Source organism: Natrix helvetica (genome assembly GCF_964273705.1).
Source record: "Natrix helvetica genome assembly, chromosome: 14".
NCBI classification, from domain to species: domain Eukaryota; kingdom Metazoa; phylum Chordata; class Lepidosauria; order Squamata; family Natricidae; genus Natrix; species Natrix helvetica.
The window spans coordinates 13949075-14081303 of NC_138564.1; the positions used below are offsets into that span (position 1 = coordinate 13949075).

The following is a 132229-nucleotide window of genomic DNA, read 5'->3' on the forward strand; positions in this document are numbered from 1 at the left end:
TGGGATATGTAATTGTTGCAAGGAGGGTTATGACAAGCCAGGCATTCTGGAAGTAAACACAGCAGCCATCTCCATCAATCTCCTTCAGGCACCCCCCTCGCCTTGGTGCTGGGCGGCCTCTGCTAATAATAAATAAACCCCTGCAAATCTCTCTCGCCCGAGGAGTGCTTTAAATAAGATCTAGGCTTATATGCAGCCAGAGGTTTGGGGAAAGACTGGGCAGTTTCAGTTAAATAAGGAGCAACCATCATTGTCCGGCTCCCATCTCACAGCAGGCTAGCCGGCAGACGGAGGGACTGCTTCGCTCTTTGCCTTTTATGGCTTGTTAGGTGTGAGTTCACTTGACACCCTCCGGAGACTCTGCTAGGCATCCCAGCCAGCTGTGCCAAGGTCTCACACCAGCCTCTGGGGAGGGGAGGGGAGGAGAAAAAGGTCCATCTTCTGCCTTGGCCACCCCCTTCTGTGCCAGCTCCCCCATTCTGCTTTTATGGTCACAAGCAGGATTGGCCAGTAAAGGTGGCAGGGCCGCCCTGGGCCTGATTCAGCATCCCAGCAACCCCTCCCCAGGAGGAAAGGGCAGCTTTTAGACCTTGCCAAAGGACGGAGGAGAGATTTTTAGGAAGATAGAGCAAAGCAAAAAAGGGTTTTAAAAAAATCCATGTTTCTCTCTCTCGCCCCCCACTCCCCCCATCTCCATCTCCATCTGCTGGGTTATTTAGCCTGGACCCTTGTCCTTCCTCAAGTGCAGAGAGGTTGCCCAGTGTTGTTCTGGTGGACGGAAGACATCTCAGTCCATCTCTGGAGGCTAAATCTCGCCCCAAAGATGCCAAATACCGTTCCCAGAAAAGGCTGTGGGATATCCTTAGCAGGAGTGGTTTTTTTTTCTGGAGCTGCAAGACTATTTTTTGGGGAGGGGGGAATGTGTGTGCCTCCAGATGACTTCCCCACCCCACCAGCAGGAAGCCCACCCTAGGAACTTCTCACAGGGGGAAAACTCTTCCCTTGCCGATCAGCCAATGGTGGGGTTTCCTTTCATGGCCGATTGTTGTCTGGCTTAACCATAGCAACCTTCATAACAGGATATAAACATCTGACGTCCTTGCCTTCCATTACAAAAATAAAAAAAACACCATGCACAGCTGGCCAAAAGCTGGAACACGAGGCTCCCCAGTCTTAGGATGTCTTCTCCTAACAGCAAGTGGGAAAATGCGTTTCTTCGTCCACAGGAGGAAGGAAAAATAAGTGGAAGACGCAGACGCTACCTTCTGTCTAGGCTGCTTTGAGGATTTCAAAAAGGGATGCAATTTTTTGTTCTCTCGCTTATGGGAGGAAGGGGTAGAAGAGACACATTACTCAGACTTCTGCTAAGGGCTGCAGATTCGTTTCCAGACCAATGGAGGGAGTTAGAGGTGCAATTTATCAAAGGAACTGAAACGGGAGTCTTTCTACAAAGCATTTTCCATGGTGGGGAAAACCCTGCTGTCTACAAGGTTGCTGCCCTTCTAGACTCCAGGAGGTCTCGTGGCTCTTAGCTCTCCTACAGGGTCCCGGGGTGACCATGCCGGCGGCTGTCACGTAGAGCAGGGCTCCCCAAACTTGACTACTTTTAAGAGTTGCAGACTTCAACTCCCAGAATTCTCCTTGTTGGTAGGATGGAGCACAAGGAAAACTTTGGCTCAGACAATGTTATTCCTCTAAGATAAACACCAACCATTTCTTTCCCTCCCGCAGGAGAACAATTCCAAGCAATCTGAAAAACTCATCGGAAAGAGAAAACAAACACCGACTGGAGGCCTTTAAAGGGAAAATTTGATGACATTTCTAGAGGAGGTGTCTCCCTCCATCTCCAAAATGGGGGAAAAAAGCTGATTTACCTCTAAAGTCAAATCTATTGGATTAAAAAAAAAAACTCCTGTGATTTTCAGATACGAAGAGTGCTAGTTGCTATTTCTGGCTCCACACAATTCAAGGTAAACCCGTGATATGTCCAATATACACCCAACAAGTTCTACAAAAGTCACCAAGGAGGAGGCATTTATGGATGTTGTGCTGCTGATGTAGGTAACACAAGTTGGGTCAATCTCCTTGAAATGCAATTTATGTTTCCTCCACCCGAATCAGAGTACAATCAATACTGGACAGTTACTTTGTCCTTTCTTTTAAATCAGTTCAAAGTAGCCTTTGGCTGTAATCGGTTTTAGCATTTGGTCAAATCAGCGTCAAGAGACTCCAGCAAAATTCATCTCTTTCTGCAGCCCCGAGGAATCTACCTTTCATTTTCTGCTTTTTTTAGGGTCTGTTTACAAACAACTGACAGGAAATTGAGGCTGCCTAATTAATCCAACTATTGTCTAATGTGCAAAGAGAATCTGCTTGACCTGATTTTAATAACACCCCAAAACCTTTTCTGACAGCTTCTCCATGAGCAAAGTTGAGTCTTTCATAATTTGCCGCCCTTCATACGTATTGGGCTGCTGTGGTCTCTGCTTAGGTTGCCTTCGGATAAATGGCAATAATTCTCAACCTTGGCAACTTTAAGACATGGACTTCAACTCCCAGAATTCCCCAGCCAGCGTGCGTTGATGGGTGTAAGTAGTCCAATATCTAGAGGTGGAGGATAAGAGCAACCCCATAGGATGGGTAAAAAACACTACTAGACACAGAGTTATATTGACAGCACATCACAAACACAAGAAGTCAAGCAGAATAATTCTTTCACGCAGATATACAGTATTTGTAAACTGTAAGCAAGGCACTCTTATCCATTTAAAAAATCACCAATATGTAGAAAAACACACAAGCTACCATTTTATGCACCAAACTTCTCCAACTTCAAGGAGGGGGGGAATCTGATTCCTGAGCTAGCCTGCTAGGCATTCAATATTTCCTTGTGGCTCAAACACCTGTGGTGTTTTGAAGGAACGGAGATAAAGTACATAGGATGTCACTGTTCATGAAATAGGACAACAATCTTCCAGTGGTTAAAAAAAAATTGGGGAATGAAATGTAGGGGACGTTTTGCCCCATGCAATCAATTCTTCAAAGGTAATTATCTGGGAAAGGAGAGAAATTGAACCTGAAAGTTTATACACCAGTCAGGTGTCTCAGAACCCAAGGATAATAACATTGTTTATATCATTACAGTTAAATGTCTCTGACATTAAAAGGTGCCATTTCTGGACAATTTCTTTTGACTAGCTTGCTTCTACTAACAACAGGAAAACAAGCCTTCATCTGAGGTTCAAACTATGCTATTTTGGTTTAAAGGTAATAAACATGCCATATTCTGATTTATCAACAAAAGTGTTTAATGCCCCAGGAAACATACATTACTGGTTCTACCTCACTAGGTAACACGACAGTGAAATTTACAGTTTTCAACTGATCGGGAGAAATAGTAAACATCTCCTACATGTAACAGGTACAGCAGAAGGGAGGGAGATTCAGGGGGCTCCCACCCAACACCCCCCAAACAAAACTATCAAGTGTGGAGGGAAAACAACAGCTCTGCCAGCCACTGGTCAGTTCAGACGGGGCTCCTGGCTGGTAGATTCAGTCCAGCGATGGCTTAGCAAAAAATGCTTTCTGCTGGAAAAACTCTTCTGCCATTCCAGGTGTGTTGAGGTAGCCATGGGACCAGGGCGATAATCCTATTGACCAGGGACGATTTTTTCCTTAGAAAAAAATCTGTTTTGGGGAAGGTTTTGAAAAACTACATACACACGCAGAGGTGTCTGTCTATCTATCTATCATCTATCTATCTATCTATCATCTATCTATCATCTATCTATCTATCTATCTATCTATCTATCTATCTATCTATCTATCTATCATCTATCTATCTATCTATCTATCTACGTAGATCTGAAAATCGGAGGTAGCACTGGTGTCCCCTTTGGGTCCTTGCACAGGGGATTCTTAAAGGAGGAAGCCTAACACTTGGCTTGGCCTTCAAAGCAAAATATCTGGGTTCTTTTAACCTTTTTGGCATCTAAGGAAGGATGGCACTGCCCGATAAAAGTCCAGAAAAGGCTGTGAGAGAGGCACAAGGGCCCCGCGCCTTCTCCTTGGGCTGGTCCCCTTCTCAGATGCCCCTGCTCTGTTGCCCCTGGGCTTGAAGGGCCACCTGAGAAGTGGAAGGCAACTCTCTCTTCTTTTCGGAACAAGATAAAATTGCATTTAGTAGAGACGAAAGTAAAAGTAACCATTAAAACAACAACCCCGCAAGGGTGTCAGCTTTTTCCCATCCGGGGCGTGTGCTTCAGCTTTCCCAGGGTCGCTTTTGCTGAGGGTCGGAGTCCGTCTTCCGTGTTCTTCCAGGAAAGGAGGTTGCAAAGGATTGGAGACTCGCCCGGCGTGGCCTCCCTCGGATAGGTCAAGAGCGACAGGTCCACCTCTCCCGCCAGGTCCTCGGAGGCCAGGTCGAGGCTGCCCAGCTTGGCAAGAGAGTTGGACCGCTTCAGCGGAGAGGAGATGGTCAAGCCAGCCAGCCGCAGCCGGGTTTCGATCTCCTGTGTCCGCTGTTTCACCAGCCCGGGCTTCCCATGGACGCTGTGGATGCTGTCGCTGCTGGAGCTGCGTGTTAGGTTGGAGCTCCTGGAAGAAGACGGGGTGTAGGAGATGGTCTTCAGGAAGTCTTTTGTGAAGGTGCTGGTGTGGTCCACCTTGGAGGGGGCGGGCGTGGAGGTCTTCTGGGAGGCTCCAGCAGCAAGAAAGGTCTTCAGGAGCTTCTCGGAGACATCTTGAGAGGAGGGCTGCATGTGGCCCTCAACCACCACCATCTCCTGGGGCTCCTCTTCCAATATGGTCCCAACATCGGCGGGGCCTCCAGAAGACTCCTTGCCCTGCCCGGCTGCGTCGGATGGCAGGGCTTTGAGGCGCTCCAGTTCCTTGGTATGCTTGCGGACTAAACCCGCTTTCTGGAGCTGAAGAAGAGACTCCTGGTGTTGCATCAGGTAGCTGTTTGTGGTTGGCTTCTCCAGATCTTTGCTGAAGAGCAAGTATTTCAGGTCCTTGGTCTGCCGAGCATCTTTTCGTGGAAAAGGATCGTGCTTGAAGATGGGACTTCTCTCACAGAGAGAACGCCTTGAGTCAAGCGAGGCAGCCCCTGGGCTTTTAGGGGCCTCCCTGGGCTTTTCAGAAGGGCCACAGGGCCAGCCTGAAGCTGGCTGATCAGGATTGACGTCCTGGGCCTCGTTCCCCACCACCATCGGGAGCAAAATGTTGGCTTTCGGTCCCTGGGATTCCTTCAGAGGCGCCTTGCAGAGGGCCTGCTCCAGAAACGCTGGGAAGGAGGGCTGGGTGCAGACGGTGGCATGGTGGCAAGGGGCCTCCGCTGGCAGGACCTCCGGGGAGTCCCTGAAGGCTTCGGGAGGGGAGCCACCCAAGGGATACAGGCAGTCGGTGCAAGACTTGTAGGGGGGCTTGACTTTGTGGAGGATCCCAAACAGGGCGTCATGCTGGAAAGGAGAAAAGAGAGGATGGAAGGAAGGAGAAGGACCTTCTCAAAGAGCCCTGGAGGAGGCCACACGGTTACCCAGCCAGGTGGGGTGGGCCCTCTGGACAAGGAGGAACCCAAAATAAGCCTTGGTGGTCAAGAGGGGAACCAAACCCTGGGGCCTCGTGAAGCCCCCCCCTCTCCCCCCCCCGGTCCCAAAGCAGATCCATCTCAGTCCTGCCCTTACTTCAAAGTCATCCGGGCAGCTCCTCTTACTGTTGTTGTTATTCAGGTTCTCGCAGTTGCGCCTGCCCTCCCCGTCCAGCGACCGCCGCTTCCATCGCTCAGGGGGCTTCTCCTCCTCGGAGACTGGCAGCCGAGGGACCGTCTCCTCCCTCGGCTGGCTGGCCTCTGGCTTCGGGGGGCTCTCGGGGTCTGCAGTGCTGGACGGCTCAGCCTGCCCCCCGACCTCCGGCTCTCCTGCCTGCAGCTGCCCCAGCAGGTTCTCCTCCAGACTGGAGCCTGCCTCCAGGTCCTCCACCTGCAGGCACAGCTCCCGGGGGCCTGGCAAGGAGTCGGAGAGGCGCCGCAAGCAGTAGTGGAGGCCCACCAACTCCAGGGGCATCCGGCGGTCTGCGCAGAGAGGCGGGCCGGGAGGCCCCAGGTCCGCATCCTCCAGGCTGTCAAGCAGGAAATCATTGGGCCCGGCGGAGCTTTCCGAACTGGGGGGGAAGCCGCCCCCCGCCTGCTGTTTCCAGAGCTTGTTGTGGCGCTGTTTGCTAGATGGGGAGAAGCAGAGGGGAGAAATGCCTGGGAGGGGGGTGGCTCAGAGCAGTTGGGAAATTCAAATGTTTTTACTACCGGTTCTGTGGGCAGGGGAAGGATACTGCAAAATCCCCCTTCCCTCCCCACTCTGGGGCCAGCTAAGGGTGGCGTTTGCTGGTTCTCCGAACGACTCAAAATCTCCGCTGCCAGAACCTGCTGGGTTCCACCCCTGGCTCAGAGGCTTCGTGCCCATGGAGAGACTCAATCACCCAGCTCAAAGGCAACAGGACTTCCTTTGAAAACATTTCGCTTCCCATCCAAGAAGAAGCTTCTTCTGTTTTCAAAGGAAAATAAAAAACACAAGAAAGTCAAGTTGCCTTTTGGGGAGAAACACCTTTGGGACTCAAGGGGCTCTGGATTCAGATGGCCAGGTCAGCGGCTGCAAGCGTCAGGGGCAAAAACAAGCAGGGAATCCCTGCGGAGGAAAGGGGCCTGTGGGAATGGCCTTGGAAGGCAGGAGGAAGAACATCAGACTAGGCCGCGGTGTGGATAAGAAGCAGCTAAGACCACAGCAGGGGTGGAGGCGGGAGAGGAAAAAGTCATCCTTCTCTCGGAGTTCATTTCTGAGCTCAGGAGCCCAACTTCCAAAGCAGGAGGCTAAGGGGCAGCGTGGACCAACCTTTCCCCTGCCCTGCCCCCCCAGGGGGATCCACCTTACCTGGCATCCAGTATGCCCTGGTACTCCAGCAGCTGCCTCATGAACCCAGCGTTGGGCCGAGCGATGCTGCGCTTCTGCTTGACGTAATTGTAGGCCTTCTCCAAGGACCATCCAAACTCCTTCATGGCGTAGGCGATGACCGTGGACGCCGAGCGGCTGACGCCCATCTTGCAGTGAACTAGGCACTTGGAGTGGTTCTTCCTGGAAGAGAAGAGGTATTAGGAGGGGCCAGGAGCCCCCTCCAGCCCCCCCTGCCCTATTTCAGGTCTCCCCTCCCCTGGGCAAAGGCTGCATGAGGAGGCTTTGGTGAAGCCCTCAAGATGTTGCAAAAGATTGAAGATTACAACTTAATATAAATATGTGCATTATTAGTATAACTATATAAATTTGTCAAAATGTAACAAATACGATTATCAACGTTTTATGTGTAGTAAAAGGAATGATATGTAGAATTTGATTGGCATGAAAACAACATATTGAACAAGATAATAATGAAGGATCATAATTCAACAAAACGTGTGCATTATTATTATTAGAATTATATAACCTGTCAAATATAACTAAGATGAACATTGGTTTATTTCTTTTAAAATGTGATTAGAAAGAGGATATTTTTTAAATATAACAGTGGCATAACTAAAAATTAGAAAGGGGAATAACGGAAGATTGCGGTTCAATATAAATTTGTGTATTGCTATTAGAATTATGTAAGTTTGTTAAATGTAACAAGTATGATTACTGGTATTCTATCCACAGTAAAAGGAATGATAGCAAGAATATAGAGTGGCATAAAAATAATCTACTGAAATATTGAATAGTTAAGGAAATGTTATAACTTAACAAAATATGTGTATTACTACTAAAAGTCTATAGGATTGTTAATTGTGTTACATCTGAATATTGTTTTATCTGTACTAAAATGTAACTCTGGTTCCACATTGTTCGCACCACAATATGTTTGTAGAAAAATGAAAAACTTAATTCTGGGAGTTGAAGTTCACAAGCCTGAAAGATGCCAAGGATGGAGACTCCTGGGTTAAAAATGTCCATCTTTAAAAGCTGCAGGACCCCTCAGGGTGGCCAGTCTTGGAAGGGAGCCATTTTCCCAGAGGCACCGCACGGCCTTCAGGGGAAGATGTCCCTGGTGTCCCTCGCCCAGAGGCCCCAGACCACAGAAAAGGAGGCCACAAAGTGACTTCCGGAAACGCACCTGGCTTTGTTGATGAAATGATACGCCTCGTTCCAGTGGGCGAGAAGGTCGGTCGTCTCTTCGTCGTAGACACGGATGTTGTGGTAGGCAAACAACCCCGGGAAGAAGTTGTCGATCTCCCTGGTGACGTTTAAAATGTAGTCCACACTGGAAGGATGGAAGCAGACGGAGCAGCAGGGGGAGGGGAGAAATGGCGGCGTCTCCGTGAGAAAGAAAGAGCCATTAATAAATCAATACCACTCAGCCCAGACTTACGTTGCCGCCTGCATCCGGACTCCTACATTGCTGCCCATCTTAAAAACCAGACAGAGCAAGAAATAAGACTCTCGGCCACCCTCAAAAAGTTAAAAATTGTATCTAAAATGATTGAGGAGGAGGCTGATTTATGCTGGCTACAGAAACATAACCTCAGAGATCGGACTCTGCTTCCTCTCGTCCCCCGTCTATACTCATGTAAATCAGGAGGGTGTCTGACCGAGGCATTTTCGTAGTCATTTTAATGTGTTAATGGTCTTTATAGTTCTTATGGTTTTAAATGGCTTTTCAGATTTTAATTGTAATGTATGTTGCTGAATTGTGAGTCGCTAGGGGTGAAATCCAGCAGGTTCTGCAGAACCAGTAGCTGCAATTTTGAGTAGTCTGGAGAACCGGCAAATGCCACCTCTGGCTGGCCACGGAGTGGGAAGGGAATGGGGATTTTGCAGTATCCTTCCCCTGCCACGCCCACCAAGCCACGCCCACAGAACCAGTAGTAAAAAAATTGAGCCACCCAGACTCGTTTGCTGAGATGGGCAGCTATAGAAATCCAATAAAGGCATAATCATCCTCTCCCTCTCCAGATCTCCCCCTCCCCACCCGAATCAAAGTCCTCCTCTTTGCCCTTTGCAATTTCTGGCCCGATGTTCTCCATCTGTGGAGCTTCTGCTGTTGAGGAGGTTCAGGCATCCATCGCACAGGAGGGGAAATGTATGAATTCCACCCTCTGCAACAGACCCAGGGACTTGGTCTCCCTTTGGCCACGTGGCCTTTTCCAACCTTGGCCACCCAGGATTCCACAGGTCCCCTGCAGGCCACTTGCCCAGAGACCCCTGAAGTCAACAGAGTTGGGGGGAACTCACCCTGAGCCTCGAAGCTCCTCCAAGTTCGAGGCGTTCCATTCGGACCCCTGGAAGAATCACAGCAGCAGAGTCAAGCGATGGTGCTGGGGGGGGGGGGGGGAAGGCTTTCAGAAGAGATCTCCCACCCGTGGATGCTTACCAGATAGAGGTGGTCGAAGATGAGGGAGGGCTTGTCCATCTGACCCAGGATGAGCAGCATCTCGTTGTCGATGAACTCCTTGAATTCATTCAAATTGCAGCTCATCTGCTTCTCCAGCTGGTTCCGGATCTGCCGAGAGAGGGAGGGAGCTCAACTCAGGGGACAGGCTGAGGGAGACCAGCTTTGGTGAAAGAAGCCCCCAGCCCTCGTCCTCTTGGGTTTACTTCTTTGGAAGTCACATTCTCCAGATCTTTGCTCATCATGATGCTCCGGAGTTGGGCCTTGATCAGCCGTTCTGCCCTCTCTCGCTCGGTTGGCCTGGAAGGGAGGGAGGAGGAAAGGAAGGCCGGAGTTGTGGTGGGCTGCAAATCCAGACAGCCACCTTCCAACAAAGCATTCCCAGAATTCCCCAGAAGAACAGCAAGCTGGGACAAATGGTGAGCCTTTGTCTCCCCTTCTTGCTGAAGGTATCAGACCAGAAGCAGTTGGGATTCCGCAGAGTAGCATCCCAACAGCTGTTTAACCAGAAGTGGAGGGACCCACTTGTCCATGTAGAGAGCAGGCGAGTCGGGGCGTGGAGACTCCAGGTCCTGCATGGCATTCCACTCGTTGAGGCAACTCTGCTCGGAGGCGATGCAGCTCTCGTAGTAGGTGGCCCAGACAAGCGCCATCCCCCCCGGGAAGTAGTTGTGCCTCCGAGCCATCTCGCAAGCCTTGTGGAGGATCTGCAAGGCAGACCTGCGAGGGGAGGAGACCCAAAGAGATATTGCTCGGCACCCTGAGCAGGAGAAGATCCAGCCAAGCAGGCACAGAGGAGGACAGCGGCTGAATCAACAGGAGGGTGACTGCTACAAGACTGAAAGAGCTGCTGAGGCCAGCCACAGACCGCCTGGGTCCCTGCAGCGGCCACTGAAAAGTGGCTTCAGCCTCGGGGGGGGGGGGAGGAGAGGGGAGAAGGGGGTGGCTCACCACATGGCTTGCACTGAGACGGGTTTGAAGATGTGGGTCTTGCCCGCTGTGCTGACGCTGAACCCGCTATCAAAGAGAGACAAAAATCAATGCAGCGCACACAGGCCAGGGTGTGGCTCTTCCCACGCAAGCACACTGCAGCCTTTCCAACGTAGGCGACAATCTGATATCAAACCGCAAACGGAGGGGCCTGGGCGGGCAATAAAATTCTGCCCCCGGACCTTAGCAGATGTCACAGAGCAGAAGGGCCCCCGACTGCCATAGATTGGAACTCCTTGGCATGGCTTTACATTTGAAAAAGGTGACAATAGAATCCTAGAGTTGGAAAGCACTGTGCAGGTTCAAACTTCCTGCTAGACAGGAGACCCTCCACTGTTCCAGACAAGTGGTTGTCCGGTCTCTTCTTAAAAGCCTCCAGTGATGTAGCCTCCACAACCTCTGAAGCTGTTCTCACCGTTATGAAAGTTTCTCCTTCATTCCAGGTGCCTTCTCTCCTTCCATTGTTTCTTGTCCTGCCTTCTGCTGCTTTGGAGAACAGGCTGACCCCCTCGTCTTTATCACAGCCCCTCAAAATACTGCAATGCTGCTGCCATGCTCCCCTAGTCCTTCTTTTCACCAGACTAGACACACCCAATTCCTGTAACTGTTCTTCATGTGTTTTAGCCTCCAGACCCTTAATCATCTTTGTGGCTCTACTGGAGATTGGGCAGGTGAGAGATGGGAGCTCCAACCACATGAGGTTTAGAGAGCGGAACTCGGCAGCTGTTTGCACAAGGGGCCACCCTGTCCCCCTCCAGGAACTGTTCAAAACAGTCTCTCTCTCACACACACACACACCAGCTTCGCCATCTCCTGCCAGCCCCCCGGATCCTCCCGTTTCTTACCCGTCTCCATCCAGGTGGATCTTCGTATCGCTCCACAGACGTAACACCATCCCGATGGTACAACTCTGGCTGTGGGGAAAGAGTTACGGGAGGTCCAGGGCTGCTGATTGGGCCGAATTGTGGGGAGGGAGCCAGCCCTGTTCTTCCCCAGGGCTTCCCCCCTCACCTCTCCTTGCTGGAAAAGTCCACGCCCAGGAGGATGTTCTCCTCGGTGTCTTGGCGCCCAGTGCTGTAGACGACAACCATGTACCTCACACGATCGCTCCAGGCACTTTCTAAGCGCACGGCCTAAAAACCAGCAAGGCAGTTCTCAGCATTCACCCCTTGGGACAAAGCACTCTTTAGCTACGTATTAGTTTAGCTAGGGATGTTTCTGGCAAGACAAAAAGAAGAGGGTTTAATTCAATTTTCTCCAACCCACCTGGTGCCCCCTAAATGTACATTGGACCACAGCTCACACTGCCTTCCAGGCAGTACAAGGCAGGGAAGGGTAGCTGGGAATTATGGGAGTTCTAATCTGATGCCCCCGGAGGGCACCAGGCTGCCTCCTTCAGATCTGAGGAGAAGGTAGAAGGAGGCCAGATCCCGCTATCTAAGTGATGTTCTTGAGATCTTCAAGCAGCAACGTCCATGCTTTGATTTCCGGAGACCAAGGACACTCACAACCAACCCCTGATGGGTAACGCTAGGAGGAACGAGGGTTGGGGATGCCCTGCTTCCAATGCTACTTTGATTAACAGGAATAGGTTTTCTCTTCATAGATCTGCTCTAGGCTCCCAAGCAGCTCCTTTCGCGAAGGTTTGAGCTCCTGGGACGAGACCACTGCTGTATGGGGCAAGACCAAGACAAGGATTTGGCAAGTCCTCTTACCAACTTGATTCTGTCCTCACAGCGAAGGAGATTGATCATCACCTGAAGGTGCTGCGGCAAATCCCCTGTGGATGCACAGGTAGCAAAATCATCAGGTGCGTCTCCTCGACCTGTTTCCCAGCCAGCTCTCCCTCCTCCATTCTTCACCCCTGGGTACTGGCATAGCCCCGTCCCCTGTGACACCCGTCCTCAACCCTGGCAACTCAAAGGTGGAAGGGCTGGATCCCATCTTCCGATCTCCTCCTTCCCCTTGGCAGGACCCGGGGAAACCAATCAACGCCCCTTTGTTCCCAGGGCACCCGCCCTCACTTACCACCTGTCTCCTCCGCACTGGCTTTTCCTAAGCCATTCTACACAAGGTACCTGGAGAGGCCGGGAGGACGTTACCTGCATGTTTGTGAGGATGCAGGAGACTCCGGGGCGGCCCTTGCGGACTGTTTCCCTGCTGCAGGAATAGCGCAGCTCCTTTGACCATAAAAAAGCTCTCGCTTAAGCTGCAACACAAAGAGGGAGAGAAGCAGGTCAGGCGGGGAGAGGCACGGAGGCAGGGCGGACAGGCTGACTCCTGCGGGGCAACGCCAAGCTTTCTGGGAAGAAAAAGGGGCCTTGAAGTTCAGCTCAATCTTGGGGCCTCCAAAGAGAAGCCCAGGTCGTTTTCTTGGAAGCGATGCGTGGCTGGTGCCTTTCTCTGAAAGTTTTTTTAATTTTTTTTAATTCCCAGTCTAGTCTATTCTTCGCTGACAGTCTCCCTTCCGGGTACTAACCAGGCAAATCCCTGCTTAGCTTTCTCCACAAGCACCCTACATCTAGGTTGGCCTGGTGGAACCAGGTAATCTCACCAACTAAGTGGATCCAAATGGGAAAGAGAGTGGACTGAACGAGGTGCAATCCTTGCTCCGCTTGGGCCAATCACAGGCACCGCAAACCAAGGACAGATTCACTTTCTCACTTATTTTTTTCAGTTTAAAGGCTGCAAAACGAATAAACGGTCATGTGACCTCCAAATAAAGTAAGTTTTCCTTCTTCTCCCTCGTCGTGGAAAGGAAGGGCCCCCTGCTCGCTCCTCTCTTGGTCCAAGAGCCGGTGGCTCATCCTGTCAGCGGCTCTGGTAACGTTAGGACACCATTAGTGGCACCAAAGGATTGTGCCCGATCCCTTCCACACACTGGAGGCCTTGTTCCCCAGCCAAAGGCCAGCGGCAGCAAGCCAAGCTTTAAGTGAATGACTTAAGTGCTTGTCAAAGGAGGAGGAGGAGGAGGCTTCTCTGCTAGCAAACGATTTCAGAAAGGCGCCTGGGTTCCCGTCAGAAGCAGACTGTGTAATTTTCCATCGGGGTTAGATGTCGGTCTGCTCCGACAAGCGTTTGGGAGGAAAAAGATGAGAACCTTCAAACAGAAATGCGTAATGACTCTGGGCTTACCCAATTCCACAAGGGAGGTTACGTACCAATATGATTCTTTTTTTAAAAAAAAAAGTTTGTCCCTCTCAGCACATTCGGCTCCGTTTTCACGTGGGGATTTATAAAGAGCCTTCTGGGCTGGGCTCGGAGGTGGGGAGAAGTTGGATTCAACCTGGAGAATTCCCTAGAAGAGGGGTCTCCAACCTTGGCAACTTTTAAGACTTTGTGGATTTCCAACTCTTAGAATTCCCCAGCCAGCAACGCTGGGAGTTGAAGTCCACAAGTCTTAAAGGTTGCCACGGTTGGAGACCCCTGCCCTAGGAGCATCTCCCAAACCAATCTCTCAGCCAGGATTTGATGGGAGTGGGCTTCTTTGGTCTGTCCCCAGAAAAACTTCAGGTGAGTGAGCCATTCTGCCTTTTGAAGGTTATATAAACACCGTTTCAGGCCAGGACAGGAAACTGGTCCACCTAATGACGACTGATAGCAACAAAGAATAATTTGGAGGATATTTGTCCAATTCTTTACAGCAAGGGGGTCCAAGCTTAGCAACTTTAAGGCTTGAGAACTTTAACTCCCAGAATTCCCCAGCCAGCACGAGTGTCTGGATTTTCACTTTCATTCAAATATGGTCGGTCTCCCATCTTTGGAGCCCAACTTAGCAATAAGTCTATTTTACAGAGAAAGAACCGAGGCAAAATGCGCAATTTGCTCATGAAACATTCCAGATACCATAGTACTGTACTAGACAGGAGGGTGTCCATACTCACCTGATCAAACACATGCAGTGTGGGCTGCAGAAAGGGTCTCACCCACCCTCCACCCACCCCAGAAGCTGCTACTCCCACCTGACAACGTGACTGGCTGAATCTGTGCGAGATCCCATCAAGACTGCATTTCACCGGAGAACAAAACCCCTCACAAGGCTGGCAGCTAATTGACCAAGCCTTGTATCTGATTAACAGTCCTGAACATCAAATGTCCAGTGAGACTTGATTCGCAGCCCCAGGCTGGGAAAAAAGTCAGAGTGGACATTGGGGTCAACGTCCAATGAGTGATACTGATGGGAAGTCCAAGAAAACACGCAAAGGGTCTGTGAAGTCAGGACACCTTTCCCGACATTTCCTGCAATTCGGAGAACAACGGCACACAATTCCTGTTTATGATCAAAGGGAGAGGAATGACTAACTGCCCATAATCCTGACCACGGCACAATCAGGCTCAAGTGAGATCATCCCACAGCCATCAACGCAACCGAAGAAAAGCCCACTCCGACAGCTTCCTTCGGTGGCCAAGAATTCAACCCATCGGACAAAGGATTTCTTAGCAACAAAAAATGTAAGAAAAGGGACATTCACTCCCCGCCTGTCCTTCAGGGGTGACCTCAGCAATCAACCACAAGATCCTCTCCATAACCTGAGCCCCATCAAGAGAAAACCAGCCAGCCAAATATGCTTTGTACCTCAGTCAATTGGTAAACAGCAGCCTAACTCATCTGGATCTGCAGCTGAATTCCCACCAGCCCAGGTGAAGCTTGGAGCAAACACGACTGAGAAGCCTTTGTGGGAAAACACAGCTCGCCCACCAAAAATGAAGCCTCCAGACCTTCTGAAGTTCTCAGCCTCTAGTAAAGCTGCAGGAGCAGGAAGGACGGGGCATACATACGGCCTGGGATGGGGTTTCCTTAAGCAGCAGAAACATCGTGTGGCCCCAAAGGACAGGCAGAAGGTAGCAAAGGCAGAAAGGTTCATAATCAAGTCTTCAAGTCATTGTGCGGAGCTTCTCGACATTCCTGGGTGGGAATGGAAAAGCCAACCGCTCCTTCTGGGTGGAGGAGGGAGGAATCTCCACGTCTCTCGGGAATGGGGGACTTTTATGGAGCCCCGCCCCCCCACCATATCTTCTTGGCCCCAAACAAGCGCAAGGACCTGCCCTCCTCCACCCCGATGAAAGTGGGCTTTCACAAGGAAAGGGGGACCGAGCAATGCTCCCCTCCCACAGCCTTGGCTCGCTGGCCAGCTCTGTGAAGCTGCTTCCTTAGCAGGACAAATTCTCTGAGCTGTCCTTGGGAGAGTCACAGGGGTCAGCCCGATGGACGAAGGGATGGCATTCCTCACCGCCCACCTCAGGCCTTGCAGGAGGAGACCCTGGGAGAGGTAGACCATCTCTGGGCAATCTGATTAGGCTCCAATTTCAGTGGGCAGCATTTGAGAAGCAGGCAAATGGAGATGAGGCAGCTTGGAGACCAACTCTCCTACGAGACTTTTCCGTGGGGAATAAAAGCCTAGGCCCTTGCACAGGCAAGGAAGATGGCGGTTGTTGCCCCAGTATATCGGAAGGGCACAGGAGTGAAATCTGGGTCATGGACTGTTCAGAGCTCACCACTGCTCAACCAAAAGGTTAGTCATGGACCACCTTCATTTTAGATGCTGGTGTGGGAGGAGAAAGTGAGACCCCTCACCCCCAAAGCAGGTTCTGCTCCTCCCATAGATGTACATCTATGAAAACATTCAGGAAGGAGGGAAGGGAATGGAAAACTGGGCACCCGAAGTGCTTTGCTACCTCTGAAACACTCACATGCCTAAGGAGTAGCCAATGAGTTCAGAACAGAATAGAATAACAGACTAGTTCTATTTCTCTCAATGCATTTCAGACTAATATGGAGATGAGCAAAGTCCTCTCCTGTCCCTCAACTGTTTGGAGAGAAGCTTCCAGCCCCGGAGAGCGCACAGGACCTCCTTCCCAGTCGAGGAAGCAAGGGAAGCCGCATCTAACTGGAGCCGCAGAAGGAAACGAAGGCATGGGAATGGAATCGCAGGGCTGGCTCTCAACTCCACAGAGCCATCCAAAGGCCCTGCTGTGAGATCTCAAAGGCTTATGGCAGGTTTGTGGTTGAGTCTCTGCTTCTTTCAGAAAAGGTTGGGGGTTCTCAGGTTGGGGGGGGCACATTCTGTACACCCCTCCGCCAGGTTTCCAGACCCTGCTTGTTAGGGGCTCCTGGACAGCCCTGCCATCAACTTCCAGTGCTGAGACCCTTGCAAGTTTTTCAGGCCCCGAGACCTTCCAAAATCCTATATTCCCAAAGGAAAAAAACACAGCGTCTTCAATGTGGCATTTCTAAGGCTCAAGATCTCTCTAAGCTTCAGCTACAACACCACCTTCAACCTTATTAGCCCCAAGGCCAGGAAGGTCCTTCTCTTGGCCGCTCTCCTTCTGGGGCTCCCCCTGCAAAGGCCCTGGCACAAACGAGTCAATCCATAACGAAGAGCGGATCCATGGCCACCCTGAAGAAATCCACCCTGTTCAGAAGAGGAAGCGCCCTGCCAGGGCCACCGCTCAAAGGGATCTGCTTGGCTCTTCCGGAAGCCATTCAGCGGGCCTGGCTCAGGAATTATGTTTAGCTCCGAGAAGGTCCAAACTTTGGCTGGCCGTCCAGAGATGCTTGGGGCAACCCCGAGGGGCCCTGAAGAGGAGCGGAGCAGTTGGGTCTCTTGGAGGCCCCATCCCGTTGGTCCCGACCCCCACCGTGCCTCTCGGCTGAATGGCCGGGAGGGCTGAAGGAGGAGAGAGCTCTGGGGCTGGAGAGCTTCGCTGCCCCAACAAAAGCTCTTTGTGAGGGGCCATTGTGTGGCTGCCGAGGCGTGGGCCGCCTTTGCTGCCAGAAATTCCAAGCCGCGTTTCCAGAGACCACAGGTCACTTGCAGTGCTGATGCAAACCTCTCTTTCGGGGTAAGGCTGGGGGGGGGAGGGGAGGAAGGGAGAAGAAATCTATTGAGGGACCCCCAAATGTCTCAGCAGAAAGAAGCGGCGGGCGAGGCAGGCCTGAGGATCTTGGGATCCACTTTATCCCAATTGCAACCCTTGTGGGGTCAGGCCTGCCGAGCAGAGGGAGGTGGCTGTGTTGGGACCGGTCCAGGGGACGGATGAAGGGAGGGAGGGGGGATTAATCCCCCATTTCCCATCGTGCAACAGGCTTGGGAGAAACACAAAGGAGGTTCTTTTCCAGGAGGGTCATTGCAATGCAAGCAAGGACCCCGATTTAAGGAAAGGCGGGCCCAATCCTCCCCCACCCTCGCGATAAAAGCCTTGCCGATAGTGAATGCGAGCAGGAAGGGAGGGCCAGCCTTCTCTCCCCACCCCACCCGTTAGCACCCTTCGGGACAGGTGTTTCTGCCTTTACCTGCACTGGCTGGCTGGTCCAGCACCCAAGGGAAATCCCCCCCGCCGAGCCCAGACGAGGAGATCTGGGGGAGCAGCTGACCCACCCTCTGTCCTTCCGACTGGGCCCTTCGCAGCTGACCCACCCCCTGCTCCAATCCAGATTAAACTCTGGTGGAAAACAGGATGTAGGCTGGAGAATTTGCCCAGCGAGATGGAGGGAGATCTACCAGGAGAGGAGGCCCCCGAGATTGTTTTGGAAATTAGATTCAGCCTCAAGGGGCACAGCATTCACTCTCTGGAAGGCAAGGGCAGGCCGGCCTCCCCAACAGCTCTGGGGGGGGGGAGGGAGGGCCTGCTGGACATCCATCGCGAGGGCACCCAGAGACAGGGGCGGGGGGCCCTGGATAGCCACTCCAGAGGCTCCCGGTGGTCCTTGCCCAGTCGATGAAGTCAGCGAGGGACCCTGCTGGAGGGGGAAGCTGCGCACTCTGCCCACCAGTTCAAAAACAGGATGCTGACTCACATCCTGGCCAGGTTGCAGGATTGCGGCTTCACCACAACAAGGAGGCACCTTGGTGGGCCGGGGGGACGGTGGCCTGGGAACCAGCTGGCAACTCAGATAGGGGGCTTGTGGGCTGCCTGCAGGGAATCCCTCAGATACCAGGAGACAAAACGTGGGCAGGAAAGGCTCAGGGTCAAGACCACAAACAAGGCATGGGCCAAGCACTTGGGGTGGGGGGGGGACAGGAAGCCCCAGCAAGTCTTTCTTTGCAGTTTAACTTTTGGCTTCTGAGGGTGCCCTTTGGACCTTATTTTAATCCTGCTTCCTGCATGGTTTTACTCCCTCTTGAGGATAAGCCTTTCCGCTCCGGATGGGACTAAGAAACCTGCATTTATGGACGACGGGCAGCTTCTTCTCCCAGGTCTGCTTTTGGCCCTGCACTCGGAGCGCTGGGCCTCTACGGCCACTTTGCAAAGAGCTGCCTGTGGGGTCAGTTTGGCTGCTTGCTAGAAACCGCCCAGGCCATTCCAGGGCAGAGTCGCTTCAGTCCCTGCAAAAGTCTGGATGAAACTGTGTCACGCACAACCCAGACCGGCTGGCAGAGGTGGGATGAGAGCGCCCCCCACGGACCAAAAGGGACAACGACACACCAATCCACCCTTCAGCCTTTGGATTAAGAGCCCCGGCCGGCTGGCATTGCAGCTTCACTGCCAGGCAGGACCCCACCATTCCTGTCCATCAGCTGATGGATGGAAGGTCTGAAGAGGGACCAGGGGCTTCCATGGAAGCGCAGATGCCATCAAGATTGCAACTGCTGCCCTATCCCTTCCCCTGGCAGAGATGCCCTGGTTTGGTCAGCTGATCTTTGAATGGATGTCAGCAGGTAAGTGCTGATGAGCAGACAGGACTCGCTGGCTGCATGGGGGCAATGTTGGCGCCCCCTCCCCAAGGCTGCACCCCATTTACAAGGTCAAACTTTAGCCCCTTGGACAGACAAACCGAGGTTATAAAAACAGTACAGAACAGCCAACAGGGCTCAAACTGTATCCCCCAAACCCAGGAAGATTTTAAAAAGGAACTTGATTCTTCTTCTGGAAATTCTTTTCCACGAAATGTTCTGCCATCTGACACCCCCCCCCCCCCAAAGCCTGGGCGTATGGCTTGACCCCAGAATCTGAGCACGCAGGGAGGGCCAAGCCAGGCCCCCGGTGTAGTCCTGCATTTCTAAATGTGAGCTAGCCCAGTTATTGGAGGACCTGATGGCTGTGACTGAAACAGCACCCCAGGGTTTGCAAGGAAGACGGGGCAATGGCTGGCTAATCCACGCGTGTGGTCCTCTCCCAGTTCCCGAGGGTGCCAGGCGGGTGAAAAACTCTACAGCAAGGAGGAGAATGGTCCGTGCCTACCTTAGGTTGAGTCTGCGTTCCTCATCGCTGCCAAGGTCCAGCTGATGGGGGAGGGGAGGGGGAAGCAAGAATTAAGCCCAGCACAATCTCAGTCACACTTCCAAACAGCTGCAGCGAAGGACGTATTTCTGGTGGGCCACCTACCTTCCGAGGGCTTGGAGAAACCCAAGGGCTCCTCCCATTTATCTGAAGACCCCTGGAAGGTAGGCTAGGCAGACGGGGCAGCTTAAATCCAGCGGGATTTATTGGGGCCTGTTCAAGGCTGGTTCCCTTGCCTCCACCTAAAGGGGCCCCTCGTCCCCCATCATCCCCAGCCAGCTTGGCACTGCTGGGGAGGCCAACACGTCCTGCTCTCGGCTCTCATCATTTCCCCATGCATTAAAGGTAAAGGCTGGCCTTGATCTGCAGGAGGCCTCCTGCCTGTCTCCCAGGCTCAACTCCCCACTTGGCTCCTTGATTTGGGCAGCCGTGCCCAGCCTCCGCCTCCTTGGAGCTCTGGGGACATTTATTCCCCCTTTTTGGTGATGGCAGAGAATCACAGCTCCAAAATCACAAAAGATCACAAAGTGAGGGGCCTTTGGAATATGGGAGCAAAGTCACCAGAAGGGTTTGGGAATAAAGGGGGGAGAGCCCCCCCCAGCCCCATCCACAGCCCCTCACCCCCAAACCGCCTGCAGGGAGTCCCCCTACCCCCTCCTCCCAGGGGCAGAGCCCACCCCTCAGACCATCCTAGGTCCCACCTGATTTTAATCCCAAATGCAGCTGTGGGGAACAGACCCCCCCCTCCTTGCCCCCCAGCGCCCCAAAATCCTAGTCAGAGCAGGGAGGGTTAGAGTTAGACCCCCCCCCCTCTCATTTCAAGGCAGGCAAAATCCCTGCTCCGGCTCTTTTTGTGCTGAACTCCCCGGGGGCAGGTCCTGCCCCCCCCAGCCCCACGAGTGCCCCCAAAAGCCTGCTCCATCCCCTCCCCCGCGGGAGTTTTCCCTGGGAACCCCCCCCCCCCCATCCCTTAAAGGGGCGGCTGTCCGGCGGGGGGGGGGCAATCTCCGCTGGCCTCCCTGCGAGCACCCAGGAGGGCGGGGGGCGGGCAGGGGGGCTGCAGAGGGTCCCGGCTTGAGCTGGGGGGGGCAGAGGGTCCCGGGGGGGGGGGCTTCCGAGGCTGCGGAGCGGGCGGGGGTGGGGAGGGGGAGCGCCTGGGGAGGGGGCGTCCCAATGGAGGGGGGGGGTCTCACCTCGCTGGCGCTGGCCGAGGAGGAGGCGGCGCTGGGCGTGGGCGAGCGCTGCAGGGTGACCAGCGCCATGGCCGGAGCGGCGGAGCGCGGGCGGCAGCCAGGCCGGCCGGGGAGGAGCCTGCCGGGCGGCGGAGGAAGCCGTCTCGCGCCCGGGGGCCGCCGGAAAGGGCTCGCCCCGCACCCGCCGAGGAGGAGGAGCAGCGGGCAGTCCCAGCCGGTCCTGCCGCCGATGGCCCTGGCCCCGCATCGCTCCGGAAGGAAGGAAGGAAGGAAGGAAGGAAGGAAGGAAGGAAGGAAGGAAGGAAGGAAGGAAGGAAGGAAGGAAGGAAGGAAGGAAGGAAGGAAAAAGAGAGGAAGGAAGGAAGGAAGGAAGGGGATGGAAAAAGAAAGAGAAGAGGAAGGAAGGAAAAAGAAGGAAGGAAGCAAGGAAAAAGAGAAGGAGAAGGAAGGAAGGATGGAAAAAGAGAGGAAGGAAGGAAAAAGAGAGGAAGGAAGGAAGGGGATGGAAAAAGAGAAGAGGAAGGAAGGAAGGCCCCAGTGGCCTTATTTCCCTGTTTGGTTTCAGGAGAAATGCCCTCAGTCCTTTCCCCCCCCCCCTCCCAGTGATGCTTGGTGGAGGTAGAAGGCAGGCGACTGGTTCCCCCTTTCCAGGGTGCTGAGAGCTCCCTAAATCCTTGACTGCAAAATGCGGGGTCCCTGCAGTTCTCCCATGTGGGGATTGTCCCCACAGCTGCACAGTAGGGCGCTTGCAAGAAATATGGGGCAGAGGAGTGCAAATTTCACCAGCAGCCCCCATCTCCAGAAGGAGAGCACTCAGCAGGGTAAGGAAAGGGACGGATAATAGTGCCCATAATCCACAGTAGGGCAGTAACACATCTGGCTCTAGATTGCCATTGGAGCCTCTGTTATTTGGAGCAATGAGACACAAGGAAGATCTGGGGGGAGTTTCCCCAGATGTAAATGAGGTGCAGACGAGAAGTTGTGGGGGGGGATAATCAGCGGAGATAATTATTGGGGATTATTCACTAGATATGAGAGCATCGATTCAAGATTGGTGGAAGAAAATTGACCAGATGATATCCAGTAGGGGGGCCTGGGGGAGAGGAACCTTTGCTAGATACGGAGGCCTGGCCAATTCTGACTTGGGTTTGGGGAGCATCTTTTAGGGTGTCCCATCAGAGCTTTCTAGGAGAATTCTTCTCTTCGTCTTGCAGTTGTAAACCGAGGAAGTTAGCTGAGCTCTGAACATTCCTGTCCATCTCAGCTCAAAGAGAGTCCAGCGACGGTCACATCAGACCAACCATGGATGGTGGCAGACTAAGTAAGAACTTAGTTCGCTTTACTTTGCGTTGAGGACACTTTTGTGCAGAGAAGTTCCGAAAGGAAGCAGAGCCTGTGCTGGACGCAAGAGGTCACTCCTGATCAGGAAAGCCGCCTCTGGTGGGCCTGGCCAGGGCCTCTGAGTTATGCCTTGCTTCTCTCTGTCCCCCCCCCCCCCAAGGTTTTTTGGCACAGGAGACACCTAAGCTCCACCTTACGGCCTCGTTACCCTGCTGGAGGGACCTTTGGCCAATGCATCAACTCACTCCCAGTTTTCTTCCTGCCAACAGCTTGTGTTAGAAGACTTTCCTGGGCCTGTGAATTGCCACGGTGAGAAGATTCCGTCTCTCATTTGGCTTCCTTGGGGCTGTGAGAATGAAATTAGGACAAAGCAGTTGGGGGGAGGGGGGAATGTAGCTACCTGGGAGTTGTGGTCTTGCAGAAAATAGACTCTGGAGATTTTGCAGAGAGAGAGGAGCTGGCCTGCCGGACTGAGAGATTTTGCTGAGATTGGTCTAAGTCCAGCTTTTTTTCACAAGTGAGGCTTGGCAGCTCTTAAAAAGAGTTTCAATCTTTTGCATTTATTGCAAATCGTTACAGAAAGAGCATGTATTGAAGGGGAGGGGGACTGCAGGGTGGGGTTTTCCTCCCCCTGAAAACTTAGAGCAGGAGTGGGCAACCGGCTGTGTCCAGGGGGAATCACCCCAGCCCAGAATTCTGCCCCCTGGCTTGGCATGGACACCAGTGTGGGATTGGAGGGACTGATTTGCAGCAGTTGTGGGAGGGGGCGGGGAGGCTGGAGACATCCGAGGGGCAAAAAAATGCCCAGGACCCATTTTGCACCCCCAGAAGAGAGAAAAAATGATATTTTTCTTTGAGATTTGTTGTTTTTAGGGGGTGCAAGATGGTCTCCCTTTTTGCCCCGTCCAGACTCTTGGTCATGCGTGTCGCCGTGATTGGAGCTGGGGTGATAGGTCTGTCCACAGCCCTTTGCATCCACGACCGATATCACTCCGTTGACCAGCCGCTGCAGGTGGAGATCTACGCGGATGAATTCTGCCCCGGCACCACCAGCAGTGGGGCTGCCGGCCTTTGGCAGCCCTACCTGTATGACAAAGGAAACACCCAGGAAACGTAAGAGCCAGCGCTCAGCTCCCCTTGCGAGGGCCCCCTGCGCCTTTCAGGTGACCAGGGGCTGAAGCCCCCCCCCTGAACATGCTGGCTAAGGAATTCTGGGAGTTGAAGTCCATCCATCTTCAAGGGGCAGAGGGTCAAAGCCTTCCTTGTTTTTCAAGGATTCCTCGGTGAAAAGTAAAGTGTTCAGTGAGTTAAATGTGAAGGGAAACATAAACAAGGTACGTTTCCCCCCCCCCCTTCTGTCCTAGTAAAAAAATCTGCTGATGGAGGAGAATCTGTGCCAACCTTCACACGTGGTTCCTCCTCTGAAACCATTGCCCCAGATACATCTCAGGCATTCCCCTTCTGCAACTTTTCTAGCTGTCAACAGTTTTTCTCTTGCAATGTCCTGGAGTTCAAATTTGAAGGCAGTCGCCTCATCCTCTCTTATTTGCTATTGCAGGATCTGGAACAAAGAGACTTTTGATTATCTGCTCCGACATGTTAATTCACCGGAAGCCAAGGAGATGGGGCTGTTTCTGCTCTCTGGATACAACCTCTTCACACGACCAGTTCCCGTAAGTGGTTGGCTTAAAAGCACCTGAGCTGTTTCCTCAGGGCAAGCTGTTTCCTCTTTGGAAGGCTGGTGTTATGGGACTCACCTGGAGTTTTGCTTTTGAGGATTTCCGATCCCTTCTTCCTTCCCACCTTGTAATGCAAGGAGCAAAGAGGTTTCCAATTGGTGGGAAAATACATTCGGGAGTGTTGCCGTCAGGGACTTCTTGATGGTGGGGGCGCGTGGCCAAGACTTCTGGTTCAAGACTTACTTATTTTGCATTTGTGTAAGATTCTTTTTCTCCCTCGTCTTACCTCGGTGTCTTTCCCTGAAGGATCCATCATGGAAACATATTGTCTTGGGATTCAGGAAACTGTCCCAGAGGGAGCTTGAGCTGTTCCCCAGCTACAGGTATTAGGCGGCCTCTCCTCCTGCACTGGGCACCTGTGTTTCTCAACCTGGGCTGTTTGAAGATGGGTGGAGTTCAACTCCCAGAATTTGCATCCCTGTTTTTTTTTCTTTTGGTCTTCTTTTTCCCTAATTTCAGCTTCGGCTGGTTCAACACGGCCCTGATCTTGGAGGGCAAAATCTATCTCACTTGGCTTACCAACCAGTACGTATGAGTTTCCTTTTTCTTGCTGTCTACCTTTGGAGCTCTCTGAGTTTTAGGTACCATATTTTTCGGACTGTAAGACGCACCGGAGTATAAGATGCACCATGATTTTTACCCTCTTTTGGGAGGAAAAAAGGTCAGTCTTATACTCTGAAACATACGGTAGTATGGATTTTACTCTCATAGTGTAAAAGTCCCAGTGGTTGGCTGGGAAAGCTGGTTGGGGCCTTGGATTAAATCTTTAGTCCACGTGGTGGCCTTGAAAGACAAATTGGAACCCTTGTCATTCAGCTAATAATGACTGGCTAACCTCAACTTCCCTAGTCAGAGATGCTAATATTGTGAAGAAACTAGTTGTGTGGATGGAGAAAAGGAAGAACAGTTGCCTTCAAGCCCTGCTGTCCCATTTAGTCCCAAAACCCCAGAGCCAACAGGCATGTATGTCGAATTCTCATTCTGACAACCCTCCATTGCTCTCCAAAGGTTGACCTCACGGAAGGTCCAATTCTTCCATCGGAAAATCAAGTCCTTCCAGGAGGTGAGTTGGGATGGATGTAGAGCTGGCCCAGAAGGGTGGAAATTGAAATCCCGAACACCCGGAGGGCACCAAGTTGAGAAGGTCACTCTAGGCCAGTGTTTCTCAGCTTGGCCAACTTCAAGATGCGTGGACCTCAGTTTGGGAAACACCACTCTGGACAGACAGGGGGAGGGGTCTTGTATTCCTCCAAAACAAGTTGGAGAATGAATCCACTTACTCTCTTCGGTTAGCTGACCGCTGAAGGGGTGGAAGTGGTGGTCAATTGTACTGGGATTCGTGCCGGAGAGCTACAGACTGACCCTGAGCTGCGTCCAGGCCGAGGACAGATCATCAAGGTGAGGCCTGGGGGAGTTGGGTCGACAGCGCCGGTGGAGGGACGCTGTGACTTGGCCTAGTAGTGGGACAGCACACTTGGACGCTGAGGAAGGCCGGTCTCAACCTTCACAGAAGGCCCTCTAGAGACAAGCAGGGAGGGAGAGGTGGGTGTTGTTTGCTGGACAGAGATGGGCAGTTGTTTAAATAAATAGATATAACCTTCTTGGTGACCAGCTGCTTGTCACAAGAGGCCAGGAGAAAGCAGAGGAATTGTTTCTGCACCAGCTCCCCATCTGGCTCCTTCCTGACCTTCCTGCTTATCCTGGATCTCTAGGTTGAGGCCCCCTGGGTGAAGCATTTCATCATCACCCATGACATTGACGCTGGGATCTACAGGGAGCCCTACATCATCCCCGGGTAAGGAAAAGGCAGTGGAGCGTGGCAGAATGATCAAGGTGGATCCAACTAAGTGGGACGTCAAGAGACATTCCAGCTGCATCTCCTGGGATCAGGTCTTCTCCTTCTATTGGAATCCGATAATCCGGTATTCTTAAGATTGAAGGGAGGTTCCCACCCTCTTCTGCTGGTATCCTTCTGTGAGAAGGGAACGCAGTTGACCCCCAGCTGCCTCTCACTTGGTGGCTTCCAGGGGCTGGGACTGGACCGCGGTGGCTCAGGATGCATGCAGGATCACCATGCAGGAGGAGAGCTGCAACCTAACCCACCTGGAGGATGAGAGACCGGGGTGGGAGGGGGCCAGGTCCTGATTTAAAATCCTTCAAGATTGACTGCTCCTCTTTCCTCTGTTCTTTGCAGGAGCCGCACGGTGACCCTGGGGGGTATATTTCAGCTGGGGAACTGGAGTACAGAGAACAACCCAGAGGACCGTAAGACAATCTGGGACGGATGCTGCAAGTTGATGCCCAGCCTCCAGGTAGATCAGCCTATCCGAGATGGGCCAAGGCTCTTGTGAGAAACACCTGCATTCTCCCCATTTCCCTAGCCAGAGAAGGAAGTCCCTGTGGCAGCGGAAGCATTGGGGCCTGAGAATAAGCTGCTGAATGTAATCCTTCCAGGAAGCCAAGGTAGTCGAAGAATGGAGCGGTTTGCGCCCATCGCGCCCTGCAGTCCGGCTGGAACACGAGACCATTCGTCACGGGACGGTCCAATCGGAGGTAGCCATTTTTCTGAATGAAAAGGATTCTAGCAGACATCATAGATTCAGAATCCTGCATCTCTTCGGCTTCTGTGCTTTGAAGTTCCCGTTCCCTTTCTCTTTCAGGTGATTCACAATTATGGCCACGGAGGGTTTGGGCTCACCATTCACTGGGGGTGCGCCATGGAAGCAGCCAAACTCTTTGGGAAGATCTTAGAAGGCCAGAAGTTGACCAAGCCACCTCGGGCAAATCTCTGAACAAGTGCAAAGGTGTCGGGAACCCTTCTGTGTGTAGGTCTAACTTTTTCCCCCTTCCGTCTTACAAAGGGGAGCTAATTTTGTCAAATTTGGGGGTCTGGTTCCTTAAGAGTATTTATAACGGGAGCCCCCACCTTGGCTGTGTATACAAAGTAAATAAGACAGCCGTTTGGGACTGGTGAGGTGTTCCAAGATTTGTTCCCGCTTTTCTTTCAACTTGATTTAGGTTTTTGGTACAAAACAAAAACAAAAATGTCCCAAATGTTGATGGAACAACATGGGAAGCTGCAGATGGAAAATTTGTAAGATCAACAATTGCGTGGATTCCCAAGTCTAAGTACAGATAAACCTCAAACTTTCCACATGGCTGCTGGGTTTTATTCATAGGGAGCCAATGAACAAATGTGTTCAAGCAGAGGGCAAGCCATCATCTGAAAAGAGTTCATGTTGGATTATTTCTCTAAGTAAGAGGCCGGTCCTCCTCCTGCTCTGTGGGTTCATACAACTTTCTCTAACACTTTTTCTTCTCCAGTCACAGCTACATCTGCTTCTCGATCTATATTCTCTTTGCTTCTGGTCTCTAGTGGAGTTCTCCTCTGTTAAAACTTACAAAATACTTTGAAAGCAGGTTTGACTGAGCCTTTATTTATGTTTACTTAATTACTTTCTTAGCTAACCTCTTTTTTTAGTTCTTACAAAAATATGAGGGTGACTCCAGTAAGCTCATTACTTAGAATGAGATTGTCCATCTCAATGAATTCCGTCCATCTCCAGCTGCTTTTCATGGGTTCTAGCTCTTCATTCTGGACTTTGCAGCTCCAGCTGCAACTTTCCAGAAAAGGAACCGAGAAGACACTCCCCTAAGGGTACTAGAGCCGTGGTGAGTTTTCAGCCTGATGGCTGCTTTGGATGGACGCAATTCCTACTTTTGAGGGAGTGAGAATGCCATAATCCTCCTCCTTATGGAAAAACTACTCGTTTATTCAACATAAAATATCCAGGGTGGAATTGCACTGCCTAATGGTGTGTAATTGACGGAGACGGATGAAAATATAGTACAAGAAGCCCAGCATACAGAAATCGTCACGCGTCACAGTTAGAAACTGTACATCCGAACATAGCAGAGACTGAAATAACACCACTCTGCCCCAAACAAATAGAAACACCATTCCACACAGCATATACAGCGAGCTCTCCCCAAAGCTTTGCCAGTTAAGGAACTGGAGTCCCACCAAGAGTCCCAAACACCACAACTCAAGTGTCAAATGGCATTGTTGCTTCTTCTTTTTTTTAATGAACACACCCACAGACCTTGGTATGTTTAGAGCCCTATCTTCCTTACATACGTTGGTGAATTTCTGGTATTAAAATGCTCCTCGGAGATGAGGAGGCCAAAACGTATTGTCAAAAAGGGAAAAAAAAATGACAGCGCAGATTTCCAGGCTCAACAATCGGAAGCTTGCAAAATCGGTTTGCATCGTCAGGGAAAAACCTAATCCATTTAAATAGCCTGTGATTGGGTTTGGAAGAGACCACCTCTCTTTTGATCGTCATCATTTTTGTGTCGGCATGGAGCTGGTTTATCTGTTCAAGTGATTTGCACAAGGAACAGAACTTGCCTACAGTTTTAAGTAGCAGTTGCTAAAGGTTCCATGCCCCAGAAAGCCATTCAGACCCACCAAAAGAGAACGGAACTCTTTAGAGGTCAAGCGTGAGAGGTGGCACAATGGAACCATCTTAGTAGAAGCCACTGAGCCCTAAGCATGTCAGAAGTTGCCCCCATGAGCCTCCGGCACACCTGCACACAACACACATCGTAGCTATGACAGTGCCGCCTCCTTAGATACTCCCCGAGGCTTCCCAGTCCACAGGTTGTTTTTTTTCCCCCGTAGCTGAGCCACCCAAGGACTGCTAGGCATGGTGGAGAAGAAGAGAGCGAGAAAGGAGGAGGAAGGCCTAGAAACAGGGTCCTCTTCCTGACAGAAAGAAGAGGGGGAGGACCACCACTGGGGCATGGGCCCATCCTTAAGCCCCTCTGTTGGGGAACGCGGATATGAACCCATCACCCTTATGAGTTGCATGAAGAAGTGATCTAGTTTGACCTGACAGAATCTGCTCCCTTCCATTTTGCTAAATTCAAGAGAGGATTTTTTCCTGTAATGACCTCGCCATGCACCATTTGCTAAACTTACAGACTTCTCCCTCCTCTACTTGCCTCCTGAGAAAAACGCTTCAGTCCCTGGGTCCCCTGGGTGGACATTTCCTGCGGCACAACTCTCCTTTGGAAATGGGGCAGTCCTAACCGAATGCCGTGTTTCCAAATTTCCTTTTTTTGCAGGATTGACTTCAATACCCAAGGAAGTTCTCTCCAGTGGTGAGAGGAACAGCATTTACCCGAATGCCTGTCCACCTTCACAATCCCAGTTGCCAAGGAGATTCAGCTAAATTAGCGGTTTGTGGGCCTTGACACTTCAGGGTGATAGAAAGAGTGCAAGGCTGCTGATCAATTCACAAGCGCCTTTGAGCTACTCTAGGCGTGAGTACACATACATGTGGCCCCTTTTGCTTCTCAGGGTTGAAGACATGAGATGTCCTGTGAAGAATGGAGTCCTTGAAGGCATGGTAACTGCTTAGTGTGAGATGGAGAAGTTCCCTTGGCAACCAGAACAAAACTTGGTTCTCTTCTTGTTTATGTCCACCGTGAAAAACGTTGTAGAAATTTGGGGCTAGATCTTTCCATGGTGATATCACATTCCTCTTCAATGCACACAAACACACAAACACACTTTCATCTCCCAGATGGAATGCCTCTCCTTGCACATGGGGGTGGTGAAGATGCAAGCAACAAAGGATCCAGGACAGATTGACCATCCCTTCTTTGGGCCAAGGATGGTAGTGAGATATTGCACTTCTCGGGTGTTGGGAGTGTTGACTTCCTCCAGGTGGGGCAATCACCCCTGGGAGCCAGAGTTCGATTGGGGGACCCCACGCCCAAACATCTCCTGCCCCCACTCCTTGTGGGTGGACTCCTGAAGGCCGCGGCCTCTGGTTTCGATGGGAAGCAAGCAGGAGGCCAAAGCTGCCAAGATGCAGCACCCGCTGTAAACGATCAGCGTCAAATAGACTGAAGACTCCAGCATCACCTGGAAACGGAGGTAGAAAATGATCAGCAGAGAATGAGGTTCTTGCCAGGATTCGGACAAAAAAGTGCCCTCCAGGCTTGGTCAAATCTACAAACCTCCCAACCGAGAGGGTTGTAGCAAATCTAGCATGAAGATCCAGGTTCTGCCACTGTATTGCTAGAGTTTCCCTTCAGAAGTCTCCAGAAGCCCTGATTCACTGGGATGTCCCAGGACAGGACTGGGTCAAGGTCAAGCCCTGAGTTGCTGCTAGGAGGCGTCCTTGCTTTACCTGGGCAATGAAGGGTGTGATGAGGGCACCAACTCTGGCCACTCCGCTGCATGTCCCCAGGCCCAGGGCACGGGTAGCGGTTGGGTAGACCTGTTGAGAAAGCCATGACCGCCTTGAGGCTCCCTGCCCACCCTTTAGCTTGCTGCCGTTGCTGGCGGTCACTTGGCCACACCCTCTTCCGAGGGAGCTCCAACACCGCTCTCAGCTGGAGAAGAGGTGCTTACCTCAGGGGTGTAAACATACGCAGCCTGGAATCCTCCCGAAATAAAAGCCCTGGCGATGAAGAGCAGCACGGTGAGAACCTTCCTGTATCAAGAGAGGGGGGCTTGTTTTCAGAGACCCTGCAGCCCCGTGGAGGAACCTCAATGGGGCGGGTCTTCTCTGGATCCCCCGACTCACCTTCCAACACAGAGGAAGAGCAAGAGGCTGCAGAAGGCAAAGACCAGGAAGGAGAGCGCCATCGTCTTCTTGCGGCCGATCCGGTCAATCACCCACAAGGTCACAAGAACCCCTGGAGGAGAAGGAGAAGCAGGAGAGGATCCTTCAGGCCATTTCACCACCACCACCACCACCAGGGTCTGGGTACGAGGGTGAAGCCTTCCAGGTTGCAAGAGAAATGGAGTCGACTTCCCCACGGGAGCGTCTGGCCAGCCACTGGTTCCAGGTTGGGGGGTTATCAACTTTTCTGAACTTGCTGGCCAAGTCAGGTCAAAGGACATCTTATCTTCCCCAGGAGCCTTTTCTAAGAACAGAATTTGTATGGACTGCCCACGTCTCCAGGGTGACAGCACTACATTAGATGGTTTCCCTAACGTCAAAGGAAGATCTCTCATTTCTCCTGGCAAGCTCTCCTCAAAAGACTTAGGGGTGATCTGGGAGAGCGCAGTGGGGGCCTCAAGACCATAAGCCCCATTTCAATAGAAACGGGGTGAACCAACGTCTCTCTTTGAAGGAAAATTCCAGAGGCCAATATTTATTCTTAAATTGTGTTTAGCATCTTGGGTAATGCAGATAAATCTTAAAAATATGTTGGCAGCACCTGTCAGTTTTAATCGGGCAAGCGATGGGGGGCCAGGGACCCATTGGATTCATATCTCAGCGCTTCCTTCCCAACCACCATGGGGCCAAAAGGACGAAGAGGAGGGTCAGAATAACTCAACGCAAGCTCCTCCTCCTGGTATCGTGCCACCTCTTGCCCCTCCCCCAGTTGCAGACCCCCATGGGCGCCCCTTCCCCCTTCCAAAGGTCTACCTGGGAACTCGGAGAGGGTAGTCCAGAGCAGATCGATGTAGTCCTTTTCCGTCAGAACTTCACACGCCAGGCTGCATTTGGCCTTCACCGTTTTCCTCCTGCTGGACACTTGGATGGAGAAGGAGGAAGAGAGGGAGGTCTTCAGCCCCCACCCTTTGCTGGATAGCCAACCTTGTGCCCTGAGACCCAGTCGTTCTCGTTTGCTCACTGTTGGCAGAATCCCCCTCACTTGACCATCACCAAGTTTGATCCACCAGATGCCCACAGGGTGACCAGCCCACCCAGTACAGATTTTAGGGAACCCCCAGCCCCTGGGAAATGCTCATGCAAGTAGCCCTTCCAGGCATTGAGGGGGGGGGCTTCTGTCCATCCTAGCAGGCCACTGGCTGAATGGACATCTTGTCAATGGTCCTTCTTGACCTCAACTGAGGCACCAGGTAGAAACATCCATTGAACGAATCTTCCCCAATCTGGTGCTGGACAGGACGGGGGGGCATCCGCTTAGTTTAGTGGAAACTTCAGAGATTAACTCTAGGCCAGGCCCTCCATACTTGACGACATTAAGACTTCAACTCCCAGAATTCCTCAGCCAGCTATTAAAACATGGTGGCCTGGACTGGAGAATCAGCTGGGAATCAGAAATAAGGCAGCCAAGAATGGAAAACCGGCAGCTGGTGGAAAGAACAGCATAAAGAGGCGATGCTGCTGGAGGGCAGAATAGATGGCCACTGAGATCCCCACTGAGGGGCCGGGCAACCATGAAACTCCAATGTCTTCCCTCGGAAGAACCCTTTGGCCTGGCCTGAGGGCATCCCGGGCGTATTTTCTCCCCACTCTGTTTGACTCACAGCTGCAAAGGTCCCCTGCTTGGAAGAGCTCCGTGGTCAGCAGGACGAGGCCGTAGTAAGAAAAAGCGTTGGAGAACCTGTGAAGAGCAAAGGGGAAAACCTTCAGAAAATGAGATGCCCTCAAAAGGGAGCATAGAACAACAACGGTGCCGTGGAAAACAACAGCTATCGGCGCCCAAGAGAGAGCTACTACGCCACCCAGTTGCATCTCACAGCAGAGGAATCGAGACTTGCTCTGAGATGGTCCCCAGCTGTTCTTCTTCATCTGTCTCTTGGCAAAGTTATTAAACTCTGATGTAACACACACACACCCTCACCTGGGAGAACTTCAGGAAGCTTTATTGACTTCTTACTGCTGCATGCCTGTTTCTTCACTCAGGCTTTTACTATTTAAAAAGTCTTGGTCAATTTATCAGGTGTACAGTAAATCCTTCCAGCGTTGGTCTGAATGGGCGTCCACAGGACTGCACTGTATGAGGTCATTTGTGCTGAGGGGCCCCTAGACCTACGATTTCTCAAATTACTAGGGTGGACGGAGGGTCCCAAGGGAGCTGCTTGTCAACGGCCAGACCTCCACTCCCTTCAGCCAAATGCCCTGTAGGCCACCAGCCCACCTGGGATGAAGGGTCAAGCCAGATTTCCAGGCAGCATTGCCGTCTTACCAGATAAACCACAGCAGAAGGGTCGTCAGTCTGAATTGTGGCGTGAATAAGTCCCTCATTTTCCCTCGATCTTCCTGTTTGGAAACAAATGTTCGGTGCTGTCTCAACAACAGCATAAAGTCAGGAGCAAAAGTGCAGCTCCAGGTTCTCTCGGGTGAGTCCTGGAACCGGGAAGTCACACAGGCAAGGATTCCAGCTCACCAACCTCTGAGGTTCATGGCATGAGCGAGGAACGCTTTTTAAAAAGTTTGCCAGCAACTGCCAAGTATGAAACGCAAGCCCTGTTTATAGTGACACTGAGTTCAAATGCAGCGCCTGTTTTTTCCCTACTGGGGCCTTTGGATCTACTGCTGGTGGGATGTTTTCTCAGCAGTTTAGAGAAAGGTGGGGAGGTTGAAAAATAGTCAAACCAAACCGGTCCCCATCCTTCCCTCCTCAAGATTTGGGACAGTCATGAAGACCTTCTTCCAAACTCACCTGCCTAGACATAATCAGCTTCCCCAGAGGCATCGGGGTGCCATTTTCTGTTGCAATCCTTTTCAATGTAGCAATGGCCTTTTCTTGGTTCCCGGTTAAGACATCGTATCGAGCACTTTCCGGCAGCCACTGCAGGAGACAAGGAAGGCCGTGAGATGTTGCCCAGCTTCCCCCAACCTGATGCCCAGGCTGAACCTCCTATCTTGTCAAACCTGCCAGCTGGAAGCCAAGTGGGGTGGCAATCCGACACTTCTTGAGGACACGAAGCTGGGGGAGCATCTCTAAGGCTTAGACCATCTAACTACCCAGGAAGGAATGTTATCTCATGTGCAGCCAGGGACCCCAGGAAGAATACGTACAAAACACAAGATGGCAAACAGCATAAGCGGGAGAGCTGAAAGGATGAGCAGCCAACGCCAGCCAAGGGTGGGCATCACAAACACGGCAAGGAGAACTTCAAAGACCGTCCCGATGGCCCAGAAGACCTGTCCATGGAAAGGAGGGGGGGAAAGGAAGGGTTAGTCCAATGGATGAGTTCCACGTCAGCAAAGTAGATTAATTGCCTCGGCTTCTGATGGCCACCACTGGTGGAAAATCTGTTCGGCATGACTTGCTCACATGGCACACTCCCAACCAATGTGGCAGCTTTGGAGGCACAAAGAATGAAACGGGACAGAGATGATGGACCCTGCAGTCTCTACTCCTCCGCTTTTCATTTTGGATTTCTCTGTCATCTGAAATCTGACTCTTCCCCACTCACCTCAATCAGCAATATGCACTTCGCTCTGGATTTCATGGGGAGGAATTCTGCGTATAATGTTACCCTGGAAAGAATACAAATATCAAAGAGGTAGATTGCAGCGTGACAACAATATGGGTCCCGCTATCCAGGAAAACTGTTGACTTTTTTATTGAAGCTCCAGTCAGAATGTTCAAAACAGCCTTATCCTGGTTTGGTAATGCCAGCGGGCGACACCTAGGAGTAGGTCCTTCTCTGTGATGGGCCCAACCCTCTGGAATGACCTCCCCCCAGACATCAGAACCACCACCGACCTCCGCTCCTTCCGTCAAAAATTAAAGACTCACCTGTTTCAATCAGCTGGCCTGGCACTCTCTTAGTTTTGCCTCCTGGGGATATATTTTAATTGGGTTTGGGTATTTTAATTGGGGATGTTTTTTAGGGTTTTCATAGCATATTTATTTCTTGTACAGTCTCATCTCCTCCACCTAAATGTTTAGTATTCAATTGTTTTACATTATTTATATTGTTATTCATGTATTTTATCTGCATTTTATCTGACTGTACACCGCCCCGAGTCCCTTTTTGGGAGAGGGGGCGGTTTAGAAATCCAAATAAATAAATAAATAAATAAATTTGGTGATGGATTCAGAATTGGGGAGCCATGGGAAGATGGCAGCTATTTCAAGCAGGACTCTCCAAAGCCCGGGTTATGTTTGGACAAAGGTGGTGGTGGTGGGGTTATAGTACTTACGACTGAGGGACGCCTCCAATCCCAAAGCCCACCAAGCCCCTCAGGACCAAGATCCAGCTGTAAACTGGTGCAAATCCACTAAGGACTCCGTAGTACAAGGTCCACAGCACGCTGATCTTCAGCCCCTGCGCGGAAGGAAGGAACACCAAGAAAGCAAAGTTTATTGCTCCCAGGACGAAAATCCCAAACTTTCCCCAGGGTGAATATGCAGAATATATAGGGGATAATCCCTGAGCCTGCAAATGGGATTGCAGAGGACTGAGATGGTAGTTCATACATCTGGAAGAATGCTAAGCAGAGTAATGAGGGTTTGGCATTTAATGCAAGGGGACTAGTAAATATCCCAGATGCGTGTGGGAGACTTACGGTTTTTCTGCCATATTGGTCTGAAATATTTCCCCACAGTGTGGAACTAAACATCATTCCCAGGAAAACCACCTGCAAGGAATGGAGAAAATGGATTTGCTGGGTGCCAGCTGAAATGGGGGTTTCCTAAGAAGATGACCTCCTAATGATGAAGGAACAAGATGCTTAGCAAAGAGACATCCCACAGACTCTCGGCACAAGAATTTTACAGAAGCCCTTGCCATGTCTACGGTAAACAAACACAATTTACCGATGTGTTTGAATGTATTCTCCACCCAGCTCTAATGGTCTCCCTCTCGGAGTGTTAAAAATCACAAGAGACAATAAAGGATAGAAGGTAACAGTAAAAGAGAAGGAGAAAGGTAGAAGGATCAGGTAAGTTGGCCACACCTTCAAAAATATCAACGCAACATACTGGGGTGTAGGTAAAATTCATTTATCAGGAGAAACATGACAAACCATTCTTAATCACTCATTCAATTCAATCCCTTATTTGTTCAAATGTATCGATAGTCTCCTATGGGCCCATGGCTTCATGGAATGGAATTACCTGGAGGGAATCACTAGGGTAATTCTATGCATGGGATATAACAAACATTGCCATAACTGTTCTCACTGCCATACATAGGAATGTCTACAGTTTACTTCTAGCACTGCCAAGAATTTTCATGCTCCCTGCTTTATTAAACTTGCTTTCTGAAAATAGTGGGGCTTTTTCCCCCTGTGTTAACATCCCACGGCAACAAGGGGAAACCCCTTAGAGAATACAGGAGGAGCTGTGTGGTATTTTCCTACCGATGTGAGCAACGCAACCTGCCAGGTGGGTAATCGCCACTCACAATGAAGCTGAGGTGCCAAGATGCTCAGAATCATCATTTCCATGGCATCAGCCATCTGGAAGTGAAAAGAGACAATATTATCAACCCTTTGCCAAGGTCCTTCAGAACCGACATGCCCCATGGCCTAGGTCAGGGGTCTCCAAACGTGGAAAATGAAGAAACTTAAAGCTTAAGTCTCAGAATTCCCCAGCCAGCTAAGGGGGTTGAAGTCCACAAGTCTTAAAGTTGCCAAGTTTGGAGACCCCCTATCTAGGTGGACCAGTCAAGGAAAACCCAGCCTTGCTTTGATCTAATACTTCCCAAGAACCCATCAAGATTGGTAGATCCATCTACTTGCCCATGCTAAGCCAGTCAGAACGGAGAGTTTCCACTGGAACTTGCCAAACCCAATTGCTTCCACCACATCTTCCACCATGAAAGTATCTGCAAGGGAGAGAAATATGCCAGGAGACAAGGTGATTTCACCTGTCACAATCCCATTTCCAGGTTGCTTTCATGCACTGGGCTGCCTATGACCACTTTGCTTTTTTTCTCAAGGCCAAGGGCTAAGTGATCTACTCACCATCAGTTGGGTTGGCAAACTCCTTTGGCACAATGCTTCCATCTTCCAACTCTACAGCTTCTAAGTCGGTCTGGACACCCTCAATCTGAACTTCGTGCTCTCCTGACACGGCATCCTCTTCGGATCGGGTGCTTTCTCCTGTCCGACGGAACTTGACAACTCTAGCAAGAATGGAAGAGATTCCATGGAGGTTGGAAGAAACCAGAATCTGCGCGCCTGGCTTAGCACCTCTGTTGGTACCAGACATAAGCTGAGGCCTTCTGCTGGGGAGTCATAGCAAGGTCTATTCTTGTCCGGAAGTCAGATTTGCAGAGAAAGTTTCTATCTTTGTTTGAAGGAAGTTGTGCCAAAGGGCGTCTTAGAAGTGATAGCTCATGAAGTCAAAGAAATATGCAAGCTATTTAATGTTGGAGGATTTTGATTGCTTGCCAGAAACTAAATCTGTTTTCCTGTGCAGATGGCAATGAATCCTGCAAAAGCTACAAGGTCAGTAAGTGCTGGGAATGCAAATATATATCTTGAGATCTCAGACAATGGCACGTTGGCTCCCAGCTGGCTAAATAAATACATTTGACACACATAAATACGATGGGCCTGCTGTGGTTCCTTTGGGGATATTCAGAGATTAAAAAGTATCTCAAAGCGAATATTTCATATTTCTTCAACCAAGAAGCAGAATTTATGTTGCACTGCTAAGTCATAAGCTAGGGGAGCTTTTCGATGGATGAGGTGAGAAATGAGTTATCAGTATTTTGGAAATTTGATAACAACCAGGTTATTGGGTTTGGGTTTGGCTTGGGACAAAGCAGAGGTAATAAGGATAAGCATTACAACGGAAGAGAACAATTGTAGCTCAGGGTTGAACTGTGGACTCTTTGGTGCTCTCTGAACCTGGTGATTTTCTTGCCAATGTTTCATCACCTGACTAGGTAACATCATCAGTGCTAAGGAAAAAACAATGTTTTGTTGCCTGGATTTGAAATCGTCATGGCCACAAATGATTCCATCCTGCTTTTTGAGCGCACCCAGAACCTTGAGCCCCTAAAGGACTGTAGGGCTTTCATGCTTTCCATCCGTGGCTGCTCTTCATGCTTTGCCCATTCATATTTCATCAGCATGAATTATGCAAGAAGCTGACAGACAGACAGACCCCTTTTAGCAACAAGGGAGCTTCCATTTGCAGAATGGAAAAGGGGGGCAAGTGCTTTATGGAGACCCCTGACCAGAAATGTTAAGCTGCACTGACCAGACTGCCACACCTAAAGGACCTTGACGGCTTTGTGGGAATGGTCCCACAAACCATATGCACCTTAATGAAATCTATCCAAAGAAAAGAGGAGTAGTTACGAGGCAGAAATATTAAGTCCATGTTAAATTGCTTACCAATTCCAAATACTCTGGTCATAGGAAGCCCACACTGAGGGTTTCCTGATCAATTTTGTGCCTCCCCCGTGGCCGGCCTGCATAGTCAAGAATCCACCAACCTTATCCATTCTGAAATCTTACAACTGGAGCCCTCCTCACCTCCCTCATTTCACCAAGCAAAGGGGCTGCAGCTGTCACAATCTGGCTTGGCCTACAGAGGGGATCCTGAGTGAAGAAAAGGGTAGGACCGATTCTCAGAACTGAATCAGGCCCTTCTGGTTCTACCTTGAGATTGGGGGGTGTGGAGGAGGAGAGGAGAGGTTTGAGCAGGACAAGATCCTGGTTCCCTGAAAGGGTTAGACTTTAGGAACGGTGCTCTGCTTTCTCCCCACTACAGAAGCTTTCTAAAGACTCTCTCTTTCTGGGATGAAAAGCATCTTTTAGAAAGTAAGACACTTGCCTGCTAGCCTTAACTGAAGGGAGCTGGAATAAAAGGAAACAGAGCCATCCCACGGATGTTGGAGAGGAACTGTGCGTAAATAGGCTGTGCCTAGCAAAGCTCTCGGGCGCCCGAGTTGTCTCCGTGGGATGCATTTGTATGCACTGAAGCACCTCGCAGCTCTGAAAGGAGCTAATTAAGCCAACATGTAAAAGGCTCCTTTGCCCAGAGAATCTTGCAATTTGATCTGTGCCTGATCCACCAGCCGACAGTCAGCAAAATAAAAGGTTATTTCTTTGCAGAGCCAGACTGTCACAAGGAGAAATTCAAATTCCTGCAAATGTGTGGGTGTCTCTGCTCACCACACGTATCTGAGGTGGAAGCATAAACTACCCCCCCCCACCTTTCTGCCTAGCAATGCCACACATATTATCCCAAATCTTGCAAAGCCTTCATCCTCCTCCTCGGATCTCTCTGCAAAACCTGTAGTTGCAGGAAAAAGCAGAGGAATTCCTAGCCACCCCCATTCTTGCAGCATTCAGGAAGAGAAGGAAAAACATGTCCGAAATCTAAGATCTTCAGTTTCCATGATCACAAACATTTTGGCTGGGTCAAAATTCTGAAATTTCCCTTCAGAAAATAACATCTCCTACAAAAGCCGAAGTGTTGATCCTGGGAGAAAGCAAATGATGTTTTGGGCAGGGTCCCCCATGCAAGGACCCTCCAGTTGGTGGGTCTACAACTCTCATCCGTCAGCGATGGCTGGGAAGATCGGAGCGCTCCAGTCCCAGGCCTCTGGAGGGTCCCAGCTGTGAGGGCGGGAAGGGGACCTTGCAAGCAAGGAATTCGGTGCAAGGCACAACAGGGTTCTTTGCAAGACCTCTCAAGGAGCTGGGGCGCTCTCCCCACCCCGGGTTACTTACGGCAGTTGCCTTAGCTGGAACAAATCTTCCTCCATTGCAAAGGTGTGGCTGGAGGTCTCATCGCTCTTACATGGTGGGGAGAAGCAGGTGATTTCAGGAGGTTGCCTAGTAGGACAGCTCCCGTTGCAACCAGCCAGCCTGCGCGATGCAAATCCAGAAGGAGGAGGCGAGTTCTGTAATAGCAGCAGCGGGGGAGGGAGGGGGGCAGCCTTGAAATCCTCCCCTTTTTCTTGCTGCCTGCTCTCAGTTCGCTTTGCTGGCTGCAGGGCAATCTTCCATCAGGCAGGGATTATTAGAGGAAAACCTAGAGTTCTTGGGGGCAAAACACCCCAATCTAATACTGGTGCCCCGGTGGGGTGAAAGAGATCCACAAGATGGACCCAGCTCTCTAAAGCTCCTCCTACAGCTGTAGGGTTTGCTGCAAGAGATGACTAAGAAGAGATTTCTTGCTGGGCTGGAAGGAATTCTTGGGTCCAGAGCTGGAAATTTAAGCCATGCATCTCTTCTTTCCAGGGGCTGAGCAACTGAGCAGTGGCGGAAGCTTCCATCTTTTGCCTCTTCACCTGCCACTCTGGTAGACTTCCAGGGCTGGCTGTTGCAGGTGGAGTGGTTGAGATGAACGAAATTGAAATAAAAGAATTTTAGAAGGAGCTAAATTCAGTTCAAAAAGATGAATTCATGTAATGCGGGCATGAAAAGAGACGGGGAACAGCAAATAGAAGGAAAGACCAGGAGGGTTAGACAAGATCTTGAGTTTCCTATCAGGAGAAGAAGCACCAGAACCTCCAGTTAGACTAGACTAAGTGTGCTTTGCTATAACCTGGAGTAAACAATGGATGCAATTATGATATCACAGTCTCATGGGTGATATCCTCAATCTGAAATGAATGCACCTGCCTCAGAATGCAAAGCTTGATGGCCCCCTCCCCAGTCTTATGCTTCTCAGGTGTGTGTGTGTGTGGGGGGGTTGTTTCTGGAAGTTGCTCTCCCTTATCTGGAAGACAGAACGTGAGGAAGGCTGCCTTCTGGCACATTGGGAGGCTTGAGGGCACTAGATCTGTCTCAAAGAAGTTGGCTTGGATAACTTCCCAACTCCGCTTTTGAGTGGGTCGCTCTTGCTTGGGCTGAGTGACCTTCAGGCACAGGGAATCAGGAAAGCCACCGTTGGTGGTCAAGGTGGAACTAGATAATGCACAGGGAGCCTGAAGCAACAACGATCTTGACCAGGATTTTGGATGTGTCTGCTTCTTTTTTGTCCTCCTGTTGGATTGCTCCAGCTCATTGCAAGTTTTGTCCGCGAATTGACAAGGTTGCCTTAAATTCTAAATATATTCGAGAATGGGGTAGAGTTTGAAATGTCTCAGAACTGCTTTCCTTCATTGCTTCGACCCCCTTAAATGTATTTAAATTGTTTACTTTCAGTTGGTGTTTGGGATGAACTATTAATAGTGCAGCTTTATTGCCTGATGCTTAGTTCCCTCTGGACTCAAGAGGGCTTACTCCCGTGTAAAAGTGAATCTCCCCTCTTTAAAGCCAATGCTTCAAAATTGCTTTGGTGCAATAAAAAAAAAGTTGATCATGATGTTTTTGCGCTCTCTCTCTGTCTTCTCCTTACGGGAAAAAGATGTCCTCCTCCTATTACATTTTATGGAAACTGCTCCGCGGAACCTTTGTTTCGGCTAGCGGAACCTAATTTTCGCGGCACCCGGGGCAGCAAGGGATCCATTGGGAGTAGCAACCGAGGGGGCGGGGAGACCCCGTTGCTACGAGACCCCCGGGAAGGAGCTGGACCAGGCGGTTTCCGTTCCTGCCAGAAAGTCTTCCCCGGCGACCCGGACCCGCGTCTTCAGTTCCGCCCGTGGAGCGCAGCCAGGCCGGGGATGCTGCTGAGCCGCTTCGGCCGGCTGGAAACGGAGCGGGCGACGGCGGTGCTGCGGCGGCTCCTTCGGGCCGGGGGCTCGGCCAGGTCCGGCTGCGAGCGGAGCGGGTCCCCCTGGGCGCCTGCGGGGGAAATGGAGGGAGGCGGCCGGCGGGATGACCCTCTGCGCCCAGCGGGTCTCTGCGGGCTGGGTGGGAATGGCCAGCCTTCCCCAGGGGAAGGGACTACAACTCCCAGAAGGCGCGCCGGCTCTGAAGGCTTCGAGGGGCAGGGGAGGTTGCTCGCCCTCCAGGAGGGGCTCCTGTCACGTCTCCTTCCTTTCCTCTTAGGTCCAGGATGATGAGGAACTGGGGGGTCATCGGTGGGGTGGCCGCCGTCTTGGCCGCCGGACTCTACGTCCTCTGGGGCCCCATGGCGGAGAGGAGGAGGCGCAGGAAAGGTGAGTAGGAGGGGTGCCCAACTGGGGTCTTCCCCTGGGACTGTACCCAGTTAGGAATTGAAATGACTGCAAGCCAGCATCCAAGCTCCAGAGATTCTCTTCTGTTGGAATAAGAAGGGAAGCAGGTTGAGCTCCATAAGGCTAACTCGTTGTATTTTTCTCCGCAACAGGGCTGGTGCCTGGGCTGCTCAATCTGGGCAACGTGTGCTTCATGAACTCCCTTCTCCAAGGGCTGTCGGCGTGTCCTTCTCTCATTCAGTGGCTGGAAGGATTCACAGGTCAGGACTCGGCCGGCCAAAGCAAAAAGGGTGGCCAGCGGTCCCTCTCGCTGACCTTGCTTCGCTTGCTGAAAGGTAGGGATCCCTTTTGCAAGGGTGTGTGTGTGTGTGTGTGTGTGTGTGTGTGTGTGTGGTGCCTGTCGTTTTTCTGAAGTCCTGTGTTTTAACCTTTGACTCTTTGTTCTGTTCATTGGATCACCTAGCAAACAAGATGCAGCGCTTTTTATGATAACGAAGGAAGAAGCAGCGATGTAGTGGTAGAACACAGTTCTAGAAATGATGCTGTGAACGTTGGCATGGCAAGAGGACACGTTTCATCAGAAATTTGTAGAAAACTAAATGCAAATTCTGTCATTTGACAATGTTAGGGCAGGCAAGTGTGTTCTGACAGTGTTGGTGTCAAGATTTCCCACTCTGTAGACTATTCCAAAGCACATGAATGTAAAGCATTTTTTTTAGAATCAGAGGCTCCAGGACTGGGAGGGAAATAAGTTCGCTTTTCTGAGAGTATCCGCATTAACTCTTTGGGCCATTTATTGCTTTCAGCTTTATCCTGCCAAGTGGCAACGGAGGACGACCTCCTGGATGCAAGCTGCTTGTTGGAGGTTTTAAGGCTATACCGCTGGCAGATCTCTTCTTTTGAAGAACAGGTAGTGATCGGAAAGAAGGCTTCTTGGTATCCACACATTGACGGTCTTGGTCTGTGCTATTGGGAATATTAAAAACAGGAGCAAAAATTGTCTTCTCCCTGTTTATTGCAGTTACCTTTCCTGCGGTTGTTGACCTTGCATTTTAAACTCCACTGTCATTTTCTCCTTTGCCAGGATGCTCACGAACTGTTCCATGTTCTTACTTCTTCACTGGAAGAAGAGCGAGACAGTCAGAGCCAGATTCCACATTTATTTGACGTGCATTCACTGGAGGTGAGTGAAAGAATAGCTAAGGTACACAACTAGAATTAGAACAGAAACCAAAATACAGTTTAGGCCAATCATCTATCCTCTACTTGCCTGGGAGTTTGCCATCTTGAACTTTGGGGCATTTATTTTTTCAGTAGCCTACATAGGGGCTGGGCAGGGATGCATTTTATCTTTCTTTCGTGTTTAAATCTCCCAAGACAAGTGATTCCAACAATGAAAAGTCTTTGATATTTCTGGCTTATTTTCATAGGACACTGTATTTGTTGTTTTTCCTACCTAGGAGCCGGAAATACCTCAAGAACAAATATGCTGCCGTACAAAAGGTAAAAAAAAAAAAGCTTTAACAGGATTGGCAGCCTGATTACACAACCCATCATGGCAAATGAGTTACGGTATTTTGTAGGTCCGCTTTATCCTGTGCCAAATCGCTGGAAAAGGCAGCATCCTTTCCATGGGAGACTGACCAGTCACATGGTTTGCAAGCGCTGCAAGCAACAGGTACGTAAGAAAAAGAAGCCCAGCTTTTTGGATCCACTGTGTAGAAATGTGTGGTCTTCTGGGATCCACCAGAATGGAGGAGTTGCCGTGAAAGTGTCCGACTTGGGCAGGGCAACAGAGGGGCTTCCCTATCCTTGCCTGTCTGCTGGGAGGCGGGAAGGTGTTCTGGTGGAATCCAGGGCTCCTTTCTCTTTCAGAGTCCCCTCAGGTACGATACCTTTGACAGCCTTTCCTTGAGCATCCCGGCCACCGTGTGGGTAAGTCCGTTTCCTTGAAGGCCCACAGCGATGCTTTGCGAAACTTCCGGGCTCCTGACCTTTGCTTGACATCCTCCCGCTGTCCGCAGGGCCATCCCTTGACGCTGGACCATTGTCTTCGCCACTTCATCTCCTCCGAGTCGGTCAAGGATGTCGTATGTGACAACTGTACCAAAGTAGGTCTTCCAAGTACCTTGGGATCGCGTGGCGGTGATCTGCATTTCACACACCAATTTGCACACAGGTGTAAAAATAGTGTCTTTGTGAGTCGTGTCTTGGACCCACCTGACCCCCTTGGAAATTGTTTGCTTTCTCCTCTTCCCCAAGATTCAGGCTGAAGGGACGAAGGGCCTCCAAATTATGGAGCACCACAGAACGACTTTTGTTAAGCAGCTAAAGTTAGGAAAGGTAAGAATTGGGGTGGTGGAATTGTCGTGAGTTTACTTGGAGGGGCAAAGGACCCTCTCTTTCTCTTGCTGCAGCTTGTATACTCCATCCTCTGCCTCGCTCCATGTCAGCAAACGCTAGAAGATAGGAAAATGCTAACGAGGGGTAGGATTTCCTGTGGCAGATTGAGAAGACTTGGGTTCAGGTCCTTTGTGAAGAATGAAGCTCTCGTTTGTCCCTGAAAGGCTAGCTTTCCTTTGTGAGGGGGTTTCCTTCCACCTGTAGCTTGCAGAGGATGAACCAGTGTCACAGGCTGACTTCTTAAGCCACTGGGAAATTTGACACTGGTTCTGTGTGGGCCCAAGAATGTCGTAAGAGCCAGCCAGGGGTTCCCGTTTGGGAAAACTTTGGGCTTGTGTTTCAGCTACATTGGAACATGGGAATGCCTTGTCTTGCCACCCACAGCTACATTTCCCTCTTGACCTAGCTCCCTCAGTGTCTCTGCATCCACCTGCAACGGTTGAGTTGGTCCAGCCAGGGCTTGCCCCTGAAGCGGAACGAGCACGTGCAATTCAGCGAGTTCCTCATCATGGACCTGTACAAGCAGCACTTCCCCACCCATAAACCCAGCCCCAGGGAGGGTCTGCAGGCAGAGCCAAATCCTGGGCAAGGTAGGAACTCATGGAGACGAGCCCTGCCTGCTCACCTATATTGGGGGGCCCTCCGACATCAACAATCAGCTTCTTTGTTTGTTTGTAACAGGCAGGGAACAAGCAGGGAACAGCAAACCCATTCTCAGCAATGGCACGTGCTGCACTCCGTGGCTGCCTCCCTCCATCGGCTTCCCTTACATGGCTGTTCCCGGCTGTGGGTAAGTGAGAACAGGGTGGGCTGCTGCTAGACTTCCTTGGGGACCAGAGCAGCCTGTAACATACTATTTGTCTGCATCTCCCATGGGCTGCTGAGCCTGTCTATGAAACACGTGGGCATTGGTTGAGACTTTGGGTGAAATACCTCCCTGCCAGAACAGTTCTAGAGGCAGCTGCGGCTGCTGTACCACGATTGCAGGCAGAAAGAGGCGCATGCCGCTTGCTTCCCTTCTGAGGTCAAAACAGAAGAGGGGAGGATGGTTGTGGAATGAGCCTCTGCCTCTCTTTTCCCTCCGGTAGTTCCCCCATCTACGTGTACCGCTTAATGGCTGTTGTGGTCCACCACGGGGACATGCACTCAGGGCACTTTGTGACCTTCCGCCGTTCTCCATCGTCTTCCCGGACTCCGCCGTCTGCCGGCAGCCAGTGGCTCTGGGTTTCCGATGACATGGTGCGCAAGAGCAGCTTGCAAGAGGTCCTGGCTTCCAGCGCCTACTTGCTCTTTTACGAGCGCATCTGCTCCAGGCTGCAGCCTCCCAGCCGAGAACTCCAAGCCGAGGAATGACAGAGGAGAGCAGGCCGTGCACGGAGTAGTCGCTGCTCTTCTCTGGGGCAGGAACACACCGTGGGGTTTTCGCCGTGGACGCCCCAGGATGCAGGGGGTGGAGGGGGTGCCTCTCGACAGAAGCCGGCCCAAAGATACTCCTGTGATTTTCATCCATACGAGAAAAACCTTCATGTGCTCCGCAACACTTTCCGTTCCAGGAATTTCAAGTAGAGACCTCTTAGGATTTTCTCCCTTGTGATGTTCACCTCGGCTTCCTTTGTGGTGATTGATTTACTGCCAGTCTTTTCACAACATTTCATGTCCGTAGCAGATTCGGTCAGACAACAACCTACCACGTGCAGAGGGAAGGGTGGAAAGTCTTTTTAAGTGCCTTGATCGTATGTTCATTAGCAACAGGAGGGCCGCTGAGGGGTGTCTGGTGCTCTGGGATTCCGAGGAAGGCCTGCGTTTCTGATTCGGGCCTGAAGCTGCTTCCCAGAACGCAAGGTGTTATCTTTGTACTGATGAGTCTGTTGTAATTACATCAGATTTCTTGCTAGGCTCTCCTTCAGCAAAAGGAGGAACCCTCTTTCCTATACCTTGCTAACTCTGCCACCAGAATTTGCCGATTTAAAATATTTTGTACATGATAAAATTGCTGCTAAGATTCCAAATGTATTTGGACCCAGCATCTGTCTTTGTGCGTGAGAGAGAAATCCTTTTCTCACCTTCCTATATCGGCTCCTGTGGAATCAAAGCCAGGTGATGAATATCCCATCGACTTATCTTACGTGTCCCATTAAAGTCCCAACACCCATGACAAAGACAGAGCTTTTCTCCCATAGGAAACAAATGATCACTTTTGCTTTATTTCAGGCTATTAAAAAAGACACAAAACAGTAGTTTGTGGACCTCAGGCATGCCGCTGCTTGCAGTCACTTCAAGTTTGCTCAAATGGAAAAGAGTGGGCGGGACAAAGCGCAAATAAGCCCTGGGAAGACCCAGGCCCCTCCTTAGCTCCAAGCTGTGGGATCCCCTGGGCAGAAACAGGCCTGCATCTGTAGAGACACTTTAATCGAATTAGGACAGCGATGCCTCCCTGCTTAGAGAAGCATCATGAATCTTGACCAGCTCCTTAAGCAGCAAGCAGATTGAAAATGCACCGAGCCAGAGCTGCTGTTTGTGCAGCACACTCCCCACCCCTGCCAATAATTAACCAAAGTCTGGTTTATTCAGTTAACCCAGTTTTCTCATTGTGCCACAGGCCAGGTTCACACGAACCTTCAGGATAAAGTGTGACTGGTTGGTTAGGGAGGCAAACCAGAGCCACCTTGGTTAGAGACCCCAGGGGCTGCATCAGGTTGTGCAAACAGGCTGTGATTACAAAAGCCCAGTTTTGTGTCCAGATAGGTTTCAAGAAAAGGGGGCTGTAAACCCAGGCCACAGCCTGTGAGAAATAGGGGGGGGGCTTCAAGCACCTAAAAGGGAAAGGGTGGAAAGATGCTTCTCCCCTCCCCCCCGGACACCCCTTTCCCCGCTTCTGAGAGCTAAAGAGTCCTGACTTTCCGAAAGGTCAGATTGACTCTGGGTGCTAGCACTTTCTTGCGGCTGGGCAGGCTGTGGTACCAGTGGTGGTTGGTGGGGAAGTTCATCATTAGCAGACTGCCGTGATCCAACTGCAACTTGACTGGTGCGATTCGTCGGGAGGGGTTTTTGCCCCGAGAAGCCCCGTGGCGGAAGATGAAGTCCCTGCGGGCACCGAAGGACAAGGAGGCAATGGGGCTGCGGGGAACCAGCTCCCTTTCGTCATCCCTGTGCTCTCCGATGTGGTCGTGCCCATCTTTATACCTGCAGAGGCACAAGGAAGATCCTGGGGCCGTCTGCCAGGCGATGCAGTGTGGCAGCTGGAGGCACCCCAAATTCCATGTTCCAGGAAGAAAAGGGCGTCAGACTGACGGTGCTTCCTGTTGTCTGAAACGCCCTGGGGAATTACCTGTTTATCAAAACGAAGTTGAAGGTGTGCCCGGTGACCAGCTGGACATGGTCCCTGAGGCGATTCAGAACTGGAATCCAGGGCTTGGGGGAAAAGGTGACACCGGAGTAAGTGTAGGTGAGCCCAGCATCCCCGTAGGTCACCTGCTTCCTGGGGATGTCGTGCCACTTCCCGAAAATGTGCAGCTTGGTGAATTCACCTGTTTGGGAGAGAAAAGCAAAGCAGAACTCCTGATCCTGCCACAAATAACAATTAGCACTCATTTAGACCAGGGGTGTCCAAACTTGGGAACTTTAAGACTTGTTGGCTGGAGAATTCTGGGAGTTGAAGTCCAAAAGTCTTAAAAGTTCCCAAGTTTGGACACCCCTGATTTAGATGTTAAATTCCAGAGTCTTCTCCTTCAGCCCCCTTCCAAGCCAAGGGCAGGGGGCAAGGAGGAGAGCAGGGATTATTTCCAGTTGCCCCCCCCCCAAGACCTACAAAATACCAGCCAGCTGCATTCACCTTCAAAGTACTCCACTTCCTTTTCGAGCTGCTGGAAGATTTTGTCCGCCTGGGCTTTGCCATAGAGGGTGGCATAGTCACAGCTGAGCCCCTCTGCCCGGATTTTCTTCCACAGCACCCCTGGCAAGGGGGTCATCTCCTTCGGACTGCCTTGCTGGGCAGAGCCTTCCTCCTCCTGGGTGGCCCTGGGCCCTGGGCTCTTCTCCAGGGCAGGTCCAGGAACTGCTGGGATGAGGAATTTCTCCATCACCCACTTCAGGAGGAGGCCTGGGCGGGAGGAAAGGGGCAGCCCATGGCAGGCTTCCTCTGTGGCCCCTTGGCAGCAGAAGGGCTCCAGGCGTCACCTACAGCAGAGGGGGAAAGGCCAGCCAGCAGCTGCTGCACCTGCCAGGCCAAAAGCAAAAACAGGTGAAAAAAACAGCAATAATGGTGAATAATCACCCCCCCCCCAGTCAGTCCCTCGGAGCCCCTGAGGCTGGGCCCGAAGGGAAAGCCTTGCGCTCCCCAGGTGCCACTTTCCTCTTCATTCAGAGGGGGAAACGGGCAGGTGAGGAAGGGGCCTTGGCAAAGCACGGCGCGAGGGCCGCTCGCCAAGGAGCAGAAGAGCCGCCGCCACCGGAGCGGGTTGCAGCGGCGGCGGCCACCTGAGAGTCCGGGGGGAGCGCCCAGGGCGCATGCACGAACCCCGAAGACATTTTGCTCGCGGGTGGTTCTACCCGGCCACAGCAGCGCGCACGCGCGAATTTAATGGGAGGGAGGGATGGGCGTTCCTTGGTGGCGCGTAGCCAGGATTTTCCCGCCAATTTTTTCGCGGGAGATTCCACCGCTCCTACGCCGCCGCCGCCGCTCCCGACCTGCAGCGCCCCGTTGCCCCGGAGAGCAGTGCCACCATGATCGGGCAGAAGTCCTTGCTCTCTTTTTTCACGGCGGCGCCCGGCAAGAAGAGGACTCGCTCTCCGGAGTCAGCCGCGGCAGCAACTGAGGTACTTTTTTGGTAGTGGTGGGGGCGTTTAGTACGAAGAGTTTTATTAATTTAATAATGTTTAAATGTTCAGTTGACTGAGTTTCATGCTTAATGAATAAAAGATAATAATGTTATTAATTATTAATCGAGGGTGAAGCAGTCCCTGGGGATTGGGAGGGAGAAGCGGGGCATATGTTTAGCTACCACGTTTTTGCTAGTAAAGGCAAAAATTGCTGTCTGAGGTACCAACCAATCAGAAGGCTCTCAGTGGGAGGGCCGCTGGGGGCCGCTTACGGTCACGTGACCCGGCGAACAACGAGAATCCACACATTAGGGAGGGGCGGATCTTAGTTCGAAATGGTTCCGATTGATCTTAAGGGGTAAACCCCGCCTCTTCTACCCGCAATCCAATTAGAGGTCTGGGCGAGCCAAAGGGGAAAAAAAAGCAACAATGGACGTAGACCAATAGGAAGGCGAGGGGGCGGTGTCTTCAGGCTAATGAGCTTGGGCGGGATGCTGGGTTTGTTTTTCCCCGCGAAATGCGCATGTGTTTCTCCGGGCGGGAAGTGTCGGAGAGGTGGCTGCGGTTGCTTCGCCTCTATGGCAGCGGCGTTAGGAGTTTGGTTTTCTCCCCGCTGCCGCTTTCCTGCTTCCCTTTTCCCGCTCATGACCCGCTTCTTTTCCCTCTTGCAGGCCGCCAAAAGATCGAAGATTAATGGCTGTTCCCTGCGATCTCCCCCGCTCAGCCCGGAACTGGTGGAGCGCATCCGCAAAAACAAAGAGGCGGCACTACAGAAGCTCGCAGCCCGTAGCGCCAGCTCCATTCCTGCGGACCTGGGGCAGAGCTGGAGAGTCTCCCTGGCCGGAGAGTTCTCCAAACCGTATTTCGCTCAGGTGGGCAGGAAGCCAGGACTTTTACGAAAGGATCAGTTTTTTTTTGTTGGTGTGGTTCCCCCCTCCCCGTCCTGCTTTTAGGTCTTAGTCCAGCTAATTGAAGAGAAGGAGTGCTTGGTAATTATTGAGCATTATTGGGGTGAAATTTAGCCTGTTCCTGCTGATAACAAGGTTTTAGCTCAGCAGTCCATCCTCAAAGGTTACCACACCCATGGGTCAGGTGCTTTTTAAAGCAGTTGGCTTGTAGACCTTTTTAAAATGATGGGCGTTTTAAGAGTCATATTTTGATAAGATATGAGAGGACTGCTTGGGTGTGACACAGTAATTCATCTCCTGGAAGCCACAATCTGCCCAGCAGAATTTGTGATGAGAGTACTGGACAACATCAGGGCAAAGACTATTTCTGTGTATGTTATGGAATGTGTTATCTCCTTAGTTATGTCCTTTAATTGGGATCTAAATAAATCCCCCTCCCCTTTATACAGCTGATGACATTTGTTGCTGAAGAACGCAAGCGCTGTACAGTTTATCCACCCCAGCATCAGGTCTTCACTTGGACCCAGCTGTGTGACATCCATGATGTGAGTCAACCTGTTATAATTAGTCTGCGTTTATCATCTTGTTCTTTTAGGAATGGGTAGTGTTATCTTTGAGTGTTTTGCTATTAGCTGAGTTCACACGACACAGGTAGTCACTGGGTGATTTTTTTAGTTATCCCTATTTAAGCAAATCCTGACTTAATGCAGTGCTTGAATCCAGGCACTTTGCCAGTCACACTGAGTAGTCCTTGAGTTCTATGTAATAGCATTTGCTGCTTTTTATAATGCCACTAAGGAAGTAAAGAATTTTCTGTCTCTTTAAGTAGAAGCATAAATCTAGACAAAATGGTTTGAGAGCAGGAATAACAGATGTGGAGTGTTTAAATGTTTTCTGCTCTTGCTTTCAGGTGAAAGTTGTCATTTTGGGCCAAGATCCATATCATGGGCCCAATCAGGCTCATGGGCTCTGCTTCAGCGTCCAGAGACCGGTTCCCCCTCCACCCAGGTAAGGTTCAGCTCTGGCCAAGTAGTTCTGTTAGGTTCAGGGGTGCCGTGCTGTTTTATAGCATTCTTTGGAACAGCTGACTGTTGTGTCTATATTGTGTGAAAACATGCTTCTGAGACTTCTTTTTCTTTATAGCCTGGAAAACATTTACAAAGAGCTTGCTGTGGATATAGAAGGCTTTTCTCATCCTGGCCATGGAGATTTGACTGGATGGGCTAAACAAGGTGACCTAATGCCTTTCTTTTCCCAATTGTTTTCATGCGTTTGGTTGTGGTGCATTCGTGCTTCAGTTGCTAGAGTTACCCAGCCTTTCTGACCGATCTGAAAACTGAAGGTCACACCTTTGGCGATCATCCAGAGTGGTTGATGTGTCTCCTCTAAATATGTCCTTTAATTACTCTTTTTATCCTCTCATAATCACGGTTCTCATTAAGCAAAATAACTGCAATCTTTCAAACCAGGCTTGTAACAAAACCTATCATAGTGAACAAAATAATTGTAATTATTGTATTAAAGGACTATAATATACATTTATATAATATAAGGAAGTAGTTCCAGGTCCAACCTTCTGTCCCATCAACCTGGATGGGCGTATAAAGTAACATTGATTATCCAGCTTTGCTGGGAGCAAAAACAACTTTATTCCCCACCTTCCTACTAATGGCACCATGTTGCTGTTTTTACAATCCAGGGGTGCTGCTGCTTAATGCTGTGCTCACCGTCCGAGCTCATCAAGCCAATTCCCACAGAGAGAGGGGCTGGGAGCCATTCACGGACGCCGTGGTCTCCTGGCTGAACGAGAACCTGGATGGTCTGGTCTTCATGCTGTGGGGAGCTTATGCTCAGAAGAAGGGCAGCTCCATTGACAGGGTAGGTGGCTTTTGACAACAGCACCGGTCTGCATGCTTCTTTAAAAGGGGATTTAAGCGATGCCATAATGCTGTTTGCTTGCAGTAAATGATGAATCTAATCATGCTTTGCGCCTTACCATGATGGGGGGAGCTCACACAGCTTGGCTATCAAACGAGGATTAAAATAAACAAAACTTTTGCACGGTGGATGAATCTAGACAATGGAACGATTCCTTTTTAAAAAATCAATCCACACTCTAACTCAACAGAAGTAGAAATGTGGCCTGCTTATAGCATCTCTCTGCTTAATTCTGGACAATCGGGATACTTCGGGCTCTGCTAACGTCTTAATCTATGCCTTCCAATCCCGCCGGTTCTTCCAGCGTGTGGGGCTGGGAAGTCTAACGCTTCTGGCTTCTTGCAGAAACGGCATCACGTCCTGCAGACAGCGCATCCCTCGCCCCTCTCGGTGCACAGGGGTTTCTTTGGCTGTAAGCATTTCTCCAAAACAAACGAACTCCTGAAGAAATCCGGGAAGCAGCTGATCGACTGGAGGGCCCTGTAATAAGGATCCTGCAACTCCCCCGAGACCACAGCATCAGCCATTTTTTGTCCCTATCAAGCTGGAGAGCCTTCGTGGAAAGGTTCTTGGACGGGTTTCTTTGAAGCTGATCTAAACAGTATTCTTTTCACTTTTAATTCAGGGGTAGCCTGAGCCAAGGTGTTTACTCCAAGTACATATATTTTAATTTTGGAGCAAACGGAGACTAGCCAAGAAGCACTGCCCTGTTTTTCTTTGAATTTTTCATCACTGTCAAGAACTTTGTGCCAATCTGTTATTTGGAATAATGACCGGGGGGGTTGTTTTTCCTTCCTCTTTCCTATACTTCTCGGAGGAAAATGGAAATATTGACCAACAACAAGGTGCCTTTTTTGTTTCGCCTCTGCTGAAGAATTTATTCAGCAAGCTGCTTATTTCATCCAAGCTTGGTGCCTTATCTAATTACCCCAACTTGTCTTTTTTATTTTTAAATCTGCCAACGATTGAAGACTTTCAGGAGGTGCTATGAAAAATAACTTTTTAGTATTTTGACTTGCAGAAAGTGGAGCAACAGTTTGAAAGTATTCCATTTTTGGGACCAGAGTTTTAAAAAGTGTTGCCAGAATTCTGTGGGAAATGTTACTTATGTAGTCCCGAAAGGAGAGCTGCACTTGGCCAAAAATTACAGGCCGAAAGTTTCCTAGGGAGCCAGTTTGTGTTCAGACGAGGGCTGACAGGCATCGCACTTAGGGTGCGGTCAGTCCTCTATCCTGTGCAGAAAGAAAGCGGGTTCTGGTGCCAGCCTCAGGGACCTCCCTTCTGCCAAACTCAGGTGCCTTCTCGATGCTCCACTAGGCCAGGTGCTCCAGGAGCCAAGCGACTCGGTTACAGGTTATTCCTACAGGAGCCGGTGCTGAACTTCTGTTCGTGAGAAGAAGTGTTGCGTTTTGTAGTCTTCTATGCAAATTGCATACGGAGACCTTCCAGCTGGTATATTTATAATACCAATTTTAAGACAGTCCTTAAAAACACCCACATCTTTCCTGTAACACTACTTCTCTATGTTGACTTGTTCCAATGTTTTCAAATAAATTGTTCTGGTATTTACTTGAAATCCGTGATGCCCGTCCTCCAAAGATTTCTTTCCTTAAATGGTATTTTAGGAAAAGGTTCAGACTCCTTTGCATACACTCCAGCCTTTCTCTCAGGCAGTCTAGGGGCGCAAAGATGCTCTCTGCAGGGGCCCCCACAGTGCCAAGCCTGCCCTTGAAGGTGGTGGGGGTGGGAGGCCCTTGCAGCTGCCAGGGGGTGGATGCCCCATGCACACGAGGGGCATGTGGTGGGAAGGAAAGCGGGGGGGGGGTGTCCTCTGGGCAAAGGGAGCTTCCAAGCCCTTCAAAGGGGCCAGGTGTGCCCTTGTGCCCCTGGAAGCCAGGTGGGAGGGGGCGGCCTTAGGGCCGCGTAGATGGGCTTTGCAATACTTGCAATGAGGGTTTTTACCCAGGGGGCGCATCCGGCTTTTCCAAACGCCCTGGAGGCTCCCGGCTGCTTCCCCCGCCAGCGCCCGGGCTGCGGCTGCTCCATCCCCGGAGGGAGACGCGGGTTGGGGAGGGGGCTGGCTGCTCTCGGCTCCGGTGCGACGCCCCTCCCGGCTCGGCCCCGCGCTTTGCACGTAAGCGCCTGGAGCGGAGGTCCCCGCGGAAGGTAGGGCGTTGCAGCCCGCCACGGCATTTGCAACAAGCCCGCCGGCTTCCCCGGGCAGCCTGGCCGCCCTGCTCCCCGCTGCCCTGCAACCAGCCCTGCTTGAAACGGCTTTGATCGGGGCGGCTCCGCCTCGCCTTCCGACAAAGAGGCAGCCGGCGCCCGGGAGCTTTGCTTCGGAAGGAAGCGGGGCCGGCAGAGCAGGTGGGCCGTGCCCGGGGAAAGGAGCCTGCGGGGCTTTAGCAAGATGAGGACGATAAACGGTGCCTTGGCTGCTGGCTTTTATAATGCAAAATGATGCACAAGAAAACGAGGAGGGTTCCCTTCAAACTCTCCCTACGTTGTGTGTGTGTGTGTGTGTGTGTGTTGTTTATTTATTTGCAAAGGAAAAGGTAATCTTGCGCACAAGGCTACCGTCCGCTCCACATTTTATTTTATTTCCATTTATCTTTGCCAGGAGCAAACACATTTTCGGGAGATGCTAGAAGTTGTTGTTTACAACATTCAGTGCCATGTGTGGCATTCAGTAACCTTTGGGGGTGTTGTCCAAAAGGAGTTGTCAAGGTTTTTTTTTCCTGGGGAGCGAACTTTGCCCCAGTTAAAGTCAAAGTGTCCTCTTCTGCAGAGAGCAGAATGCCATGGAGCCCTGCCACCTGGCACCCGCTGCTCCAGCCTCCCGGGGCCAAGAAAAAAATTTCCATACCAACACAACATAAGGGTGTGATCTTCTTTCAGACTGGGAAGCATTGGATTCGGGCGTGTTCGGTTTTGGGTGGATTTAAGGCTGAGATGTAAGTAGCACAAAAGCCAAAATATTTAAATAAGAGGTGGTGTAGACCGGCCAAGAAAGGACCTGTTTTGAGCTGCCCCTGGAAAGGGGTTAATGTCACTATTGCCATTCATCTCAGCCCGAAGCTTTTATATCAGAGCTTGTTGGCTATAATAAAGTTATTTGATTTGGGAACTTTTATCATTTATTAATAAGTTTATGTTCACGAAGACTTTGCATGTGTTCTTGGCAACTGCATTTTTTTTATTTATTATTTTTGTTATACAGACACAGCAACCACCAACCTGCTAATTTGCTCGGCACTAACAATGTTAGCATACAAGTAATTGTGTGTGTTGTGTGACTGTCCATGTCCATGCAAGGTACAGTCAATCTTCACACCCCTGGGCTTGCAGCTGCTGAGGAGACCTAGCTAATTTGCTTGTCAGAAAGCATTTTTTTAAAAATAAAGTATATTAATGGACCAGAGAAAGCTGGGAAAGACTGCAGCTGTAATTAGTTAAAGCAGCTTTAGACAATTCATTAGATGCAGAATTTAGCAAACATAAGTCTCTCTCTGCTGTCTGTCCTCCAAGGAATTTCTCAATTTTGGGGTTCTGGTGTGTTTTGCAAATGGCTTTGATGGAACCAGAGATGCTCTCAGGGTGTTTTTGTTTAAAACAGGTTGGCAGAAAAGTCATTTATCTTGTTTTCTTTTTTAGTTGTTGCTATCCTGTGGATTTCCTTCACCCTCGTCTTCATAAATATCAAAGATTTGCTCGATTAGCAAAGGTTCAGGTTTTGATTTCACGGAGGTCGTAGCTATGTCCCGTTCTTGGGAAGTCGTGTTCAGTTTAGTAAGATTTGGGGCTAAGCAGTGTTAAAATAAGTGTTTAAAAAGGAAGGAAGTTACTCCTTAAATTGGGAACCAGTTGCCAATGAGCATTGATTTAGCTTGTGTGCTGCACACTGGCGGGAAAGTGGACCTTGATGGCCATGTGATTGAGGACTGACCCTGAGTACTTATGGAATCCAGCAGCTCTGATCAAGGGCAGAGAAGACGACTTTGTATGTCCTTTAAAAGGTGGATTGTTGGTTGTTGTTGTTAGAAACGTTGTTGCTGGCCCCTTGGTCTTGGCTGTAGGAGAAAGGGCACTTCTCTAGATGTTGGAATTGAAGGCAAGGATCTTCCAGAGCAGAGGGAGGGTCTTGTCTAAAGAGCCAAGGAGTTGCCTCGTCTTCATATTTGGGGTCTTGGGGCAGGACCACAGCCGGATGCCGTTTGCGGAGGATAAAAATAGCCGGCTCCTTTATAGCTCAGGCAGGGCAGTTGCCTGGGCAGCCAGGAATTTTGGGCCTCGGGGAAAGTGGACCTTCTGGGAGGCACTGAGGTCTGTGCGAGTCTGCGGCTGAAGAGGCAGGGGCTGCTGGTGTGGCTTAACAATTGTGGGGCAGACCTAACTGGCTCCATTTCTACACACAGCCTCTTTACTCAGCAGTAAAATTCCACTCTGAGTTGCGAAAAAGTTGATGTTTGAGTGCTTAAAAGGTGAATGCGTTATTGAAAAGGTTAGTACGTGTCAGAGCAATGGGACGCAAGCCAGGAGAAGTAGGGGACCGCTGTTCGGCCTTTTGAGTGCGTCACACAGTCGTGCCGCTTCTCTCGAGTCAAAACAATCTCTTTGGCTTGAGGGAGGGGCATCTTCTCCTCTTCCACAGAGTGGCTGCCCTTCCGGGTCCAAGGCCCTGATTCTGAGTCCCTGGACTCCCTGTGCGCACGACTATTCCTTCCCCAACCGAGTGCTGCTTTTCTCTTATTTCTAGGGTTGCTGAATGGTTCTGCTAGCGTTCGTGGCCTTGTTGCTCGGGCTGTGGTTGGTTTGGACCAAGATGGCCCAAAGCCCTCCACTTGATTTGAAAAAACAGAAGCTTGCGCAGCCTGTCCCAGAGCAGCTGGCCGCTCCCAAAGTCCAGCAGCTGCCTTCCAGCGGGTTCCTTCCACAGTTCCCGGTGGAGGAGACAGAAGCCGTATCCTCAGAGCCCAGCCAGGCCCCTGCAAGCCCATCGCGCCAGCCCCTTCCATGCACCCAGATATCCACAGACCCCTCCTGCCAACTCAAGCCGCCCATTCCCCGCTCTTCCTCGGACTGCGTGCTGTCTCCGGCCACTGATTCCGCCAGGCCTTTGAGCCGGTGTGTCCGAGGGTCCTCCACGCAGCTCTTGAAGCAAATGCACTCCCTGTCCTTTGAAGAGCAGGCCGCCAGCCCTGCCCAGAGGAAGCAGCAAGCCATGGCCAAGTTTGTTTTGGGCTCCTTTGAAGACAATTCTTCGGACGAGGAGCTGGTGGCCGGAGGAGCCTTTCCGAGGGGCAGGAGGAGACGGAGCAGCCTGGCCCATCCTGGTTCTTCCTCCTCCATGGACTCGGAAGCAAGCCTCGTCATGAGGTAGGCAACGTGGACACACGGCTGGTTTGCCTCTCTGTGCTGAGGCTTTGGGAGGAGCCGATGCAGGGAGGGTCAAGGTGGGCTGTCTCTCACTTCCTAAGAGTTGGTTAAATGTGACTTATTTCAGGAGACGTTTTGGATCGAAGCCACTGTTCTGCAATCTCCTTTTTAGTAGCTGGGATCTACTTTCTAATCATTTTTGCTTGTGCGTTTTCAGTATTTGTGTCGTTGCCATTCAAGCTTATTTCCTATTTATAAAGAGTTTTTGACGGCTTTTACCCCTCTAAGGGGCATTCGCGCTGGAAACCCAGAGTGGAATACACAGGATCATGAATTAAAAGGGAACATATATTTAACTCTGACAGATAAATTTGTGCGATACGATTTGAGTTTGATAGTCAGAAGAGTCCCTGCCCTCTTCAGCCACCAGAATGTCCTGACGGGATACAATATGCCAAGGAATACGCCGGCTTCCTCTCAAGTAAATGTGCATTTGCTGCAGCTGAACCGAGTCCTGTGCACCTTTGACTCAGGTTAAGCTGCATTAAATGCAGTCGGGGGCCTTTAGTATTGGCCGAATGGCCTCTTGGCTTCTTGCTCTAAAAATGCAAGTTGTTGAACTTGGGACTTTTCTACAGTGCTGGAGAAAAGGAGAAAGCCGCGTTCAGCCAGAGGCTAAAATGGAGCCGCATGAAGAGTGTGGCTGTCTGATAAAGTGCTTAAAAAAACCAACAGAGCAGCTTATCTCTCTGTGTGTCATTTCTCCTGGTTGACTCAATAACCTGAGCAAAGGTCCGCTTTGGCTCTTGTTTTGACCTGTTTAATTTATCCCATGCATTTCAAGCATTACAAACTCCCCATATTTGGTGTATTGAAGCCAGAAAGTGTGGCTGCAGCCATGGTGTTTAGGTTTGCTGAAGTCCCAGGCCAAAATGCCTCCGGCACCAACCAGAGGAAGACTGTCTCCGCATTTCTAGCTGGATGTCAAGAGAAATCCTTGAAGCTCTTGGATTGTGCAGGCATGAAGGACCTATAGCAGCTGGTCTTGGGAGGAAAACTGTAGCAGCCTGGGATTTCTGTGAAATGTTCCCAACATTTTTTGAAATACGGGTGCCAATCGAAATAGTGAGGAGCAAGGGGATCTTCAGATCCCGGAAGCCATAAATCCTTGTGACGGGAGTGCAGAGAATTATCAGCTGGTTCTTTCCACTGTGGATATATTCTGTCCCTTTCACGCCCACCATGTATTACTTTATGCATTGATATCTTCCTTTTTATTTCGCTTAAAAGAGTTTTGGCAGTACAACGAAGGCATAAAAATAGGAAGAAAGCAGATCAGTTCCTGGTGCCGTTAAATAAGCTGCAGTGCTGATAAGGAAGGCTTATCAGCAATCTAAGCACCAGAGGCTGCTTGGGATCAAGGGCCAACGATAGTCTTTCAGCTGATAACTAAATCAGAGATCGGGGAGACTCCAAGTCTTTATGTTCTTTATGGTCTGTCACACAGTCAGCAGGTTTTTCCTCCCTTGAGCCACCTGGGGGTGCTGCTGGGGAGCGGCTGAGTCGCATCTGGCCCCTCGCCCGGGGGAGGGGGGGGGAAGGGGAAGCCAAGAGGAGGGGGAAGTCAGAGAAATGGAGGAGGAGGAAGAAGAGGTGGCCTCCGACTCTGCTCCTGTCTGCCTCTCTGGGGGTTCCAAAGCCGCAGGAGAGGAGAGGAAGAAGCAGCTGTCCGGAACTGGGTGCAGCTCCCTGGAGGTCAGTACCAGCCAGCAGGATTCGGACTTGCTTTGGGTCTGGGCAGCTGAGGACTTGGATCTGCTGAGGAGCCCAAGCAGGAAGGAGAAAGGGGACAGCTTGAGATAACCAAACAAACGTTCCTTTCTCAGAGCTCATGCAGAGTCCGGCAGCAGCAGCAGCAGCAGCAGCAGCAGCTCCTTTGCAGAGGTGGAGATGCTCGCAACAGCTGCTGGGGGCCCTTCCTTTAAGGTCCCTTGGGGGGGGGGCTGAGAATCGTCCCCTCCTGAATGTGGTCAGAGGAAGCAGCTCCCGAAAGGAGGGAGTAGCCAGTATTTCCTGTGCGGGTGTTTCCAAAAGCTCTAAGCTGAGACGCCCTTTTGTCCTTCAGCTGCCACAGACGCCCACAACTCTTTGCAGAGAGTTTCTCAAAACAATTTCAGAAGCAATTTTCTCTGAATGAGGCCTTCGCTTTTCAGGGATTGTTTTCAAGCGATGTTTCCAGGAAATGTTCCCCAGCTAAAGACTCCAATTTTGAAAACAAGCCCATCTTGCAGGGTTTAGCATGGGAAGTCTTCCTTCTTACCCTCTTTGTGGCTTTTGCCTGCCCTAATCCACTTCCTCTGTTTGAAATGCGGAGCTTTTGAAGGACCGGCAGCCTAACCAAAGGTGTCCCAGAAGGAAGACCTACGGTCGGTTCATAAGATGTGTGTGTTTTGCATTAGAAGGGCCACCTTTGACCAAAAGTCTGTTAACTGAAAAGGAAGGTGCTTAACAAGGGGCAAAACACCCAGAAGAGAGATGAAACAATTTCACCTTCATTAAGGAACTTCTTGTACCTTTATCTGTGTCCCCCCCCGCCCCCCCGCCAATTGACTGCCCTTCTCCAGCAGTCTAAGTAACAGCTTCCAAGTAATTTGAGGTCCATCTTGCATCCTTCCCTGAGGAACAAGACTCCAGCTGTGGATGGAATCTATAGAAATATTTCCGCCTCCTTCCAGGCCCAGCATGTCAGGGATGTACCTGGTGAAGAAAGGACGGGAGCAGAGGAAACTGGACCTCCACAGGGACTTCACGGTGGCGTCACCTGCGGAATTTGTGACTCGTTTTGGAGGAAACCGTGTGATTGAAAAGGTATGGCTGCTGAAGAAGAAGCGATGCTCCCCTTTATCGTGATGCAGACGGAATGGCTGCCTATTAAATACATTTCTTCGATATATAAAGCCCAGCACGTATTAAAAAAAAGAAACCCCTTATATAAAGGCCAGGCAGGTATTCCAGAGGTTCAGTGGGAATGCTGAAGGTTTCTACGGCTGAGCTGGGAAAGAGCCCTGGAGACCTCCTGGACTAAAAGGAGCTGGATTTCTCTTCTGCCACCCAACCCTGGTCCTCTTTTTGGGAAGCTCCTTTTCAACGTCCTCTCATCTCTTGCGCTTCCTGGAGGGGTGACCGGCCCCTGCCTGCCTTCTTCCCAACCTCAGGTCCTGATCGCCAACAATGGCATAGCGGCCGTGAAGTGCATGCGCTCCATCCGCAGGTGGGCCTACGAGATGTTCCGGAATGAGCGGGCCATCCGGTTTGTGGTGATGGTGACACCCGAGGACCTGAAAGCCAATGCAGGTAGGCAGCCGAAGGCCCCCTTCTCGATTCCCTGCGGGGGCCTCGCTTCACCCCTTGGCTCAAAACCCTTTCCTCTTCTAGAATACATCAAAATGGCGGACCAGTACGTGCCCGTCTCTGGAGGAACCAATAACAACAACTACGCCAATGTAGAACTGATCATGGACATCTCAAAAAGAATTCCCGTGCAGGTAATGAGCAAAGTTTTCTCTCTGTCTTGGGCTGCCGAGAATTCTGTAGCAAGGTAGAAAAAGCAGGGCGTAAGTATATTGAGTGGAATGGAATTTATGAAAATATAGATCCTTTGGGGAACTGGTGCAACGGATCACTTAAACTTAATTCTCCTTCCAGGCTGTCTGGGCTGGTTGGGGTCATGCCTCTGAAAACCCCAAGCTTCCGGAGCTGCTGCAGAAACACGGGATTGCTTTCCTAGGTAGGTGTGTTTGTGTTGGCACCTTCAGCTAAGCACCGGATGGAGCAGAAAACGCTGCTCTCTGCCACCTGCACACTCACCTTTCCCTAAGCATCACTGCCAAGCTTGAATTTATGTGTGTCTTCCATGAAATTTCGCCCCATGCTTTGTTCTTGCTAGGTGAAAAAAATAGATCTTCTTTCCCAGAATTTGTTCTTGTTGTTCTCCTGGACTAAACGTTACCCCTTTGGAGCAGAGATCTGCCTTTCTAAAAATCTGTAGAGGGCCTACCCAGGCTAGCTTTCCTACTGGACCCAAGGAACCTCCTTGAGCGATGAAGGTTAAATGCCTGGCCCGCAAAACAGGTGTGAGAGGGAGCTCCCTGTGGCTCTTTCTAATCCTGCCTATGTATAACTCAGCTTCTCTGCTTTTGTCTGGGCCTCCAGCATTCCAGCCGAGCTCAGGCAGGCCTCTCCCAAATATATATATATTTTCCCAAATGTCAGCTGAGCCTCTTTTCTCTGTTTACTAGGCCCACCCAGTGAAGCCATGTGGACCTTGGGGGACAAAGTGGCTTCCACCATTGTGGCCCAGACCATCCACATTCCAACCTTGCCGTGGAGTGGTAGTGGTAAGAGGACTCCCCCTCCCCCGCCTTTTCCCCATGCCTTGCTGTCCTGTGCCCTCTCTTTATCTGGGGTCTTGCAGCTGTGATGACCGCTTCCATCTTGGCCCCTCCAGATCCCACAGGACAGAGAAAGGGCTGCATGGCAGGAATCTCTTCCCCTTTCCTGCCTTCTGGTTTATTCCTCGCGTTATTCTGAGGCATGGTGAAGCCTCTGCTTCAATCGTAAAGAAACGGCCGTTGCCCTTAAAGTTTTGTTGTCATTTTTTCCTTCTAGACTTAGTTGCAGAATGGATCCAGGGGGAGAAGCAGCAGGTGGGGACGCTAATGGTTCCCTTGGAAACCTATCAGCGGGGCTGCGTGCGGGACGTGGAAGAAGGCTTAGAGGTAACTGGAGGCACCCCAGGTGCCTTCTTAGGAGTTAGTGTTGTTAATATTATTGGAGGGGGAAAATGATAGAGGCAACTATGCGTGGAGGAGGAAAGGAGGTTTTCTGAATTCAGCTGGGCTTCCTGTTGGATCCTTCCTTAGCTACAAAATGAAACAGACCAGGCAGGGTTTTGTTCCTTAAAAGATTCATTAGCTGCCTTCATGGAAGGAGAGAATCAGTCCTGTGTAAATCTCGGTTTATGTGGAGTTTTAAGCATAGGGCATTCTTTTTCTGGCTGGACACAGTACCCAAAAAATGGCAATGTCTGGTTATTCGTGTCAGAAGCATCACAATTAAAATAATGTATATGACACATAAAATTTAAAACATAAACACACAGGATTAAAATATGTGCAAATTAATAAATGGGTAACGAAGCCTGTGCTTTCAGAATTGCCCTGTTCACATGTTCCTAGAATTTGTGCAAAGTGCTACAGACGTTATGAAACGGTTGGCAGCTAAGCACATGACTTCGTGCCACTTTGTCTTACTAGTTTAGGTAATCTATGCCAAGCATATAATCCAGCTATTGATGGGCCTGCATGTTTCAGCAGGTGGCAATGCCTCTCTGCATGGAATGCCAAGGTTGCATGTCCTTTGGCTTTGGAGCAGGCCTGGTCAGGCGCGTTTTGAGGAAGGCTGAGTCAGTGTCTGGGCACCGCAAGGCCTTTTGAGTGGAAGTTGAGGGCTGGGGTTCCAGGGGAGCCTTTTTCACCCCTTGATTCTCCCTTCTTCCCTCCTTCCCCTTCCTTCTCTCATCTGTCAGGCATCCAAGAGAATCGGCTACCCGGTGATGATCAAGGCCTCTGAAGGGGGAGGCGGCAAAGGGATCCGAATCGTGGAAGGGGTGGAGGAGTTCCCCGCCCGCTTCAGACAGGTAAAGGAGGGGCAGTTCTGGGACTCTCCTGGGCCAGATTCCCCGTCATTTTAAGGGTTCCCTGCACCCCTGTAGCCTGTTCTCCGTCATAGTGTCAGGTTTCCAAAAGATGCCCTAATTATAACTTAGGAGCCACATGGCCACATAGTTTATGAAAAACTCTTCCCTCAGCTTCTCTGAAATCCACATTGAGAGATAATTCAACTGTTTGACTTGAATTAATTAAGGGGTTTTTGTACTCTTACAACCCAGAGTGCTGTCCCAATGCATATCCCTGGATTTTGGGAAGATCTGTTGGGAAGATCTAGGCACGCTGGCGCTTTGTTTGATTTTCTTGCCCTTCGCGCAACAGGTGCAGAGCGAGGTCCCCGGGTCCCCCATCTTCGTCATGAAGTTCTTGCAGCACGCCCGCCATCTTGAAGTCCAAGTCTTGGCTGACCAGTATGGGAACGCCATTTCCTTGTTCAGCCGGGACTGCTCCATCCAGCGGAGGCACCAGAAGATCATCGAGGAAGCCCCGGCCACGGTGGCTCCTCCAGCCGTCTTTGAGTACATGGAAAAGGTGCGCCTGCGCCTGTGCGAAGTCCTAGCAAAGAACAGAGGCCAACCACAGAGGTCGCTTCTTGGATGGGAGCCCCAGAGCAGTTTGGCCATTGCAGCAAGGGGGCCTCAAGGGCAGAGCGCGGGATTTGAACCTTGCTCTTTTCATTCTCGATCCCTCCCTGCAGCTTTTCCAACTAAAGGAGAATATTTGTAACCCCAACTGTGTGTCTGTTGTGACATCCATAAAAAGGAAGAGCTCTTACAGGGACTCCGTAGCAGACAGTCGATGCATATAGTAAATGCATTCTTTGAGATTACATCCCCTGCTTTGCTTGGGAACACAACCACTCACTCCTCGGGAGCTGTTGTCCTTGAATAAGGTCCCAAGAAGTTGCATATTTCTAACCCAGCTGTGTTGTATTTCCTCTCCACAGTGCGCTGTGCGCCTTGCCAAAATGGTGGGCTACATCAGTGCCGGGACAGTGGAGTATCTCTATAGCGAAGGAGGGAGCTTCCACTTCCTGGAGCTGAATCCCCGCCTGCAGGTGGAACATCCTTGCACGGAAATGATTGCTGATGTCAACTTACCGGCTGCTCAGCTCCAGGTATTCCTGTTCTCAAGTCCGTTTCTCCAGCAGCAGTTCTGAAGTGTGTCAGAGGGAGAAGAACTTAGCTTCATGTTGCAAATGAGCTCTGCGATTTCTTTGTGTGCCCCTTCAGAAGAAGCACTGAGACATCTAATAAATTCTTCTCGCCCCCTTTCCCTTTCTGTCTGTTCCTCTTTTTTCAGATTGCCATGGGTGTCCCGTTGCACAGAATGAAGGACATCCGAGCTCTCTACGGAGAGCCCCCATGGGGAGACCACCCCATCACTTTTGAGGGCCCCAGCAATGCTCCCGTCCCCAGGGGCCACGTCATAGCAGCACGAATCACCAGTGAAAATCCCGATGAAGTCAGTGGAGTCCAACGCTTCCCGTGTCTTCCTTTTAAGGAGTGCAAAGGCCCAGAAAGGCTGGGAGGCCGCGTGGTTGGGTGGGCTCTAGCTTGCCCTGTAGGAGGATAGAATCCTTTTATAAAAAGGGTGGCAAACGTCTCTAAAACACGCACTGTAGATATTAAACAAACCTCCCGGTTCTTATTTGTTTAAAAGTGTTTGTTCTGTGCCTTTCTTGTGTTCTCCTGATTCAACTGATAACTAAAAATAATGAACCTGGCTGAGAGTTTTAGTGCAAATATCTGGTACAGGCGAAGGGACGCAATGAAAAAGACCCCTGTTTATTTTCCAATCAAGGCGGATTAAGTTTGAATAATTGCTTCCAGTTGCATCATCAAACTATTTGACAGTTGCAGCTGACCCCTGAAAGGGAAGGGGGAAAATTCTGGTGCTTCATGGGTTTAAACTGTCATGAAGGAGACAATGTCTTAGCACCAGACCTAGCGGGACGGGAGAGGACTTTCTACCTGCTCGGATGCCGCCTCCCTTGGGGCTCTGGATCAGTGCTTAGGGCTGTCTGTGTGGCCCTTCAGGGTTTCAATGTGGCCTTGATTCTGCCAAAGGTGAGCAAGTCTGCCTTTCCTGCCCCCCTCCCCCACCTTTACCTGTCTTTTGCTGCACCTTGCAGGGTTTCAAGCCCAGCTCTGGCACCGTGCAGGAACTGAATTTCCGCAGCAATAAGAACGTCTGGGGATACTTCAGCGTGGCGGCCACAGGCGGCTTGCACGAATTTGCTGATTCCCAGTTTGGACATTGTTTCTCCTGGGGAGAGAACCGCGAGGAGGCCATCTCGTCAGTATTGCTTTCCCTCGGGCTTTCATGGGTGATGGAAACCTGGTGGGGGGGCGAGGGCTTCCCAGGAGGCCCTTGGGACTCTCCATTGCCCACCCCCATCCACCCATCCCTGGGTTCCTCTTCCTGCTTTGCTAAAAAGAGCCAATTGTACTGGGAAGATCACACATCCCAAAAGGAACCTAATCCTGTCAGCCCCCCCCCCCCTTTGCTGGGGCGTCATTTGCACCCCCCTCCCCTGGGATTGAGAGAAACAGAGCAGGTTGGGACTTGATACATCTAGCTTGTCGGCTTTCAGAAATTTGGTGGTCGCCTTAAAGGAGCTGTCCATCCGTGGGGACTTCCGGACGACGGTCGAATACCTGATTAAGTTGTTGGAGACCGAGAGTTTCCAGACGAATGAGACGGACACCAGCTGGCTCGATCATCTGATTGCCGAAAAAGTGCAGGTAGCCAAGAATGCGGCAGATTTTCAGGAATGGATGCTTGTATCCCTTGAACCTTTTTTTTCAACCCAAGAGACCCGAGTCCATATTTTCTGTTTTTAGATACCACTTTTTTATTTAGATTTACTCTCATGCTTTGCATTGAAAGACTTATCCTCATCTGTCGAGGTTTTCCAAACTGAGCAAATTCTTCTTCCTTCGGCAGGCAGAGAAACCAGACACGATGTTGGCTGTGGTCTGTGGCGCCCTTAACGTGGCAGATGCCTCCTTTAGGACCTGCATGGACGATTTCCTGCATTTGCTGGAGAGGTAAAGGGTCATCCTGGCATCCAAGCCCCCGGCCGTTTCATGCAATTGACCGCACCATCAGCAGGTCTCTGCGGGGCGGCCCCACAGGGGTCACTGCTTTGGAATGCATTCATTTCAGAGTTTCAGCAGTTAAGATGTGCTGTGATGATCTGTGGAAGGTTGTCTTCCTAGTACCTAATACCTGGCGTTACGTTTGTAAGGCACTCCGGGAGTCTCTTGGGAAGATTTTGAGGGGACGAATGTGAACATATTTGGGAATATTTTTTCTGACCCTCAGCAGACAATTAACTGAAAGGGCCAGGACGCTTTTTGGGTCAGAAGTGTAAATGGTAAACAAAGCAACCCAAATGGAATATTGTAATTCTATACATGGAATGGCAAATGTATAAGAACCATGAATGTAAAAAAAGAATAATAACTATCTGAATGTATACCTATAATCGTATATAGAGAACAAAAAATAAAATAAAAAAAGAAGTCTTTTTCAGGGGCCAAGTCCTGCCAGCAGCCTCTCTCCTGAATATTGTCGATGTGGAACTTATTTACGAAGACACCAAATATGTGCTTAAGGTACGCGTGGCCCCGATTTCCACAAATGGGCTGAAATGGGAAAATTCCTTTTCGGGTAGAACAGGGAGGGAGCGTTTACGCTTGAAGCTCCCTTTGGAAGGAAAGCAAAAAGGGCCGATTTCTGCTGCCCCTGGCAGGTTGCCCGTCAGTCCCTGACCACCTACGTCATCCTAATGAACGGCAGCCACATTGAGATCGATGTGCACCGGCTGAACGACGGGGGGCTCCTCCTGTCTTACAACGGCAACAGTTACACCACCTACATGAAAGAAGAAACCGACCGGTGGGTGACGGGAGGGCTCTCCTGCCAGACATGCCCCAAAGCTCACAGCCAGGCCTCACAGACACCCTTCCCCCATTGCACCACCGTTCCTTGATCTCTGCTGTTGGCTACTTGGCTGAGAATCTTCTCTTGATGGAACACGGGAACCTTGGAAGGAGTCAGTTGTGGAGCTCGGCTGAAAGAAGCAGAATCCGAGGCTCTTCCTTCTTTTATTTTCTTTCATTTGCTTCTTTGCCTTCTGACCTCCAGGTACCGCATCACAATCGGCAACAAAAGCTGTGACTTTGAGAAAGAGAAAGACCCATCCTTGCTTCGGGCCCCCTCTGCAGGAAAGCTGCTGCACTATACGGTGGAGGATGGGGGCCGCATCTATGGGGGCCACAGCTATGCAGAAATGGAGGTAACCCTCGCACCACCTTGGGGGTGCCTGGATTTTTCACCGAGGAAGGTGGCTGTTTCTCCCTAATTGATTCTCTAACATTAATGTGCGTATTTTGGGAGCTTTCTGGCTGTGCCAGCAGGCTGGCGGTCAAGAGACAAGCAGGCTCAGCCTTTCCCTGCTGGAGAGCATAACGTTGGTCCCCTTGCCAGATGCTCAAAGCATAATTGATCATGTTGGGATCATTGGGAAACCATCCAGATGTGCAGGCCCATTGCTCTCTCAACAGGTGATGAAGATGGTGGTATCCCTGACAGTGGAAGAGTCAGGCATCATCCGCTACGTGAGACGGCCGGGCACGTTGTTGGAGGCGGGCTGCGTGGTAGCTCGGCTTGAGCTGGACGACCCCACCAAAATTCACCTGGTGAGTAACGGAGTGGCTGGAAGCCATTTGGGGGAGGGGCAGCAAAACCTGCCTGGGAGCCGCTAAGGGGGCCGCCCAGTGCATCTTTCCAAGGCTTCTCTTTCCCCCCAGAAGCGACGGGGCTGCTGGGAGGGCGGGTGGGCCTTTCTCTTGCAGGTTCAGATGCTTCCGGGGAGGAACAGCCTCTTGCTAGAATTCCTTTGAAATCATTTCCGGATCACAGGAAGCTCCTGAATGGTGGATTTTCTGATCATAACGTTCTGTTTATTTTTATGCTTTGTCCCTCTGCCCGCCCATGCTGCCCCCAGGCCCAGTTGCACACGGGGGGGCTCTCCCCTCAGCCACCCCTACCCATCCGTGGCGAGAGGCTGCACCAAGTCTTCCACAACGTGCTGGACAACCTGCAGAATGTCATGAATGGGTACTGCCTGCCAGAGCCTTACTTCTCTGCCAAGGTAAGAGCGTTTTCACCTTTGCCTCTTAAAAGATCAATCTTGGAAAAAAGCTGGCTTGGGACATCCTGGCTTTCTGGGAATATGTTCCTGACGTGCAAGGAAAGCCCTTGGAAGATCTTGCTTTGAATGGCAAAGAGGGGGAGGAAGGCAGGGGGAGCTGCTCCTAAACGGATGTGTGCAGGTTGCAGCAGGAGAGACTGAAGGAAGGAAAAGACCAGCTCACTTCTCTCCATCAGCCAAAAAAGAAGCTGATTTTGTTTTCCTCCTTTCGTCCAGTCCCCATTGCTGATCCCCCCAAAACTCCGGAGCCAAAGGGAGGCCTCTGCGGTCTGGCACCAGCGGAGGGCTGGAGCTCTCTTGCTTACGTCTTCCATGATTCCCTCTCATGAATCCTTCTTTCCCCCCACCTCAGATCAAAGAATGGGTGGATAAGCTGATGAGGACCCTCCGGGATCCTTCCCTTCCCCTGCTGGAGCTGCAGGAGATCATGACCAGCACGCTGGGCCGGATTCCAGCCTCTGTGGAGAAGTCCATCCGAAAAGTGATGGCCCAGTACGCCAGCAACGTCACCTCCGTGCTCTGCCAGTTCCCCAGCCAGCAGGTGAGGGAGGGCAGCGGCCAAGAAGCCGACAGGGCAGGAGTGAGCAGGAGACCGATGATATCGGCTGGCTGGGGAATTCTGGGACATGAAGTCCACCTACCTTAAAGTTGCTCAGGTAGAGAAACATAAAGGATCGTTCCCTCTTTCTCTTCAAGATTGCCAGCATTTTGGACAGCCACGCAGCCACCCTGCAACGCAAAGCTGACCGGGAAGTCTTCTTCATGAACACCCAGAGTATTGTGCAGTTGGTTCAGAGGTGGGTTTGTGTGTCTTTGGGACAATCACACCACCACACTCCCTGCCTGGACACCTGCAAGGGGGGGGGGGGGCTGTTTTGTTGCACCAGCCAAGCTGATCTCTTCTGCCTGGAGCCTGGCCTGGGCATTTTTAGCAACACTGAAGGTGATTTGAAAAGTGGAATGCTTTTGTCACGAGAATCGTGGCCAAAGCGTCTTACATGACGACAGTGAATCATGCCTGACCCTCTTCCCCCTCTTTCTCCATCGTCTGCTCCCGAGACCTACAAGTGACTCGTGCATCTCCTCTCTTGCCCCACCCGATTCCAGGTATCGCAGTGGCATCCGAGGCCACATGAAATCGGTGGTGCTGGATCTGCTGAGGCGATACCTGCAGGCGGAGACCCAGTTCCAGCAAGGTAAGGTGGAGGCCAGGGAGGAGGGTGCTGGCACGGCCTCTGGCAGAGCTTCCCCCAGGAGGCAGCAGCTTCTCTGCAACTGGCTCCTCCCTGGGTTTCCGCTTGTGCTCCAGCTCATTACGACAAGTGTGTGATCATCCTGAGGGAGCAGCACATGCCCAACATGACCCCCGTCCTGGAGTGCATCTTCTCCCACGCCCAGGTGGCCAAGAAGAACCTCCTGGTGACCATGCTGATTGTGAGTTGGAAAGGAGCCGCTTCCTGACCTCCGGCTTCCCTCCAGCCACACGGGGTCGCCCCTTTTCCACCTGGGCACAGAGCTGCAGGGCCCAACGCAGCTGGAAGGTCGGGCCTTTTGGGGGGCGGCCCTTTGTTGCCCCTTTAGACAACGCCCCTGCAGTGACACGGCTGAACGTTGGTTTCGTTCTCTTGCCCAGGATCAGCTTTGTGGCCGAGACCCGACCTTGACCGATGAGCTGATGGCCATCCTGAATGAGCTCACCCAGCTCAGCAAAACCGAGCACGCTAAAGTGGCCCTACGGGCCCGGCAGGTCAGCCCAGGGCTTGCCAATCCTCCTGGCTGATTCTCCCAGACTTGCCTGGGGTGGGGGGAATCCGCTGAGCCAGCCCTCCTTTGCTCCCAGGTGCTGATTGCCTCCCACCTGCCTTCCTACGAACTGCGGCACAACCAGGTGGAGTCCATCTTCCTCTCTGCCATCGACATGTATGGGCACCAGTTCTGTCCTGAGAACCTAAAGGTGACTCTTTCTTGAACATCCAATTCCCCCGGGGATCCGAGGCCCGAACAGCACCTGCTCACTCGCTCTGGGCTCCCTCTCCTTTTACAGAAACTCATCCTTTCGGAGACCACCATCTTCGATGTCTTGCCGACCTTCTTCTATCACGCCAACCAGGTGGTGCGCATGGCAGCCCTGGAGGTAAGGAGAGGATTGGAAGGCTCCGGTGACCTCTCCGACCAAGGGTGCGGAGGGTGGGTGGGTGGGGGGAGCTGTTTCGCAGAAAAGAGGGCGCATTGGCTAGAGTGCAGGACTGCAAGCTCCTTCTGCTGACTGCTGATTGCCAGCAGTTTGGCAGTTCAGGTTCACCGGCTCCAGGTTGACTCAGCCTTCCCTCCTTCCCAGGTGGGTCAAAGGAGGACCCAGGTTGTTGGGGGCAAGAGGCTGACTCTGTCAACCGCTTAGAGAGGGCTGTAAAAGCACTGTGAAGCGGTCTATAAGCCTAAGGGCCATTGCTATTTATTTTGCCTTGGAAGCTGCTGAGCTCAGAGCGCTGTGATAATTTCTGTGCTGGGAGAAAACCATGAAACGGTACTTTGGGCACAAACTCGCCAGTCCTCCTGCTTCCTTTTGCCTTTCCAGGTATATGTCAGGCGGGCCTACATCGCCTACGAACTGAACAGCCTGCAGCACCGCCAGCTGCTGGACGGCACCAGTGTGGTTGAGTTCCAGTTCATGCTGCCTTCCTCACACCCAAACAGGTGGGGCAAATGTCCCCAAGCCTTTATGGGGTCGGTGAGGGGCTGGGGGAGAGGGTCTCCCTGGGGAAGGTTCCAGGATCACCCCCTGGTCTCTGGTTTGCAAGCCTGAGGGGGGTTGGGGAAGGCCGAGGGGCCCCGGTGGGTCTGAGCAAGGGAGCTATTTGTGTTCCTGTCTCTTTGCAGAGGAAGCAGCCCCACCCTGAGCAGGTAGTGTGGAGTTCTTTTGGCTCTGCAGCATGATAGTGGTTACACCAAAGCTCCGCTCCCCCATAACGGCCTCCTTGACTTTTCTCTTAACTGCCCCGCTCCAAGCCCTTTGGATTGGCTCCTAGCGTTCTGTCTGAGGGGCATGTGGGGGCAAAGCACCGTGCTGACGAGTGGGCGAGGGGGAAGGCAAAGGGGCCCTTGTGGCAAAGAGGCATCCTTTTTTTTAAAAAAAAGGAAGCTGTCCGTTCCTCACGGCCTTCAGGCTCTTATCGGCTCCAGCTGGGTGGCTGCAATGGGCCAAGCTGCCCTTGGAAGCGGCAGGGGCTCAATTCTACACCCACGAACCGGTGCTCCATCTGATGTTTCCCCTCTTCCTTGTGTCTCCCCCCCCCGCCCCCCCAGAATGTCCGTGCCAGTCAGCATCTCCAACCCAGACTTGGCTCGGCACAGCACGGAGCTCTTCATGGACAGCGGCTTTTCCCCGCTCTGCCAGCGAATGGGAGCCATGGTGGCCTTTGACAGATTTGAAGATTTCACCCGGTAGGTGGCCCACCTAGGAGGGAAGCAAGCACTGCCCCAGCCCTCCTGGCCTTCACTGGGGGGGTGGGGGGTCGCTGTGTTGCTGTTCCCGCTGAGCTTAAGTATTGGCCAGGGCAGCTGGGCCTTTCCCTGGAGTCCTGGGGGAGGGGGCGCTTCCCCACTTTGCCTTTCCTTTTGTAGAATTTTTTTAATCCCAGCTTTATTGTTCCTGAGACCTCTTGACTCGTTCTCCATTTGGGTGAGGGGCAGTTTCACCTTGGAAGGAGGAGTTACTTGGGACTGCGGTGGGTGGGTGGGTGGGTGGGAGGGAGGGGGAGCAGAGAAGTCACATGTTTGGAAAGCATCAGCCTGGTTTAATATGTGGCTGCAGGTGCAGAGTTCCCTCCGCAGCAAGAGGTTCGGTTCCCTGCTGTCCTGTTGGTTTCTCTTCTCACCTCCAGCCTCTCTCCTGTTTGTCTGCTAGGAATTTCGATGAAGTCGTTTCCTGCTTTGCTGAGCAGGAGAGCCCCCCCCTCTTCAGCGAAGTCAGGTCCACCTTTTACGATGAAGACGACAACAAAGTGAGTGTCCCTGGGCGGGCAGCTTCTCCCTGCCGTGTTACGGCTGGGCCTAACTTCTGCGTTGGCTTGTGGCTTCCAGAACGTCCGGGAGGAACCCATCCACATCTTGAACGTGGCCGTCCGGTGGGCAGATCACCAGGAGGACGAGGAGCTGGTGCCGATCTTCAGGGCCTTCGCTCAGTCCAAGGTCTGTTCCCACAAAAGCCCAGATTTTCTCCCCTGGGCAGCTTGGCCTCTGGCTGGGGTTATTGATCGATCCGCTGGCTTTAGAAGCTGACCTTGTGAATCATTGGCTCCCCATCCAGGTACGGTTGCCTATCCTCAGCTCAGCTCCTGTGTGAATGCAGACAAAAACGCCGTGATCTCATCAGACTCTCCTTCCTCTTTTGCCCTGGTGACAGGAGGGCAGCTGATAATGTTCCTTTCCTGAGATTATTCTGATATTTGGTGTTTTCTCGTCATCTTTCCCCATGCAGAGTAATATCCTTGTGGACTATGGGCTTCGAAGAATCACATTTTTGATAACCCAGCAGGTCAGTGATAATATATAAATATATGTGAAATATATCACGTATTTTGGGGAGTCGACGCACCTTTTTCCCCGCCAAAAGGGAGAAAATTTGGGTGTGTTTTATACTCCAAAAAATACGGTGTATGAAAGTGTACACATGACTGTTGATAATCATGATGGGATTAACCTCTGTTTAAAAAGCAAACATTGGCAACTTCTGCCCTTTCTCCTCACTGGTAACGTCTCTCTTCTTTTGCAGAGGGAGTTCCCAAAATTCTTCACTTTCCGAGCTCGGGATGAGGTGAGGGGGGGGGCGGGCTGCTTAATCCCCCAGGCGACGCCTGATCTTGGTTTTAACGCGCGGTGGGCACAACCTCAGCCTTGACGTTAAACCCCACAAGTTTTTGCTGCGCCTTCTTCAGTTTGCTGAGGACCACATCTATCGCCACTTGGAGCCAGCGCTGGCTTTCCAGCTGGAGCTGAACCGCATGCGCAACTTTGACCTGACCGCAGTGCCATGTGCCAACCACAAGATGCACCTTTACCTGGGTGCTGCCAAGGTGGAGGAAGGCACGGAGGTCACCGATTACAGATTCTTCATCCGTGCCATTGTCAGGCACTCCGACCTGATCACCAAGGTGAGTTTAGGGCTGAGTTACGGGCAGCATGTGGGGCAGCCAGGAGACCCTTCATGGCCCCCGGTGCTCTCTGAGCTTGGCGGTTTCCCTGCAGGCGTTTCATCAACCAAACTAGGTAACATCATCAGTGTAGTGATGGGTGTTGTTGACTAGCACTGACGGTATTTCGTAGTTTGGGTAATCTGCAAGAAAAGAGGCAAGCTCAGAAAGCACCAAGAACCCCACTGTCCCCTTCCTCTTCTTCCCCTTTTACCTCCTCTCCCCTTCCTTCCCCCCTCCCCAAATCCTCCCCCTTTCTGGCACTGGTGATGTTCCCTAGTTGGGTCACGAAACTTTTGTAAGAAAACAACTAAGTTCAGAGAGCACCAAGGACCCCTCACTTCAACCCTGAGCTACAAATATTCTCCTTTTTTGGTACTTTCTGCTCAGCACAGCAGCCCATTCCGGGATCAACGGTTGTCCGCTCCTCTCTGCCTGTCTCATTGACAAGCCTCCTTCTCTTTCTCACTCTCCCTGCCCTGCCGCCTCCGTCTTCCCATCCAGGAGGCCTCCTTCGAGTACCTGCAGAACGAGGGCGAGCGGCTGCTCTTGGAAGCCATGGACGAGCTGGAGGTGGCCGCCAGCAACACCACCGTCCGCACCGACTGCAACCACATCTTCCTCAACTTTGTCCCCACCGTTGTCATGGACCCATCCAAGGTCTGCGTGGCTTCCGTCTCTAGAAAGCCCCCACTGCTTGTGGAGTAAGAGGCTCCCCCCGACCACATTTTGGTGTCTCCCCCCCCCCCCAGATCGAGGAGTCTGTGCGGTCCATGGTGATGCGGTACGGCAGCCGCCTCTGGAAGCTGCGGGTCCTTCAAGCGGAAGTGAAGATCAACATCCGACCGATGCCGACGGCCCAAGCGGTTCCCGTCCGCCTCTTCCTGACCGACGAGTCCGGATACTATCTGGATATTGGCCTCTACAAGGAAGTCAGCGACCCCAGCACAGGAAGCGTAGGTGCCCCTTCATGCGTCCCCCAGATTGGCTTCCCTTCTTCTCGCGGGGGTGGGTGGCCTTCCGGAATTGTATTTCCCTCCCCGGGGTGCTTTGGGTCTGCACAGACTTCTCCCCATGCTGAGCTCAAGTTCTGGGAACCTTGGCCGAGGGCACCTGGAGAGAGCCTCCAGATCATTCCGCAGAGTGCAAAGCCTGCCTGTGTGAAGATTGAGTGCTGCGTCCTGTCTGACTGGAGCTGCCTAAGCCGAGAGGGGCTGCCTGATCGTCCTTTCGCTTTGTGTCCTGGCCTAGATTATGTTCCACTCCTACGGGGAGAAGCAGGGCCCCATGCACAGCATGCTGATCAACACGCCCTACGTCACCAAGGACCTGCTCCAGGCCAAGCGCTTCCAGGCCCAGTCGCTGGGCACCACCTACGTCTACGACTTCCTGGAGATGTTCCGGCAGGTGGGCTGGGCAGCGGCTCAGGGGTCTCCCCTGCCTCCGTCGGCCACCAGGGTGGAGAGATGCTCACTAGGCTTCCACCGTGGCTATTCACAGCTCCAGGTTTAATGCTCGAGAGGCCCCAGATTGGGGATTGAGGGTCCTAGTTTGTCTCTTCATTGGAGCTTCTGATTTGAGAGTTGCTGCAGATTTTTAAATTAAAAGACAGACACATGCACACACACACACAAAATATTGGGAAATGTTTTCTTGAAGCAAGTTCCTCCCACAGGTTCACCTGGAGAGAAAGCCCACCCATAGACCCACCTCTCCAGAAATATTAGGAAAAGCAAATGGGCACTGAATGGGCAAAGGTGTCTCTTTCAGATCTCTCCCAAGGAGATTCTGTGCCAGTGGAAGAGGCAGCGCTCGGTCTCCCTGATGGAGGGCCCACTGGCAGAGAAGGCACTCCCGAGCCCAGGAAATGTCCTCCCCTCCCCTTCCTTGAGCTGGGTCTGCCCCTAAGAATCCCCCTGATGCCGAGAATCTTCCTCCTCCTTCGCAGGCTCTGTTCAAGCAGTGGGGATCCACTGAGGAGGCCAGCCCCACCGACGTCCTGACTTACACGGAACTGGTGCTGGATGCCCAGGGGAAGATGGTGCAGCTGAACAGGCTGCCAGGAGGAAATGAGGCAAGCGCTGAGAGTGGGACAAGCCGAAGCTTGAGAGAAGTGGGGATCACCAGGGAGGTTTGAAACCGCTGGGGGTCCTTGCAGACTGAGGGGCTGCCTGCCTTTGATCTTCTGTTTAAGCTGGTTTGCTGCAGGCCTCTGTTTTTTTCTGTAAGTTTTTTCTTTATTTTTATTTTAAAACAAACATTTCATCATTCATCAATCCGTGTGTCGTCTGAGTACAATTTGTGTGTGTGTGTGTCATAATAGTTATAGCTTACCACCAAATATGTTATTACTTTAACATTACAGCTTAACATAACTCCTGTTATAACATTTCTCTTCCTAAATTATTTAACTTCATACTTTATATCCCTATTCATATTCTAACCAATGATAAAATAACCCCCATATGTTATAATAATCAGATTCTTCCTTTAATTGCTAGTGTTAATCTAGGCCTCTGTTGAAGAGGATTCAACGGCCAAATGGGAGAACGTCCTCCAGATTTAAGAAATGCAGCTTGTTAACCTCTGCTTTTGATCAGTTTCTTTTTCCTCCTCCTCCTCCTCTTCCTCCTCTCCTCCGCCAGATCGGAATGGTGGCCTTCAAAATGAAGCTGAAGACCCCCGAGTACCCCAAGGGCCGTGACATTGTGCTCATCAGCAATGACATCACCTACAAGATTGGGTCCTTCGGGCCTGCCGAGGATCTCCTTTTCCTGCGGGCATCGGAGCTGGCTCGTGCAGAGGGCATCCCGCGGGTCTATATCGCAGCCAACAGTGGCGCCCGCATCGGCTTTGCCGACGAAATCAAGACCAAGTTCCAGATAGGCTGGGTAGATCCAGCAGATCCCTACAAGGTAGGTGGATGATTGCGGGACCCGGTGGGACTCCATTGTGGCTGAATCTCCCCTTGGGAAGATGAGGGGACGCCTTGTTGCTCAAGCTGAGCCTCGTTGCCCGGGCAGGGAGAATTCCTTGACGTTTCCAGGGCCTCGTCCTTTGAAGGCTTAATGGCAGGGAGGCAGGCATGGAACGCTGCCTTCTTAGCCAGCAACAAGAAGCAAGAGAGGGTGTGGTTCCCCAAACTCCTCTAATGGTGGGAGAGCAGACAAGGACCCACTGCCCCAAATGTGAGGGGGAAACAATATTTCATCCCCAGTTCCTTGTTCCTGTTTCAGAAAGACCAAATTAATCCAGTTAATCCTGCACACACACACCCTCTTTTCCAAAGGGATTCAAGTACCTGTACTTAACGCCTCAGGATTACACGAGGATCAGCTCCATGAATTCTGTCCACTGCAGGCACGTGGAAGAGGCTGGTGAGTCCAGGTGAGCAAGGGGCTCCTCTCCTTCCAGATTTTCCCTCCTGGGGGAACCCAGGGGACCAAGGGGTCTGTGTGTGTGTGCGGGGTTAGTAACCCTCTGCTTGCTCTCGTCTTCTGCAGGTATATCATCACTGACATCATTGGGAAAGAGGAAGGCTTCGGGGTGGAGAACTTAAGAGCGTCGGGCACCATCGCCGGGGAGTCTTCTCTCGCCTATGACCAAATTGTCACCATCAGCATGGTAGGGCTGCGGATCCCTCTGGTTCTAGCCCCGGGGGGGAAACGGAAGCTGCCAAGTTTTCTAAACCGGTGGTTCTCAGCCTTGGCAGCTTGAAGATGTGTGGACTTCAAATCCCAGGATTCCCCGTGGCTGACTGGGGCATTCTGGGAGCCAAAGTCCACCCATCTTCAAGCTGCCAAGGTGAAGAAATACACTGTTCTAAACTAAATAGCAGCTTCCTTGGCCACAAATTGGCTCCTTCTCTTCTGTTACGCAGGTCACCTGTCGAGCCATTGGGATTGGGGCTTACCTGGTCAGGCTTGGCCAGCGAGTGATCCAGGTGGAGAATTCCCACATCATTTTGACTGGGGCCAGCGCTCTGAATAAGGTACGAAGGGAGCTTGTTTTGGCTTCCGGCATTTTCCGTTTAGATTATCCTGAGAAAAGTACTTTAAAAAACCAAAAGTGCCTCCCTTGCTATGTGGTTGCGGAATCAGCTACTCAGAGGAGAGGTTGGTACTGTTGGATTACAACCTTTATCAACCACTCATTCAGCGATAGGCTCATTTACATCCCAAATTCTTCAATGCAATATTAGTCCAGCAACAGGGATCGGAAAGCCCATCCGGCCTCCAGCCTTGATGAAGGTTCGGAATGGGGAACCTGTAGTAAAAAAAAAATTAAAAAAGGTTTTTTAAAAAAATTCCAACAATCGCGCGTCGCACAGCTTTTTTTTTTACTTTTTAAGCATTTTTTTACTACAGGTTCTGCGGAAACACGGTGTTGGGGTGGGGTCCGTTTTTCCTCCCAGTAAGCACTAGGGGGGTGCTGAGAAAGAAAGAGAGAAGGGGGGGGAGGAAGGGAGAGGGAGAGAGAAAGAAAGAAGAAAGAGAAAGGAAGAGAAAGAAAGGGAGGGAGGGAAAAAGGAGAGGAAGGAAGGACTACAAACTTGGCACTAGACGCAGCTTCAGAGGATAATCCAGGGCTGGGAGGGACCTGGAGGTCATCTAGTCCAACCCTGCTCCAGCAGGACATTGTTAAAAGTGAGTTTCGGACTCTTGACCCCCCAGTTACATGACTACATAGCCAGGCCCACCCAGTCATATGACCTCACCAAGCCACGCCCACAGAACCGAGAGTTAAAAAAAATAGATTTCACCCCTGGCTGGCACCCTGTGTCCCGAGTAATTCCCAAAGCTCCAGGGTGGGACCGCTAGGAGGCTGCCCTCATTTAAGCCTTTGAGGAAAGTGCTGCTTTTATTGCCCTTTTTGCTCTCCTTCGCGCAGGTCTTGGGCCGGGAGGTCTACACATCTAACAACCAGCTGGGCGGAGTGCAGATCATGCACAACAACGGTGTCTCCCACGTGGCCGTCCCGGATGACTTTGAAGGCGTCTACACCATCCTCCAGTGGCTCTCCTACATGCCCAAGGTACCTGGAGAGCAGTGGAGGAATGCCAGGCTGCCAGCTTGGAAGACAATGAGAGAATTTGAATTTGAATTTTATTGAATTTATAGACCGCCCCCTCTCCCCGAGGGACTCGGAACGGTGTACAGACAGCAGCATTAAAAAACCATATACAAAATAGCAAATCTTAAATACCCCTAAAAACAGATTAAATGTAAAGCTGTACAATAATAAAAATTAAAAGCAATCTAAGAAGCCTACCCCCAAAATTTAAAATACAGGCCAGAGGATTAAAGATTAGAGCTACGGTTAGGCCAGGCCAGCTAAGTGGAACAGGTGGGTCTTGAGTTTCTTGCGGAAGGAGCGGAGATCAGTGGTGGTTCTATTATCGGGGGGGAGGTCATTCCAGAGGGTCGGGCCCATCACAGAGAAGGCTCTACTCCTAGGCGCCGCCCGTTGGCATTGCTTGGTGGACGGCACCCGGAGGAGTCCCTCTCTGTGAGAGCGGATCGGCCGCAGGGATGTGTGGGGTAGGATGAGATCCCGCAGATAGCTAGGTCCTGTGCCATGGAGCGCTTTAAAGATGATAGTCAACACCTTGAAACGTACCCGAAAAGCCACAGGTAGCCAGTGCAGCTCGCGCAGGAGAGGTGTTATATGGGAGTACCTAGTACTTCCCATGATTGCTCGCGCGGCCGCATTCTGGACCAGCTGCAGCCTTCGGGTGCATCTCAAGGGGAGCCCCATGTAGAGAGCATTGCAATGGTCCCTTCTTCCCTTCCTGATTGCTGCCCCCTTTAAAACTGGCCTTGAGAAAAGTTTTCTTCTTGCAGGATCATCACAGCCCGTTGCCCGTTATGCCCCCAAGCGACCCCATCGCTAGAGAAATTGACTTTGTCCCTTCTAAAGTCCCCTATGACCCCCGGTGGATGCTGGCCGGGAGGCCCCATCCGAGTGAGTATGTCAGCTGTCCTGGAAGAAGCGTGTTTGGGGAGGGGGGGGCTGAAGAGCAAAATCCAGCACTGGGGGGGAAACTAGCTTGATTCAACCAATTCTATAGGAAGCTTTTGACAAAGGTAAAACTTGACCAGATAAACATGTAGAGATGAAAAGTTGGAAGGTGTCTTTGTTGGTTGGAAAGTGTACAAATTGATACCCGGCATGGCTGGAAGGAAGAAGAGACATGGACAGCAGCTCATCCGCAGTTGGAGATAGTGGTGTGACGGGGTTTATTTATTAATTTAATTTATTGGCCGCCCATCTTACCCCAGGGCAACTCTGGGCACCTTCAGTAGGCCTTTCTGGTGGAGCCTCACGGTTTGTTTGGGTTTCCTTCTTCCTGAATGTTCTCCAGTCTTGCCTAATAGATCAGCAGAGGTTATGGAATTGCATGACTTTAGAAGACATTACATTGAATTTTCTCAACATCTCCCTTTCCCTTCCCCCTCCACCCCCCCCCCTCTGTTTTGTTGAACAGCTGTGAAGGGATCTTGGCAAAGTGGTTTCTTCGATCACGGATCATTTGCAGAGATCATGCAGCCCTGGGCCCAGACTGTGGTAATTGGTCGAGCCAGGTATCGGCAAAGGGTTGGGGCTGGCTGAGGAGCCTTTGGGGGAAGGGAGGGGACCCCGCAGGAGAGATCTTGCCCCTTAAAGTGAGCTGGAACTCCCTTTCCTGCCCTGGCTGATGTGTGTCTGCTTATAAGGCATGAGAAAGAGTTCGGCACCCCCCAAATCTTTGTTCCCAAGTTCTAAAATCTTAAAATCTCTATGCTTACGAAATGAAGGCGCGTTATTCCTCGACTGGTTGCCTTGAGTCCACGTAGCCCTAATGTGAAGTCTCCTGGACTTATTCTGACAGGCTGGGAGGAATCCCCGTGGGGGTGATAGCTGTGGAGGTCCGGACGGTGGAACTCGCCATACCAGCTGATCCAGCAAACCCAGAATCGGAAGCAAAGGTTGGCCTCCTAAAATCCAGAACCTTTTCTCCCAGGGGGCCTCTTGTCAGTTTATCTGTCCATCTCTCCGCTTTTCTCAGGCTCCTAGAATACAGTTCCAAGGTGCCTTCAGTAAAGGGGCACTTCTGTGAAATGGGCACAACCCCCTGCAATGAGTCCAGCACACATTTTTGCCTTACGTCCGATTGGTGCATTAATCTGGGATGACCCGTAATTTTTTCCCTTTTTATCTTCCTTAGATCATTCAGCAAGCCGGGCAGGTCTGGTTCCCGGACTCGGCTTTTAAAACTGCCCAGGCCATCAGGGACTTTGACCGTGAGCACCTCCCTCTCTTGATCTTCGCCAACTGGAGGGGCTTCTCTGGCGGCATGAAAGGTGCCCTTCCTGCACCCCCCACGTCCTGTCCTTGTCACGTCAGTGGCCACCAGAGAGGGGGGAAGGGAGGGAGAGAGAGAGAGAGAGAGGTGCTGGTGGTGGTGGTGGTGGTGATGACTTCTTGGCCTCTGATTGCAGACATGTACGACCAGGTGCTGAAATTCGGGGCACACATTGTGGACAGCATCCGGCAGTTCAAGCAGCCTGCTCTCGTCTACATCCCCCCACATGCTGAGCTGCGGGGAGGCTCATGGGTGGTGATTGACCCGACCATCAACCCTCTCCACGTGGAGCTCTACGCAGACAAAGAGAGCAGGTGAGTGGCCGGTTACATCCTCGCCTTCTTTGTGGTCCTGTCTTGGGGTGGCCAATCCTGGGCTGCTGAAATTGGCCTGCTGTCCAAGACATCCCTTTGATCTGTGAGTTTCTCCTTTGGCGAGAGCGGCAACTTTATTTTTGCTGAAGAGCTTGAGATAGTCTGTGTGTTGATTGGGGTGATTGGAGCCATTTGGGTTGGTCTCTTGTGAAATGCTGGCTGGAGGCTCTCGAGGCGTGGAGTGGTCCTGCGGGGTGGGGGGAGGCCTGTCCAGTGCAGGTCAGCCCAAGAGGAGGGACGCTTCCCTTGCCTGCCTCCCATTGCAAGGGGCTCTGCTTTGTAGGGGGGGCATCTTGGAAGCGGAAGGAACCGTGGAGATCAAGTTCAGGAAGAAAGAGCTGCTGAAGACCATGAGGAGGGTTGATGTCATCTATGCACGAATCGCACAGCAGCTGAGTAAGAGGAAGGCCAAGCCGGGCCGGCTCTCCCCACCACCTTCCCTTCTCTTCCCTGCTGCTGGTTGATCCGCAGCCACTGGGCCCTCCACACTGGGAAAGGGGTGGGTGGGGCGGGTAGCAGAGCTTCAGGTGGGAAACACCCTCTGGAGCCTGTCCCCCCTCTCCCCCTCCCTCCCTCCCTCCCTCCCTCCCTCCCTCCCGGGCTGGATCCTCCCTTCCAAGCGGTCCTTTCCGTGTCCTGGGCTTGGCAGGTTCTCAGGAACTCTCCCAGGGGCAGCGCAAAGAACTGGAGAAGCAGCTGAAGAAGCGAGAGGACGACCTCCTGCCCATCTTCCACCAGGTGGCCGTGCACTTTGCGGACCTCCATGACACCCCGGGGAGGTTGCAGGAGAAAGGAGTGATTACAGTAAGTGCAGCCAGTCCTCGACTTACGACTACAATTGGCCCCGAAATTTCTGTGGCTAAGCAGGACATTTGTTCAGCCGCATTTTACGGCCTTCCTTGCCACCGTTGTTAAGTGAATCACTGCAATTGTTAAGTTAGCCAGACGGTTGTGAAGTGAGCCTGGCCTCCCTACAGACTTCGCTTCTCCAAAAGGAATCACAAGACCCTGGCACATGACGGCCATCATAAATATGAGTCAGTGGCCAACTGTTTGAATTTTGATCACCTGACCATGTGGGATGGCACAGTGGTCGTAGGTGTGAAAAGGAGTCACAAGTCCCTTTTCAGTGCCGTTGTAACTTTGAATGTCACTAAATGAGCTGTTGTAAGCCGAGGACTGCCTGCAGTCAAGCTTGGAATCCTGGGAGGGATCCTTCTTTCCGTGATCTTCTTTCTCCCAGGGATCTTGGGGCTGCTCTTGGCTTCCTGGGCAGCTCTGCAGCTGTGGGGCAGAATTCTGGGGTCGAACCTGCCCCCTTCGCCACCCGCTCTTCCTCTCCAGCCGAACCTTTGAAGGGGGCAGAAACTCCCCAAAGGGTCTCCTTAAGGGATAAGGCGCTGGCCACGGGTTACGCAACCCTGAGTTCTGGGTTGTGGGGAGGCCTCCTGAAGCGACCTGAGTGGGGTCTTCTGTTTCAGGACATCCTTCAGTGGAAGGAGAGCCGCACCTTTTTCTACTGGCGGCTGCGGCGGCTGCTGTTGGAGGAGGGTGTCAAGGCCGAGATCCTGAGCGCCCACAGCGAGCTCAGCAACAGCCACATCCAGTCCATGATGCGACGCTGGTTCCTGGAGACCGAAGGCGCCGTCAAGGTTGGGGACTTGGTTGGCGGGAGCCGGCTTCTCTTGGCTGCCCCTGCTTCCCGGCTGAGTGCGGCTCCCCCCTTCTGTCCCTCCTGCAGAGTTACCTGTGGGATAACAACCAGGTGGTGGTGGCATGGCTGGAGAAGCACCTGAGCGAAGAGGACGGGGCGAAGTCGGCCATTCGGGAGAACATCAGATACTTGAAGCGCGATTATGCCCTGAAACATATCCAAAAGTGAGTGTTTCCTTCCTGGTCAGGTGTGGGGGTCCCCGAGAGGCTCCGCGGATCCGTCACTCTCGGGTGTCGGGACTGAACGGTTGGGGTGGCGTAGGAAGGGTCCCAGGACCCCCGAGCGCATTCCTTGGAGCTGGGAGAAGTCAAAGGCTCTGCATTTTCTGCTCAGAGGAAGAGTGCAGGCTGCGTGTGTCTCGGGGGATGATAAGGCTTAGGCCACCTTAGCTGTGCAGAGGATGTAAAGAGGATGCCGTAGCAAGAGGGCCCTTCAAGGGAACTCTGGTCTGTAGAGGATGAGATTTCAGGATATTATGTGCCGCTCGTTGGCCCTCTCACTTCCCCTGGGCAGTTTTGGCTCTCTTCTTGAAACAGTACCAAGCAAAACTCCGGTTGTGTTTGTGTCTCACAAATTCAGGAGAGAAATGAGGGCTTTTTTATATCAAATCCTGGTCATCCAAGTCTCTCTTTATGATCCCGCTTCTCTCTTTCAGCTTGATAGAGGCGAACCCGGAGGTGGCCATGGACTGCATCATTCACATGACCCAGCACATCACAAGTGCCCAGAAGGCGGAGGTGGTCCGCCTCCTGGCAACGATGGACAGCCCATCCCCCTCCTGACTTGCGCCACGGACGGTGGGAGATCATCAGCCCTCTGATAAGGGAAGGAGGAGGCAGCGCTAAACCATCTCAGTTTGTGAGCTCCGTCCGGCTGCAGCTTTGCAGCAGGGCCCCGGTTTGTCCTGAATTAGGAGGGCCAGAGTCCCCCAGTTCCCAGGATTTGCTGTCCTGCCACACTCGGCGGCCCGTATTTTCCCCAACCGCCTGGGTGCCCACCGCGCAATGTCCAAGGAAAAGGTTTGTACCACTCAGTCTAGAATGTAGGCTTAAAGTAAGTGCATTTTCAGTTATTGCCCAGGGTAATCTGTTGAGATAAGGGATTCTCTTCCACAAAACCATTCAGGACACAACGCTTTATTAAAATATGTATTGGAAAGGGGGGGGGGATGTCAGTATCTCCCACCCAGCCAATACGGAGCAGTTTGGGAAAATTTCCCGATATGCCAGAAAGACAGGCGGCTATGTTGCCCTCCAGCACAGCTGCCTAGAAGCGTTTGAGAACACAGGCATTTCTCCCTCTCTCTCCTGGAAAGGTGAAAACAAAAGCCCTCGCCAAGGGATGTATTTTGGGTTCTGTCACAAGCCCCCACCCCCACCCCTTGTTGTTTCTTTAGAAAGAGGGGGGGCTCCATCCTCGTTCCTAACTGGCTGAGATGTCAGGTAGACGTGATACCAGAAGTGGAGAAGTGATACCAGAAGTCGTGGAATGAGTGGACTTTGCGAGAGGCGAGACAATCAAAACACACTTTTAAAGGGATAAATCATCAGCAGGCGGAAAGTATGACGGGCTGTAAAACATCAGATGCACAAAACACTTACACACACACACACACACACAGTCTTTTCTAAAGCAGACCTGGGACAAAGGAGGTGACAGCTGAAGGTAATTTACATTGTCCGGCATATCTTGGCAGGCCAGAGTTCTTGGCAGGTTTCCTAATCCTTCCTGGGAGTGGGATTGTCTCTCTACCTCTGGCATTAATGCTTGAGTGCATCTGGTATGGGACGGGGGTTTTCCCCCCTAAAAGAAAAGGGGGTGATAAACTCCTTTTCCAGGGGAAGAAGAGCCACCTAACAAAATCTTGCTTTCTCTCCTTGGGAGAGCTGTTAATAAACCTCAGGGAAAGGAGGCCCCCAAAAGCCACTCCAAATAGCTGTTGTTTTATAAATAAGAGCAACTCTTTGACTTTTGATACGGGCTTCAAGGTTTGTTTTACCTTTTGTGAGTTGGAGATTCATTAAAGGAGTCTTGGTTTTCTTAAAGATCCCAATTGTATTTCTTCATTCTCCTCCTCCCCCCCCCCCCCGGAAAGATGCAAAATTGCTCTCTAGATCTGATTTGCCTCTGTGGATGCCGCTGTTGTCTCTGTCAGTAACACATCTTTATTGTCCTTTGTTTCCATACAAAGCTGACAGTAGCAAATCATGGGATGATCAGCACATCAATTCATCAGAACTGAAAGTACATTTTGAAGGGGAAAGTTTCTCGTAAGCCATTTCCATTTCCACCTGCGTTTTGCTTTTCTAGCCTCTTCTAACCTCTAGCCAACGTCTGTAAGTAGTCTTGTCTTTGCTTTAAAAAAAGAAACGGGTTCCTGAGAAGAGCCCGTGTGGGTCATGTGGTAGGAGTCGCACCCAAACTGCTTTCTTCCAAATCATCCAAGCTACAGGCTGGTCCCCTCAGGGCCAGCTTTAGACTAAGGCCACGTAGGCACTTGAGGGGGGAGGGGGGCACCAGGGCTTAGGGGGCACCACCAGGCACCAGCCCTTCTTCCCAAAACAAAGGCTGCTCTAAAAATGCACATCTTGGCATTGGCGGGAGGTGGCGCTGTCAGACCAACTGACCCACGGGGACCCTCTCCCCTTGAGCCAGCCCTGCCTCTGTACTTATTGGCCTCAGGGAGAGAGGGGCGTGCCTAAGTAAACCTCTGTAAATGCAAATGAATCCTAACCTTTTAAGAAGTCAGCAGGACTCTTCCCCAGAGAAAAATGCGGCATAGCCAGTTCTGATCTCTGCCAAAATGCAAGAGAGGGCTGTAGCCAAACTATCCTGTAATCCTTGTGGGTAAGGGTCTCCATGGGTGCATCAGTGGGGCTTTTGGGCCCCTGGGGAAGGCTGTTGTGTGAGCAGCAACCCCCCACCCCCACCCCGACAGCCCAGGGGTCTTCCAGCTCCCTTGGAAGGCCTTGGGCGAAGAGGAGGGCCCTGCTGGAGGGAATGGAACTCAGCGCCACTTTGCTATGATCTCCATCCCTATCTGGAGGGTCAAGAGGCCGTTCTTTGCACCTTGAATTGTACGTGCAATTTTCTTGAACAATATGGTTTGGCTTCTTCAAAACTGAATTCTGAGGCAATAGAAGGAATTATTTAAAATTTACGGTAAAAAGGTGTTTAAAAATAAATATTAAATCAAAGTTAACCTGGTACTGATAGCCTAAATGCTAAATCAGAAGATCTTAGCTGCAATATGCAATGTCTCCTACTAGGGGTCATTTTTAAAACAAAACAGTAAACAAGGATTGCTGCATGATATATTTCTAAGTAAACATTCAGGGCCGAGCTGCAAAAAAAAATAGCATTTTTATGTCAGTTGTAGAAAAGCTTACTGGCTAAAACTAGGTTTGGTCTTTCACAGAAAATGTTACGTCTACAGAAAGTACATCCAAAGTGCTTCTTTTGAAAGTGTAGTTTAAAAACAGTATTCTGGTGATTTTTAAAATAGTTTGCTGCAGTTTGAATAATTAAGTAAAAAAATATTACAGTGTTTTTCAAAAATCAGTGCTGAGCATAAAAATTCCCTTTTCGTTTTCATAAAAATAAATTATAAATAAAATTTACAAACAGTAATACTGCTTAGCCCGAGAATCAACAAACCTCTAATCCTAAACTCTAGTATTTTCCCCAAAAAATCTGTAGTAAGATCGTTAATCCTAATAATCTATTCAAGGTTTTTAAAAAAATCTTATTTAATACATTATTTATCCTGGGACCCAGGCCCTTTTCTGCTCTGGTTATGAAAAGCATCCCCTTCTGGCAGCCTGAAACCTTTGCTGCCAAAGCACCAAACCGGGTGAATGGACTGCAGGATTCAGCTCCTGCGAGGGAAGACGGGCCTAGTCGGTATGCCTGGGACTAAAATTCCTCTCTCATGCAGCATGTCTGAGGCCTGGAAAGATGATTTTGGGAGGTATACAAGTCAGGTGTGGATCTGAAGAAAAGACCCCGAAGGCCCTCTGGAGAAGGAGGAGCAGCAATCAGCAACTGGAGCTTAAAAGGGCTCGGAACAATTTCACGGTACTTGCCAGTAGGAAGAGAGAACAAGTAAGAGCTTAACCGAGACACAAAGTCAGTGGCACGGCCAAGACCAAGCCCCCCTGTGCCCCTCCCCCAAATGTCATTGTGAAAGGGGTGAAAGACAGGCAAGGAACCTCCTTCTGATAGGGACTCTGAGCAATGGGTGCTTTGATTAGCTCAGAGGACATCAGAAACCTAAATAAAGGACAGCTAAGAACACACAGGGAGGAGAATGTGTATTTCCTCCTTTGGATCAAGTTAATTTAAATTTTGTAGCCCCTTTTGATTTAGCTTTTTCTGAGAATAGCTCCTCCCCCCCCTGCTGCCTTCTCTCCCCCTCCCTCCCAAAAAACCCCACAATAAATTAAAATTTTATCTAGGTTCTGATGGAGAAGCAAGTTGCATGCTTCTTACCAGTCCAGTAACAAAATCAGGCCTTTGTCAAAGCTGCTCGCTCCCACCAGATTTCTTAACAGGTGGGCTTCGTTCTACCAGTGGGGTCTGCTTTTGTTTAGGATTCTGGAGACCATGAGGGGTCTTGCAACATTGGTTGATGGGCTGAAAATGGAGGAGGCCGGGTCTTCGCACAGTCAGCGTGGCCCCCACAAGGCCTGGCACTCATTGGTGGGGAGGGGGGTGGACAGAGGGGGCACTGCGAGCAGGAGAAAGTGGCCCAGTCCAAGTGCCGTGGGGCTTTCAGAGCAGAGCGATGGGTTTGTTCCCTTGAGGGCCCCGGTACTGTACGGGGGAGACGGCATCCAGCGTGGCGTAGGTGGTGTAGAGACCCATCACCTGTAAGTCTGCAAAGGAATGGTCGCTGGCACTGGGGGCAGGGGGTAGGCTGGCAGGCAGCAGGTCGCAGTCGGAGAGCGCCAGGGGAGAGTTGCTGAAGGCCCCCAATGTCTCCAGGTTGAAGCTGTCGTCCTCCTTCTCCTCCCAGAGGTTCCCTTCCACACAAAAGAAATGGTGGTCAGATCTCTACTCTGGTGGGACTTCATTGTGCAAATCTGCTCAGAGAATTTTAGCAGTGGGCCACTGCTAAGGGCATTTTCCGCTTCCAGACACCCTCCCCCCTCTTTTCCTCCCCTGCTGTTTGACTTTCTGGAGAAAAGGAGAAAAATGTGGTTGGTTTTTTTCCAGTAAATAAAGCGGCTTTATGGCTGGTTGCAGGATCTTGCACTCTGGGTCAGATACTTCAGCCGTCCTCTTGACTTGAGCCATTAAGTTCGGACCATATCAGTACCTGAAGATTTAAGCCTGGCCTCTCCCCCCTAGCCAGGTGCACATAAAGACAACAAAAGGAATATTTCCCTCCATAATCACATTTTCTGCACCAGCCCTTCAAAAGACCTTCAGGTAGAAAAGGTGTCTACACCGCCACTCTTTCCTTCTGCAAAAGCAGCTTGGGGGTAGGTGGAGGCAAGGATTCCTGCAGGTGAGGACCCCTCCCCACTCCTTGTCCCAGCTGCCGGATTTTAAAAAAAAATTCCAACCGTCTCTCTCACCTTGGAGTGCAAAGTCCATAATGCTGGGATCGAGGGCATCCACCTCCATGTTCAGGTCAGTCATCACGTTGAGAAAGTCGGAGGCCCGGCTCACCAGGGGCTGAGGGAGGGGGCTGTGGTGGACGCTGGGCAGGGCGTGAAGGGGGGGCGTCTGTGCAGGGGCCGGGGAGTCCGGGGCCAAGCACGCCTGGGGCTGGATCTGCTGGTGAAGCCGGACGGACTGCAAGGAGAGCGTCCCCATCGGCTGGGGCTGCACCTGCAGCGGGTGGCCCTGAGCGGTCGCTGCCCCGTGGCTGCGCAGGGAGGCTTCGGCCTCCGCCCTCTTGCCGGGCCTCCTGCAGCCGGCAGGGCGGTCAGTGATCAGCTTGTCCAGTTCCTCTGCAAGGAGAAACGGCCGTCTTAAGTGCCTGGCTGGGCAGGCGGAAGGGAGGAAGGAAACTTATTTCACAACACTTGTTATTTGCACCGTGGTTTGTTTCTTTAATGCAACACAGGTGGTCCTTGTCTTACAACAGTAGTTGGTTTAGTGACCCTTTGAACGGCACGGGAAAAAATGACTGACACCTGCTTTTCACACTTATGACCGTTGCAGAATCCTCACGGACACGTGATCAAAGTTCAGACTCTTGGCAACTGACTCCTATTTATGACGGTCGGTTGCAGTTTTCCCGGAGTTGCTTAATCCCCTTTTGTGGCCAGCAAAATCAACTGGGAAGTCAAATTCACAAAGGTCATATAAGGAGGCAAAACTCACTTAACAAATGCCTCACTTAGCAACAGAAAACTGTGTTGCTTGGTTGCGGTTGTAAGTCGAGGACTAGCTGTACTCCCACCATTTTCAGAAGGCCGAGGAAGCCCTGAGACAAAGGAGGGCTGCTGTCTGTGAGGGACACCTGCCCAGTTTTCCTTCCGGTCAAATAACTCCTGCCAGGGAGGGAGGGAGGGAGGGAGGGAGGGGAGAGCTGGGCTCACCTGGGTTGGCCATGCTCCTGTGAATGGCAGCCAGGTCCTTCCTCTTCCACTTCTGCATCTCCTCCTCCATCTTGTCTATCTTGGCAGGGTTGAGGGCCCAGAGGCAGCCCTTGCGCGAGGAGCTGCTGGCCTTGTTCTCCACTTTCTCGAAGCACTTGTTCAGGGAGAGGTTGTGCCGCACGGAGTTCTTCCAGCCGTCGGGGGCCGTCTGTGGAAAGCAGGTGAGCTGTCACACGCGCCCCCAGGCACACACGCTTGGCTTAGAGCCCCCCCGGCCAGGGTCTTGGGGTGCTTTCCAACTTCTATCCCGGCAAAAGATTAGCCTCTGGGTACCCTGGCTCCAGAAACCCTCATCACCCTCAGCTCTAAACATGAATTCGACGTTTGTCTGGCCTGTGAGGGAATCATTAGGAGGATACCTGTCTGTCTATGGTGATGAGGTAAAGGTTCCCCTCGCACCCATGTGCTAGTCATTCCTGACTCTAGGGGGCGGTGCTCCTCTTCGTTTCAAAGCCAAAGAGCCACCACTGTCCGAAGACGTCTCCGTGGTCATGTGGCCAGCATGACTCAACGCCAAAGTCCCACAGAACGCTGTTCCCTTCCCACCAAAGGTGGTTCCTATTTTTCTACTTGCATTTTTATCCTGCTTTAGAACTGCTAGGTTGGCAGAAGCTGGGACAAGTCACGGGAGCTCACTCCGTTATGCGGTGCTAGGGATTTGAACTGCCGAACTGCCAACCTTTCTGATCGACAAGCTCAGCGTCTTAGCCCCTGAGCCACCACTATGGTCTATGGAGATACCTGTCTGCATTTCTGTAGGTAGCCCCAAGTTGTGGTGTCTGCCTGGAAAAGGGGCCTTTAAGGTCGCGAGAGAGCGAAGATTCCCCTGAGCTGGAGCTCTGGGAACGGTCCGGGGAGGGTTGGGGTCTTTTGACAGTCGACACTCCCTGCACACACACAACCCTCCGTGGGTCTCTGTGCCTCCGCCAAGGGCGAGGGAGGGGCCACTGGGGGGCCGCTCTCTCTGACCTCCCCGTTGGGCTCAGCCTTCCTCACCTTAAAATAGGGGAAATGCTCCTTCATGAAGCCGTAGATCTCACTCACGGGGAGGCTGCCCGTCTTGCTGTTCTTCAGGGCCATGGCGATCAGGCAGCTGTGGAGGGACAGTGGAGGGTCAGTTGTCCAGGCTCCTGCAGCATTCCCGGACCTCAACTCTACCCATTCAAGGCCTCTCCCGGTAAAGTGGGGGGGGGGTTCCCCTCCCTGCGCCGTGGGGCGCCGAGTCTTACTCACCTGTAGGAGTAGATGGGCTTGGGGTAGTGCTTGGCCTGCAGCTCTTGGGCTGCATGAGGAGCCAGGCGGGGCTGAGAGAAGTGGGGGTGGGGGCCGTAAGAGCTGCTGTAGAGGGTCACTGGATTGCACTGCGGCCGAAGAGAGAAAGAGAGAGACACGACCGAGTGAGGAGGCCCTCCTCACGGGAAAAGACAAAGCGCGGGGGGGGGGGGTGTCATGGGGAATGTGGGGATGTGGCTCCTCCCTGCAGAAGCCGCTTGGTGGTCCCCACAAATTACTTTAGTCTCTAGTCTAAATGGAGGAGGGGTCCGGCAGCTGGGGGGAGGGTCCCCCTGCCCATTCTGCAGTTGACTCTGGTTTCCTTAATAAGGGAAGAGGGAGGCGTCTGCACCGAGTGGGAGCCTGCCTCCTTTTCAGCTGTGCCAGGGGAGGGAGAAACAGGCGAGCGCATTTGCCCTCTGGGGGCGGCTAGGAGACCCATCAGCCTCAGCCAGTGGGGAGGAGCCCAAACCAAAGGCATGGGTGGCTCCACGTTCTCCTTGCTGGTGCAGAGATTGGAAGGGAAGCCCCTGCTAGGAGAAGGGCCTTCGGGTGCCCACCCACTCTTTTCAGCTGGAGGCTCCAGTCACCTCTGAACCCTTTTGCCCACCGATTAAAGGCTTTTCCTTGCACTGCCTGGCTCTTCTCAAATGTTCTGGCACAAGCACACCTGCACAGCTGAACCTACAGCTGTTAGACGTTCACGCAGGACGGCAACTAAGTTGTGGCGAGGTTCCTGAAAGTTGTACTGTGACACACACACACACACACACACACACACCCCGAAGCCGGGCACCGTACCTGCTGGGTGCTGTGCGTGATGGTGAAGATCTGCTGGGTGTGGCAGGAAGGAGGGGGGAAGAGTGGGGACGGCTGCCCCCCCACCATGTACTGACTGATCTGGGGGGGGGGGGAGGGAGAGAAAGCAAAGCATCAGTTGCGCAGGGCATCAAACCCTCCCTGGGGCCGTTAAGGAGGAAGGGAGCCTGTTCTTACGTCGCTTTCGTGGGGCGAGATGGTGTTAAGTCCCAGGATGTTTGGAGACAGGCTGGCTTGAATGTGAGGCGTGGCTCTTGGGGGGCCCGAGCTGTGCATGGCACCTGTCATCGAAAAGCAGCAAATGATAACAGTTCTGGGCAGTGGTGAAATTCACATTTTTTTACTACCGGTTCTATGGGGGCGTGGCTTGGTGGGCGTGGCAGGGGAAGGATACTGCAGGATCCCCCTTCCCTCCCCACTCTGGCTTTGCCGGTTCTCCAGACTACTCAGAATTTCCGCCACGGTTGTCCACCACCTGTCAGAACCTGCCAAATTTCACCCCTGGTTCTGGGCTGCTCTCAATCCCTCCCCCCCTCCCCCAAGCTCTCTGTGGGATCCACAGGGCTGCAGACCCACTGATCGTGGCAACGGGGCTTATTGAACCCAAGTCGATGCTGGTTTTACGCCGTTCATTTGTTCTTTGTGCTTTAGCCACTAGGTGTCACAGCCCTGTGGGGTCAATGCAACGGAGGCCCAAGAATGAAAGGGTGGCAGAGTTTTCTACCTGTCTGCTGCAGAGCCACATTCTGGGAAGTGATGCCAAAATCCATTCTTTCGCTGGTCATCTGCTGCAGCCGAGGGACGTCCACGGAGGTCAGCCACGAAAGGGACTGCAAGTCGCCAGGGAAGTCATCTTCGCTCAGATGTGAGGGCTCAGAGCCCAACAGTCTACAGAGGAATAATGTGGTTTTAGTGGCTGCGCTGCCCTGGCCTGTTAGTCTGAAGGTAAGGCGGCATATTCTGACTACATTTTTATGCCAGCAGGCTCCGCTGGATGGGGCCCTCCTGCGTAGGGAAGAAAGCAAAGATATGAAGGAGGAGAAAAACTTTCCTATTGTGCAGAGAAAGATAACACTTATAGGCCTGTGCCTATAAGTTTGTCTTGAGAATAAACCTTTTGCAGGTTGTTTCTAAAACTCCTGTTTCTGCTCTAGCAAAGTCATGGCTAACTCGAGGTTTGTGTGGCGCTCGGATCCTGCTGGAGTTGCACAACACAGCAGTGCCAGAAATAAAGAATTTAAAATAGCCAGAAGGATTTAAAATAAATCTGGAATATTACAATGCCTCCTTTACATTTCCCAAGGCTTTGAAATGCTCTCTTCAACTGCTCTCTAGTTGCAAAGGGAAACTTCCCAGTTGAAAACTTCTGGGCGGTTTCCCTCCCTGCTCGGAGGACTACCAGACCGATCGCTGTTATAGCAGTGGGCACCCGGTATGCTGGCTGGACCCGCCTGTCCTCCTGCCACCCTCCTCCGGGGAGGCTGTTTTCTTTTTAATGTCATGTATTGATGTGGCAATAACCAACATTGCCATGGTTACACTTCTACAGTTATTTTGCAGAGGCAGTCGAGTCCCTTCCATGCCTGAAAAAGGACATCAGGTGACCAGTCTGCCGGCCCGGCCATTGGCCCAACTGTAAGTAAACACCAGCATCAGATGGTTCAAAAGCGGGGAACAACCCTTGTCATTTGCAACAGTTGGTGGCCCACAAGCCATTGTGTGGGGAGAGGCTGTTGGCTGCCGGCACGTGGCCACCCTTTGTTTTTGGAGATCCTGGCTTAATTGTTTTCTTCTGCCCACCCCGCCTCCCTCCCCCCTTTTACCAGTTCCCCATTAATCTGCCTGAATGACAGGAGACACTCCACCCGTGCCATCTGCCGCTCTCCAGCCCCGCACAGCAAACGAGTGGGGTCAAGGGGGCGGGAAGGGTCAAAACCCACAGCAATGGCCTCCTGTCAGGGACCACGTGCACCCCAGGCCCCCACCGTCCGGTGTGCTTTGGCACCTTCCTGGGCGAAAGCTGAAATGCACCCAGCGGCTTCAGCCACTGGCTATTTCCCTGACTGCAGCCTCAAGAGGTTGTTGTCGATGTTCATCACATCACTGGGCACCTGGTATGTGGCAGAGAGAGAGAGAGAATCACACCCTTTCCCCTAGCAAATGCCCTGGCATCTGTGCCCAGTGCCACATCTTCCACAAAGCGGCACCCTTGTGGAGTTAGCTGGACGTGTGAAAATATAACTCTGGAAAGCAAATACTCCTCTTCTTTAAAAACTTCCCTACTCACTTTCTCCTTTAAATAGACCCTTCATTGTTTTTCTTAATCATTTGGAGCTGGGATGTATAGGAGAGGATGGGGCTTTGGAGCAGCTCCATGCTGCCCCTGAGAACATAATTCCCATTTTGTGTAGGGCTGTTCCTAAGACTCTCCACGCCTTCTCTCCTGACGGAGCAATAGCCGTCTCTCCTGACACTCATTTAAATCAATTGTGGATCTGATTAGCCGGCTTCAACAGATTTCCCCGTAGAATGATGGAAATGGGATGGAGGGGTTACTTCTCTCCCCGGGAGATTTCTTGCTCTGATTATTTACCCCAGGAGTTTCGGGACCGTTTGCCTGCCTGTTGACAGCCGATCCTTGCCTCTTTATTCTGTCCTGCTAAGGGAGCCGAAACCGGCCGATGAGCCAGAGTGGGGGGTGGGCCTGTTTCTGAATTTGCTATGGAAGAAGGGTCACTTTAGCAGTGTACACACACACACACACACACACACACACACACACACACAGCCTTTTGGAGGATGAGAGCACCCTGTTTTAAGGAATGCATTTTTAAATCTAAAATGCTTTTTATTCTCCATTTACCCTCTTCCACAATCCAGTTAGACACGGGCAGCCTTTTTCCTTCTCTTTTCCTGATCGGTAGTCGATTAAGAAGCATTGGGCTCAGTCACTTGTTCGGTGCTCAACCGCAGCCTTGCCACTAACTTTTCCGTGGGCAGGTAACGGTGCTGCATTTTTGGCTGGGCAGAGGGACCGTCTCGAGCCCCTGCCCCAATCAGCCCACCCGGAGCAGCCTCCTTTACGCTTCTTAGCTGCTTCTGAAGGCCGGAGAGGGGCCGGTAGTTCCCTCAGAGCAAGCCAGCGTAGCCTCTCAGGCCACTGGTTACACTTCTACAGTTGTGTAGAAGGACTGTACAGAGGGATTACAGTCCTTGGCTGAATGAAAGACTCAGTTCCGGTGGCGTTTCCTTTTGAGGGTCCCACCACTTTCTCACCTGGCAGCCCACTCTTTATGGAGATTATTCCCCCTCCCCCATCAATTCTCTTTGCTAGGACTCCCTGGAAGACAGGCTCTTTCGTCCCCACATTTCTGACTTGTCCCATTGTGGTCAAGAGAGGTCTCAAACTGGAGTCCCAAATCCTCTGGGAATCTCCTATGGGCTGCAGAGGGCCCTTTGGAGCAGATGACCCGAGCACAATCAGACTCGCACACATGCAAACAAACGCACCAGCATGGATCCTCAACCCGTTTGGTAGCCTGCAGGAGAAAAAAAATGCAACAGGCCTATCCTTACGGGGGAGAATGCAAAGGTTGCTCAAATCGAAGCGAGTAATTTAAGCGAGGTTTAACGGAAGAGCCTATCTGGACTCTGCTTCTGGCCATAACCTGGAGAAAGGAGGGTTTGCTTCCACCTCAACTTCACTTGGATTCAGAAGGATCCGAACATCTCTCGGTAGAAGAGCCTGTGGACAATTGCAGAGTTACCAATTCTGCAGCCTCCTGATTCCGATTGACCGAGCCGCCCTTTGTCTTCCATGGCCAAGATGTGATCCGCTTCCCCCTCTCCTTTCCCTCTGTGGCTTTTCCGCTTCTGTTTTTTAACCCTGACTTTGAAATCCGCTTCTCTTCATGTCTACCAGCCCCATAGAAACGCTCCAAGTGAAACAGAAGCTTATTCTCAGCACAATTACCCCTCCCTTCCGCTAATTGGGGGCCATTCCTTCATGCCCCCCCCCCACCGGCCGCCCGCAGAGCCCTCAGGACCTCGGGTTCCCGTCCTGCCCTGTGGTGACAGGAAGAAAGTAAATTGGCCTGATAGAATTTGACAGGTCTATTCTCTTCTCAAAAATCGGTCAGTCTGGAAGATTTTCTTTTACATAATCCAAAGTGGTTTCTCATGAAACGGGACCAATGCTACAGTGCACTTTGGCCATAATGGTCTGGATTTTGTATACATTTTTTTTTGCCACTTTTAAACGGGGTCATGCAATTCATGGGTGGAAAAATGACCACGGTGAGAAATTACAGCTTTATTTTTGAGACGGGCGAAGGAACAAGGAGGATTTGGGAAACTGGGCCCAAATAGATAGAAATAAGCATTTTTCTAATAACTAAGGTGACTTCTTGAAGGCTGCCTGAAACTCTGTATAAACTGAACTATATGTGTCTTTTTTTACTCAGAAATAACTTGGACTTAATCGGCCAAAGGGCTGCATATTTGATCTAAGCAAAGTTATTCACGTTCCTTATACTAAGATTTAAAACTTCTTCCCCACGTAATTTTCAAATTCCATTTATTCTCCCAAAATCTACTCTCATCAAATTTGACAAGTACGGATCATTTAACAACCTGCACCTAGCAATGGGATTTCGGTACAAGAGAAATTGTTAAGGACAGCCTGCATAAGTTCACCGTGGAAGATCTCTTCGTGTTAATGGCAGAGGCTGTTGCCAACACTGCTTTGGGGGGGCTGGTTCTCTTGCGACCGGGGGGGGGGATTTCAGATCAGCGGTCTTGAGTCTGCAGGATCTAAACCCCTCTTGTTCCCCTGACATCTACCAGAGCGGCTTCAAAACCGCGCCATGCTGGAGCGAACAGTTAATTTTCTCTTCCCCCCCCCTCCCACATTGCGTCAGTGCAATGTGGTTGTTTTTAGGGGGTGGGGAGACTGAAATTGGGACAATGGTTCCCCAATCTAGTGTGGCCTCTTTATCCATATTTGCAAGACAGAAAAGTTACAAACGGAATAAAATGTTTTGAACAATTAGAGGGTGAGGAATATCTTGGAAGCAACTCAGAGCCAAGCGGATCCAATTGGAGGTTCTCCCCAGAGGTTTCTCTCCTGGATTTGCACCTGGAGGCACCTCCAGCCATCTAGCCGTGCCCAATAGGGAAGAATGTAGCTGTGTGGAACTCGGATCAGATTGGCAGCCAGTGACTTTATAATGCAAGAAGACTTTCGCTCCTCCGACTAAACACAAGCTTGCCAAGAAGGGAAGCGGCCGTTTGAGCCACCTGTTGCTTCTAAGACACCCTTCAAGGTTAACCCTAAGTAGATTATGCTGCAGAAGTCTAAAAAGATGGTGGATCGTTGTGATTGGGGCTAAAGGAGGCCCCCGATTCTCCAGAAGGACCCCTAAATCACAGTCTCGGACTTCCCAGAGAACGGAACGGTGTTCAGATCAGACCGGACTCCCAGACTTGGGAATATCAGCACCCTCTCTCCATCTCTCACTGCTCAGTCGTTGCTCTGGAACCACAGGACCTCCCCCTTCTGGGAGGGAGGGGGCAGACCCCACCGCCTCCCTCAACTGCCAGGCCTGGATTCCCAGAGGGGGAGCTGGCAGGGCTCCCCCACCCCTCCACCACCACGGGGCTTCCCACTGGTGGTCCCAAGCCCACCGCATCCCGAAGGGAATTGGATTCGTTCATTCCAGACGAGGGAGGGCACCCTGACAAGGACCGATTTGGGGCACCTGAGGGTGACCTCCGACAAGGGCTGGACTGGACCAGGGGCCCTGATTGGGGAGTCGGGCAGCTTCTCCTTCAGGGGAGCCCTCCGCCAATACTCAGGGAGTCCCACGAAGGGAGGTTGTAGGATAAAGGGTCATCGGCTTCTCCTGCTGCAACAAGGGACTTGGGCACCGAGGCAGGCAGGTGCAAGCCTTTAGGGGCTCCGCATCGCGGCCAAGGCATTGGACGTACCTGCGTGGAGGTTGCGCTCAGGGGAAGCCTCTGCCAAGCCCCGAAGGCAGCCAGGGCTTAAACTCCCATGGGCGAGAGCGGGGGAAAAGAGAGATGGGGGCGCCTGGGGAGGGGGGGGAGCGCTCACCTGTAGTCCTGCGGGGAGGGCCGGCGGGCCGGTCCCGGGTTCCTGACAAGGCCGGACATGGCGAAGGGGGGGTCGCTTTCGATCATGGCCTGCCGGGGGGAGAGAGCCGGGTAGCTATCCAGCATTTCAGCAGGAGGGAGGGAGGCGTAGGGCAGGGCTCCCCGGCCTGCCCTGCCCTGGTACAAGGGGGGCCGCGGGGCAGGTGCCTCCGAGCCGGGCGACCCTCCAGCGGCTCCTCTGCCGGCCGGCCTTCCTGGCTCCTTTCCCGGGACTGGCCGGCGGGGAGGCGGCTAGGGCTGCGGCCCGCGAGGGGCGTCCGAGGGAGGCAGCTGGCGGGGCGGCCGGCCGGCCGAGCAGCGTTTTTAAATTTCCCTCTCCGGAGCTGTCCAGCTGGAGCATGCGCGCCCAGGGGCCGAGGGGCGGGGGAGCCTCCAGGGGGGAGGGGGAGAGGGGCGGGGGAGCGACCCCTCCACTGCTCGAAGCCGCGGGACGGTGGGGGCGATGGGCGGGCAGCGCGCGGGGCTGGCTCGCAAAGGCGCAGACCCCGACTCATTGAGGACTAGCCGCTTTCGAGGTCTGCGAGGCCGGGGCCAAGAGACGGGCGCGCGGCGGCGGGGCCGGGTGAAGGCGGCTATTAGCCCGCCTTCCTTCCCGCCTCACCCGGCCGGTCGTCGGCCGCTCGAGACGGCGGGAAGGAGCCCGCCAGCCGCCGCCTCGCCTCGCCCCTCCCGGCCCCGGCAGGGCCTTCCTGCGGGGGGCGCTCTCCGGCACGAGAGCCCCCCGCCCTCCACGCAAAGGCTGCTCCCCCCCCATCCCTCCCCAACCGCCTTCCCCAGTCTATAGCGCCCTGAGGGCTGGCTGGGGATGCTGGGGGTTGTTGTCCCCGTGCAGTTTGAAAGTCCTGTTTGGGAAAGGCTGGAGGAGTTTCCTCTGGTCCAGGATGGACCCCTCGCCCTAGATTTTCCTTCTCCCCCCTCCCCGCTCTTTATCAGCTTTCTTGACCGAGTCCTCCCTCCTTCACCCTGAGTGAAATTCACCCTCGCAACTCCTGCTAAATCCCAGCCTGGTCACCCAGTCTGTCTCTCCCACTGGGAGAAGCCGCGATGGGAGTGGGACCTCCCCAAATCTCTGACGGTATCTGCTGAACCCCCTCCCCTATTTGATGCCCCCCCCCTCTGGGCTGGACAGGCTTGGCATCCTCTGTGCACTCAGGAGGGGGGATTTGGGCTTCTCCTCTGTCTGAAGACCTGGAGGGATGGCTGGATGTGGGGCCCTCGTGGGTCAGATTCAGCCCTCCGTTTGTGTCCCTTTCAAAGTCAGAGCCCCGTCTGAAACTCCTTGGTTGTTTTTCTGGTCTTGGTCTGTAGGGAAGGATGAAAACTCATCCAGACATTAAAGCGAAAGACCTCTGCCGTCTCTCAAGAGGGAATTCATGCCTCTTTTCTTGCCACTGAGTGAAAAGGATGCAGGAGAGAGAAAGGCTGACAAGAAAGAAAATTAATGCTGAACAAAAAAGATTCGGTCTAGGCATCATTTTATAGGCCAAAATGGACTGCAGAAACAATGGCCATGGTGAGGGAACACAAAAAGAAATATTCTTTAAGTAGTGCAGTGTTTAAACTCACCTCTCCTTCGAATTTGCAATCCATTTTGTCTATACATTTAAAAAAAACCAGCATTGATATTCTTAAACCCTCTTTGTGTTTCTGGTAGGTAGGAATTTAAACTGAAATAGATACAGTTATTTCAGTTTTCTAAAGCCTGGCTTTTCCCCCTGCCGCATGAAAAACGTGTGCAGTAACACTTTTATCTATGTAACAAATTGTAGTTAAAATCATTACGTGTGAAATTACCAATTAATCCCACAGGGACAAGTCCTTTAGTAGAAATCTGCCCACTTGGGACCATACAGATGGTGAATCGGAGTTTTACAATAGACCCAACCTCTGATTAAATGCAGAGATGTAACGGACAAAAATTTGGCTAGAGAATAAAATCTCAGGTCCTAGTGCCCTGCAGGTTCAGCATAGTACAGTCTTTAAAACTTTATTCTCTTACTTCAGTGGATCCAGGAGCAAAGTTTATTCTTAGGATTGCTATAGAAAATCATTTTGCACCGATATTAAGAGAAAGAAATATACAGCAAATCTCTCCAAAAAGCAGAATATAAGGCAGAAAGCTGACAAGAAACTCATGTGAAAATTGCTTTTCTGCTGTTTTGCTACTCCTCTCTGTTGCTCCAAACTTTGCATTAAATCTTAGAGAACTTTTAGTGTCTCCGCGGGGACCTGTGTTACAGGTAGGCTTGCAAATACTTTGCTTTTCTAGGGGGTCGTCCCCCCCCCCCATTTAAAAAAAAATTCAGAAAGGACATTTTGTTTAAATAAAGAGGCAGAGATGCCCGCTTTCTGTTTGGCGTGGCCCAAGACCTGGTTTGGTATTAGCAGTTAAATCTTTTTGTGTATTCCAATCCCTCATCCATGATTTCTTATTTCTAGATTTTATATCATCTGGGCAGAATTATAGATGCTTCTTTTGGCTGGAATTACTGAGTGTCGGGTAATTAAAAGATGTTAATTGTTATTTTTTAGCACTAGGCCTGATAATTCATTCTTACTTTAATAGGACGGATCCACCCGTGGCCTGGACATGCATTTTCCATCACTTTCAGTTCCAGTTTTGACATGGCTTCGAAATCCCATTAAACCATTTTTTCTGGCCTTCTTTGACCAGAAACTGATAAATAATGAATAGAAAGAAGTCTGGTCCCTTTCCCCCCCCCCCCCCCGCTACTCAAGGGCCATGCCCCACAATTTAAAACCAACATTTCCCAAAGCACTTCATGGATTTGGGGAAAGGTCAATTAACTTCTGTTTCCTCCGAGTAACCCTGGGAAGAACGGGCAGGAGTTGTGTCCAGAATGATTTGTCCAGTGACCTTCAAGGGCAGGAAGTTCACAAGTGCAACTAACAATGTCATCTCAAATTTGTTCCTGGGTTGGTGTATCTCAAGAGAAGGAACAACGGTTGTGCAGCCTCTCCTCCTCCTACAATACTCAGATTTTATTTACTATTTATTAAGCAAACGTATATGAGCGCCAAACTCACACATAGGTAACTCCAGGGGGCTTGCAACATCAAAAATCCCCGATGTTAAAACCCTCCATTGCCCCCACCCCCCCGGCTCCTCATGGCAGCAGCAACAGAATCAAATCAACTGCCTGATGGGTTTTATGTCCATGGGTGGCCCTCAGGCCCACTGGCAAAACCACGTCTTCGGGGCCTTTTAGAAAAATGGGGACCAATCTTCCCCCAGGGGAAATGATGCCTGATAGAGAAGGGGCCACCCCACAAAAGGCCCTTTTTCATGGTCCCACCAGATCTCCTCCCTAGCAGATTCCTTCCTGCCACATTAGGTGTGTGCCATGGAGTCACAAGAGCCAAAGAGACATATGTGTATCTCCCGTGTGTCTTTTTTCCCTTTCTCTCCCTTTGCAGAATCCGTACCGTTGTGATGGAACAATAGACAATTGAAACGCTGTACACCGAGATTGGCTTCCCACACGGTGACTGAAGGGGAGCGGTACTTTTTAGGGGAAGCTAAGAGACGGCGACTGTCACGTTTATTCCTTGGACTGGAGTTTCAAATGTTCTCTTGTTTGTTTGTTTTTAATTATTATTTTGTATGTTGATTTCTAAAGGAACCCGGGTTGGTTTCTGTTCAAATTGCAGCTGGATAGGGAAAAATATAACTGCCACAATTCCTTAGATGATATAACTGGACATGAAGTATTTTTCTCCAGCCTTGTCAAGTAGATCTAGTGTATCCCAAATAGGATTCCCCCCCCCCCCCTTTTAGCAGAAGGAACGAATTGGCCGCAGAGAAAGTGCATTGGAAGCAAGCGGGGAGGGAGGGAGGGAGGAAGGGGGGTTTGGTGTTATGCTTGTTTTTTTATCCGATTTACTTCCTCCTTCCATCTTTAATAACTGAGTTCCTTAAGCTTGGATGAGGCAGGTTTTGTTGCCAGAGCTGTGCCACTGAATGCCACTGACCCCGGCCAGGACCCCAGCCCCAGTTCCCCCCAGACAAAGATGGGGCTGTGCGAGGACCAGTCAGACCCCATTATAGCTGAGAGGGGCTAGCAGGAAGAGACGGCCTTCGTTATTTTTAATTGGGCTCCACAGTTAAATAATACACAATGGCCACAATCGCCTGGGAAGTTATATTGTGGAAGGCCATTGAATTAATGGAAGCAGCATTCCCATTCATTTCAATGGGTGAGGGCCGGGCGGATCTCCTGTCCAGTCCAATGTTGGTCACTTATTGATCCTGGTGTTGAAACGTAAGACAAGCTCCATTGGGGGGGGGGGGGGGAGTTGTTAGACATTCACGGTTAACAGAACCGCATTGTGTTTCATAATCTGTCAGCCAAACCAGATGCTATCCAAACACAGGGAAATCACCCCCATTAATTCCCATTTCTTTTCATTCCCCTGCATTTATTTCTGCATTGCCTGCTCCAGATTTGGATGGACCCTGTTTGGCCTGAAACCCCTTAAACTGGAAGTTGACATCTGAAGGGGTCCAAACGGAGGTCCCCAGGTCAGCCGTCGGTTGCGGTGAGTCCAAAGCACTTCCTTCCTGGGACCAATCCTGGCACTGAATGTCAGGCAGTCTACAAAGTGTCCCCCCTTCCTCCCCCCACCCCCATATTTTCCCCTAAAGGAAGGTTGAAGATCCCACAGCCCAAGTGAGGCCTAAATTTTAGGCCCTCCGTCACTTTTCTTTCCCCTCCAGCCCACCAAGAGGACCAAGGCATTAGCTGAGCCTGGGGCTGCTGTCTGGTTTAAGTGGGCAGACTGAAAGCAGTGGTGAAACTCTTTGAGGTAGGCAGGGGCTGAAGCCTCCCCTAGATCCCTCCGTGTCATCAGCTTCAATAAGTAGGAGTTGTTTTTTGTTTTTTTTAAGTCTTCCATATGGAATAATAAATCCAGCTTGATTTCTTTGCATGGAGGCCTTGTGAAAATTATGTCCGGAAGTGCGTGTCCCATGCTGCGGAGCCAGAGTACAAGCTCAGCATGTCTTCTCCAAAGTCTGTCCCAAATGCGAAGGGTGTTTAGGATTGCAATGTTACAAGCCCACATAATTCATCGCGCTATAAAATACGCTACCATATTTTATTGCAAACCAGAGAGCATGAAATTATAGCTGCAATGCAATGTTCCTGTTCTGTGGAGATGCAGGGAGGGAGGAGAAGGCACACCTGTCCCTTCCCTCAGAGGCTGCTTTGAGGAAGGAGTCCAGGAGAGCTGGTAGCAACTCTTGCGTTTTTGAAGCTCCCTCCAGAAAAGAGAGAGAGAGGGAGGAAGGAGACGAAATTGAGGTTAAACGTAAGGCAGAGGCCAGGAAGTGGAGGTGGGATCTGGTGTAAATGGGCAGAGAAGGGAAGATGCGCAGAATCGGGTGTTAGAAGGAAATCTGGAACTCCAGACTGTTCATCACCCTTTATAGCTAGAGCTCTTAGAAATCCCACCTGATTTAGCAATTAGTGTTGGGTCCCTTCTGATTCTTGCAAATGCAGGATTAGGAAATGAGCTTTTGATGAGATTGTCATTCTTGGACTTCAGATTCTACCGCTCACTTGTCATTCTAACAAAATCCGAGTGATACCTGCAATTTTAACTTCAATCCTTCTGAAAATTCACTTTCTGAGACTGCTTTTAAACAATTAGATTGCCTTTAAAACACCTGCCTCTTTCTTACAATTTGTTTAATATCTATGAATTGTAGACATTTAAATTTCTCAGTCAACATGGCATCACTAATCACAAGTGTATGATTAAAAACAAGCAGACATATTTATCTGCCTGAAGCACTAACAGTGCAGTAAAACCCGACTTATTGCTTGTAATATTTAGAATTAATGAATGCAGGGCTGAATAATTTATGATTGTCTTAGCACAAGCAAGAATTCAATTAAATTTGAACAAGAAACACCAAGGCACTTGGCAAAAAAAAAAAATCCCCTTTCCATTTTTTTCCTCCTGCAAACAATACCCTTCATTTCTGCTCCCTTGGGGCTGCTGGCAGAGAAACAGGTGTGTAAAACAGGAGCAAAACAGGTATTATGTTGCTTAAAAGTCATTCATCCCATCAGAGGAAGGGAGGAATCCAGAGATACCTGGGAGATCTGTCTGCTTGGATATCAGCTACCTTGTTACAGGAATAACAGCCCATTTGCCAGGAGAATGCAGCGGGGGGGGGGGGGGGAGTTAGCTTTTTTTCTCAGGAGAGTGCCCAAACTGGATTTGTGGGTTATGTTTAGCCATAGTTTGATTTTAGCTTAGCATTTTTTAAAAGCCAAGTCCAACCCAAAATGAGATGACAGGTAGGTAGGTGTGTTATGAATTAATTAAAACATTCCAACTGCTAAGCAAATGAAGGGGAGGAGGAGGAACCTAAAACTAAGGAGAAATTTCCTCCTTGCCTCCAGAGGTTGGGGATGCACCATTACTGGAGGTTTTTAAGGCGAGACCGAACAGCCATTTGCCCAGAAGGGTGTGGCTGGCTGGGGAATTCTGGGAGTTGAAGTCCGCAAGTCTTAAAGGTTCCTGAGGTTGGACACCCCTGGAATAGGGTCTCCTGCTTGAACAGGGGATTGGACAACCTTGTTGTTCTGTTAAATGCCAGATGTGTTTCCCTTATTCCTGGGCATCCCCAGCTTACCTTCACCTACCTGGCTAGAGTGTGCCAGGCTTTGGGCTGGGACTCGTAAACCCAGTTCTACATCACCTGTAGGCATTTTGACAACAGTCAGGAGGTGGCTGACCTGCAGTTACCAGGTACTCCTTATTCCCTCTCTATCTAGTGTGAGGCGGCCCTGAATTATTAAGGATATTTAACATAAATATATAGTCGTAACATCAGCCGGGTTCTTGTTAGTTTTAATTTTTAAGCACTGCTGCCAGTCTCAGACTAAACTGGTGAAAAGGGATCCTGTAACTCTTTGCTTACCTGCTGCTATGCATTATTAAATGTAGAGGTTGCCCTTACATCGACTTCCTTGGGCTCCTGGAATGGGACTGGCCTGCAGAAGGGACCTCCAGGGACCTAGCAAGGCCAGCAGAAGGAGCTGCAGGAAGGCAGGAGGGGTAGGGGGGGGGGTTCAACCTCCTCCTCTCATCTTGGCTTCATTTCTGTCCTCAATAATTAGTCTGTCAAGAAATTGCAGCAATCAAAGATCAGGCAGTGCCTGCTGCAACCTAATCTCCGCGAAGGTCCAGTGTCTCATTCTTATCAGCGGCATGAGCCAATACCAGCATCCTGGACCCGGAGGGCTCAGCCACCGACACGCAACATGAATTATTAAGCGTGCTTCGCTGGGACGGAAAAGTCTTTTTGCAGAGCTCCTGGCATCAGGTTCTGCTACGCCGGATCTTAAGCAAGCCAGCTCGCCAGAGTCCTGAATGGCTTAGTCGGACCGGGTCAGCGTTCAGGATCAGCGTTCAGGATGGCGGCCCAGGTAATGGTCAGCGCGGCCAAGGAGGAGGAAGAGAGGTCATTTTGGGGCGCAGTCTTGATGCCCTGGTGTTTCCCTCTCGGGAGTGTCCTGCTCTTTCCGTGGTTCAAAACTCCTGAGCAGGTGGGTAGGATAGAGCCCCAGATCCAGGCCTCAGGGTGTCCCCCTTTTGCCATTGCATTAATGGGGGGGGGGGGGGTTGTGAGAGAGTGGCTGACCTTGGCTCCTGTCTCTCCATTCATGCCCATGAAGTAAAGGCACAAATGTTCCATGTCATAGCTGGAAGAGAGAGAGAATTTGGAGAGCTAGTAACTCAGAGAGCAAAAATGTGTGTCTCCTCTTTCGTAAAGCCCAGAACCAAAACTTTCTTATTTAAATAAGCCCCAAAAACCAAAGGTTCCATAGAGTCAACACTGTAAAAGCAAATCTCTCCCCTGGAACGGGATGTCTCGGTGATTGGGGGCAGGAACTGTTGACCCCAAAGGTGCACCCAGCCACCCCACTTCCGGCTGCAAGCAGCTGCTGTGGGGCTGGATCTGTTCCTGAGGGGGCCAACTCTAACCAAGGCAAGCAACCTTGGCCTGGGTGAGCAATGTGGTTGAGGTGGGTCTCTTTCTAGCCCCTTAAAGGCCGCATGGCGTTACTCTAACACCACGTTTTCAAACTCAGCGACTTTTAAGACGTGTGGACTTGGACTCTCAGGAATGGAAGTCCTGACGTCTTAAAGTGGCCCAGGTTTGAACAGCAGCACTTTCACGGGGGTAGAAGGAGCGAAAATTGGAAGAGGGAAGCATTCAAGGCTTCAGTCCAATGGACGGGTCCCCCGTGGTCAAGGGTGTGTTTAACACAACACTTCTTAAAAAAATTGCTCTAGCATGTGCAAAGCCCCAAAGCCGTATTCTGGAATTGGAGACAGCAAGGGGGGAGGACTTGCTACCAATGGCCATTTTCTCTCCCTCCCCCCATAGACGGTTGTAGCCTCCAAGGGAAAGGAGTTTGTTGTCTTGTGGCTTTTTCTTTTCTTTCTTTTTTTGTGTGCCAACAATACCTGGCCGAGGGCGAAAATAGTTGCAGACCAATCCTTCATTGTACTCAGAGGCTGAGCTGGAAGAGGTGGCTTCGCTTTCAACCAGTCGCTGTGCGTCAGTCGGTTTGGGCCTTGTGAATTCAGTCGGTTTGGATGCTGGCCTGAGCCTTGTCCTGGGTTGGAAGCCACTTGCGATTCTGATTACCAAACAGGATTTGTAATTGTGCTGAACTGGAAGTCAGAGATGAGACGGCAGTAAATTTGAAGAAGGGTCAGGTCATTTCTTTGCTGTTTCATTTTTCTTTCCCGTGAGGCCGTTATGAAAATCTAATTTCCCAACGCAGTCAGCTGTGAAGCAGCCCAGAGCAGAATCTCTTCCTTCGTTTATTTATTTGTTAAGCAAGGCATGGCCAGAGGGGAGCGGGGGAGCGAGGTTTAAAGCGGGGGCTCTCTCGGCAGTTTGGACGATGTTAGCCAAAGCAAAGTTCCTGCCGGAGCAATCCAACTCTTGCTTCAGAGCTGCTGGGGGCTTTAGCTGTTCGGCTCTTTACCTGTTAAGGGATGGGCTGCTCCTGAAAATGGGGTGGGGGGAACCCTATGGGTGACTGGTGAGAGTGGGGGAAACTTCAGCCTCCCCAAAGTTGGGATAAGGCAAGGCTGCCGAGTTGGGAAGCAGATTTGGAGATATTCATGTTGGAATAGATCAGTCAGAGGCCCCCTGACCCTCGATTGCTGTGCGTTGCTCGAGAAATTCTCTATTTGCCCTCCGTGAAAAAGCCGTTTAGGGCCCCAAATGCTGAACGGGGTGACTGATATGGGGGTCCCTCCGAGGTCGAGCCCACCTTTGGCAGAAGAGCCTCAGAGGTTCCCGGTGCAGCTTTGCTGTGGCTGCTGGTGGCTTCCCTCTTCAGTTTAGGCTGCAGGAATGGCCAGGATTGCTGCCGCTGCTGTTGTAGGATCTCAAACTTCCTTTGAGCAATTAGCGCACGCCGAAGAGAAACAGCTGCACTGCTGCAAGCCATAAAAGGGGCCTTCCCCACACCACCCCTGGCTGTCTAGGTGGGGGAGGGCCGGTGATGGTCTGTGTACCAGAATGGAGGGGCTGCTGGCGGTAAGTGCTTCCTGGGGGCCTTTGGGGGCGGCTTCAGGATGGAAGGGCTTGCTTCTCACTCTATAAACCCTTCGGCTTTTGCAGGGTTAAAAATTCAGGGATCCTCCACGGACGGAGGAAAGAAGGGGAGAAGGGCTTCAGGTGTTTGGTTTGGTTTGGCTTTATTGGATTTACATGCCGCCCTTCTCCCAAAGGACTCAGGGTGGCGTACAACATAAAAACACATATAACAAAAGTTTAAAAAGATTAAATAGGAAATCCAATAACCTTCAATTGACAATTTACATCAAATTTAGGATTAAATTAAAATTGACAATTTAAAATTAAGAATTTATTTTATTTTATTCAGACCAGGCCGACTTTCTAAAAAAGCCAACTTTTTAGGGTGCGTCGGAAGGACCAGAGGTCGGGAATTATGCGAAGCTCCGGGGGCAGCTCATTCCAAAAGGAAGGCCCTCCCACAGAGAAGGCTTTCCCCCTGGGGGTCACCAGCCGACACTGCTTGGCCGACGGCACCCTGAGGAGGCCAACTCTGTGGGATCGTACTGGACGGTGGGAGGCTACTGGTGGCAGTAGGTGGTCTCGCAGGTATCCTGGGCCTAAGCCATGGAGCGCTTTAAAGGTCATAATTAGTACCTTGAATCGCACCCAGAAAACAACCGGCAACCAGTGCAGGCCGCCTAAAAGGGGTGTAACATGGGAGCACCTAGGTACCCCCATGATAACCCGCACGGCTGCATTCTGGACCAGCTGAAGCCTCCGGGTGCTCTTCAAGGGCAGCCCCATGTAGAGAGCATTACAGTAGTCCAGGCGAGAAAGGATGAGGGCGTTAGTGACTGTGCACAGGGCATCCCGATTCAGGAAGGGGCGCAACTGGTGTACCAGGCGTACCTGGTGGAAGGCCCCCCTGGTCACGGCCGTAAGATGTTCTTCTAAACTAAGCTGCGTATCCAGGACGACTCCCAGATTGTGGGCCCTCTCTGAGGGGGCTAACATTTCTCCCCCTATCATCAAAGATGGTACATGATGCACAAATCGGGCTGACGGGAACCACAGCCACTCAGTCTTGGAGGGATTGAGCTTGAGCCTGTTCCTCCCCACCCACATCCGCACAGCCTCCAGGCATCGGGACATCACGTCGAGGGCATCGTTTGGGTGGTTTGGGGTAGAGATGAAAAGTTGGGTATCAGCGTATTGATGATACCGTACCCCAAAACCACGGATGATCTCACCCAGCGGTTTCATATATATGTTGAACAGGAGGGGTGAGAGAACCGACCCCTGGGGCACCCCACAAGTGACGTGCCTGGGGGTCGATCCCTGCCCTCCAGTCAACACGAACTGTGATCGATCCGTGAGGTAGGAGGAGAACCACCACAAAACGGTGCCCCCCACCATTGTCTATCCAATGGAAGGATGCTCTGGAGGCCAGGTGCCACTCTAGAGGTCCTCCCCCCACCCCAACCTCTCCAGTCCTCTCCCTAAATAGCAAAGTTGGGGGGGGGGGAGAAGACATGTTAAAATTGGTTGCCATAAATTGAATCCCTGCAGTGTTTGCTTTCTGGAGTGTAGCCGTATTTCAGTTTGGATCAGAGGATGCACAGAGGCCTGTTTTGCCAGGACAGTGTGTGGTTGTTTATTGGCCTATGAAAAGGAATCGGAGGTGCTGTTCCCTGCTGTGGATCATTAACCTCCTGAAATGTTTTGACAAGGGGAGCAGGGAAGAGTCTGGCAGAGCAGCCCTTTGAGGCAGCCAGGATAGGATAGGAAAACTCTGCTCCCTCTGCCCAAAATCAGGAATCAGTCTCTCCCATTCACCTGCTTTTCCCATGATTGAAAAGAAAAGAAAACAGGGTCAAATAAAATGGGTCCTTTCGCTTTTCCCAAGGAGGCCTGGGGGCCCTTTGAATGCCCTGAGGCTCAGTTTTCAGCCCTGCTCCAGGGGGGGAACATTTTCACCCCATTCTGAGCGGAGGAGGAGGAGGAGGCTGGGGCAGGAGCCTTGCCTTCACCCCAGTCTGGGGCTCAGCCCTGGGGATCCCCAGCCCACCGATTTGGGCTGCTCATCTTGACCCAGGAGGACTGACGGCTTCCTTCTCCGCTTCTTTTCAGCTACGTCCTTCACCTGCCTTCTAGAGCAGGAGAACGATCTGGGGGATCTGGAGGCCGGGGGTGGGGTGGGGGGCGGCTGTTCTCCGGCAGGTGGGACACAAGGAGATGCTGGTCTCCAGGTCAGAGCCGGCCTGGACCTGCCCAGGAGGAGGAGGAATGGCCAGGAACAGACCCCCATTGTTGCTGTCATCAACCTGAAACAGCGTCCAGGGAGGCAGGGGAACTCTGACCGTTAGCCGCCCCATTTATCGGGGCTGTTGTGTCCCGCCCGGCCCTCCCCCTCCCCGCCATTTCTCAGATTAGCCCGGGCCGCGCTCTAAAAGGGTCCTCAGCCGGGCTTTTGTGCCCGGAGTGCCCAGTGTGAAATCTGCAGTGACGTTAAATGTTTTCTAATGAATAATTATTGAAAGGAAATGGAGGCATATCGGTGTAAAGGATTGTAGGGTATTAAAACGTTTTATGCGACGGGTACAAAAATGTTGTCCTTCACAAGCACTTTGGGAAAAAGGCTTTAGCTTCTTTTCCTTGTGAAGGGGGTTTTGATTCTCAGGGGATTATCTCTAAGCTCTTTCTGGCCCGTCTCCTGGCGGCCGTGAAAATGGCCCACGAAGCGCTCTCAGGATGGCACCCCCGAAGCCCCTCGGAGGGTTAGAAGTTTTAGGGGCTAGAAGAAATGTTTGAACACCGGAGGACTTTCCCCCCCACCCCCATTTTGGTTGATGGCTCTTTTTTATTAAGGCTGTGCCAAAATTACAGGCGAGGGATTGCCGAAATTGCCGTGGGTGTTTCTTGCCCACCGCTCAGCCTCAAAATCTGCATTTTCTGTGGCTTCAGAAAGAAACAAGGCTAAAGTTTGGAAAAAGCTGTGTGGGATGCAGACCCATTTAAGATTTTCTTGTTTCTAGCATTCATCCTTGATGTTCTTTTTAAGCAGCAAAGCAAATTATCAAATGCACATTACCCTTTGGAGTGAAAGCTTCTATTAATAATGAAATTAAAAAAACTAATGACAAACCCCATAGATGAAGGCAGCCGTGTTCAGCCAGGTAGATTCTTGATTTGTATAGGAATAGCGGATGCCAGTTTGTAGACTTCAAGTTCCCCCCACTTCTTTCTTGGAATTTTGATGTGGTGAAATGATTCTGGAATCCACACTTTTGCAAAAAACCCCGGTGGTATTAGATGGCTTCAGAGGCAAAAGGCAAAGGAATGGGGGGAAGGAAGGTTTTGCACTTGCTTTGAGAGCAGAATTAAACAGAGGGAAGAAACCAGGGAGAAAACATGGGAGACAGGCAGGCAGGCAATGTAGGTCACTTCCAGGCGGCGGGTGAGTTTCTCTGGGGGGGCTGGGTGACAAAGCCAGTCCTGGGCAGAAGCCTTGGTCTCTCTGATGGGACGTTTACAGTGGAGGAAATTGACTGCAACGCCCAAAGCTGAATGGCTAGGAGAGTCAAAGGCGGGAGGAGAGGAGAAGAGCAGCCCCCTCCCCAAATTGCTACAGTAAAAGCTGCACATTGTAGGCTTACTTGTCCTACTCATATATTGATGAATATATTCCTGTCCTAAGTCTGTGTTCATGTGAATAGCATTCAAAATATTCATAAGCCGTAATGTGTTGGTTTGAGGCAGACCTGGTTCAAACTGTCATTTATTCAAACCGTGGACTAATTGTGGACCTTCCTTCACGGCTGTTTCTCCTTCCTCCCCGTGAGGTTCTCTTTGTGTGTGAACTTTTTAGCCCGTCTCCAATAGTTGGGATATGGTAGCAGGAAGTGGCCAGACCTGAAGAGATGCTCAGGGGGCAGCAAAGGATCGGCGTCGGCTTTCTTGGTTGTCCGAACGTTTGTAGCCAGTAGGCGGGGTGTGGTGTGGTGGCTAAAGAGGCTCAGCTGTTGTAGAACCTTTCCCAGCCTGATTCCCTCCAGAAGCAGCTGAGATGAACAATCCAATCGATTCTGAAGACGGCAGCTTTTTCTGTCCTTTGATGGGCTGAGAAGGAGCATCAGTGTGGATGCTTGGCTACTTGAGAAGGAGCCGAGGGCGACCTCTTGTGGAGAAAAGGGGCTGGCAAGGCGCATGTGGCCTTCCCAGCATCCTTGCAACCGGTCTCCCTCGGCCGGCGCCTCTCCTGGCTGGGGCTTGGAGGAAATGAGACCCACACCAGGCATGCCCCTGTGTTCACCTCTCCATGAGCGGCCTCGGTCTTTCTGAAGGTTTTCTCTGGGGAGGGGGGTCCCAAACAACTGTAGCATGTAAGGCATCTCACCTGTTTCCCCATCTTTCCACGTTAGGGAAACACACCTGTGACCTGCTGCTTCTTTCATAGTGGACGGGTGAGTGAGGGGAAACACCTTTCGTTCTGCAGCCGTGGATAAGCTCTTCCTGATGAAGCCTGGGTCCATCAGTCCTGACAGGGCCAGGGTTGGGCATGTTCCCCTACATTTATGGGGTTAGGGCACCGTTTCCCAACCCTGGCAATGTTATTTTAGATAGGTGGACTTCCACTCCCAGCCGCTTGCTGGGACACACTGGGAGTCGACTCCTGCCCACCTGAAGCGGTTGAGAAATATACCAAGTTTGACTGCGGGGCCAGCGAGAAAATACTGTTGGGTGCCCCAGCTGAGCTGGAGCAACTGGCTTTGAATTAGCTGCCCTTCAGATTTTCACCTGCAGAAATGTTACCCAAGAGGCAGGAGAGCATCGTTGAAGCAGAGCTTTCAGACTTCGGTTGATGTCCTTAGTGGGGCCTGCAAAACATCCAAACCAGGCAACTTCCTGTATGAGGACTTGTAGACATTGGCCTGTTACAGGAGGAGGAAAGAGCTGAGAGACCCAGTGGCTGCTACCAGGCACCTCCTGATTTGGAGTGGCAGGATGAATTTAGATGAAGACTCTAAGGCTGTTAGGGACCAAAATTGGTGGCCCTGCAAGGAGAAACCCTTCCTTCCTTCCTTCCTTCCTTCCTTCCTTCCTTCCTTCCTTCCTTCCTTCCTTCCTTCCTTCCTTCCTTCCTCCCTCCCTCCCTCCCTCCCTCCCTCCCTCCCTCCCCTTCTCTTTTCTTCTTCTCTCTGCCAGATACCTCCTTGCTGAGATGTTACATCAGAGGACGATTCAGCCACTATCTCTTTCTCTCTCTCTCTCTCTCTCTTTGACTGGCTGGGGGAGGAGAGGACAGGGGTCATTTGAACAATGCTGCCTTGCGTGGCCAAGAGATCCTTCCCCCCCCCCCCCCGGCTCCTTTCTCCCTGCCAAAGAGGTAGAAGCGAGAGGCAAGTTGCAGTTGGGAGTGAGGTGAAGTGAGAACGGAGCGTTCCGAGGGGCGTCAAGTGGAAAGAGAGGCACCTCGGGAGGGGGAGGGGGGGAGAACGAGGTTGGGGGACTCTAATCCCCAGGCAGCTCCTGGGCTTTCAAGACTGCTTATTCATCTCCCTTTCTCTCTCTGGGGTCAGGAAAGGTAAGGCAGCATAATTGTTGTTGTTGTTGTTGTTGTTGTTGTTATTGTTATGCTGGGTCATCTGCAATTTCACAGTCTGGTAGGAGCCTGAACATTTCAGCACCTGAGAATATAGGTAGTTTCTAGCAGGGTGTTGAGGTTTCATTTGTAAAATCAGGTCCAATAAATTCTGACTTTCCAAATATTGAGGGAGTCTATTAAGCATTGCTCCAATCCCAATGGATGTCTTTTTTCAGAAGGGGGCAAATTTGATCCCCGGGGATCCTCTTTTTTTCCCAACAGTTCTTCCACAATCCTAGCATCGCTCGATAGAGCCGCCACATCAATGAACCCGGATTTCTTCTTTTCCTGGCTGTGACACAGGGCATGTTATGGCGGGTGGGATGCTAAGCCAGACCTCCTCAGATTCATTTTAATTGGCACCTTTTCCGTTGTAAGCACTTTTTTCTGCCGTGCAAAAAAAGAAAGCAGCCGTTCATTCCTAAGACTGAAAACACTTAGAAAGCAAAAATCTGCCATAGTGGTAGAACCAGATCTCTTGGCGGCTGAGGGACTTATGCCTTGGAATTGCAGAGGGCTTCACCCCACAGTCTCGGATATTCACTCTGTGCCTGGATATCGATGTTTCATTGATATAAAAGCCACAGTTTATTTCATTCCCGCATCTTGCCATGTTGGGCCAAGCAAGGGGGTCCCCCTTTTGTTGTCTCCTACCCCAAAAGTTGGATGGTGGCCGAGTTTTCCCTAGACTGGAATGTCGAGTTGACTCTAAGCCCCTCCCAGAGGAAAGTGGGATGGATGGGTTGTTGGCTTTTTTTGCAAAATTCCACTGGGAAATGGGGAGCCCGGTTCTCTTAAGCATTTCCTGTCTCCATCTATGCGCTTAAGTTGTCCTTGTCCATCAGGGGGAAACAGGTGGCTCTCTTGACCGAGCCTGAGAAGACAGCCAAGCCTCCTGAAAACGTTGGCAGGTTGCAGGCTGGGAGAATGAGGGGAAATATTCTCACGATTCGGAACGGTCCTCCAGGCAGGGCCAATCTGCCACAATAGGTTTAAGTCCCAGCCGGCAAAACTCACAAAGGGCTCCTTTGTGAAATCAGCAGAAGTGAAGCACAAGACTCGAAACCGGCGGGGGGGGGGGGGAGGAGAAGGTGCCGGCCATCCCCGATGGGGAGAAAAGTTGTGCCAGGAGCACAACTGTTAAGAGGATTTTTCCAGCCTTTTGGAGTCTCCTTTATCGCCTCCTCCTCCTCTTCCTCCTCCTCCTCCTCCTCCTCTTCCTCCACCACCACCTTCTCCTCCTCCTCCTCCTCCTCCTCCACTCCCTTCCAGCACTTGTTACCTGGTTGGGTTATGAAATGCCTGCAAGAAAACAGCCACTGCTCAGGGAGCACCAATAATAGCAAAGCCTTTTCCACAGAGAAAACGTTGACCTTGCAGATCAATCTCTGGGTTGCAGATTCGGTAATTTGGTATCAGGAGAGAGAGGGGGGGGGGGGATCTGATCTTTATCTGCTCTGGGCTCCAGCAGAGCGAAGAGCTGCTTCTGTCTCAGGCAGGGCAAGGAGCCAGGCCAGGCTTCAGCCCAGGTCCAGCTACAGGATGCCGGGGGATGGGGTGGGGGGCTGCCTCTGCCTCTGCTGGGAGGGCCCAAATATTAGTTCTTGGGCTAGAAGCTAGAAGGGACGGCAGTGTAATTCTAAGGCTGCAGCTGGCACTTTGTATCCAGCGTGGGTGAAAATATTGCAACAGAATTCCTTGGCTTCAGGAAAAGGAAAGGAAAGGAAAAACCAATGTATCCACAGAGAGAATGCCATGGGTTTTTCTCCCCTTGTTTTTGTGGAGTTACTCGATGTGCCAACTTGGCTACATAGATTAGAATAAACCACTCTCCAATTCTGCAGCCTGGGAAACTGGGAAAGGCAGTCCTGTGCGTAGAACTTGCCAAGGTTTCTGCTTTCTGGTTATCTCCCCATCCCTTGGGTGCCCATCCCCAAGAGCAGAAGGAGCGCCTGCTGACTTATCCCTCACCCCCTAACCGGGCCGTTTCCTTGTGGGCCTGCAGAAGGAGGCGGTGTGGAAGAAGCCCCACCAGCTGAACATGGAAGGGGCCCTGATCGCCCGCGACAGGGTCGGAGTTCAAGATTTTGTCCTGCTCGACTCTCACACCAGCGAATCGGCTTTCTTGGACAACCTGTGCAAGCGATACCGGGAGAACCTCATCTACGTAATGAAGCGTGAAACGGCCGGTCCATTTGGAAGAGGGGAGGGGAAGAGGATGCTGAAATAATATTAGACCAGAAGTATTGGACTGAATCCGAGGGGCTGCTGCCTCTTCAGGGTTCAAGGGAGGATTTGAGAGCCAGAAGACAAGCCCGCGAGGGGTGTGAGGAAACGGGAGGCTGTGCCCCTCTCCTTGATGGACGGCTGGTGTGCCCAACCAGCAACAGCTTCATCCCTCCCTCTGGCCCTGGGGTAGGAATTGGGGTGGCTGAAGCGGCAGCTCTGGTCCCAGAGCAGTGGCCTCCTTCTTCCTGATGGCCCTGAAAGGACACCTCGCTGTGTGGCTCTCAGGCTCCTGGGAGGGGGGAGTACCAATCTCGGTGGGCGTTGGATGGTGACAATGCCACCCCCCCCTTTTGCTCTGAGGATCTCGCAGGCCGTGGTGAGTCTGCTCATTGGCAGCCTGAATTCTTCTTGCTTTTCCCTTCCAGACCTACATCGGGACTCTTCTGGTCTCTGTGAATCCCTACAAAGAGTTGGACATCTACACGGTCAAGCAGATGGAGCAATACAAAGGGGTCAACTTCTTTGAGCTGCCACCGCACATGTGAGCAAAGATGCCAGGCCTTTCCCTGCCCTGTGGCATTCCTTGGGTCCAGATGGGATCCTCCGTTCGTATCCATCCATCCATCCAAACTTAAGGGGAACTAAAACACAGAAAGATAGCCCCCCCCCCCCCAATAATAATCATACACAGGAAGTAGTCTGAGTGCTGGCTGGGGATTATGGGAGTTGAAGCCCCAGCTGGAAAATACCCCGTTGTGTTATCCTTGCCCACGGGGGAAGCTCTCCCTCTGTCCCCCTTGCGTCTCCTCCAGCTATGCCATTGCAGACAACGCCTACCGGCTCATGTGCACCGAGTACACCAACCACTTCATCTTGATCTCCGGGGAAAGTGGAGCCGGGAAGACTGAAGCCTCCAAGAAGATCCTCCAGTTCTTCGCCATGACCTGCCCTACCACCGAGCAGCTGCAGATTGTCCGTGATCGCTTGCTCCTCTCCAATCCCGTCCTGGAGGTGCCAGCCAGGGGATGCGGGCTCTTGGTCCCCATGGTGGAGGGACTTCCCCTGACGGGGAGAGGAGGAGAAGGCTCAGCCACCCTTCAATTCCCAACTCTCGTTCCCCCACAGGCCTTTGGAAATGCCAAAACGTTACGGAACGACAACTCAAGTAGGTTTGGGAAGTACATGGATATCCAGTTTGATTTTAAGGTACAGCTTTTAAAATATTTGGGGTTTAAAAAATACCTTGCATTTTTAACTCTTTAATCCGGAGTAATGATATGTAATGAAATGTTATCTTCTCAATGCCCCTGCGAAGTAGGCCAGATTGGGACTAAGAAAAGATCACCCGGCAGTGTCCTTTCAGACTGGGGGGTGGACGGGGTGGACGGGAGGATGTGGCACAGGAGCTCTGCTTCTTTGTTTCTGCTCCTTCCAGGGTGCTCCTGTCGGTGGACACATCCTGAGCTACCTGATTGAGAAATCCCGCGTGGTGCACCAGAACCCCGGGGAACGCAACTTCCACGTCTTCTACCAGCTGCTGGAGGGGGGAGAGGAGGAGCTGCTGGAGGGCCTGGGCCTGGGACGCAGCCCTCAGAAGTACTCCTACCTGGTGCAGGTCAGGTGGTGCAGCTTTTTGTCCCCAGGCTGTCATTTCCAGGTGTCTCCTGCATCACCCTGGCTTTGCAAAAAGCTGCAAGCTGTTTCTCTCTTCCGCTGTAGGGAGGTTGCGCCAAAGTGTCTTCCATTAACGACAGAAGTGATTGGAGAACAGTCCAGAAAGCCTTTGTGGTCATTGACTTTGCCCCGAGAGATATTGAGGTAGGGACCTTAGGTGGGGCAGTGAGGGAAGGGGAGTGTTGTATCTGTTTAAAACAGACCTTTTCCCCCTTGCTGACGAGGGTGAGTTACGCTGGATCTGACTGCGTTTCTTTGTCTTCCTTCTCAGAATCTCTTGGGCATCATTGCCAGTGTCCTGCACCTGGGCAACATCCAGTTTGAAGAAGACAGCAATGGCCACGCCATCATCACCAACGGCACTCAACTCCACTGGATCTCCAAGGTGCCAGCTGGCTCTGAATTAATTTGGGGGAGGCCAGCCCAGGGTGCAAGGCACATGGCGTCCCACCCTGGCCACTGGCACGGAGCACAACCTTTGCGGGCAAACTCTTTGCCATGCTGAAATTCAACGACAATTCCCTGCACTGCTTCCATATACTGTGGTGTGAATGCACCATCATAGGAGTAGTTTCGAGCATGGGGTGCACATCGCATTTGAAAGCTTCCCTCTCTCCCTGAGGTTTTGAGTTGCAGCACTGATAAAGAGTTGAGCAGGCGCCTCTGGTGTATCGGCTGTTGTCTTTTTTCCCTCCTCTCTGTAGCTTTTGGGCGTCCACCTGTCCATCCTTCAGGAGTCTCTGACCCACAGGAAAATCGAGGCTCGGTTTGAAGAGGTACCACTCGTTCTCCCTGCTCCTTTGCAAGAAAATAACACGGCAGATCTGCCCCCATGTGTACCTCGCTGTGATTTTCTTCCTCCTGAAGGTTTTAAGCCCGCTAGACGTGGACCTGGCATTTTACGCCCGTGATGCCGTGGCGAAAGCAATATACGGACGGACGTTTGCTTGGCTGGTCAACAAAATCAACAGCTCTTTAGCAAACAGGGTTGGTCCTTCATTGCTGTTTGTAATGGTAGCTTGTATCAGTGGTGCCAGGGCTTTTCCATTCCCACTGGGGCTTGAGAGGCTGGCGGTTGACTGGGGTTGCTTGGGGGTTGTGCACAGACACTCGAAGGACCTTCCTGTTGGGACCCCCGTTGTTTGTCTTTGTTTGGTAGGACTTCAGCAGGAAAACCGTGATTGGGCTGCTGGATATTTATGGCTTCGAAGTCTTTGAGACCAACAGGTAAGTCTCCATTCGCCCTAAATCAAACCACATTTTGAAATGTTTGATGCATTAAAAAAATGAGATAAACTAAAGAGATACAAGAACATGGAATTTGGAGAAAGAGCAGGAGGAGGCAATGATCATACAATCTCCCTTCCTCTAGTTGGGGGTGGGGGCGGTAAAAGTGGTTCAGAAACACTTCTAGAACATGACTGTTTTAAAATGAGTCTGTGTGTGTGTGTGTGTGTGTTCAAGTTTTGAACAGTTTTGTATCAACTATTGCAATGAGAAACTCCACCAGCTGTTGATCGAGATGACCTTGAAGGCAGAACAGGAGGAATATGAGCTGGAAGGCATTGAGGTAGCTCTTGCTTCTTGCTAACCCTTCTTCCCTTTAAACCTTCTCCCCCCCCTCCCCCTCCCCTCCCCCAAGTCTAGGCCTGGTAGCCCCAGGGCCGAAAAGAGGCGCAGGAAGAGACAAAACATGAGCTGCAGTTGTCGAACCATCCCGGAGGCTACCTGGGGGTGGGGGTGGGGTGCCCCTGTTTCTCAAGTTGGAATTTAAATGCTCCGAGGATTGGAGAAGGCAAGGATCTTTCGCAGGGCAAAAATGTTTTTTTTACACCAAGCATAAACTTACTCATTTGATCCAACCACTGAGTCAGGTCAAGCAGGTCTTAACAAAATCCTGCCAAATTTGACCAAACCAGGATCCTTGATGTGAAGAAAATGTTGGTATTCTGAACCCAAATTGTGGACAATTGTGCTTTTCCCCAAACATTTAAGACTTCTTCCTAGAGATCATCTAAATTCTGATTCCAGGGGCTGGTGGAGATGGACGTACTGTTTTAAGTAGAATTTTACTTGGCCAAATATGGCCGTGCTGTGCCTTGATCTCCTCTGTTTTGCTCCCAATTGTAGTGGGAACCGGTTCCATATTTTAATAACAAGATCATATGTGACCTTGTGGAGGAAAAGCACAAAGGCATCATTTCCATACTGGTAAGAAATCAGTGATTTTTGGGTATGTTTACCCACTGCCTATAGGAGTGGTTCCAAACAAGGTTGCCCTCTAAAGGAATTTTGGGTACCAAAAAGTTTTTAAATAGCTGAGGGATTCTATCTAAGGGTTATTGACTTTCTCACAAAACTACAGTTCTGTTTTTGTAGCGTAGTGGCAGAGAAGGGAAAGTGGACCACAGGGTGGTTTTATAGGACTCGGGGCTGACCTGGGAATGGGGAGCACTTTGAAATAATTTTCTTTGCTGTTTGGAGATGCTTTCAGTGTCCATTTTTCTGGTTCAGGAGACCTCCAGATGTGCTGGCTGGCAGCTGTAAATATAAACCCATCACATCTGGTTTAGATTCAAGAACCACCAGACCCATTGGCTGTGCCCCACTCATAACCATTGACCCGGATTTTACAGCCGGATTCACTGAACAAGTTAGAATAGCCCAGTTCAAACCTCACCTTCAGCCTCATAGACTATTTATTGCTCATGTGGGGAGCCAGCCATGGCCTTCTGCCTTTCTTTTTTAAGGATGAAGAATGCTTGCGGCCCGGTGAAGCCACTGACCTGAGTTTCTTGGAAAAACTGGAGGAGAAAGTAGGAGACCATGCCCATTTTGTGACGTAAGCACCGTGCCCTTCTTGCTGGAAGGGATGGGGTCATCTCCCAAGGGCCACTTACCTTGGCATTCCTTGGAGAAGACCCGAGTTCAACCTAGTGGTGGGATTCAATTTTTTTTTACTACCGGTTCTGTGGCTTGGTGGGCATGATATGGATTGGTGGGTGTGGTTTGGTGGGCGTGGCAGGGGAAGGTTCCGGCAAAATCCCCATTCCTTCCCGATCAGCTGGGACTCAGGAGGCAGAGAATAGATGGGGGGGCAGCCAGAGGCGGTATTTGCCAGTTCTCCAAACTACTCAAAATTTCTGCTACCGGTTCTCCAGAGCTGGTCAGAACCAGAATGCCACCTCTGGTTCAGCCCCACCATCCTTGCCTCTGGGTTGGATCCTGGCCCAGCTGCCAGTGGAATCCTCTGCCAATTGGGAAATCCCCTCTTCTCTTTCTTCTCTTTCTCTCCGCAGTCGAAAGCTTGCAGACATGAAAACACGGAAGTCCATCGACTGGGTGGACTTCCGCTTGCTTCACTACGCGGGAGAAGTGACCTACTGCACACTGGGTAAGAGGGTGAGGCTGACGTGGGGACCAGTTTGCAAGGGACTTAACCTATGATGCTTCCCTCCCTCCTTGTTTGAAGCTCACGAGAATGATTCCTGCTTCAGGGGACAAAAAACAAACAGCCAAGGAGGCATCAGACTGATTGGAAGCAACTCCTTCCTAGATTTCTTTCTTTAAGCCACTTATCTTGGCAAGAGGCCTCCTCCAGCTCCCATTGAATTCAACAGTTTGGAAAATACGTTTGTTTGGAGAGGCCGGTGAAGTTTCTCTTTCTGTGTCTCTTCTCAAAAAACCCCAAAAACCTCTCGGCAAAAGAGTCTGACGTCGATGAGTTCTGTAATCCCAAGATCGTAATTGTTTAGACTGTGTTTCTCAACCTTGGCAACTTTAAGGCAAGTGGACTTCAACTCCCAGAATTCCCCAGCCAGCATGGGGGATTCTGGGAACTGAAGCTCAGATATCTTAACGTTGCTAAGGTTCAGAAACAGAGTCTTTGCTAAGATCACTTTCTCTTCTCCTGTCCTGATTTTATTAGCATTGCTTTAACTTTATTTCCTGCCGTCTTTAGGATTTTTGGAGAAAAATAATGATCTGCTTTACCGGAACCTCAAAGAGGTAAGAATATTTTGGATCCGTTGAGGAGGGCGTCTCTCTTGCCTTGTAGTTAAGGGATAGAAACAGAAGTAGAAGAGGTGCAGATGAAGGAAGGGTTGCCGGAATTCTTAAGAGTGGGTGGATTTCCAAATGGAAAGGATTGGATGTTACGGATTCTGTGACCTCGTGCTTTCACCTGTTTCAAGGTGCTGTGCAATTCCAAAAATGGCATCTTGAAAGAATGCTTCCACTCATCGGAGTTGCACAACCGGAGAAGGCCAGAGACGGTGAGTGCCCTCCTCGGACGGCGAGACGAGCTCTTGAAATGTTTTAGCTCAGAGCCAAGCAATAGATTGGCACTTCGTAGAACTGGGGGAGTGTCTTTCAGCAGAGGAGAAATTTCTTCAGTGGGAAGATTGCATCCCTTGCTCACGATTAACAATCTGGGACAAGGCGCCCATGGAAATGGGGCTTGCACACCATGCCCAGAGTGCACACAACGCACAACATAATTGGGGATCACATTCAACTGCTTGCAGCTGCATCCCTTCCATGCTTGTAACTGAGGCCTTCTGACATGCCCAGGTTGCAGCTCAGTTCAAAGCCAGCCTGTCCAGTTTGATAGACATCCTGATGTCCAAAGAGCCTTCCTACATCCGGTGCATTAAACCCAATGGGGAGAAAGAACCTGGTATGGAGACCTCTGGGCTGGAAGGGGGGGAGGGGGGCTGCACGACTTTCCCCCTGTGGTGGTTTCATTGATCTGTCCTCAGCCCAAAAGGTCTTTTGAGGGCAACCTGAAATCTGGGCTGCCCTGAAAACAGCAGCTAACATTTCTCATCCCCCCCTGGAGAAATCGGAATTCCTGGACTTCAAAACCTAAGGAAGTGCTGGAGAAGCCAGAGGCTTCCTGTCTCAGGCCACAGGGGTGTGGCAGGTGGATGTAAAGGTCCATCCCTCTTGGAGCACTTCTGCAGCCAGCCAAAAGTTTTGGTGCATTTGGCCAGTAGAGTTTGGACCCTGAGAAATGAGTAGGTTTTAACCATGAAGGGGTGGCAGAAGAGTGCGAGTGCCCTGAAAGAGCTGCCGTTTTTTTCTGCAGACAAATTCGATGACTCCTTGATAAGACACCAGGTGAAATACCTGGGTTTAATGGAGCACCTTCGGGTGAGGCGAGCTGGCTTCGCTTACCGTCGGAAGTACGAGCACTTCCTGCAAAGGTGAGGTTCCTCTCCACTCCCCCACCCCACTCATTGCCATGGCTGCAGTAGGAACTGAGAACACAAGAGGGAGGGGCATCTACTCCACCACCACCCCCGCCAGCTCCAACAAAACATTCTGCTGGGGATTGGACACCTGACTGGCACCCTTTGCACGTTAGGAAGACGGAGGTCACCTGTGGAGCTGTGTGGTTGTGCAGCCTTTGATCCCTTTGCCGTGGGGCTTGTGGAGAGGATCTGGAGTTGGCATCCTCTAAACAAGCTTTACCCATAATCATGATTTCTGGGGAGGGAGGCGCCTGGGTCGAGAAGCCGGGGGTCAGCTTAAATTCTGTGCTGGTCAGAAAAAGTTATGGGACTCTGGGATGCCTTCCACGGCTTGGAACCCATTTCTCCTGGCTGATTCCAGGTACAAGTCTCTCTGCCCGGATACCTGGCCCCAGTGGCGAGGCCCTGCAGCCAAGGGAGTGGAGAAGCTCATCCATCACATCGGCTACAAGCCCGAAGAGTACAAGATGGGAAGGTAGAGGAGATGCCTGCTGTGTTTGGGACAGGTTTGTGCAGTTGCTGCCCATTAAAATGCACCTTCTGTCTCCTTCAGGACCAAACTCTTCATTCGTTTCCCGAGGACGCTGTTTGCCACCGAAGATGCCTTTGAATATCGAAAACACCTCCTGAGTATGTGCCTGGGCCTCTTTGGGTCACGCCCAGGAGGGTCTTTTTCTACCTGAGCATTGTCTTGATGAAGTCATCCTCTGAAGGCCCCGGATGGCCCCCTCATAAATGCAGCGTCTTGGTGCAAATGTTCTTCTAAGGCTGCACGAAATCCCTCTGCTGGGCTCCTTAGTCCAGCCCTTCTCTTCCTTCCCTTCTCTTTGGCCAAAGAGAAGCCCCCAGGTTTAGCACTGCAAGCCAATACTCAGGTCTATTTAGGATTCATTTGGGAGGGGGGGGGTGTCTTCTGTGCATTAAGATGGTCCCATGCTCCGTCTCTCACGGAAGAAGCCAGGTAGCTTTGATGGGAAAGATATCGAAGAGCTACTTACTTCCAGCCCCGTCATTCTTCTGATGCATCACAACCCTTGACTCAGTTTCAAAGTGGATTCTAGGCTAGAAAGTCTCAGGTTTTGTCCCTGGGAACTGCAGTTGGAAGTGATGTTTCTAGTAAACAAAATGGGAGTTATACAGTCTGGTTTAGAAGGGCCTCCTTTCCCCACTACTAAGGGCTCCCCCCTCCCAAGAAACAGAAGGGACCTTCAACCTGCTTTTCCCCTCTCTTTCAGTCTCCAGAATCCAAGCCAAATTCAGAGGTTGCCTGGGGAAGCGAGAATTCCAGAAGAAGAGACAAGCCGGTAAGGGTCAGTTGGCCAGAACCGAAAACCACCTTCAGCAGAAGGCTTGGCAAGGGCTGGTTTCTCAGCTGGCTTCCTGGAGACCCTTTGTGAAACTTTGCTTTGCTTGCCCTCCGTCTGCTGAGGAGGAGGAGGAGGAGGAGGAGGAGGAGGAGGCGGCTCTCCTGGGTGAGCCGGGGACTCTTTCTCTCTTGCAGCCATCCTGCTGGAGGCGGCCTGGAGGGGGGTCCTGGCACGCAGACTGGCCAAGAAGAGAATGTGGGCAGTGGAGACAATCCATAAGTAAGTTTCCTGCCTCCTCCGCCTGGGATCATCCCTCCCTTTCTGGTGCCTCTCGGCCAGGGGTGAAATTCAGTTTTTTTAAACTACCGGCTCTGTGGGCGTGGCTTGGTGGGCGTGGCTTGGGAAGGATACTGCAACACCCCCATTCCCTCCCCACTCGGGGACCGGCCAGAGGTGGCATTTCCCAGTTCTCCGAACTACTCAAGATTTCCGCTGAACCTGTTGGATTTCACCCCTGCTCTCGGCTCTGAGAAGAAATCAGGGGGCTCCCCGATCATTTGGTTATTCCGTGTCTTGCACGGATGTCTGTAAACACACACACACGCACACGTCTGCACCTGAGAAGGCACCTGGGGAGGATAAGAAGGAGGGTCCTGCGTGTGGCTTTCCTCCCTTCTGAAGGTTCTTCAAAGGCTTCATTCACCGGAGGGAGCCCCTGAATGCCCACAACGTGGACTTTGTGAGGTTTGTGCAGTACACCTACCTCATGAAACTCAGGGATCACACTCCAAAGACCGTCGTGGACAAAAGCTGGCTTAAGCCTCCAGAGATCATGCAACAAGTGAGAACGGGCTTGTGGGAAGCCTCCATGTTCAGGGGCAGTCTGTTGCAGAGTGAGTCAAGAGAGGAAGCCTCTGGCTTTGCTGTCTGGCTGTGGGTCCTCTCTCTAGGCTGCTGCGGGTGGGGGGGGGGGGTGAGGGTCTACAGATGCTGGGTCTCTCCAGCTCTTCTGAGGTTAGCTGAGGAGTAGTCAGATTAACTTAGGACCACATTTGACTTGTACAAAACGGGATTGTGAGTTGGAGCGCCACCTGCTCCCTTAGGAACAGAACCTGGGAGCTCCACGGGGGTCTGTGGCTGATTATAGTGTCCACCTCCTGTCCACCTTCTCCCCTTCTACCACTCAGACCTCTGCTCTTCTGAAGACCATCTGCAAAAGGAATCTTGTCCGAAAATATTGTTGTGGAATCACCGCAGAGAAGAAGGCCCAGGTGGGACTCCGAGATCTTCCGATGCAGAAGTCTTCCTGGTGTCCTGAGGGGGATAAAGCCAGACTAATAAAGTTCTTATTTTACCCCCAAACAGATGGAGCAGAAAGCTGTTGCCAGTGCCATCTTCTCTGGGAAGAAGGTTGGCTACGTGGAAAGTCTGAACCAGCCCTTTCTCGACAGCCGACTGGGTGAGTAGCTGAGTGTTGGCAGTCCCTGTTGAGAACTTGGCTTGACTCAAATGAAGGGTTCTCCCTTGTTGACTGTCAGGATGTAATTTGGGGGTGGGTTTCAGGGAAAGCATAGAATGGTGGAGGTGGAAGGATGATCCCAAGGATCATCTGAGGGGATCAAGGTCCCCTCCAAAGCGCCTGAAACTGAAAGCAGGGCAAGAAGCAACGGATGGAAACTGATCAAGGAGAGAAGAAGGAGGAATTTCCTGACACTGAGAACAATTAATCAGCGGAAGGGCTTTTGTGGGTCTTCCAAGACTGACATTGTCTGGCATGGTCTAGGGAAGGCTTCCTCAAACTCTACGGCCCACCAAGGCAAAGTATCCGGCCTGTGGAGTGGAGGGATGAAAAGCAGCTGCCAGCTTGTAAAGAAGTGCTTTAAAAGTCTTTAAAAACAGCCCTTCACATATTTTTCACAACCATGTGATCCATTAAAAGTCATTAAAAGTCTTTAAAACACTTTAAAAAAGCCTTTCAGATGTTTTTCACTGCCATGTGATCCATTAAATGTCATTAAAAGTCTTTAAAAGGGATTAAAAGTCTTTAAAAGTCTTCAATAACAGCCTTTCAGATGTTTTTCACTGCCACGTGGCCCAGGGCCGGTGGGTGAGCAGGGAAAGTCTCCACATTTCCTAGCCTTTTCAAAATCAGCTGAAGTTGGCTAACACTCATTCAAATACAAGGCAGTATAAAGCCTGAAGGAGGATTCACCCACTGCTTTGATTCTTTCCATGTATAAAGTACACCCACCAAATTGGTTGCTGAACAATTTTGGTAGATATTCATGTGTGTACATTACACATGCACAGGTGTGGCAAAAAGGAAAGCAGTTTGTGAATTCTAAACTGGCCATGCCCACCCAGTCACGTGACCACCTAGCTACCCCAACAGCATGAGGGACCGTGAATCGGCCCCCTGTTCAAAAGATTTGAGTACCCCTGGTCTAGGGTTTCCTGCCTCAGCAGAGGGTTGGACTGGAAGACCACTAAGGCGCCTTAAAACCTATTCTGTTATCTGGTCCAGCAGGAAAAGTAAATCCTTATTTAAATGAAATAATGAAGTGAAAAATAAAGACATTTCTGGCCTGCCAGAGGTTTCTTCGAAGACCTCAGAAGAGCTTTCTGCCCCCTTCTCTCCTAGGGGAGAGCGACCTGTGCCCCAAAGTCCTGCAGATGATCCGCCACGAGAAGGTCCAGGTAAGGCAGAGAATGGCATCCCACAGGTAAGCGGGGGAAGAGCTCCCACCGTTTTCTCCCTGCCTCCCATGCTGCAGACCCAGCCCTGCTGCGGCTCTTCAGCTCCCTCTTGTCTCTTGCCTGGTTTCCAGTATGTCACCCCAGTGGTGAAATATGACCGGAACGGCTTCAAACCCCGAGAGCGACTGCTTGTCCTGACCCGGGTGGCAGCTTACGTGGTGGAGACGGCTAAGATCAAGCAAAAGATTGAGTACGCCGCCCTCAAAGGTAACCTTGGGCGTTGCTTCTCTTGGGCAGAGGGACTCGGTCCTCGTCCCTGAAGTCCTCGGTCCTCGTCCCTGAAGTCCTCGGTCCTCGTCCCTCTTTGTGACTTTGGAGCAAAACCTTTGGACACACACAGGGGGGGGGGATTCTGCCCCCAGGCAGGCTGCCAACGGTCTAGGAGAACCGGCGCAGAAGCTAGAATTTCCCACCAAGTTAACCAGAGCTCTGGTCTAAGTACAGGTTTTTACCCCATCAGTATCTGGAAGGCAGCAAGGCTGTTGAGGCCAGGTGCTTTTCAAGGACAAGAAAAAGGAACGGCCGACTGAAAAACGGCAGAGGCATAAGTAGATGAGGGGGGTGGGTGGGTGGGGAGGGGTTGGGGAGGGGCCTCTCAGGAACAGGAAGGCTCCAATAGGTTGGGAAAAGGTGGAACAAGGACATCCTTGCAATTTCACCAAAGGCCCCTCCGAAAAAGAATCGTCGGGGAAGGGTATTCGCTTGGTTAATGAAACATTCCTTTTCTTAAAAAGAAAGAGTAGGAACTTCTTTCGCATTTCCATAAAATTGACCCTCTGGGACAGAGGTTAGGTGGTCTCTTGTTCCTTCTTCTCTGCAAGGCATTTCCACCAGCAGCCTCAGCGATGGCATCGTGGTCCTTCATGTTCCTGAAGAGAACAAGCAGGAGAAGGTAACGGGGCTCAGCTGTTCTGGAGACCCTCCCGCTTCAGGACTTGGTCAGAAATAAGGGTCTTCCTCCAACCTTCCTTGCAGGGAGATGCCATCCTGCGGTGCGAGCACGTCTTTGAAACCGTCACCAAGCTCTGCATGTTAGCCAAGAAGCCGGACCTGGTGGCCGTGGTCCAGGGAAGGTAAATTGGGGGCTGCCTTTGCTTTGGCATGCTTGATTTTTTTAATACCATTGGATTAAAGCATCAAATAATTCAAGGCTTCCCTTTCACAACACCCAGCAGTTAAAATCTGAATCTCTGTTTCTCCTTCAATCTTCCAAAATGTTTGTTTTCTCAACCAAGATCGGCTTTGACTCCTAGGGCTTGGGGGAAAGACCCTGCAGACGAGCCCCCGTCTCTTCCTCTGCTGCCGAGTCTGGCCCTGGGCAGAGGCAGCCAAAGGCAGCAGGCTCTGGAGCCCCGGTAGAATTGCTCTGGTTTCCCCTGTTTTGTAACAGCCTCCAGTTCCAGATCAGCCCTGGGAAAGAAGGGACCATGGTTTTCACCACCGGGCAGGAGCCTCACGTCTACAAAGCCAAAAACGGGCAACTCACAGTGGTAAGGCCTCTGCAGCTCCTCAGGCCAGGGTGCTCTGGGGCATCCAGTCAAGCCTGAATATGACTTCCCTCCCTGGCCAATTGGGGTTCCCCCCCACCCCTCAAAAGATAGGAGGAGATTCTGTGGAGGTAATCAGTCAATTTGTTTAGCTAATGCAGTTTGATATTTTTTTTTAAATGCCTTCCTTTTTTATGTAAAGAAAAGCAGCCTCCATTTCTCCACAGGTGTTTCTTTGGCTGAAGCTACCTAGAAATAAAAAAACTGTTTTTATGTTTAAACCTCAAAGGTCTCGACCAAGATAAAGTCCTGATGGGGGAAAAGCAAAGCCGAGGGTCATCCGTCACTCTTGTCTGCTTGGAAAGGAAGTCCCTGAAATCACCTCCGTGGAGAATTGAGGCTTTCTTCGTAAACCTGCTCAGAGGCCGAGGCGGTCAGGTGGCCGGAGTTGAGGTCATTTGCATCTATTTTTTTAAAAAAAACCACCGTGAACAATGTCCCCCCATTAATCCCAGACCCTGTAACGGCCTCAGTGACCCTTTCCCAGAGCTGATGCATAGATTGAGCCCTGAGTGTTTTTGTGATCCTTTGCTTCAACATTCCAGTTGGCTATAATTTAACCATTAACTGCCCCAAACGCCCCCCCTGCCCCCCCCCAGCCCTGGTTTTGAAATGCAGAACTCCAGAAAAGAATCTCAGTATCAAAAAAATGAAGGACTCCAAACACCCCTTCTAAGGAGGTCTGGAAGAGGAGCAATACGGCCGGCCGGGAACCTCTGCCCTGGGTCTTGAGTGAGTCTCTTTTCAACCAAACCCTCTGCAATGTCTGCAGGGGCCCGGGGGGGGGGGTCAGGGGGTGTCACAAGCCCCATTTGTGAAATGCAAAGTGAGGTTCTTACTTCCGAGATAAGCAAGTAAGTCCTGGAAGGTCCTCTGTTCCTGGGAGTTACGATCCCACATTATTCTCTGTATTAGCAACCTGTGATGTATTTATGAAAAATTAAAAAGGTGAAAGGAAAAGTGCTGTTGCTCCCTTCTCTTGTGACGGGACATTTGCTCCCTGCTAAAACTCTGATATTGCTCCCTGACCTCTTTCAAGAGACGGTCTTAAGTCAGGACACCGAGAGAAGCTGGCAATAGGAAAGACCTCTAATTTATTTTCCATACTTAAAATCTGTGTCAAATGCCTTAACGCTTACACAAAGAGAAAGAAAACCACGTCAACACAGAGGAGGAAGGGATTCTGCACAGAGAGGCTCCTTGAAGAAGGCGAGGCTGGGCTCCCAGCGTCAAAGCAGGTGGGGAGGGGGCTTCCTTCCCGACCTGTCTGTCGTTCACAAGGCCCGCGGCTGCCTTGAGGCCAGAAAGCAAAGGCACTGCTTATTGGGGGGGGGGGGCGCAGGGGGCAAGGGAACTTTTCCCTCTGGCCAAAATTGTTTTGGGGAATTAGGACTGCACAAGGACGGTTTGAAGCCAATGGGAGGCCCTCATCCTGATCCCTCGCTTGGGGGGCAGGGAGGGGAGGGGAGGGGGCTGGTCAAAATTGGGTCTAATGCAGATGCCTCACCGGCAGGCTGAAGAGTCAAAGGTTTGCAGCCGCTCTTCTTTCTTGGGCTGGGTTGCTGGTTATCCCACCCCAGAAACATTTCCTCCCTGGTCCCCTTGAGCGATTTGGGCTCAGCCGCACGGCCGTCCCTTTTCCTGGAACTGATTGTCCTCCCTGCCAGCCTGGATCAAGAGCCCCTCCCTCGCCCCAAGAAGCAGCCAGAAAGAGGAAGCGCAGGGCACCCCACCCTTTCCTCTGGGCTGCCTTCGCGGGGTTTTTAGCTGAAACATCCACAAAGACGCTTCCCAATTCAGCCGCTCAAGAAGAGGCTCAGCAGCGCATACAGCTCTGGAAAATAAATATCTCCTGGGGGGGGGGGGGGATGTTAGCAGGCAGCCAAGGATCCACTGGGCGACTAACATGATACCACCATTGTGGTTTGCAGCATCTTTCGACAGTTGCTTTTGGGCTACTCTGGTTTAACTCCCTAAACGTTTGAAACGCACAAAATAAAACTTGCAATCTTTTTCTCTTAAATGGAAACGGGAATAAGGCAACTCTGGACTTTGGTCTGCAGCCTTGGACACTTTGCACAACTCAGCCGATGTGTCCAGTACAGACTTAATCTTTGGATTTCCTGCTACTTACACTCCAAGTGACAAATAAGATTTCTGCTGTGGAATAAAAGGATTGGGGAGACGCAACAGAAATCGACTGAAGAATGAAGGAACAAAGGCCTCCTCATCCCGCCTGGTGCAAGATTGATTCCTGCCAGCAAGGCGCCTTCTCACCTACACGGGGGCTTCGGAGTGGGTGGATGAGGGTAAGGGCACACGGTATGGAAGTCCCAGGCAGAAAAGGCCACTTGTTCCCCCTTTTGGGGCCCCTGTTCCAATCCAAGGTGCTTAGTGCCTCTTCTGGACGGACTCCAGGGGGCCAAGAGAAGAGGCCTAAGGGGTCTCACCGCTGGGGCACAACCTTCGCAGGGCATCAGGACTTTCCTTCGACCCGTCTGCAAAATGGCTTCTAATTTAGAGGGAACACCTGGGGTGAGCCTGCTGCTCCCAGAATATCGGCCCCTGAATGAAGGAGACCGAATCACACACAGACACGGCAAGGAGGCCATTGCTGGGAAGATGAAGCCTTTGGTCTTGGATAAGAAGGTGGGGCTGGTGAGAAAGAAGGCCACGGGGGCGCTTTGCGGCATCTACTAAAGGCAAGATGGGAACCAGCATCCTTGCGGGGAAAGTGAAGAAAACGGGAGGTTCCCCCCTGGCCGAACCCTCTTTGTCCTCCTGCAGCAGGAGACGTTGGCAGGCCCCCTTCCCATCCCCTCCTTGGGCGGCCAGGGGATTTAGCCACAGCTTTTCTCCCTGGGACTGGAGGCTCACCCAGAAACCTCCCCTGGAGGAGCCTGCTCGACCGAGAGGCTGAAGCCAAACGGAGGCTGCGTGGTCCTACCCAAAACTGGCTGAATTTGGAAGCGCTGCAAAGCCCGGGACCTGCACCCCGAACTCCTTCACGGGGGACAATCAATTGGGGCGCCACACGCTGCATCGTTGAATACCAAAAATACTCTAGGTAGAAAAGGAGAGTCCAGGCAGCAGGCCGGAGGCCGGCTGAGTCAGAGGGAGGGGGCTGGCCCACCGAGGCCCCTCACTGGTGCATGTGAGTGCGGTCGTCGGGGCGCTTGATGTGGATCCGGCGGACCCTCTCGATGCGCTCGCGCTCCTCGTCCTCCTCCAGGTGGTGGGAGCGCCCGGCCGCCCCCCCGGTGGCCTCCAGGAGCGCATTGTCAGGACCCCGGCCATCCTGGGCTTCGTAGAGGAGGATGTTCAAGGTTTCCTCGTAGATCCGGGCTTCTGGGAATTCAACCTGGAGATGCCGGAGGGGAGGGGTGGAGGGGTGGGGTTAGACAGATCCCATGCGCGATCCTTTCTGAGCGGGGCGGAGGGGGGGGGCAGAGAGAGCCAGCCACTCACTTTGGTCTGCTTCTTCTCGGTGGCGTAGACAATCGAGGTGCAGCACACTTCCGCGATCTTTCGTCCCTGGCCGTAAAACGACCAGCAGCAAATCTCGTCTCCCAGGACGTCTTTGATGAAAAGGACTCTCCCGTTGAAGCGCAGGGAGAGTTTGTCAAACAGCTCGATGTTCTTCAGCATGTTGTCATCCGAATTGCTGGGGCGGGGGGGGGGGCGGGGGGGGGCAACGGACCCAGAAGGGAGAGATGGGGCAATGCTCTTAATTAGCCAGTTCCCCCCACCCCACCCCCGGTTCTTTCCCTCCCCTCCTTTGCGCCTATCAGGGTACCTGCTCTGCTGGAAATACTTTACCTGGTGTAGGAATATTTGTTGTTGCTTCGGTTGTAGAGCAATTTAACCGCCGGCTGCCAAAACACAGAAAGCAAATAGGGGCCTTTAGTTCCGTGGGTCACCACCATCAGGTCCCCTACAGGGATGGTTGGAACTGCAGAGGTAAACATCTGGAGACCAGCTGTGTCCCTCCCAGAGTTGGCCACCATAAAGGTCTGGTGGAAGGTGAAGCCCCTGGGGGGGGGGGGTGACCATTCCTCTCCCAGCTCCAAGGGGAGAGGGAGCCACTAAGAATGACCGGAAGACCCCACCCCACCCGCAGCTACGGAATCCCCCTTTAACGCAAGGCCTTTTACCTTGTTGGACGTGGCTATGAGCTTCTGCTCCTCCTTGGAGGACGTGATGATGGGCACTTTGCAAAAAGGCTCGTAGACATCTTTGTTCTGGGAAAAGAAGGGGACGGATTGGAAGGGAAGCAAGAAGATGGGGCAGAAGCCGGCCCTTGCTTATGGCAGACAAGGCCTCCCTTCTCTGGCTTGCAAAGGCTTTCCTTTAGAACAGTGTTTTCCAACCTTAGCCACTTTAAGATGGGTGGACTTCAACTCCCAGGATTCCCCAGTCAGCAACACTTACAACGCTGGCTGGGGAATCCTGGGAGTTGAAGTCCACCCATCTTAAAGTGGCTAAGGATTGTGGAGACAGTGCCTCAGAAGCACCAATAGCCCTACAGAAGGGGGGTCCAGCCCCACAGCCTCCATCCACCCCCCAGGTGGGAGCTTCATCCACTCCCCGTCAGAGGGGTCCATGGGGGGCAGCAGAGGCTGGCTCCAGAGCACCCACAGCAGGTTTACCTGAAGGGCAGCCTGGCACTCGTCCACCAAGCCTTG

The 132229-nt window shown here is 51.5% G+C and overlaps 10 protein-coding genes across 21 annotated transcripts in view; 5 read left to right on the top strand and 5 right to left on the bottom strand.

Moving 5' to 3' along the window:
• Window positions 1-2066: 2066 nt before the first annotated feature.
• SSH1 (slingshot protein phosphatase 1) lies at window positions 2067-21006 on the bottom strand. 3 transcript variants are annotated; one of them, XM_081966329.1, is made up of 15 exons: window positions 20811-21006; window positions 19579-19619; window positions 12498-12604; window positions 12111-12175; window positions 11407-11528; window positions 11241-11309; window positions 10357-10422; window positions 9931-10125; window positions 9612-9705; window positions 9388-9516; window positions 9249-9295; window positions 8131-8277; window positions 6921-7121; window positions 5685-6216; window positions 2067-5459 (listed from the first exon to the last, which is right to left on the bottom strand). In XM_081966329.1, exons 1-15 carry the CDS (start codon window positions 20877-20879, stop codon window positions 4233-4235), a joined length of 3111 nt encoding a protein of 1036 aa, XP_081822455.1. In that variant the 5' UTR covers window positions 20880-21006; the 3' UTR covers window positions 2067-4232. The 3 variants fall into 3 exon arrangements, with proteins under 3 accessions (XP_081822455.1, XP_081822456.1, XP_081822457.1); XM_081966330.1 differs by lacking the exons at window positions 19579-19619; window positions 20811-21006 and adding an exon at window positions 14972-15309 and having other exon boundaries at window positions 2068-5459; XM_081966331.1 differs by lacking the exons at window positions 12498-12604; window positions 19579-19619; window positions 20811-21006 and having other exon boundaries at window positions 2070-5459; window positions 11407-11613; window positions 12111-12132.
• Window positions 21007-21407: 401 nt separating this feature from the next.
• Window positions 21408-27042, top strand: DAO (D-amino acid oxidase). 2 transcript variants are annotated; one of them, XM_081966344.1, is made up of 13 exons: window positions 21408-21631; window positions 22025-22131; window positions 22312-22460; window positions 23061-23264; window positions 23710-23824; window positions 24137-24213; window positions 24350-24415; window positions 24899-24953; window positions 25184-25288; window positions 25603-25685; window positions 26085-26202; window positions 26345-26443; window positions 26551-27042. In XM_081966344.1, exons 4-13 carry the CDS (start codon window positions 23071-23073, stop codon window positions 26680-26682), a joined length of 1044 nt encoding a protein of 347 aa, XP_081822470.1. In that variant the 5' UTR covers window positions 21408-21631; window positions 22025-22131; window positions 22312-22460; window positions 23061-23070; the 3' UTR covers window positions 26683-27042. The 2 variants fall into 2 exon arrangements, with proteins under 2 accessions (XP_081822470.1, XP_081822469.1); XM_081966343.1 differs by having other exon boundaries at window positions 22421-22460.
• A 1030-nt stretch (window positions 27043-28072) lies between these two features.
• SVOP (SV2 related protein) lies at window positions 28073-39460 on the bottom strand. The gene is made up of 16 exons (XM_081966332.1): window positions 39319-39460; window positions 36592-36752; window positions 36367-36452; window positions 35986-36084; window positions 35191-35262; window positions 34825-34949; window positions 34092-34155; window positions 33691-33816; window positions 33332-33460; window positions 32855-32928; window positions 32193-32269; window positions 31345-31452; window positions 30493-30604; window positions 30318-30399; window positions 30094-30183; window positions 28073-29825 (listed from the first exon to the last, which is right to left on the bottom strand). The coding sequence occupies exons 1-16, from the start codon at window positions 39351-39353 to the stop codon at window positions 29634-29636; spliced, it is 1632 nt and encodes a 543-aa protein (XP_081822458.1). The 5' UTR covers window positions 39354-39460; the 3' UTR covers window positions 28073-29633.
• Window positions 39461-41132: 1672 nt separating this feature from the next.
• On the top strand, window positions 41133-46119 carry USP30 (ubiquitin specific peptidase 30). 2 transcript variants are annotated; one of them, XM_081966333.1, is made up of 13 exons: window positions 41133-41284; window positions 41527-41636; window positions 41807-41989; window positions 42461-42564; window positions 42739-42858; window positions 43115-43157; window positions 43238-43332; window positions 43530-43589; window positions 43679-43765; window positions 43917-43997; window positions 44464-44647; window positions 44739-44847; window positions 45146-46119. In XM_081966333.1, exons 1-13 carry the CDS (start codon window positions 41199-41201, stop codon window positions 45408-45410), a joined length of 1527 nt encoding a protein of 508 aa, XP_081822459.1. In that variant the 5' UTR covers window positions 41133-41198; the 3' UTR covers window positions 45411-46119. The 2 variants fall into 2 exon arrangements, with proteins under 2 accessions (XP_081822459.1, XP_081822460.1); XM_081966334.1 differs by having other exon boundaries at window positions 42739-42837.
• A 115-nt stretch (window positions 46120-46234) lies between these two features.
• On the bottom strand, window positions 46235-48561 carry ALKBH2 (alkB homolog 2, alpha-ketoglutarate dependent dioxygenase). 2 transcript variants are annotated; one of them, XM_081966347.1, is made up of 3 exons: window positions 47890-48561; window positions 47386-47584; window positions 46235-47141 (listed from the first exon to the last, which is right to left on the bottom strand). In XM_081966347.1, the coding sequence occupies exons 1-3, from the start codon at window positions 48134-48136 to the stop codon at window positions 46940-46942; spliced, it is 648 nt and encodes a 215-aa protein (XP_081822473.1). In that variant the 5' UTR covers window positions 48137-48561; the 3' UTR covers window positions 46235-46939. The 2 variants fall into 2 exon arrangements, with proteins under 2 accessions (XP_081822473.1, XP_081822472.1); XM_081966346.1 differs by having other exon boundaries at window positions 46235-47240; window positions 47890-48557.
• Window positions 48562-48652: 91 nt separating this feature from the next.
• UNG (uracil DNA glycosylase) lies at window positions 48653-53212 on the top strand. The gene is made up of 7 exons (XM_081966345.1): window positions 48653-48872; window positions 49547-49747; window positions 50233-50328; window positions 50694-50791; window positions 50927-51015; window positions 51483-51661; window positions 52067-53212. The coding sequence occupies exons 1-7, from the start codon at window positions 48780-48782 to the stop codon at window positions 52205-52207; spliced, it is 897 nt and encodes a 298-aa protein (XP_081822471.1). The 5' UTR covers window positions 48653-48779; the 3' UTR covers window positions 52208-53212.
• Window positions 53213-54607: 1395 nt separating this feature from the next.
• ACACB (acetyl-CoA carboxylase beta) lies at window positions 54608-84717 on the top strand. 4 transcript variants are annotated; one of them, XM_081966691.1, is made up of 53 exons: window positions 54608-54675; window positions 56478-57097; window positions 59833-59965; window positions 60313-60451; window positions 60533-60642; window positions 60803-60884; window positions 61396-61494; window positions 61766-61875; window positions 62685-62795; window positions 63148-63357; window positions 63773-63943; window positions 64129-64290; window positions 64961-65124; window positions 65423-65573; window positions 65776-65879; window positions 66368-66449; window positions 66587-66732; window positions 66982-67132; window positions 67401-67535; window positions 67844-67990; window positions 68403-68591; window positions 68747-68847; window positions 69158-69246; window positions 69360-69484; window positions 69684-69797; window positions 69891-70004; window positions 70095-70184; window positions 70626-70744; window positions 71354-71491; window positions 71955-72051; window positions 72131-72238; window positions 72528-72584; window positions 72822-72863; window positions 72985-73200; window positions 73744-73899; window positions 73992-74195; window positions 74491-74646; window positions 75188-75313; window positions 75885-76154; window positions 76529-76626; window positions 76743-76863; window positions 77120-77230; window positions 78130-78273; window positions 79083-79203; window positions 79727-79823; window positions 80111-80207; window positions 80447-80582; window positions 80721-80898; window positions 81242-81354; window positions 81608-81762; window positions 82440-82610; window positions 82700-82836; window positions 83328-84717. In XM_081966691.1, exons 2-53 carry the CDS (start codon window positions 56487-56489, stop codon window positions 83452-83454), a joined length of 7335 nt encoding a protein of 2444 aa, XP_081822817.1. In that variant the 5' UTR covers window positions 54608-54675; window positions 56478-56486; the 3' UTR covers window positions 83455-84717. The 4 variants fall into 4 exon arrangements, 2 of the variants coding, with proteins under 2 accessions (XP_081822817.1, XP_081822818.1); XR_014176477.1 differs by lacking the exons at window positions 80721-80898; window positions 81242-81354; window positions 81608-81762; ... (1 more) ...; window positions 82700-82836; window positions 83328-84717 and having other exon boundaries at window positions 79727-79806; window positions 80037-80207; window positions 80447-80499; XM_081966692.1 differs by lacking the exons at window positions 80721-80898; window positions 81242-81354; window positions 81608-81762; ... (1 more) ...; window positions 82700-82836; window positions 83328-84717 and having other exon boundaries at window positions 79727-79806.
• A 2506-nt stretch (window positions 84718-87223) lies between these two features.
• FOXN4 (forkhead box N4) lies at window positions 87224-91039 on the bottom strand (the record flags this gene model as incomplete). The annotated part of the gene is made up of 6 exons (XM_081966539.1): window positions 87224-87696; window positions 88255-88632; window positions 89227-89434; window positions 90283-90379; window positions 90520-90647; window positions 91031-91039. 6 exons carry the CDS (start codon window positions 91037-91039, stop codon window positions 87446-87448), a joined length of 1071 nt encoding a protein of 356 aa, XP_081822665.1. The 3' UTR covers window positions 87224-87445.
• An 11832-nt stretch (window positions 91040-102871) lies between these two features.
• MYO1H (myosin IH) lies at window positions 102872-128149 on the top strand. 4 transcript variants are annotated; one of them, XM_081966651.1, is made up of 32 exons: window positions 102872-103590; window positions 104706-105014; window positions 114781-114942; window positions 115430-115545; window positions 115817-116015; window positions 116130-116210; window positions 116440-116619; window positions 116724-116822; window positions 116950-117063; window positions 117383-117454; window positions 117546-117665; window positions 117838-117905; window positions 118143-118248; window positions 118809-118889; window positions 119429-119520; window positions 119978-120072; window positions 120640-120686; window positions 120872-120952; window positions 121251-121356; window positions 121768-121885; window positions 122295-122408; window positions 122487-122563; window positions 123169-123237; window positions 123435-123519; window positions 123922-124081; window positions 124428-124511; window positions 124606-124699; window positions 125882-125937; window positions 126069-126204; window positions 126819-126889; window positions 126973-127070; window positions 127203-127381. In XM_081966651.1, exons 2-32 carry the CDS (start codon window positions 105003-105005, stop codon window positions 127354-127356), a joined length of 3147 nt encoding a protein of 1048 aa, XP_081822777.1. In that variant the 5' UTR covers window positions 102872-103590; window positions 104706-105002; the 3' UTR covers window positions 127357-127381. The 4 variants fall into 4 exon arrangements, with proteins under 4 accessions (XP_081822777.1, XP_081822776.1, XP_081822778.1 ...); XM_081966652.1 differs by lacking the exons at window positions 102872-103590; window positions 104706-105014; window positions 127203-127381 and adding exons at window positions 106977-107149; window positions 127388-127487; window positions 127774-128149; XM_081966650.1 differs by having other exon boundaries at window positions 102872-105014.
• Window positions 128150-128619: 470 nt separating this feature from the next.
• The window catches only part of KCTD10 (potassium channel tetramerization domain containing 10), a 6264-nt gene continuing 2654 nt past the window's right edge, over window positions 128620-132229 (bottom strand). The window contains exons 3-7 of the mRNA XM_081966666.1: window positions 132194-132229; window positions 131699-131785; window positions 131364-131416; window positions 131013-131208; window positions 128620-130905 (exon numbers count right to left, since the gene is read on the bottom strand). The exon at window positions 132194-132229 is cut by the window's right edge and continues 134 nt beyond it. Coding sequence (XP_081822792.1) covers window positions 130687-130905; window positions 131013-131208; window positions 131364-131416; window positions 131699-131785; window positions 132194-132229 — 591 coding nt within the window. The 3' untranslated portion in view covers window positions 128620-130686. The remainder of the gene's footprint in view (window positions 130906-131012; window positions 131209-131363; window positions 131417-131698; window positions 131786-132193) is intronic.

What these genes read in the sequence shown, in the direction of transcription:
- SSH1 (XM_081966329.1), bottom strand. Translation starts at nt 20,879, where the DNA reads ATGGCGCTGGTCACCCTGCAGCGCTCGCCCACGCCCAGCGCCGCCTCC. An exon ending in ATCCACCTGGATGGAGACGG is followed by an intron (nt 10,423 to 11,240) that starts GTAAGAAACGGG and finishes TCTCTTTGATAG; the next exon opens with CGGGTTCAGCGTCAGCACAG. An exon ending in CAGGGCATACTGGATGCCAG is followed by an intron (nt 6,217 to 6,920) that starts GTAAGGTGGATC and finishes CTCCCCATCTAG; the next exon opens with CAAACAGCGCCACAACAAGC.
- DAO (XM_081966343.1), top strand. An exon ending in TGGGCCTGTGAATTGCCACG is followed by an intron (nt 22,461 to 23,060) that starts GTGAGAAGATTC and finishes TGCCCCGTCCAG; the next exon opens with ACTCTTGGTCATGCGTGTCG. An exon ending in GAGCCCTACATCATCCCCGG is followed by an intron (nt 25,686 to 26,084) that starts GTAAGGAAAAGG and finishes TGTTCTTTGCAG; the next exon opens with GAGCCGCACGGTGACCCTGG.
- SVOP (XM_081966332.1), bottom strand. Translation starts at nt 39,353, where the DNA reads ATGGAGGAAGATTTGTTCCAGCTAAGGCAACTGCC. An exon ending in AGGTTGCGTTGCTCACATCG is followed by an intron (nt 35,263 to 35,985) that starts GTAGGAAAATAC and finishes CATTCCTTGCAG; the next exon opens with GTGGTTTTCCTGGGAATGAT. An exon ending in CGTATGTTTACACCCCTGAG is followed by an intron (nt 30,184 to 30,317) that starts GTAAGCACCTCT and finishes CTTTCTCAACAG; the next exon opens with GTCTACCCAACCGCTACCCG.
- USP30 (XM_081966333.1), top strand. Translation starts at nt 41,199, where the DNA reads ATGCTGCTGAGCCGCTTCGGCCGGCTGGAAACGGAGCGGGCGACGGCG. An exon ending in CTTGCTTCGCTTGCTGAAAG is followed by an intron (nt 41,990 to 42,460) that starts GTAGGGATCCCT and finishes TATTGCTTTCAG; the next exon opens with CTTTATCCTGCCAAGTGGCA. An exon ending in TCTCTTCTTTTGAAGAACAG is followed by an intron (nt 42,565 to 42,738) that starts GTAGTGATCGGA and finishes CTCCTTTGCCAG; the next exon opens with GATGCTCACGAACTGTTCCA.
- ALKBH2 (XM_081966346.1), bottom strand. Translation starts at nt 48,136, where the DNA reads ATGGAGAAATTCCTCATCCCAGCAGTTCCTGGACCTGCCCTGGAGAAG. An exon ending in GGAAGTGGAGTACTTTGAAG is followed by an intron (nt 47,585 to 47,889) that starts GTGAATGCAGCT and finishes TCTCCCAAACAG; the next exon opens with GTGAATTCACCAAGCTGCAC. An exon ending in AACTTCGTTTTGATAAACAG is followed by an intron (nt 47,241 to 47,385) that starts GTAATTCCCCAG and finishes GTGCCTCTGCAG; the next exon opens with GTATAAAGATGGGCACGACC.
- UNG (XM_081966345.1), top strand. Translation starts at nt 48,780, where the DNA reads ATGATCGGGCAGAAGTCCTTGCTCTCTTTTTTCACGGCGGCGCCCGGC. An exon ending in CAGCCGCGGCAGCAACTGAG is followed by an intron (nt 48,873 to 49,546) that starts GTACTTTTTTGG and finishes TCCCTCTTGCAG; the next exon opens with GCCGCCAAAAGATCGAAGAT. An exon ending in CCGGTTCCCCCTCCACCCAG is followed by an intron (nt 50,792 to 50,926) that starts GTAAGGTTCAGC and finishes TTTTCTTTATAG; the next exon opens with CCTGGAAAACATTTACAAAG.
- ACACB (XM_081966691.1), top strand. Translation starts at nt 56,487, where the DNA reads ATGGTTCTGCTAGCGTTCGTGGCCTTGTTGCTCGGGCTGTGGTTGGTT. An exon ending in CAAAAAGAATTCCCGTGCAG is followed by an intron (nt 60,643 to 60,802) that starts GTAATGAGCAAA and finishes TTCTCCTTCCAG; the next exon opens with GCTGTCTGGGCTGGTTGGGG. An exon ending in GCCAGTTCCCCAGCCAGCAG is followed by an intron (nt 68,592 to 68,746) that starts GTGAGGGAGGGC and finishes TTTCTCTTCAAG; the next exon opens with ATTGCCAGCATTTTGGACAG.
- MYO1H (XM_081966650.1), top strand. An exon ending in ACCGGGAGAACCTCATCTAC is followed by an intron (nt 114,943 to 115,429) that starts GTAATGAAGCGT and finishes TTTCCCTTCCAG; the next exon opens with ACCTACATCGGGACTCTTCT. An exon ending in GAAGAGTACAAGATGGGAAG is followed by an intron (nt 122,409 to 122,486) that starts GTAGAGGAGATG and finishes TGTCTCCTTCAG; the next exon opens with GACCAAACTCTTCATTCGTT.